The sequence below is a fragment of the Oncorhynchus tshawytscha genome, linkage group LG25, assembly GCF_018296145.1.
Source record: "Oncorhynchus tshawytscha isolate Ot180627B linkage group LG25, Otsh_v2.0, whole genome shotgun sequence".
Taxonomy (NCBI): Eukaryota; Metazoa; Chordata; class Actinopteri; order Salmoniformes; family Salmonidae; genus Oncorhynchus; species Oncorhynchus tshawytscha.
The window spans coordinates 17330172-17474350 of NC_056453.1; the positions used below are offsets into that span (position 1 = coordinate 17330172).

Consider the following 144179-nt stretch of genomic DNA (forward strand, 5'->3'; position numbering starts at 1 on the left):
CTTATGAAATGCTTGTAATTATACTTCAGTATTCCATAGTAACATCTGACAAAAATATCTAAATACACTGAAGCAGCAAACTTTGTGGAAATTAATATTTGTGTCATTCTCAAAACTTTTGGCCACGACTGTAGAGCTAGACAGGATTTTGTTGAAGCACAGATCTGGGGAAGGGTACCAAAAAATGTCTGCAGCATTGAAGGTCCCCAAGAACACAGTGGCCTCCATCATTCTTAAATGGAAGAAGTTTGGAACCACCAAGACTCTTCCTAGAGCTGTCCGCCCGGCCAAACTGAGCATTCGGGAGAGAAGGGCCTTGGTCAGGGAGGTGACCAAGAACCCCATGGTCACTCTGACAGAGCTCAAGAGTTCCTCTGTAGAGATGGGAGAACCTTCCAGAAGGACATCCATCTCTACAGCACTGCACCAATAAGGCCTTTATGTCAGAGTGGCCAGACCGAAGCCACCCCTCATTAAAAAGCACATGACAGCCCGTTTGGAGTTTGCCAAAAGGCACCGAAAGACTCTCAGACAATGAGAAACAAGATTATCTGGTCGGATGAAACCAAGATTGAACTCTTTGGCCTGAATGCCAAGCGTCACATCTGGAGGAAACCTTGCACTATCCTTACGATGAAGCATGGTGGTGGCAGCATTATGCTGTGGGGATGTTTTTCAGCGGCAGGGACTGGGAGTCTAGTCAGGATTGATGCAAAGATGAAGAGAGCAAAGTACAGAGAGAACCTGCTCCAGAGCGCTCAGGACCTCAGACTGTGGTGAAGGTTCACCTTCCACCAGGACAACGACACTAAGCACACAGCCAAGACAAGGCAGGAGTGGCTTCGGGACAGGTCTCTGAATGTCCTTGAGTGGCCCAGCCAGAGCCCGGACTTGAACCTGATCGAACATCTCTGGAGAGACCTGAAAATAGCTGTGCAGCAATGCTCCCCATCCAACCTGACAGAGCTTGAGAGGATCTGCAGAGATGAATGAGATATAGGTGAGCCAAACTTGTAGCGTCATACCAAAGAAGACTGAAGGCTGTAATCTTTGCCAAAGGTGATTCAACAAAGTACTGAGTAAAGCATATGAATACTTTAAATGTGATAGTTCCGATTTGTTTTCTATTTTTATAAATTAGCAAACATTTTGTGACGCCATATTGTTGTGCAAAAAAATCTTACACAGGGACACTCAAAGTCAATCTTAAATGAATCATTGTTTATAGTCAGCGCGCTTGTCACGATAATCGTAAGAAGCGGACCAAAGCGCAGCTTGGTGTGAATGCATGATTTAATGAAGACGGAAAAAACACGAAATACACTTAAACAAACTAACCAGACAAACATGACCGCTATAGAAACAGAATGCTAACATGCAACATCACATAGACAATAACCCACCAACCGCAATACAAAACAGGCTACCTAAATATGGTTCCCAATCAGAGACAACGACAAACACCTGCCACTGATTGAGAACCATATCAGGCCAAAACACATAGAAATAGACAAACTAGACATACAACATAGAATGCCCACTCATATCACACCCTGACCAAACAAAACATAGGAACAAACAATGCAAATAATGGTCAGAGTGGGACAGCGCTGGAGAGGTTCCAACTAACTCAAAGCACCATAGTACACATGTCAATCAGAAGCTCCCTTTGGACAGACCCAGCAGTTGTCAAATATACAAGTTATATTTGCATGATTTAGCATAATTAATTAATCATTGCTGTTTTGTTTCATTCTTTTGACCGACGAATACTGTTTCATAACATGTGACAGACCAACACCTCACGAGGCCTCTTCTCTCTAAGCTGAGACCTTGAAACTGAGATATCTTTCATTTCTTTCTCAAAACAAGGTCTGGGCGTACTGCCAAATTGCAGATCCTGATAAGTGAGGATTTGTACAGTCAGCCACTTGCAAGAACACAGAAATAAAAACAAGGGATAAAAGCTAAAGTGTCAATGTATGCCGATGACTCAAGTTTTTTCTTAAGACCACAATCTGGATCCCTGCACAATCTCATTGAAGATCTTGATCACTTTTCTAGCCTCTCTGGACTCAAATGTAATTATGACCAGTGTACCATATTACGTATTGGATCGTTAGAAAACACAGTGTTTACACAACCTTGTAGTTTACCAATAAAATGGGCAGATGGTGAAGTAGACGTACTTGGTATTCACATCTCAAAAAATAGAAATGAATTGACCACAATCAATTTCAATTGAAAGTTAGCAAAAACATATACGATTCATTAACCATGGAGAGGTACATACTTGTTGTTTATGGAAAAATCACATTGATTAACACTTTGGTTTTATCACAGTTTACTTACTTACTAATGGCGCTGCCTACTCCAGACAACTCGTTTTTTAAAATCATATGAGCAAAAAATATTTCATTTTATTTCGAATGCTAACATTAACATTAAATGTGCCTATTTATATATGAGTTTAAAGCTTTAAATATGACAGCTTTAAACCTCTCACTGTACATAAGTGACACACGAAAATGGTCCTGTAGATCATTAAGAAAGGCTCATCCCTTGTTTAACATTTTTATTTTTGCCTTTATGCAGATCACAACTTCTCATTTCCAACTAATTGAAAATGACATGTTGTTTAAAGTATCTCCCTTTCTCAAACGTTCCATACAAAGCCGGTTCCAATTTCAGTTTTATCCTCCAGAAAAGATAGAGCCAATATTACAACAAATATTATGGTTAAACTCAAATTGACTCATTAATAAAAATAAAAAACATTCTTTATGGATTTTTTTAAATGTAATTTTTATTTGATTTATTAATGATATTATGAATATAAACGGTGGAGTTATGTCACATATGAAGCTATTGAAACTATATGGGAATGTCTGCTCAGTCCAAACTTAAAACCAACTGATTGCAGCATTGCCAGAGAAATGGAGGAGACAAGTGGAAGAGGGAGAAGGTATATTAAAAATACAAACAGGCTGAAAAGAATTGGCATAAATAGAAATGTAAAGTTTAATTTGAGAACAAAAATATTTACAGCTGTGCCATACAGGTTGCAAAATAAATGGGAAGAGATTTTCGATGTACTGATTCAATGGCACATGGTCTATGAACTGATACACAAAACAACCCTTTAAGCAGCACTTCAAGTTTTTTCAATTTAAATGATTATACAAAAGTCGTGCCACCAACTGAAGGCTGAAGACAATACATACACTCTCAGCTCTGTACATTTTTCTGTGAAGAGACAGACTCACTAGATCATTTATTCTGGTATATGTAAAAATGGACGTGTAAAATGTTTGTATGTATCTATTGCAGAAAAGCTGTAAAAACTAAAAGGATTTGTGTCCTCCGAAGAGGGGATGGGTTAATAAGAAAAAAGGAAAAAAGAAACACCACCTCAGGTTATTAATAAAAATGTTGTTGTATTGGAAGACTTGCCCTGTGTGCGTTTGTGCTGATTCATTCCTGTTTGTTTTTGTGTTTCCCTGATGTATGATGATCGATCTTTCAGTATACATAACTGGTACTCACTCTCATTTTTCTCTCTCTCTCACTCTCTTGTTCTCTCTCTCTCTCATTGTCTTTCTTTCTCTCTCTCTCTCTCTCTCTCTCTCTCGTTATCTTTCTTTCTCTCTCTCTCGTTATCTTTCTTTCTCTCTCTCTTATTCTCTCTCTCTCTTCCATATCTTTCCCTTATCCATCTCTTTTTCTATGCAGGTTGTAGTTCTCTCCTGAACCCGTTCAGTTGTTGCTCTATCACCCCTCTGTGTAACACTACGGGAGGCTGTGCCCTGGGACAGTACTGGTGCCACCTGTTGGAGGCCTGTGTCCCTGTCACCAGCCCCTGCAGTCCCTACAACCAGTCCCCCTCTACAGGGGAGCGCAGCTACCCCCTGCCCCCCAGATACCCTGACATACCCCCCTTCTACCACCTGGTGGCAGACCTGCCCATGAGAGTGGCTCCTTGCTCAGAGCCTGCTCATATTAGTGTATGTGTGAGACGTTCTTATTTACAGAGGGTTTCTTATGTACAGTTCTTATTTACATGCTTTATGCTTTGGATAAGTCGAATCAATGAAATTCAAATAACTATGCTTCATTCTCTCTCTGTCAGATCCTGCCAGAGAGGGAGATCAGTGTTTACCCCGATGACATTCTGTCCATCCAACACACCGGGAGACCTGGAACCTTCCTGAGTTGCCGCGACAACGCCTCCTCATCCTCCTCCCCCTGGCGACAAAGCTACCTCTCCCTGCAAGGGGCGGAGTGGGGGGGCTGGTGGGAGGGGGGGCTCTCGTCCCTGCCGGATGGAGGGCAGTGGGTGGACGGGGTGGTGTGCGACCTACGGGTGCTGTACGTCGACACACTGCATGGGCATGGCTATATTTCAAGTTCGGGCCAGAGTGAACTTAGTGGCTTCACTCACATTGGGAACATCAGTACGACCATAAGTATGACCCCTGAAACCTCAGCTCCTGCCCCAGCAAAAAGTCACATTTCTGGCCTTTGTATGATCCATCCTCTGCCTGATGGAGACAACCAGATCCATATATTGGTTGACACTCCTATACTCATTGTGGTTAAAATATTCTCTGGAAAAGGGGCTACCAGCTCCTGGTTGGCTCCGGTGCTCCAGACAGGGGTCCCCTTCCTCCCGTCCTGCCCAGGAGAGTTACCTGACTCCTGGCCTGGTTGTGAGAGAGACTCCCCTGACAGCTGGTTCTCCCACATGTCCCTGGTGCTACCCTCAGTGGGCGTCCACACTCTAAACGTCAGTGCTGTGAATGGAGTGAGTGAACAGAGTACCTGTGTACAGGTGTGTGTCTATGAGCCGGTGGCTGGGCTCAGTGTAGAGCCACATGGACATCTGAGGATGCTGGTGGACTTGTCACAGGTGAGTTAGCCCGACTAGTTGTATTGTTGTATTGTATTTTATAGTATTTATTTGAAAATCGGTGTTTTCTTTGTGCATCTTTGAAAATAATCTGATTTTCTTTTATTTATTTGTTCTGCTGATCACGTCCCTGCTACTGTACTGAAATTATACATTGGCATTTACAAGGCATTTACAGCCACGGCGGAGACTGGTTCCTCAGTAAAGTACACCTGGGTGATTGACAAGCTGGATAAGTTTTCCTATGAGGGAGACACCTATAGTGTGATGTTCAAGAAGCCAGCTGAGTACAAACTGAAGGTACTAAGCTCATCCATTTCATATAATTTATATTAAGATAAAACAACCTTGTTTTTAATATAATACCGATATAACAGAGTAAAGTGCCCATAGAGCCTCACTAATAACTTGTCTCTGTTCCTCCAGGTGACTGCAGCCAACCCTGTGAGCTCCCAGACCCTAGAGGTCACTCTGACTGCTGACACCATGACACCTCTGGCCGACCCAGAATTCCTCTCTGTCAAGGAGGTTATCGCTGTGGCCGCACTGCGTCTCTACACTTTCAGGGTCAAAGTTGATGTCTCCCTAGGCGTCACTTTCAGGTTAGGGTCATTTTCTGTTTCGCAGAAGTATTCGTTTGGAGTGATATTACATCAATGAGGGTAGCATATCTGTTTACTCCATATTTTCTCATTAACTACTGCTGGAAGTGGTGTTGGAGGTCCAGTACGGGGCACTCTTCCCTCTGGTGTAAGGAGATCCCATTGCCCCAGGGCAGTGAAGGGGACATTGCCCTACATAGGGTGCCATCTTTCAGATGAGACTTTTAAAAACCCTAAGCTATTGAATATTATTTCCTGTAGGTGGTCTTTTGGGGATGGCAGTGCCCAGGAAAACCACACCTTTCCTGCCCTGTCTGAGTCCCAGGACAGGCCAGTGGAGCGAGGAGTGACACAGGTGTATGTGCAAGACTCTGTGAGCCATGTCTACCTACAGCCAGGTAAACATACCTCTACCAATGTGTAAATTATTGGAATTCATTCTAATAGTATAGATGCTTGCATATCACTCCTCTTTCCATTCAATACAATAGGGTATGTCTCCATTAATCTACAGTGCCTTCTGAAATATTCCGAGCCCTTGACTTTTTCCACCTTTTGTTAGGTTACAGCCTTATTTTAAAATTGATTAAATGTAATTTCCCCCCTCATCAATCTACACACAATACCCCATAATGACAAAGCAAAAACATGTTTTTAGTCTTTTATAATTTATATAAGAAAACAGAAATATCACATTTACATAAGTAGTCAGACCCCTTACTCAGTTCTTTGTTGAAGCACCTTTGGCAGTGATTACAGCCTTGAGTCTTCTTGGGTATGACGCTACAAGCTTGACACACCTGCATTTGGGGGAGTTTCTCTCATTCTTCTCTGCAGATCCTCTCAAGCTCTGTCAGGTTGGATGGGGAGTGTTGCTGCACAGCTATTTGGGCCACTCAAGGACATTCCGAGACTTGTCATGAAGCCACTCCTGCGTTGTCTTGGCTGTGTGCTTAGGGTCATTGTCCTGTTGGAAGGTGAACCTTCGTCCCAGTCTGAGGTCCTGAGTGCTCTGGAGCAGCTTTTCATCAAGGATCTCTGTACTTTGCTCCGTTCATCGTTGCCTCGATCCTGACTAGTCTCCCAGTCCCTGCCACTGAAAAATATCCCCACAGCATGATGCTGCCACCACCATGCTTCACCGTACGGATGGTGCCAGATTTCCTCCAGACGTGACGCTTTGCACTCAGGCCAAAGAGTTCAGTCTTGGTTTCATCAGACCAGAGAAACGTGTTTCTCATTGTTTGAAAGTCTTTAGGTGCCTTTTGGTAAACTCCAAGCAGAGTTTGTGCTTTTTACCGAGGAGCGGCTTCGGTCTGGCCACTTTACCATAAAGGCCTAACTGGTGCTGCAGAGATTTTTGTCCTTCTGGAAGGTTCTGCCATCTCCACAGAGGAAATCTTGAGCTCTGTCAGAGTGACCATGGGGTTCTTGGTCACCTTCCTTTTGGTACCCTTCCCCAGATCTGTGCCTCAACAAAGTCCTGTCTCGGAGCTCTACGGACAATTCCTCCGATCTCATTGCTTGGTTTTTGCTCTGACATGCACTGTCAACTGTGGGACCTTATATAGACAGGTGTGTGCCTTTCCAAATCATATCCAATCAATTTAATTTACCACAGGTGGACTCCAATCAAGTTGTAGAAACATCTCAAGGATGATCAATGGAAACAGGATGCACCTGAGCTCAATTTTGAGTCTCATAGCAAAGGGCCTGAATACTTATGTAAATCCTTTTTTATTTTTTTATGTAACATTTGCAAACATTTCTACAAACCCGTTTTTGCTTTGTCATTATGGGGTATTGTGTGTAGGTTTGCTGAGGAAATTGTTTAATTAAATCAATTTTCGAATAAGGCTGTGACGCAACAAAACGAGGAAAAAAGAAAGCGGTCTAAATACTGTATATCACTCTGTCTCTCACTCATACAGATGACTACACACTGACTGTACAGGTCTACAACCAATACGACAACATCAAGGGGGCCATACCACTGAAGGTACGGCCTCCATTGACTCGTATACTCATCTCCCCATCTCCTCCGGTTCCCCTGGTCAACCAGACCTTTCTTCTTGAAGCCTCTTCATACCCATCTCACTACGGAATCCTGTACACTTGGAACTTTGGGGACGGTTCAAAGGAAATCCAAGGATGCCACGGCAAAGTTAGCCATGTTGCTCGGACCACTGGGGTTTATAACATGACTGTGTGCGCTAACAACACCTTGACTGCACTGACAGCCTGGGTGGCCGTGGCAGTGGTGGAGAAGGTATCTGGACTCCAGTTGAGCTGTAGTGGACCCAGTGAACTGAAGTCTGCAACTGAAATCAAGGGCAAAGTGGCTTCAGGTTCCAGTCTTCACTGGGACTGGGACTTTGGTGATGGGTCTGGACATAAAAACATCACAGACAACTCTGCATCCCATGTCTACGAGTCCCCAGGGAGTTACACAGTCAAAGTGACCGTGTCTAACGCAGTCAGCCAGGCTAGCCAGTCCATCCGTCTGGAAGTCTACAGGTTGGCCATCAGTGGAATTCTGCCATCGGAGTGTTCCGAGACAGAGAAAGAGATACCGCTCCAAGCACTGGTGAACGGGAATGTTTCCATGCTGACTTTCCATTGGAATTTCGGGGATGGATCACCTTTGTCAGTACAGAAGGGAAAGTCTGTTGTTACTCACACTTATTCAAACTCTGGGGTTTATAACGTTAACGTAACTGTTCTCAGTATAGTAGGATATGTCTTTTATGATGCCAACGTTTGCATTGAGGCCCCCATTACCGGGATAACCATCCACCCATCACAGGATGCTGTGGCAGTAGGAAAAGAGGTGTGTTTTAATGCAGTTGTTGCCCCCAAAAGACAGCCCACTGGATATCAGTTTCTGTGGCTCAATCATTCATCCAACAGCTCTCCTATAAGAGGACTGGCTCATCATTGCTTTGTGTATAAAGAGGAAGGGATCCATGATGTTTCAGTGATGGCAAGTAACAAAGTCAGCCAGAGCATAGCCAAAGCCACGGTTGCTGTGCAGAAGCCTGTGAGTAAACCATCCATAGCACATAGCAGTCAAAGCAACACACTGACTGTCAATGAGAAGATGACACTTTGGGTCAAGAGTTGCCCTGGGACCAATGTTTCTGTGCAGTGGGACTTTGGTGACGGCTCACCACTGGCAAAGAGTCTAAATGTTTCCCATGTCTTTACTTCCGCTGGCAGGTTTACAGTCAAGGCCACAGCTTCTAATGCAGTTAGTCTAGATTCTGTTAACCTGGAAGTGAACGTACTGCTTCCTGTGTCAGACCTGAAGCTGAAAATCAGCCAGACATTTGCAGTAGTAGGAGAAAAGACTGTCATAACAGCAGTTGGCAATGTTTCAGGTCATGTCAATTTCTACTGGTCAGTGGATGGCCCTGATACCACCACTGAGCTTGGGATGTCTCACTTTCAGTATGTGTTTCTTAAAGCAGGTGTGTATCAGGTCAAAGTCACAGCCCAGAACCTGGTGAGCCAACAAGAGGCAGCCATTTTGATTATAGTTTTAGAGAGAATACAAGGGCTTCAATTCTCAAGTCTGAGCCTGACATCCATGAACTACATACCAACCAGAGAGAGTGTCTTGCTCACGGCGTCAGTAACACATGGCTCCAATGTCACTTACCATTGGCTAGCCAACCAGAGAGGTGTGACCCAAATTGGCAGTGTTGGTGAGCACTTTGTGTGGTTCACTGAAACTCCAGGTAATATATCTGTTGAGTTGACAGCTTCCAACGGACTTGGTAAGACGACCAGCCGTATTTCTCTAAAGGCAATAGAGCGAGTTTCAGGAGCTAGAATGTCAACAGCTAGAGACACCATACCATTAGAGAAGTATACCAACATCTCTGTAACTGTGGAGACTGGATCTGACCTTCAGTATCTCTGGAATGTGAACTCAGAACTTTCACCCTTACAGACTGATGTTCCTTTTCTTCTTTACATGTTTGAGACTCTGGGTTCTTGTTCTGTCTGTGTGTCGGTCCAGAATGTTCTCAGTTCAAGCAACGCCACCAAACATTTCACAGTTCAGGAGGAGGTTAGAGAGGCAGACTTTCAGGTAGGTGGCAAGACACATCCATTCTTTATAACGTCCAATACTCAAGTTGCACTCTATGGATATGTCAATAAAGGGAATGATCGGCACTGGGAGTGGAAAGTTGTTGGGTGTACTGGAGGTGCTGTGGTTTTGGACAACAATCAGTCAGTTATCTATACCTTTACAGATGTAGGGGTCTATAATGTCTCTCTGAACGTCTCTAATGGTATTAGCTGGCAGGCAGTCTCACACAGAGTCACCATCCAGGATGCTATTCAGGGCTTGACTCTAAACCTTAGCAGGTCTACGGTCTGCGCTGAAGATCATATTGCTTTTACACCATTAGTTTCCAAAGGAACCAATGTCAGCTTCTCTTTAGCCTTTGATGAAGTTGAGCCATCATATGACCTTGTTGAGGTAAGCTTCACCACCTCCACCCTTCCAGTTGGGTCTCACTCTGTCACAGCCCGAGCCTGGAACAAGGTGAGCAACTCCCAGGTGTCATTGACCGTCCAGGTGGTTGAGAGGATCGGGGGTCTACGACTGGTCAACTGCTGTTCCACTGCTCTAGAAGCTCTAAAGGAGGTCCCTTTCCAAGCAATTGTCATGAGTGGTTCTCCAACCGATTACACCTGGATGATCCAATTAGAAGGGTTCCAGCCCTCACAGGTCATTGGACAGGAAGTGATGTATACCTCACCCGGAAGTGGTTCGTTGTCTGTGGGTGTGATGGCCAGCAATGGCTTCTGCTCTGAAACCCTGAATGAGACAGCTATTGTTCAGTTGCCCGTGAGGGAGGTCATGATTGTTTGTGATTCTACAGAAACCTTTAGAGGCTATAGTGTCAGATTCTCAGTCACAGTAGATGGTGGCAGCAATTTGAGGTTTCAATGGGGCTTTGGAGACTCAAGTAAAGGAGTTGTCGTCACAAAATCCAATACAGTGGACCACACATATCTCACTGCTGGAAAATATATTGTTCAAGTCACAGCCTTCAATAACGTCAGCCAGGTCTCCACACAACTGCTCACTGAGGTGAGAGAACTCCAGTGCTCACTCCCTCAGGTCACTTTAGTCCAGGGCCAATCCACAATCGTCAAGTCTAGATCTAGCTACTTTGAAGCAAGCGTAGACATCAAAGGCTGCACCGCATACAAGACCATGTACCTATGGGAAGTGTTTAGGGGGAGTGGCTGTGGAGCTGACAAGACTGACGACACTCTGGTAACCCAAAGCAGTGGGCACCCAGCAATCCAGAACAGCAGTGGACATCCAGTAACCCTGATTAACCTGGTGGGTGTGACTACACCACTGTTGTCCCTCCCTAAGCAGGCCCTGGAGGTGGGCCAGTACTGCCTGGGGTTCACTGTCTCTCTCCAGGGAACCCCTCTACGTCTGTACAGGACGTCCAGGCTCTCTGTGGTTCACAGTTCCCTGGTACCCATCATCAGGGGGGGATCGCATAGACTGGTGTCAAGCCACAGTGACCTGATCCTGGATGGGTCAGAGTCCCATGATCCTGACGGAGAGGAAGGGGAGCTGAACTACCACTGGGAATTCATCACTGAGGTCATTTAAATCAGAATTAGGAACCCTTCATTGCCTTTCTACTGTTTAGGTCGAGATTGTTCACTTACATTTATGTTCACTTATATTGCTGTCTCACCTGGATGTTTTCTCATAATTGTACCAATGGTGTCCGTTTCTGCCTGTAGAACTCTACTGGGTGGTCGTCCCAGGACCAGGATCAGCTTGTAGGGTATGACAGCAGCAGGTTGACTGTCCCCAGCAGGATGCTACAGCCAGACAAGCTCTACCTCTTCACCCTCACTGTCCAAAAGGAAGGGAGGAGACCTATCTCTACTACACAGTCAGTGAGTCCCACATTATTAGGTTGCTGTGAATTTGACAGTAACTTACAGGCAGCTAGTGGTAGGTAAGTTACTGTTTTTCATATTGCAGTACAACTACTGTAATCTAAATACAGTATCAAAGCAAGTACTGTGTAATGACGCACAGTAAAATACCGTATAATTGACGTACTCTACTGTAAAAAGCAAATGCTACTGTCATCGTAATGAATGAATGAACGGATGGATGAATGAATTCAATTCATTGAAGGGAGATGGTGTTTGTATTTTACAGGATTTTACTGTAATTACATGAGATTGGTGCAAGCAGGTTGGCTGCTAGTTAATGTTTTACACATTACAGCATATCAATTAATATTTGGTGTTTTATATAACTTGCACTTGTAGAGGCCTTAATGGTATTTTTATATATCTCAATATCAAATCATTTCTGGGTAACAATTAAGTACCTAACTGTGATTGTTTTCAAATAAAATGGTGAAAAGACACAAAAATAGAAAAATAGCTTCTTAGCAAAGAGCAATTTCTCAAGCAAAGAATTTTGCTGGGACTGTCTGGGAGTGGTCTGAGTGGGGAGGGGAAAACTAGCTTTTATTGGCAGAGAGGTTTGGAACGCTCTTTCTTATTGGTCTATTAACTAATTTACCAACTGGTGATATCATCCCACAAAAACAAGCTGAAATTTCAGCCGGTCCTTTCAAACAGCTCTTAAACTACAAGGGCTTTTTCACAGCATTATTCCAACCTCATAGTGTGGAAATATATATAAAACAGAAGAAAAACTAAATGTTTGACTGCACTGGGCCTTTAACAAAGTGACTGGGCAAAACAGACAAATGCTCAACCATTAAAAGTTTAAGACTAGCTGCCTCTCCAATCTGTCCCCTATACATTTATAATTGATGGGGCACCACTACCACATACCAGTTAAACTGGTACCGCATTCTCACTAATGGGTGCAACAAATATAGCCTCTTACAAGGCAGGCCTCAAAATATGTTAATGAGCCAGAAATAACAATACCATGCACCCACTAGTGGTCAAAATGACCATGTAAAGTTTTCAGTTTCAGTGTGGTTGTGTTATGTTTATTTGAGAGGATATACATGTCAAATACTCCTCCATTCCTCTAGGTGGCGGTATCTAAAGTTGCAGTGCTTCCTGTAAGTGTGGAGTGTGTTTCCTGCAGTAGTCTCTCTTCTTTCCGTGTCAGCCAGAGTCGCCCCATTGTGCTCTCTGGTCGTTGTGACAAGTGTGGCAGCCATGTTCAGGTAAGTTCCCCTCTACGTAGCTAATTGGCTGACCTAAACAACATTTACCGTTTGTGACAAATTAAATAAAGTCAGGCACCGTCAGCTGTCATGGCTGCTTTCTGTAGGACTTATGGCGGAAAGTTGATGTATGGTCTTCCTCTTTTCACAGTACAAATGGAGCGAAAAGGATCAGAACGGCGTGACCCTTGACCTGAACGAGGTGACCACTACGGGCAGTCTCTCTCCTGAACTGGTGGTCCGACCGGGGGTGCTGCAGGAGGGGTGTAACTATACCTTCACCCTAAATGTTACCCACCCTGCTGGGGGAAGATGGGGGTTTGCTAGCCTGACCCTCCTGCCCATCCCTCCACCGCATGGAGGGGTGTGTACTCTTACTCCAGGCCCTGGGGAGAACATACGCCTGCTGGAGACTGTGGTAACATACAACTGCTCAGGTAATAGAAACAAAGACTCAAAGATACAATCACATCTTCTTTTGGTGTCTTTGCCATGTTTTACCATGGTGTACCAGATGTTCTGTATCTACTCCATAGGTTGGCTGGATGAGGATAGTGAGTCCCCCCAGATGATCTATATTCTCCAGGTGGCATCGTCATGCCCAGGCTGGGGCCAAGCCTGTCCCCTTCTCACCCTCTACAGGGGTACGCAGCGTACATTTGGCAGCCTGGTTCCTCTGGGGGAGGCGGGGCCAGAGAAGGACCGGTCAATCATCTCTGTGATCCTGCAGGTAGAGGACCACCTGGGTTCAAAGGTCACAGCACTTAACAGGTGAACTCAAATCAAATCAAATCAAATTTTATTTGTCACATACACATGGTTAGCAGATGTTAATGCAAGTGTAGCGAAATGCTTGTGCTTCTAGTTCCGACAATGCAGTAATAACCAACGAGTAATCTAGCTAACAATTCCAAAACTACTACCTTATACACACAAGTGTAAAGGGATAAAGAATATGTACATAAAGATATATGAATGAGTGATGGTACAGAGCGGCATAGGCAAGATGCAGTAGATGGTATCGAGTACAGTATATACATATGAGATGAGTATGTAAACAAAGTGGCATAGTTTAAAGTGGCTAGTGATACATGTGTTACATAAAGATGCAGTAGATGATATAGAGTACAGTATATACGTATACCTATGAGATAAATAATGTAGGGTATGTAAACATTATATTAAGTAGCATTGTTTAAAGTGGCTAGTGATATATTTTACATCAATTCCCATCAATTCCCATTATTAAAGTGGCTGGAGTTGAGTCAGTGTGTTGGCAGCAGCCACTCAATGTGGCTGGTGAGTTTTAAACTGGAGATGAGTTTAAAACTGAGAATGCAGGGAAGAGGTTCCGACCTCAAGAGACCCATGGAGGTTGTAAAAAGAAAATTTATGGATGCTTTTATTTTTTCAGAACTATAACAGTGCTGAGACCTGTGGATGGAGATGGGATCACAGAGTGGCTGAGGAACAAGAGCCAAACCGAACTATCGGGTTTACTTCAACAGGGTAACCCACAGCAGCTCATTCCCTATTCCATCGCCCTCACCAGCCAGCTCAATCAGGTATGAACATTACCTTTGTCTTTACCTGGCTGTGTCTCTCTTCTCCTTAACGTTATCTTTCCTTTACCTGTCTATCTCTCTCCTCTCGGTCACAGGTGGATCTGACTTTGAGTGAGCAGGATCTCAGGGACAAGAGGGAGATCAGGGGGAATGTGACACAGGCGCTGGCCTCTCTGTCTGTGTACTCTCTACAGGATGCAGCCCAGATCAGCTTAGCCCTGGCCCAGTCCACTGTAGGTAACCTGGCCATAGTCTACTCAGACCGAGTTTGTGCCAATAAAAGCCTGGCAAAAAGACCCACAAATGATACAGATTTGTCCTCGACGCCTGAATGCCCCTGTGTGTTGTCTCTTGCAGGCAGTCCCAAGTGAGGTGGTGTGTGAGGGCTGTCAGGAGAATGTTCTAGATTCTGTGGGGAGAATGATCAGGGTAATGGAAGAGCAGACGGGACTAGGAGATGACGCAGCCATAGACACGGGCAGAAATATCCTCCATGTGATAGGTACTGTACCAACTTCAGAGTGGGATCAACGGATACATGCTCACAGAGCAACGAAAGGAATTAGTCCAAGATTTTTGACCAAAAACGGTTATTTCTCTCTCTGTCTCCAGGCAATTCGTTGGCTGCTGTGTCCGAGTCCAAGCTCGTCTCCTCTGGTCCTCACACTCACTCTAATGTATCTGAAACTGCAGTGTCAGCCCTGGACCATGCCAGGGCTCTCATGCGTATTCTGATGCGCTCGCGGCCACGCGACGAGGAACCCCTCTCTCTCTCTGCTCCACAGATCAGTGCCGTTGGTTACCACGGAAACCCCTCGGAACTCCTCTGCACCACTGACCCCTTGGTCAACACCCGCCAATCAAACCAGTCCAACAAATGGCAATTAAACCCTGACAAGCCAGAGTCATACCCAGCACATCCACCCTGCCAGTTCCTCATTCCCTCCTCTCTCAGTGCCCAGCTCCAGCGTCAGGTCCAGGGATCTGAGGTGGTACAGATTCTCCTGGGTTTGGAAGGGGGGTCTGAGTTCTTCTCAGCAGCCAACCCACCTATTTCTACTTCTCTGGCTGCCATGGAGTTCACCACGCCCCAGGGACAGCCCATACCCATTGCTAACCTGGACACTGACAGATCTATCAGGGTTACTTTGCCCTTAATATATACTGTAGGAAGGATCGGCGCTGGCCATCGGGCTAGTGGAAGTGGGTCTGGGTCTAGATCTGGTGGAATTGACAGAGACGAGGGACGAGCCCCAATGGTTAACTTTACACTCCGAGCCAAAGGGTGGCTGGATTTTACAGTGAGGGCAATGAAGAATATGGATCCCAATGCTGGACTGTACATCTCCTTAAACTTCAGCCTGCTTCCAGGAGCTTCTCTGGTGGGCTCAGGACATGTGAGAATCACAGTGGCCACCCAGCCAGGTCATCCTGCCTCCCATGATTCCCTAGTCAGAGAGTTGACCCTCTCCCTCTCCAGCCAGTCATCTGTGGAGGACACCATCTTCCTCTCTCCTCTGTGAGTGTTCTGTATCTAGACAGTTATGTTTTCCAAAACCTTTTACAAGTTGTTCACTTTTACACCGACAGAATGTTGGGAGGCCTGATTTTCTTCCACACATGGCGTATGATGACATGCCAGTCATTTACTAATGCAGCTTGTTGCCTATGATTTCTCTTCGTCCCTAGACTTAACAGCACAGTACAATCTCTCTTTGTGAACCTGACATCCAGTCTGAGTGGAGCTCCAGTCCAGGCCTCAGTGTGTGTGTTCAGCTCTCTTTGCCAGTACTACAGCCCGAGGAAGAGGCGCTGGAGCACTGAGGGCCTCCGGCCACTGGAGGGCAGCACCCTCCACTCAGCACACTGCCTCACCCAGCACCTCACCATGTTCGGGGCCAGTCTGTTTGTCCATCCAGACGCTGTGGTGCTACTGCCACCGGTATGTTTGGGACACTCCTCAGGTTAACACAAGAATTGGTATAGCTCATTAGTACATACAGGGAAAATACATGTTAGCAGCCTTAGATAGATGCTACCTCCTACTGATCCTACTCATTTGTATTACATGTCCCCCTCCATCTCATCACCCCAGTCCAGTGGTCCAATGCGTAATGTGGTAGTGGGGATTGTGTGTGCTGTCCTGGTTCTGATCCACTTCCTCCTGGGTCTGATCGCCCACAAACTGGACCACCTGGAGAGCCTGAGACTATGCCATGTACCACTGTGTGGCCGACCTGGACGCTACAGCTACAGAGTCCTGGTCAAAACAGGCTGGCGACGAGGAGCAGGTAAAGGGACTCGCAGATCTTAGACGACTGGGTAGGTGTAAGCAATAGATCCACTTCTTTTCTGTCATATTGCTGACAGTTCTCACCGAGCCAGTCCTAACAGTCCTAACGTGTGGGAGGGAACGAGGGTAGGAGAGAGAGAACATCTGGCTGAGAAAGCATCGTGTCAAAGTGAAACGCAAACCAGGTTCACGTTCATTTGTACTTCCCATCAGGCACGACGGCCCACGTGGGCATCAGTCTGTACGGGGTGACTAAAAGCGGTTCACGCCACCTGCAGCGGCAGGGGGCGTTCCAACGAAGTGGTCTGGACCTGTTCCACCTGGAGACGGACAGCAACCTGGGAGAGGTGTGGAAGATACGCCTCTGGCATGACAACACAGGTAACCATGACAACACAGGTAACTACTGTAGTCTCGCATTGCAAGACTTCATAGTCTTGTATTCACTCGCCTACTGGAACACAAGGAAAGCAGGAGATCGAGGTTCCAGGTAGTAAGATTCCAAACAGGTTGACACAACAATACCTGTTCGTGTGTATGTCTCCCAGGTCTGGACCCATCGTGGTACGTGCAGCATGTGGTGGTGTGGGACCCTCAGACAGACCACCTGTTCTACTTCCTGGTAGAAGACTGGCTGTCTGTGGAGAACGACAGGAACGAGGGAGGAGGGACAGTGGAGAAGGAGATGTTGGCCTCCTGTAAGTGTTACAGCTCTCTGTATCTGTCTTTACACTCAGGGAGAGCATGACCACCTCCAAGACAGATTTCTCTCTCTCTCTCCATCTATCTCTCAGGTCCTGAGGAGCTGTCTCAGTTCCAACGTGTTCTCTCCTCCCAGCTGGCGTTTGGAATGCTGGAGCGCCACTTGTGGCTCTCTCTGTGGGAACGCCCCGCCCACAGCCGCTTCATGCGGGGGCAGAGGGTGACGGTGTGTGCCCTCCTGCTACACCTCTACCTTGCACTAGGGGCATTGTGGTACGGGGCTGTGGGCACAGAGGGGCATAGGTGAGATGGTAGTCTAACCAGAACATTCCAGGTGACAATAGTGTACACAATGGATGGTTCTTGTGAAAGTGCTCAGGTGGGATTCAATCAATCTCGCACTGTGGACAACTCACTGCACTGAACACCAACATTGATGTTTTGCCTGAGACTCTCTACAAATCTTTGTTACCTGTCCCACATACTCTGCATTAACTCTGTTAATTGAAAGAATCAGCCATTTTAAGGGTGTTGTGTTTTAGTGTACCGGTTTCGGCCCGGTTGCTTGTAACCTGGGAAACGGTTGCAGTGGGGATGACTATTGCCATCCTGGTGGTTCCTCTCCAGTGTCTCCTCTGCTTCCTGTTGCGAAAGACTCACAGCCAGGTACCTCTCCTACATCTCTCTCTCCTTCTCCATCCATTTTTCCTGTTGCCCCGTCAACAAAAAAAATCCTATGACTGCCTATTAAATCACACATTGTTATCACTTCTGTCAATAAAAAAACTTAGTCGATCAGAGGTCAATGTGAATGTGTATTGTATATTTACTCTGTTGATTTGGAAAGTGCGTCCAAATCAACAGAGTAATGTGGAAAGTCCTTGACGGAGATGATACTTGGTTCAGCTACAAATGTTGGGTTGGGTTTCCCTTTCCCTGTGTGTGTTTCAGGTAGCGGTGGATATGTCAGTGCCTCCATCCCCTGTGTGTCAGTCAGTGGAGATGGGCGTCCATCTCGGCCAATCAGATCTTTCCTGCTCCTCCTTCCTGTCTTTGCCTGAAGGACCTGATCCGTCAGGCCTGGGTGGAGACACACCCTCTTCTGTAAGAGTGCAAACTCTCACACGTGTCAATGCATGCACGTACACAGATTCACAAGAGAGCCAGAAAGAGCTGTGTAAGTTGTACACTGAAAAGGCTGAAAAGCTATCTTTTTCTTCTCTCGTAGCTGATGGGAAGCAAGGCATTCAACGCTGAGTTCTGGAACGCCACTAACCTGGGAGTGGAGAAGGAAGGAGATGGCATGACCCTGTGGCCCTCCTGGGAAATAACCTCTGACCCCTTGGGATCATCCCTGGGTCATGCCCGTCTGTTGAAGAGGAAGAAAGCCCTGACGAAGCTATGCCTAGCCTCACCCTCCTCACCCCGATTTCTCATCTCCAACCCCCCACCCTCCTCTACTGCACCTGTGGGTCCATCCCAATCCCTGTCTGGCCTGCATCCAGACCACAGCCATGGACACAACCTGCAACCCAATGTCCTTACCCTGTCTGGTGTGTGTGTGGGTCCCATATATGTTACTATGACTCCTGTGTGAATACGTCTAAAATGATTGTCTCTCATGGTGTTTCAGAGGAGGACCTGTTGAGGTCTATAGCAGCAGACACAGGAGTGTCCGACAGTCCCTCAACATCAGACAGTGGCCGCTACTCCCCCAGGACCACCTCTCTGTCCCACAGGTAAGACCTGCCTGACCAGTACACTCCAGATCCAAACCCCAGAAAATACCGTATCTGGCCCTGTCTACAGTATATGCTCTGAATATACAGTCCTCCTCCTCCCCTCTTTCAGTGGAGATCAGAGTTGATCTGACTGGACTAGATAGCAGGGAACAACCAGTCCTAGTCATTTGTATAGCACTGTTGGCAAGGAAGGAATACTTCTGAGTCTTACTCATCTCTCTGTGGGTTTTAGCCAGAGCCGGGGAAGCTCCTGCAGTGGCTGGTCTGAGCTGAGTGTGGACAAACCACTCTATGGGACAGAGATCCACAACCCCCCCTGCTCTCCCATCTCTCTGCATGGGACAGGGCTGTTTAGGCCTTCCTCATCTCTCTCTGTCTACTCCATCGCCAGTACCTTCCTCCCCAGCCCCTCCCCTGACTCCACAGACTCTACCACACGCATAGGTGAGTCACTACATGGACTTATCCCTCCTCTTTATGACAAATGTATTACTATGTGGATGCGAGAGTTCACCCTTTAAAACTTTCTATGAATGATGTCTATTTTGCACGAAAATCCTCTGAACTATCCGAATATTCATATCAAACAACTTGATCATATTTTCAGACATCATAGAGCATAGTTTCCTCCATGTTTTTCACCCCACCCAGGTGTGGCCCGTGGCAAGCCCAGCTGGCTGCTACCTCCCTGGGCACTGCAAGTCATTTACCCCCTGGTTGTGTTGTTGCTGGGGGCCTGCCTGGCTGTAGTAGGCCTCTATGGGAGTCACTTCTCTAGCTCAGTGGTCCTGATGTGGCTCATCTCAGCCCTGTCTGCCTTCCTCACCTCCGCTCTGCTGGTGGAGCCTCTCAAGGTAGGCAGATAGAGACATACACACGGGGAGGCTTTTCACCGTACCAGAGAAAGAGAGAGAGATACGCAACCATATGACTTCTCTATTTCCTGTAGACCCATGTGATTGTAAAACGTAAGTTGCTGGCTTTGAATCTATTGAAATCTGTTCAGTCTAAGCGGGACAAGACAGGTATGCACCTTATACCCTTATTAACTAATGGTACTGTCCTCTCCTCAGGTGTGTGTGCAGGCCTTGTTCTATGCTGTGGTGTTAAGGCCTGTAGACCCCGAGGTGAATGATCGGCTGGGGCAGGAGACCGTCATTAAGAGGGAGGGGGGCAAGCAGGGGGGCAAGGTGCACCCCCCTTGTGGGTTCGGCCTACTGCAAGCCAAGGAGGAGGCCAGGAAAGTGAGAGCGCTACGATCCTTCATGAAGGTGAAACAGGAAATAAAAAAAACAGCTCCCATACATCCTTATGGTAACCTCTGGAATGAACATATGTGGTGCACTGTTTATGTTCCTAACAACCTAGTACCATTTGGTATTGTACTGGAATTAAAATAACATGCATCTGAATGATTTATCTTCCCTTCTCCTCTCTTGTTCATTCCCTCTGTATACTCACTCTCTCTTTCATTTTCTCTCCTCTCTTCCCCCATCCCCAGCACTGTGTGTGCCACATGTTGTTCCTGTTGGTGGTGTTGATGGTGAACTACCAGGACAGTGTTCAGGAGACCCAGGGAAGACTGCTACACTCTGCCGTCAAACACTCACTGACCACCAACCTCAACACCATCACTGGGTAAGGGCTGCGTGTGTGGTGTGTGTGTGTGCATGTACCCTGTACTGATTTGTGTATTGGTGTGTGTGTGTGTGCGGGGGCTGTGTCCACATGTATCTCTCTGTGTTGGTTTCAGGTGGGAGGGGGCGTGGCAGTGGATGGACAACATCCTGGTGCCACACCTCCATCAGAACCCCGCCCTCCACCTGGTGGGGTTACCACGGATACGCTGTATACACACTCCAGACCATAATAATGGAGTCTTTCTGGGGAACAGCAGTTTTACCACACGCCAGCTTCTCTCTGGCCTACACAGCACACACTGGACCACAGCACAGTGAGTTACACACATACGCACACAGACACACACCAGTTCCAAACAAATGATCCTACATGATTCTTTGTACTCTTTTCTTCTCTCAGGTTAAAGGCTGTGTCCATTGACTTCACCCAGTACCACAGAGAGACTAGTCTGTTTGTGTGTGTGTCTGTTCTAATAGAGAAGACCCAGATACACACACTCATCTCCTCCCTCTCCATCCATCCTCTACTCATCCCCCCATCCTCCTCAGGACCAGACCTGGAGATTGCACTCATGGTAACATTTGATAAACAATTTGTTTGTATAAAACAACACTATTATTCCCATTCATTAGGGATTTCAAAAATGTAAGATCGTCAATAGGTTCCGATTTGAGACACTCAGTTGGCCACTCGGTTTTGAAACCTTTCTCCCCCCCAAGGTGCTTCTGCTCCTCTCTGCCCTCCTCTTTCTGGGGGTGGAGCTATGGGTCATGGCTACTGACCGTGCCCAGTACGTGCGTCAGGGCTGGCGCTGGCTACAGTTTCTCCTCGCCTCTTTGTCCCTGGCGATGGCCGCGCTGCGATTCTGCTTCCTGTCCCAGGCTGCTTCCTGTCTGTCTCAGCACCGCTCCAGACCAGACTCCTTCACTGAGTTCCACAGCGCCGCCCTGCTGGCCAGGAGGTCCACACAGATATCAGCCATACTGCTCACTCTGCTGGTACTCAAGGTACTGGACAACTTAAAGATAGTTCCTAAAGAATGACATTATTTGAATAGTTCCTAAAGAATGACATTATTTGAATAGGTCCTAACTCCATGGGTTAGGAATCCACATTTTGTGCCAGACCATAATAATGGAGTCTTTCTGGGGAACAGCAGTTTTACCACACGCAATGCAAAAATGCAACAATGCAAAAATGTGTGTTTCAGATGGTGGGTACTCTCAGGTACGTGCGGAGGTGGGTGGTGTTTGGTCGAGTGCTTCAGCGGGCATGGAGAGAGATGTCTGCTGTGGCTCTACTACTGATCTTATTGCTGCTGCTCTTCGCTCACACTGGACACATGGTAGGAAATGGAAGGTTATGTAATGTAACCAAGGTTCTCTGAAGGAATATGCGAGACACAGCTCACACTATGGGAATATGCATTTCCTATTCATGCATATATGTTTGTGTCTCAGCTCTTCTCCAGGTCTGTGGATGGGTTCCTGTCTGTGTACCAGGCTGGTGTGTCTGTGCTGTCTGTGCTGCGTGGTCACCTGGTCCTGCAGAGGCTCAGCAGGGCTCACCCTGTCCTCGGACCCCTCTACGCCCTCTCTCTGCTGGCTCTGGGAGGTTGGCTGCTGGCCCGTCTCTCTGGAGCTGTTCTGCTCCGCACATACAGGGTTGTGCAGGCTGAGATGTACAGGCCAGCCATGGAGTCCCAGGACTACGAGATGGTGGAGTTCTTCATCAAAAGACTGAAGCTCTGGATGGGACTAATTAAGGCCAAGGAGGTATGGAGGAAACTCATTAATTCATTTGATTAAACACAAATTGAAACTTCTGAAATCTCCCTCCCTCCCTCGCTTCTCTCCACAGTTCAGACACAGGGTGAAGTTTGAGGGCATGGTAGTGCCTCCCTCCAGATCATCCCAAGGATCCTGTCTCTCCACCCTCTCCTCCACCCATCCCCTGTCCTCCACCCTCTCCCTGGGTTCCGAAGACTCGGGTATGTCCGACGCTCCGGGTTTAGACGTTCAGCTCAACCTGGACCGCCTGCTGTCTTGCGTCAACGGTCTGCTTTCACGTTTCGACCGCGTCAACCAGCTGACTGCAGACGTTCAGGGTCTGGAGACCCAGCTAGAGGAGGTGCAGAGCAGGAGGAGGAAGAGGAGGCCGCAGAGACTTGGAAGAGGAGAAGAGACAAGTGAAGAAAGAGGAGTAGGTGGAGGGGCGATGGGCAGGAGGACAGCTCTGCTACCCCCTCATTCTCGCATCTCCCTCACTTCCTTATCTCCTTCTTTAAACCCCATTACCCTTCTCTCCTGCCCTCCCTCCACCAATCCTTCCCTCCCTCGTGTTCACAGCTCCTACTCTGAGTCTGTCGTTCTCCAGCTTCACCCACACCCACCCAGGGACACTCACCTCTCCGAGGCAACCAAACCCACACAAAGGAGCCCTGGCCTGGGCTTGGGCACCGGGCGTTCCTGGTGTCCTGGAGCCAGGCAGTTTCCTAGACGTCGAGCCTGGCACTCAGGGAGTTCTCACTCGGCTGATGCAGCTCAGAGGCCCCCCCAGGCCCCTGGTGGAGGTGGTAGTGGGGTCAACACGAAGGCCAGGCCCTGTAGTGAGGAGGGGGACAGGAGACGCGCCAGTGAGGGAGTGCCTGTGAAGAGACGGGCCTGGATCTCAGAGGGGCCTGAGACAGACATAGACTGAAACTGAGAGAGGGACTGAGACAGAGATTAAAGTGCCTATTACTGTGGGTATACAGTATCTAGTGTATGAACCTGTAAGGTTCCAGCTATGAATTGCGCAGTACTACTTCAAGAGACAAGTTTTCCCACTGTTGTCTACCTCTTTACTAGAGCTTCTGCATTAGGTATGCTACATACGTATGCTGAGGTTGTATACCTTGTACTTCTTGTGTATCTACTGTATAATAAACATTTAAATAGAGGATTATTGTGTAATCTCCAAGAACTGTGGAATATATTTTTCCTGCTGATCAATACCAGAAGTAACATCGGGTTTGGTGTTTTAATATCCTCTATCTGTAACAAGTAGTGACACACCGCATTAAATAATCACCAAGTTATTTGTTTACGTTGTGAATTTCCTCAAATGTCAAAACAAATCACATTTCATTTGTCACATGCTTTGTAAACAGGTATAGACTAACCGTGAAATGCTTACTTACACGGAACCCTTTTTCAACAAAAACATATGACACGAGGAATAAATACAGTAAATAACGAATAACAATGACGAGTAAAATAACATGGCTATATAAAGGGAGTACCAGTCCCGAATCGATATACAGGGGTATGAAGTAATTGAGCTAGTTACAGTATGTACATATAGGTAGGGTTAAAGTAACTACAAAACAGGACACTAACAGCAGCGGGTTGCCATTTAATTAGCTGTTGAGCAGTTTTGTTTAGCAGTCTTATGGCTTGGGAGTAGAAGCTTTTCATGGTCCTGTTGGTACCAGACTTGGTGAACTGGGTGTGGCATATCAAGAAGCTGATTAAAACGGCATGATCACTACACAGGGGCACCTTGTGCTGGGGACAATAAAAGGCCACTCTATAATGTGCCGTTTTGTCATGCAACACAATGCCTGTCACGTTTGTCATAAGGATCGGACCAAGGTGCAGCGGGGTATGCGTACATTCTCTTTTTAATGAATGAACAAAAACAACCAACTGAACCGTGAAGCTATACAAACTAGTGCTGACAGGCAAATAAACATAGACAAGATCCCACAACTAACAATGGGGAAAATGGCTACCTAAATATGATCCCCAATCAGAGACAACGATAAACAGCTGTCTCTGATTGGGAACCATATCAGCCCAACATAGACATACAAAAACCCTAGACATACAACAACTAGAGTACCCACCCTAGTCACACCCTGACCTAACCAAAATATATAGAAAAACAGAGAATCTAAGGTCAAGGCGTGACAATGCCAAAGATGTCTCAAGTTGAGGGTGGGTGCACATGGCATGCTGACTGCAGGAATGTCCACCAAAGCTGTTGCCAGATAATTTAATGTTAATTTCTCTACGATAAGCCGCCTTCAACATCATACTTGAGTTTTTGACAGTACGTCCTTCTGGCCTCACAACCGCAGACCACGTGTAATCACACCAACCCGGGACCTCCACATCCGGCTTCTTCACCTGCGGGATTGTCAGAGAAGGGATGGGGGGGGGGGGCTGAGGAGTATTTCTGTCTGTATTAAGGCCATTATGTGGGGAAAAACTCATTCCGATTGGCTGGACCTGGCTCCCCAGTGGGTGGGCCCGGCTCCCAAGTGGGTGGGCCTATGCCCTCCCAGGCCCACCCATGGCTGCATCTCTGCCCAGTCATGTGAAATCCATATATTAGGGACTAATTAATTTATTTCAATGAATTATCTTATATGAACTGTAACTCGCCAAAACCTTTGAAATAGTTTAATGTGTATTACTTTCTAGCACGTCAAGCTAGCTTACAGAGTAATAAGTACAGCCCCATCGATGTGGGTGGGTGCGTGCTTGTCCCTCCATCTCCTATAATTCACAAGCTCATTTGTCTTGCTGACGTTGAGGGAGAGGTTGTTGTCCTAGCATCACACTGCCACCTCCTATAGGCTGCTTCATGGTCGTCGGTGATGTCACGAACCAGCTCAAAGCCCGTAACAAAAGGGAGACAACGTGGAGATAAGGAGTAACAAAACGTATATTTATTAAATAGAGCAACTAAGTCCCAAATTGACACAGCCTCTGCGTCCCAAATTGACACAGCCCCTGCGTCCCAAATTGACACAGCCGCTGTGTCCCAAATTGATGAGGGGTTAGGTGTTCACACCTCCACCTGCACCAGCCAACCTCCTCCTCCCCAGACCTCAGCAACCTTTGCCCATAGGAAGCAATATTTAAGAGGAAAGAAGAACACAAGACCAGGAGGGAACAGACAGGAAAGATAGAACATGACAACCCCAAACAATGGTCAGTCACGTAAACATTCAGGAACATGGCACAAAAGACCAACAGCTACAAACTCCAACGAAAAGAACATCAGTGTCCTTCTTAATTTTTACAACAACTCCCGACGATTCATAGTCACTTCCAACGATTCATAGTCACTTCCAACGATTCATAGTCACTTCCAACGATTCATAGTCACTTCCAACGATTTATAGTCACTTCCAACGATTCATAGTCACTTCCAACGATTCATAGACACCTTCAACGATTCATAGACACTTCCAACGATTCATAGACACTTCCAACGATTCATAGTCACTTCCAACGATTCATAGACACTTCCAACGATTCATAGACACTTCCAACGATTCATAGTCACTTCCAACGATTCATAGTCACTTCCAACGATTCATAGTCACTTCCCAACGTAACAGAATTTCAATCATTCAACCTTGTAGTGTTCAGCGATCTTCAACAGCTGTTCTTTAGTACATAATTCTAACAGTTCCTCTGATGGAAAACGAATGAACTTTTCTCCATGAGACACCATAGTCATAAGTAAATAATCTTGCTCAACCCCTCTGCTGAGCACATCAGACCACAACCAGAGAAATGACAAATCACCCTGAGCACCACAGAAGAGAGATGAGATACGGAGCTTCCCCAAAACCTACAATAACTCAACCCTAGTCTTCGTGCAGATTTGCGGTGGGTATTTAGCACTGTAGCCCGCTGGCAAGGAAATAGAACTCCCCAGCATGCTGGCAAATTCCACCAAGCCACGGATGTGCCCCCAAGACAACTGCTCAGTCCACAGACACCACACAAAAATAACAAACATTTAACCAAGGGCTTGTGACCTACTTTTGTGTGTATATGTACTGACATGCATGTGATAGACACATGTACATACAGACAATGTATTTCAATCGTAAAGTCTTTTGTCTAATGTCTTTTCTGCTGCGTCAGACCTGAGTAAGACTAGTTGTCACCACTGGTGTCTGCTAACGGGGATCCTAATAAAAATCTAATTAAAAAAAAACCTCACACAGCAAAAGCTGTTTAAGTCATGGTCTCTTCTCACTTAATTCCTCTCTCTCTCCTCCCTCTATTTCTCCCTCTTTTCAGAATGTGGTGAACTTGCCTATGCCGTTCTGTACCATCCCTCGTTCATATATCGTTATGTACATATTCTTTATCCCTTCACACTTGTGTGTATGAGGTAGTTGTTGTGGAATTGTTAGGTTAGATTACTCGTTGGTTATTACTACACTGTCGGAACTAGAAGCACAAGCATTTCGCTACACTCGCATTAACATCTGCTAACCATGTGTATGTGACAAATACAATTTGATTTGTAACATTATCAAGCCAGTAATGGTCTTCCACATCCACGGGGCAGCCTGTCTCCCAGTAGAGTTGAAATAGCCCTGAAGTGACCATAATATTGTTTTGACTAGTTCTCTCTCTCTGCCACCCATGCAGTCCCCCTACTATGGCTGACGCACTGGTCTCCATCTGGTCACTCCAACCTGCGAATCGTGGGTGGTATCAGACAGTACCATCTTCAACAGATTCCAGAACATGGTGAGCCTTGGCTAGATAAATCGAAGACTTATCAGCGATGGATATCCCGTAAATCCATAGGAGCAAACATTGTGTCTCTCAAGTGCAATATCTATTCTAAAGCAAGTTTGGGATTGGAAGTGAGGCATAGGGCCTTATGTGTATCATTGATTATTAGTTCACCAAAAATGACAAACCAAGGCGTAGCATTATGAGTAGTTTGATGGTATTCTGTTTGGTTCATACATACTTTGATTATGAAAAAGCATGCACTGCATGATCAAACCAAAAATAATGTGCACCCATTCCCTTTCCTATAGTGCCACCATGTGGCCAATCATGTAACTACTCAAAGGCCCTAAAGTCAGTGTTGCCAATTTAGCGACTTTATCTCTATATTTAGCCAGTTTCTGAACCCTCCAGCGACTTTTATCCGTAAAAAATTCAGCTACTTTCAGGCTGCCTTTGGGGTGTTTTGCCACTGAGAGTTTCTACATTTACATTTTAGCCATTTAGCAGACGCTCTTATCCAGAGCGACATACAGTTAGTTATTAATCTTAAGATAGCTTGGTGGGACAACCACATATCACAGGCATAGTAAGTACACTTTTCCTCAATAAAGTAGCTATCAACAAAGTCAGAGCTAGAAGTGCTGTATATATTTTTTTGTGGGGGGCTATTTAAAATACTCTTTGAAGAGGTAGGATTTCAGGTGATTTCGGAAGATGGGCAGGGACTCTGCCCTCCTAGCTTCCGAGGGAAGCTGGTTCCACCATTGGGGTACCAGGACAGAGAAGTGCTTGGACTGGGCTGAGCAGGAGCTGCCCTCCCGTAGGGGTTGCTCAGGTTGGGGTGTAGGGTTTGAGCATAGGCTGAAGGTAGGGAGGGGCAGTTCCTCTTGCTGCTCCATGGATGAGCAGCATGGTCTTGTAGTGGATGTGAGCTTCAACTGGAAGCCAGTGAAGTATGTGGAGGAGTGGGGTGACATGGGAGAACTTGGGAAGGTTGAAAACCAGGCGGACTGCAGCGTTCTGGATAAGTTGCATGGGTTTGATGGCACAAACAGGTAGGCCAGCCATCAGAGATTTGCACTAGTCCAGACAGGAGATGACAAGTGCCTGGATTAGGACCTGCACCGCTTTCTGTGTGAGCTAGGGTCGTACTCTACGGATGTTGTGCATGAACCTGCAGGAGCGAGTCACTGCTTTGATGTTTGCAGAGAACGACAGGGTGTTGTCCAGGGTCACGCCAAGGTTCTTTGCACTCTGGGAGAGCGACACTGTGGCATTGTCAACAGTGATGAAGAGGTCTTTGAGCGGTCAAGCCTTCCCCGGAAGGAAGAGCAGCTCCGTCTTGTCGAAGTTGTGCTTGAGGTGGTGGGCAGAGATGCGTGTCGCCACCTGGGTGTCAGAAGGGGAAAAAGGAGAAAAGTAGTTGAGTGTCATCCGCATAGCAATGGTAGGAGAGACCATGTGAGGATATAATGGAGACGAGTGACTTGCTGTATAGAGAGAATATGAGGGCCTAGGACCAAGCCCTGGGGGACACCAGTAGTGAGAGTATGTAGTGCAGACACAGATCCTCTCCACATCACCTAGTTGGAGCGGCCTGCCAGGTAAGATGCAATCCAAGAGTGTGCAGAGCCTGACACTCTCATCCCTGAGGGTGGAGAGGAGGATCTGATGGTTCACGGTGTCAAAGGCAGCGGATAGATCTAGGAGGATCAGACCAGAGGAGAGAGCGTCAGCTTTGGCAGAGCGGAGAGCCTCCGTGACAGCGAGAAGAGCAGTCTTGGTTGAGTGACCCATCTTGAAGCCTGATTGGTTAGAGTCTAGAAGATCGTTCTGACAGCGATAACGAGAAAGTTGATCAGAGACAGCATGCTCAAGTGTCTTGGAAAGAAAGGAAAGGCATACAGGTCTATAGTTTTTGACGTCAGATGAGTCGAGTGTAGCTTGAGGGAGGTGAGAGGCCATTTTGAAGTCAGAGGGGATGTAGCCCGTGGTCAGGGATGAGTTGATGAATGGGAGGTCTCCAGAGATGGTCTGGAGAAAGGAGGAGGGGATGGGGTCGAGCGAGCAGGTTGTTGGGCGGCCATACATCACTAGTCACAGGATTTCATCTGGAGAGAGAGGGGGGAGAGAGAGAGAGAGAGAGAGAGAAAGAGGTCAAGGCGTAGGGTAATTCTGTGTGAGTGGGACCAGTGGACTCAATAGGCTGAGTGAATGTCATCAATCTTGTTTTCAATGTTGATGACAAAGTCGTCCACAGAGAGGGAGAAGGGAGGGGGTGGAGGATTAAGGAGGGAGGAGAAGTTGGAAAAGAGAGTTTCCTATTGTTAGAGGTAGAAGCTTGACATTTAGATTGATAGAAAGTGGCTTTAGCAGCAGATACAGACAAAGAGAAGGTAGAGAGGAGGGAAAGAATGATAGGTCCTCTGGAAATATCGTTTTCCCCCCATTTTCACTCAGCTGTCCGCAGCCCTGATCTGTAAGCTCGTAATGAGTCACTCAGCCATGGAGCAGGAGAGGAGTGCCAAGCCGTCCGGGAGGAAAGGGGACAGTGCGAGTCATAGGATGCGGAAAGGGAGGAGAGTAGTGTCAAAGAAGCAGAATCAGGAGACAGGAGGGAGAAGGATTTAACAGGAGGGAGAAGGATTCAGCAGAAGGAAGAGATTATAGGACAGAAGAGTGGGAGAGAGAGAGCGAAGATTGCGACCGCGCATTACCATCTGGGTAGGGGCTGAGTGGCTAGGGTTGAAGGAAAGGGAGACAAATGGAAACTACAGTGATCAGAGATCTGGAGGGGGGGGGGGTTGCAGTGAGTCTGTTAGTAGGTGTATTGCCTATCTTCTGAGTTGGAGGGGATTAGGAAGGGGTGAGGTCAAAAGAGGCAAAGAGGGGAAAGAGAGAGTTGGAAAGAAATGAATCGAAGGCAGAAGACAGGAGGTTGAAGTCGCGAAATACGAAGAGCGGTGAGCCATTGTCAGGAAATTAAACAAGGTGTCAAGCTCATTGAGGAACTCTCCAAGAGCACCTGGTGAGCAATAGATGACAACAATGTTTAGCTTGAGTGGACAAGTGAAAGTGATGGACAGGTGAGGGGTAGAAAATATAAAATCTCCAGTTAGGAGAAATTAGTGGCCCTGTGACATCCCCGCGACAACCATTTCCGCTTGGACTATGAGAGAAAACATAGTCAGATGAAGAGAGATCAGCTTGAGTAGCAGTGTTCTCTGGAGTGATCAGGGCCAAAAAATTAAAGAGACTGAAGGGCAGCATAGGCTGAACTCTGCGTTCTTGACCACAGATCGGCAGTTCCAAACGTTGCAAGAGACCCAGAATTCCACATGGGTTATGCGCACAGGTACACTAAATTAGAAGGGCTGCAGCTCAGGGTCGGGAGCGTCTATAAAGCTAACAGGGAGAGGAGCGAACAGGTATAGAAAACAGTTGCCAAAGCTACAAAAGAGCAGAGAATAACTAAGATACTCAAGTGAGAGTGGTGTGGAGCCTTCCTCGAACAACTACGCAGAACAACTTAGTCTTAGTTGTATCTCTGTGCATTCAAATTGCCATTGATAAAATGCAATTGTGTTTGTTGTCTCTAGCGTATGTCTGCCTGCCCATACCATAACCCCACCGCCACCATGGGGCACTCTGTTTACAATGTTGACATCAGCAAACTGCTCGCCCACACAACGCCATACAGGCTGTCTTCCATCTGCCCGGTACAGTTGAAACTGGGATTCGTGAGGAGCACCCTTATTTGATGCCAGTGGCCATCAAAGGTGAGCATTTGCCCACTGAAGTTGGTTACCGAACTGCAGTCAGGTCAAGACCCTCGTGAGGACACTGATCCTACAGATGAATCTCCCTGGGATGGTTTCTGTCAGTTTGTGCAGATATTCTTCAGTTGTGCAAATTCAGTTTCATCAGCTGTCCATGTAGCTGCTCATAAATGATCCCTCAGGTGAATAAACAGGATGTGGAGGTCCTAGGCTGGCATGGTTACACGTGGTCTGTGGCTGTGAGACCGGCAGGACGTACTTCCAAATTCTCCAAAACAATGTTGGAGGCGGCTTATGGTAGAGAAATTAACATTACATTATCTGGCAACAGCTCTGGTGTACATTCCTGCAGTCAGCATGCCAATTGCACGCTCCCTAAACTCGAGACATCTGTGGCACTATGTTGTGTGACAAAAGTGCACTTTTTAAGAGTGGGTTTTTATTGTCCCCCAGCACAAGGTGCACCTGTGTAATGATCATGGAGTTTAATCAGCTTCTTGATATGCCACACCTGTCACATGGATGGATTATCTTGGCAAAGGTTAAATGTTTTCTAACAGGAATGTAAACACATTTCTGCACAGAATTGGTGTAAAATAAGCTTTTACATTTAACATTTATGGGATCTTTTATTTCAGCTCATAAAACCAACACTTTACATGTTGCGTTTATATTTTTGTTCAGTGTACATTCACAAATCCTTGTTGATCATTCTGCACGTTATGAGCAGTCAGCAGTTCACACACCAAATTGGCTACTGCGAAGAGACGCAGCACTTGACGATGACGGCCCTAGCTTGTAAAAAGACAGTGCTAGACAACAACAAATAAAGACAAATTATACTTATCACTCCAGGAGTGATATCAGGAGTCCTCTATCTATAGAACGAAGCACACAGAGATGGAGCCTGAGAAACTGGTTATGTACACTCAGAAGAGGTGAAACAACTCCTCCTCCAATACAGCCACTGACTACCAAAACAAGGTCACAAATTGCCCTGCCCCTTAATCCTGGTTGATGTGTCAACAATCAACTGCATGTTATGAGCAGTCAGCAGTTCACACGCCAAGTAGGCTACTGGGAAGACAGGCAGCACCTAAAGTACATGGCCCTAGCTAGAAAAAAATATTCAGTAATAGACAGCGGAGGCTGGTGCCTGGACAGGCTCATTGTAATGGCTGAAATGGAATTAATGTAACTGAGTCAAACATGTGGTTTCCATATGTTCGATATGCCCCTTTTACATTTCAGCCATTACAATTTCCCCGTCCTCCTACAGCTCCTCCTATGGTATTAGACAACGACAAATAAAGACAACAAGTGTACTCAGCACTCCTGGAGATATCAGGAGTCCTCTAGCTATAGAACGAAGCTATAGAATTAAGCATTTGGAGACTTTTCACACCGAATTCTGACGCAAACGAGAGCGGGAGAAGCTGTCTGTGCAACAGAAGTCACGCACAAGTGGAGGAGATGTGCGGCAGGAGAGGGTGCGAAAACGCTACGTCGGGGACCGCATCTGTTCTGCACCAAGGCAAATAGGTGCTGTGACGTCGACGCGGCAACGGCCAAGCATAGTCTAGCGACTTCTAGCGTCAAAACAAGGAGCCAATAGCGATTCTCACAAACAAAACAATAGTTGGCAACTCTTCCCAAAGTCAGTGACAAAACTGTCATAGTTGGTTGGTCGGAGAGTTGCACTTGCCGTGTTAAGCAAAGTAGGCAAACCTCCACTGAGCCAGCCAGCCCTTTGACAAGGCACATTGGATTAAGATGTTAAGACTCGCATGGGCACGGTCGTCGTCAAAAAATAGCCGCGTTGACCCAGCTCGCCTGCTAAGTATCGTTCTCCTGGGAGGTGACAACAAGTCGCACAGCCCAGAACAGAGTCGGGACATCAGCGGGCTCACACCACCCCCTGCCAGCGACAAGTCCCCCTCGCTGCTGAGTCCCAGGACGTCCCAATACTGCTTCAGGTAATGTAGCTAATGAAAAGACGCATAACATGACAATCGCCTAGGACGTGACATCTTGCGACTGACTTGTCAAATTAAATGATTAATCGCTAACTAGCTAACGTCAGCTAGCTACAATAATGCAACGATTGATTAGTTGTGGATTACATCATTGTCTCGCCTGGGGAGTTAGCGGGTCGCCAAGTGGTCTTGTACGAGCTGTTGTTAGCTAGCTAGCAGGCTAGATGCCATTCGTCCTTGGTCTAGCCAGCTAGCTATTTACCCAATTGTAAATACACCTGATGATACTCTTTGCAGTGTTGACACGATTGCCAGTGAACACTAGACATAACACGGTGATGCTTTACGGTGTGTTCTGCAAGTTTGGAGAACTAAAAACCATGCTAGCTCAAAGGCTAGTGTTTTTAGCATGCTTGACAGCCAGCACTGTGGTTTTGACAGCTGTCACTTGATAGGGCTCGTGCATGGAGGAAGTAGCTACTGTAGCTAGCTAACTAGCTACAGTAGCTAACGATTATAGTAAGCTGCTACTGTCTAGCCAACATTGATATCATGCAGCACTCATACCGTACATGCCAAGTATGCACGCAGTTCACCCAGCAATAACCTTTCTATAAACATAACATGTGACTTAGCTAACATGGACAGGTTTGATGGCATTGATGGCACACTCCACAGAATGTTATTTTCAGTCAGTCATTTTATTGTAGTTTACAAACAGTTTGCCAACGATGATCAAAGTGCTACCTCTGTGTTTCACTTGAACCACCAGTATGACAAGCAGAGCGAGTCTGAGTATGGCGTCTGGGAGCGAGGGGCAGGGTAGCCCCCCGTCCACTCCCCAGAGACCCCCCAACCGCCTGGGACAGGAGAGGTCCCCTTACCTGCTGCAACACGCACACAACCCGGTGGACTGGTGGGTTAGACACACACACACACACACAATCCGTGTACTGGAGGGTTAGTCCACTTATTATTCTCTTTCACCAGTAGGACTAAACCTAATGAAGTACACTGATCAGAAATATAAATACAACATGTAAAGCGTTGGTCCCAATTATTTAATTTTTATTTATTTATTTCTTCCAAAATGTGTGCGCACTTTTTTTATATCCCTGTTAGTGAGCAGTTTCCCTTTTCTAAGATAATTCATCCACTTGACAGGTGTGGAATATCAATAAGCTGATTAAACAGCATGATCATTACACAGGTGCCCCTTGTGCTGGGGACAATAAAAGGCCACTTTAAAATGTGCACTTTTGCCACAGATGTCTCAAGTTTTGAGGGAGCGTAACAATTGGCAGGCTGACTGCAGGAATGTCCACCAGAGCTATTGCCAGAGAATTTAATGTTCATTTCTCTAGCATCAAATGTCTCCAACGTCATGTTTTGGCAGTTTGGCAGTATGTCCAACTGACCTCACAACCGCAGACCACGTGTAACCACTCCAGCCCAGGACCTCCACATCTGGCTTCTTCACCTGTGGGATCCACTGAGGGGGGGGTTGGGGGTGGTGCTGAGGAGTATTTGTGTCTGTAATAAAGCCATTTTGTGGGGGGAAAACACATTCTGATTGGCTGGACCTGGCTCCCCAGTGGGTGATGGCTGCAATGGCTGCACCCCTGCCCAGTCATGTGAAATCCATAGATTAGGGTCTGATGCTTTTATTTCAGTTGACTGATTTCCTGATGAACTGTAATTCACCAAAGTCTTTAAAATTGTTGCATGTTGCATTTTAATATTTTTGTTCAGTATATGTAAACTAATATAAGATAGTGCCAGTTAAATACATGAATCTATCCCACCTCCCAGGTATCCATGGGGACAAGAGGCTTTTGACAAAGCCAGGAGTGAAGACAAGCCTATCTTCCTGTCAGTGGGCTACTCTACGTGTCACTGGTGCCATGTGATGGAGAGAGAGTCCTTCGAGGATGAGGAGATTGGAAAGACCCTCAGTGACAACTTTGTCTGTATTAAAGTTGACCGTGAAGAGAGACCTGATGTGGACAAAGTCTACATGACCTTCGTGCAGGTGTGTGTGGCTGCGTGAATGTTTGTGTGCCTGTGTGTGTAGACATGTAGTAATCAAGTCCCCATATCTGCTGTGTTTGTTAATCTGTGTTGCTGTCCCTGGTCTCTAGGCAACCAGCGGAGGTGGTGGTTGGCCGATGAGTGTGTGGCTGACCCCTGACCTACGACCTTTCATTGGGGGCACCTACTTCCCCCCAAAGGACAGTGGCCGGAGACCTGGACTCAAAACTGTCTTGACCAGAATTATGGAGCAGGTCATAACAATGTCCAAGCTGTATTTGAACTCTACAAATACAGCACTTTACAAAGTTCAAATGTGTGTATACAGTAGCCTACATGGATATGCCAAGTGGCTTGTTGGGTGTGTGAGTGGCAAAGATATTAGTGCTGTAACAACCGTGTGTGTTCCGCTCCCTCTCAGTGGCAGGATAACCGTGAAGCGTTGGAGTCAAGTGGTGAGAGAGTTATAGAAGCTCTGAAGAAGGGAACCTCTATCGCAGCTAACCCAGGGGAAACCCCACCCCCAGCCCATGATGTAGCCAATCGCTGCTTCGTACAGCTCGCACACTCCTATGAGGAGGAATATGGAGGATTCAGGGATGCACCCAAGTTCCCCTCACCAGGTACATACGCACACAGGAGTTCTCCAGTTCTTTCTTTTTGTCTTTGCGTCTCTGTCTGTCTGTCTGACCGTTGCTCTCTCTCCTCTTACTATCTCACGGTCTCGTTCTCTCTCTCTCCCACTTTCTTTCTGCCTCTCTCTTTCTGTAGTGAATCTGATGTTCCTTATGTCATTCTGGTCTGTGAACCGTTCGTCCACTGAGGGGTCCGAGGCGCTCCAGATGACCCTACACACACTCCGCATGATGGCCCTGGGGGGCATCCACGACCATGTGGCACAGGTACATACTCTCATTCACACTAACGCCACTTTGCCATCGTTCCTAGGACATGCTACTCCACTACACACAGCACACCACAACACAGCTGGCATGAGCAAGAGGAGAACGTTTATGTTGTATTTCTCATTCGTTTCTTTCTTTCTCTCCCTATCTTCCTCTCTTGCAGGGGTTCCATCGTTACTCTACAGACTCATCCTGGCACGTTCCCCACTTTGAGAAGATGCTTTATGACCAGGCCCAGCTGGCTGTGGCCTACATCAGCGCCTTCCAGGTGTGTGCATGCGTGTGTTTGTGTGGCAGCCACATCGTTTAACTCCTGTCTCTACCATAATCGTTTTCCTGCCAAAAAAGTCTTAGTCAGCAGAATTTGCCTAGATTAATACACTCTGTTAGGGGATGTCACATCATGTGAGGGGTATGTATAGCAATGCGAACCACTGCCGCAAAGCATGCAATATTTTACAGGGAAAGCTGCAGCAGAAGCGAACATCTTTGTCTGCGGGAGGCTACAATAACTTAGTTTCCCGGGGAAGCTGTGAAGTGAGCTGTAGCCTCCCGGGGAAGCTGTGAAGTGAGCTGTAGCCTTCCGGGGAAGCTGTGAAGTGAGCTGTAGCCTCCCGGGGAAGCTGTGAAGTGAGCTGTAGCCTCCCGGGGAAGCTGTGAAGTGAGCTGTAGCCTCCCGGGAAGCTGTGAAGTGAGCTGTAGCCTCCTGGGGAAGCTGTGAAGTGAGCTGTAGCCTCCCGGGAAGCTGTGAAGTGAGCTGTAGCCTCCCGGGAAGCTGTGAAGTGAGCTGTAGCCTTCCGGGGAAGCTGTGAAGTGAGCTGTAGCCTCCCGGGGAAGCTGTGAAGTGAGCTGTAGCCTCCCGGGAAGCTGTGAAGTGAGCTGTAGCCTTCCGGGGAAGCTGTGAAGTGAGCTGTAGCCTCCTGGGGAAGCTGTGAAGTGAGCTGTAGCCTCCCGGGAAGCTGTGAAGTGAGCTGTAGCCTCCCGGGAAGCTGTGAAGTGAGCTGTAGCCTCCTGGGGAAGCTGTGAAGTGAGCTGTAGCCTCCCGGGGAAGCTGTGAAGTGAGCTGTAGCCTCCCGGGGAAGCTGTGAAGTGAGCTGTAGCCTCCTGGGGAAGCTGTGAAGTGAGCTGTAGCATATTGTGTGATTGTGAGTCTGTATGCATAGCAATTATAAGGATACATATTTCGGTACATTTTTCTGCCGACTAACTTACGCTCATTAACCGGTCAACAAACGGTAAAACAATGTCAAACAGTAAAATGATGCGACCATCAGAAAATACAATGGATGCATACAAGAAATTGACACTTTTCAATAAGAGCTTAATGAAAACATACCACAATAGCAAGCCTATCGTCTTACAGTCAAAATGCTCTAGCCAGTTATTGAACATGGAACTTATGTAATGAAGCTAATAAAAGCAAGATGGCGCCGACAGAGAGGGTGACCTCGTTTCTAGTCCTTAGGAAACTATGCAGTATTTAGTTTTTGTATGTATTATTTCTTAAGTGTTATTTACATACAGCCGGGAAGAACTATTGGATATCAGAGCGACATCAACTTACCAACATGATGACCAAGAATACGACTTTCACAAAGCGCATCCTTTGTTCGCACCACCACCCAGGGCATTGGATATCATTCCAGAGGCCGACCTAAAAAAACGTAGCCGCAGAAGTGGTAGATGTCAGACTTTGGAGGCCTGCACACCACCCACCTCTTCCGATTATATTGCTCTCCAATCTCCACATAACAAGGTAGACTAAATTAGGGCAAGGGTTGCTTTCCAGAGACATACTCTGTTTCAAGGAAACATGGCTCTCTCGGGATATGTTGTCGGAGTCGGTACAGCCACTGGGATTCTTTATGAGTCGCACCGACAGAAATTAACATGTCTCTGGGAAGAAAGGCGGGGGTGTATGCCTCATGATGTAATCGTAACAACATTTTTAAAAAATGAATATTTTCCCAGGTAAATTGACTGAGAACACATTCTCATTTACAGCAAGACCTGGGGAATAGTTACAAGGGGATGAATGAGCCAATTGTAAACTGTGGATTAATAGGTGACCGTGATGGTTTGAGGGCTAGATTGGGAATTTTGCCAGGACATCAGGGTTAACACCCCTACTCTTACGAAAAGTGCCATGGGATCTTTTAATGACCTCAGAGTCAGGACACCCGTTTAATGTCCCCCGACTCAGGGCAGTGTCCCCAATCACTGCCCTGGGGCATTGGGATATTTTTTTTAGACCAGAGGAAAGAGTGCCTCCTACTGGCCCTCCAACACCACTTCCAGCAGCACCTGGTCTCCCATCCAGGGACTGACTGGGACCAACCCTGCTTAGCTTCAGAAGCAAGCCAGCAGTGGTATGCAGGGTGGTATGCTGCTGGCATACAGGAACTCAGTCCTTTTGTTCACCTGACCTAGAATTCCTCACAAGCAAATGCCGACCATATTTTCCCCCAAGAGAATTCTCGTTGGTTATTGTCACAGCCGTGTATATCCCCCCTCAAGCCGAGACCACGACGGCCCTCAAGGAACTTCACTGGACTCTATGCAAACTGGAAACCATATATCCTGAGGCTGCATTTATTGTAGCTGGGGATTTTAACAAGAACATTTGAGAACAAGGCTACCTAAATTCTATCAGCATATTGATTGTAGAACTTGTGTGGGCAATACACTGGATCACTGCTACTCTAACTTCTACGATGCATACAAGGCCCTCTCCCGTCCTCCCTTTCAGTAAATCTGACCATGACTCAATTTTGATCCTCCCATCCTATAGGCAGAAACTCAAACAGGAAGTACCCGTGACAAGAACTGACCAATCGGAATCCATGCTTCAAGATTGTTTTGATCACGCAGACTGGGAAATGTTCCGAGCAGCCTCAGAGAATAATATCGATCTATACACTGATTCAGTGAGTGAGTTTATAAGGAAGTGCATTGGAGATGTTGTACCCACTGTGACTATTAAAACATACCCTAACCAGAAACCGTGGATAAGTGTTTTTGTGCACTACTGAAAGCGCAAACATCCGCATTTAACTATGGAAAGATGACTGGGAATATGGCCGAATACAAACAGTGTAGTTATTCCCTTCGCAAGGCAATCAAACAAGATGTTGGTATAGGGACAAAGTGGAGTCGCAATTCAACGGCTCAGACATGTGGCAGGGTCTACAGGCAATCACGGACTACAAAAATAAAACCAGTCTTGCTTCCAGATAAACTAAACACCTTCTTTGCCCGCTTTGAGGATAATACAGTGCCACCGACGCGGCCTGCTACCAAGGACTGCGGGCCCCCCCTCTCCTTCTCCGTGGCTGACATGAGTAAGACATTTAAACATGTCTAGCCGCATCCTCAGAGCATGTGTTTACGGATTTATTCAATCTCTCCCTATCCCAGTCTGCTGTCCCCACATGCTTCAAGATGGCCACCATTGTTCTTGTACCCAAGAAGGCAAAGGAAACTGAACTAAATGACTATCGCCCCATAGCACTCACTTCTGTCATCATGAAGAGCTTTGAGAGACTAGTCAAGGATCATATCACCTCCACCTTACCTGCCACCCTAGACCCACTTCAATTTGCATACCACCCCAATAGGTCCACAGACAATGCAATCACTATCACACTGCACACTGTCCTATCCCATCTGGATGAGAGGAATACCTATGTAAGAATGCTGTTCATTGACTGCAGCTCAGCGTTCAACCCCCATAGTACCCTCCAAGTTCATCATTAAGCTTGAGGCCCTGGCTCTCAACCCCGCCCTATGCAATTGGGTCCTGGACATCCTGACATGCCGCCCCTAGATGGTGAAAATGGGAAACAACATCTCCACTTTGCTGATCCTCAACACTGGGGCTCCACAAGGGTGCGTGCTCAGCCCCCTCTTGTACTCCCTGTTCACCCGTGACTGCGTGGCCATGCACACCTCCAACTCAATCATCACGTTTTCAGACAACACAACTGTAGTAGGCTTAACTTCTTATGGCTGGGGGGCAGTATTGAGTAGCTTGGATGAATAAGTTGCCCAAAGTAAACGGCCTGCTCCTCAGTCTCAGTTGCTAATATACAGTGGGGCAAAAAAGTATTTAGTCAGCCACCAATTGTGCAAGTTCTCCCACTTAAAAAGATGAGAGAGGCCTGTAATTTTCATCATAGGTACACTTCAACTATGACAGACAAAATGAGAAAAAAAATACAGAAAATCACATTGTAGGATTTTTAATGAATTTATTTGCAAATTATGGTGGAAAATAAGTATTTGGTCAATAACAAAAGTTTCTCAACACTTTGTTATATACCCTTTGTTGGCAATGACAGAGGTCAAACGTTTTCTGTAAGTCTTCACAAGGTTTTCACACTGTTGCTTGTATTTTAGCCCATTCCTCCATGCAGATCTCCTCTAGAGCAGTGATGTTTTGGGGCTGTTGTGAGTATAACAGAACTGATATTGCAGGCGAAACCCTGGGAAAAATCAAACCAGGAAGTGGCTTCTATTTTGAAAACTCCATGTTCCTTAGCCTGCCTTTGCTCCAGGATATCAACCAGATTCCTTTTCCTATCGCTTCCTCAAGGTGTCAACAGTCTTTAGACATAGTTTCAGGCTTTTATTTTGAAAAATGAGCGAGATTGTATGGCCGGGTGCCAGCAGCGTTTTGTATGCGCAACAGAGTTTGGGCAGCCATTGCCTTTCCCTCTCCAACTGAAAAAGGCGGTTGATATATTATCAATTATATATTTTAAAAACAACCTGAGGGTTGATTATAAAAAATGTTTGACATGTTTCTCTGGACATTACGGATACTATTTTGAATTTGTCTGCGTTGTCGTGACCGCTCTTTCCTGTGGATTTCTGAACATAACGTGCCAAACAAACGGAGGTATTTTGGATATAAAAATAATCTTTATGGAACATTTATTGTGTAACTGGGAGTCTTGTGAGTGAAAACATCTGAAGATCATCAAAGGTAAACGATTAATTTGATTGCTTTTCTGATTTTCGTGACCAAGCTACCTAGTGCTAGGTGTTTAAAATGTTTTGTCGAGCGATCATTAAACTTACACAAACGCTTGGATTGCTTTCGCTGTAAAGCATATTTTCAAAATCTGATACAACAGGTGGATTAAAAGGCTAAGCTGTGTTTTGCTATATTGCACTTGTGATTTCATGAATATAAATATTTTTAGTAATATTATTTGAATGTGGCGCTATGCAATTCAGCAGATGTTGATATAAATTATCCAGTTAACGGGATTGCAGCCATAAGAAGTTCAATACCAACAACGACAAGACAGGGAAGAGGTGAGGGCTCTCGGAGTGTGGTGTCAGGAAAATAACATCGCACTCAACGTCAACAAAACAAAGGAGATGATCGTGAACTTCAGGAAACAGCAGAGGGAGCACCCCCTTATCCACATTGACGGAACAGCAGTGGAGAAGGTGGAAAGTTTCAAGTTCCTCGGCGTACACTTCATGGACAAACTGAAATGAGGCTGGAGAAATTTGGCTGGTCGCCGAAAACCCTCAAACTATTACAGATGCACAATCGATAGCATCCTGTCGGGCTGTATCAGCGCCTGCTACGGCAACTGCACCGCCTACAACCGCAAGGCTCTCCATAGGGTTGTGCAGTCTGCACAACGCATCACCGTGGGCAAACTACCTGCTCTCCAGGACATCTACAGCAACCAATGTCACAGGAAGGCCAAAAAGATCATCAAGGACAACAACCACTCGAGCCACTGCCTGTTCACCCTGCTACCATCCAGAAGGCAAGCTCAGTACAAGTGCATCAAAGCTGGGACCGAGAGACCTGAAAAACAGCTTCTATCTCAAGGCCATCAGACTGTTAAACAGCCATCACGAACACAGATGCTGCTGCCTACATACAGACTTGAAATCATTGGCCGCTTTAATAAATGTATCACTCGTCTCCTTTAATAACGCCACTTTAATAATGTTTACATATCTTGCATGATATTGCATCTCATATGTATATACTGTATTTTATACCATCTATTGCATCTTGCCTATTCCGCTCGGTCATCGCTCATCCATATATTTATATGTATATATTCTTATTCCATCCCTTTAATTACATTTGTGTGTATTCGGTAGTTGTTGTGGAGACATGTAAAGAGTGACATGTATCCATTGTGATTTTCCCTGGACTTTCACTGCTGACCTCGTTATGAGCAAAACTTGATAAAGGACCTTCCCATTTTGTCCCCAATGTGTCTCTTACATATTGTTTTACCATCACCCACTGTCCTGGTTCTACGTCATGTCCCCCCTCAGGAGTTATTCCCTACGCCTCTTTTACTTATCTGTCTGCTTCCCCTACTGCATTAGAGAGTTGTATGCAATAGTTAAGCATTGTGCCACTCAATGTGAATGTCTGCTTTTCTCAAATCCAACGTGCCTGGTAGTGACATGGGTCGACCTGTGACAACCTCAAACGGACTCAACCCTGTGGGTTTGTTATGTGTTTCCCGTAAACTACACAATACCGTAGGCAATGCATCCGGCCATGCCATTCTTTGATGCATCTTTGAAAGTCTCTTTCAAAACTCGATTTGTGCGTTCTACCTGTCCACTCGATTGAGGGTGATAAGGGCAGTGTAGTTGCCAGTTTGTTCAGAGGACGAACCACCTTCTGACACACCTTTCCTGTGAAATGAGTGCCTTGGTCTAATTGTTCTGGAAATCCCCACCTGGGAATGATTTCTCAAATCAAATTTTAGCTGTGTGTTGTGCAGTTCCTTTCTTACTAGGGTAGGCTTCAACCTTCAAGGCTTTTACTGTGAGAAACGATCAACAACGACCAGCACATCTTCGGGCCCTTTACATTTGGTTAGCGTGATGTATTCAGGCTGTAGATGTCTGAAGGGTCCTGGTGGGGCAGGCGCTCGTTGTTTCTGTACTTTCACACATCCTTTGGTGTTGTTTGATTTGATTTGGGATTTGATTTGTTTTCCATACAAATGTTGCAATTCGCCACAACAGCCTCAGCCTCTTTCCGCACACCAGGTTTCCACCATTTTCCAACACAACGATAAACTATCTTGTCCACAACAATGTGTCCCAAAGGGTGGAGCTGTGTCATCAAGCAGGGTAGGAGTGCATTTGGCACTACACATCTCAGGTTGTATTTCCACACACCTTCTTGATTGAGTTTGCATCCTACAGCCATCCATTCCCACACTTCATCTGTTGGTGCACTGCTTTGCATATCTCTAATGTGTTGCAATGTATCCAATGTGTATCTCCTAATCAGTTTAGGTGAAAGAGGTGTTCTATTGGCAGCCGCCCTGGCAGCTTTGTCAGCCAACTCATTACCTTTACTCTGGTCTGTAAAGATTTTTCCATGTGCTTTCATTTTCAAAATTGCAACTTGTCCAGGTAACTGGAGAGAATTCAGTAGAGCCATAACCTCTGGTCCATTCTTCACAGGAGCTCCCAGTGATGTCATGAATCCTTTGTTTTCCAAAATCATGGGTAACACCAAAAGCATACCTTGAGTCTGTGTAGTTGTTTTTCCACCAATTCCGCCACCTGTGCTGATGTTACTGCAGGTAACGTGCCTGTCACTATCACATTGTCCATTGTAGGAACTGCCCAGCCTGCCTTCCTCACACCCCCCTCCACAATGCTTGAACCGTCTGTGTATGAGATAAACTCAGGGTTTTCCAACAGATGCCACTTAGTAAACCCATCAGAGAGCTGATCCAAAACCAACTCACAACAGTTGTGTTCAAGTAATGTGGTATCTGTAGGATACATCAGAGTAGCTGGATTACATGGTGTGCCACGTTGCATTATGATGTTAGGAGCCAACACAGTTGGAGGCTCCATTTGTTCCAACGAGCAGCTGTGGCCCGCTTTGAGGACAATACAGTGCCACTGACACGGCCTGCAACGAAAACATGCGGTCTCTCCTTCACTGCAGCCGAGGTGAGTAAGACATTTAAACGTGTTAACCCTCGCAAGGCTGCAGGCCCAGACGGCATCCCCAGCCGCGCCCTCAGAGCATGCGCAGACCAGCTGGCCGGTGTGTTTACGGACATATTCAATCAATCCCTATACCAGTCTGCTGTTCCCACATGCTTCAAGAGGGCCACCATTGTTCCTGTTCCCAAGAAAGCTAAGGTAACTGAGCTAAACGACTACCGCCCCGTAGCACTCACTTCCGTCATCATGAAGTGCTTTGAGAGACTAGTCAAGGACCATATCACCTCCACCCTACCTGACACCCTAGACCCACTCCAATTTGCTTACCGCCCAAATAGGTCCACAGACGATGCAATCTCAACCACACTGCACACTGCCCTAACCCATCTGGACAAGAGGAATACCTATGTGAGAATGCTGTTCATCGACTACAGCTCGGCATTCAACACCATAGTACCCTCCAAGCTCGTCATCAAGCTCGAGACCCTGGGTCTCGACCCCGCCCTGTGCAACTGGGTACTGGACTTCCTGACGGGCCGCCCCCAGGTGGTGAGGGTAGGCAACAACATCTCCTCCCCGCTGATCCTCAACACGGGCCCCACAAGGGTGCGTTCTGAGCCCTCTCCTGTACTCCCTGTTCAAATCAAATTTGATCCCTGTTCACGACTGCGTGGCCACGCACGCCTCCAACTCAATCATCAAGTTTGCGGACGACACAACAGTGGTAGGCTTGATTACCAATAACGACGAGACGGCCTACAGGGAGGAGGTGAGGGCCCTCGGAGTGTGGTGTCAGGAAAATAACCTCACACTCAACGTCAACAAAACTAAGGAGATGATTGTGGACTTCAGGAAACAGCAGAGGGAACACCCCCTATCCACATCGATGGAACAGTAGTGGAGAGGGTAGCAAGTTTTAAGTTCCTCGGCATACACATCACAGACAAACTGAATTGGTCCACTCACACAGACAGCATCGTGAAGAAGGCGCAGCAGCGCCTCTTCAACCTCAGGAGGCTGAAGAAATTCGGCTTGTCACCAAAAGCACTCACAAACTTCTACAGATGCACAATCGAGAGCATCCTGGCGGGCTGTATCACCGCCTGGTACGGCAACTGCTCCGCCCTCAACCGTAAGGCTCTCCAGAGGGTAGTGAGGTCTGCACAACGCATCACCGGGGGCAAACTACCTGCCCTCCAGGACACCTACACCTCCCGATGTTACAGGAAGGCCATAAAGATCATCAAGGACATCAACCACCCGAGCCACTGCCTGTTCACCCCGCTATCATCCAGAAGGCGAGGTCAGTACAGGTGCATCAAAGCTGGGACCGAGAGACTGAAAAACAGCTTCTATCTCAAGGCCATCAGAGTGTTAAACAGCCACCACTAACATTGAGTGGCTGCTGCCAACACACTGACACTGACTCAACTCCAGCCACTTTAATAATGGGAATTGATGGGAAATGATGTAAATATATCACTAGCCACTTTAAACAATGCTACCTTATATAATGTTACTTACCCTACATTATTCATCTCATATGCATATGTATATACTGTACTCTATCATCGACTGCATCCTTATGTAATACATGAATCACTAGCCACTTTAACTATGCCACTTTGTTTACATACTCATCTCATATGTATATACTGTACTCGATACCATCTACTGTATCTTGCCTATGCTGCTCTGTACCATCACTCATTCATATATCCTTATGTACATATTCTTTATCCCCTTACACTGTGTATAAGACAGTAGTTTTGGAATTGTTAGTTAGATTACTTGTTGGTTATTACTGCATTGTCGGAACTAGAAGCACAAGCATTTCGCTACACTCGCATTAACATCTGCTAACCATGTGTATGTGACAAATAAAATTTGATTTGATTTGACATGTGCAGCTTGATTCATTGTCAAAAAAGAGTATGAACAGCATGTCGGCAAAATGTGTCTTTTCAACTATACCCATGTCCAATAGATCTTTAATCACTACTTTAGTAGCATCCATAGCTTCCTTGCTAATGGGATATTGTTTTGTGCAAGGTGGGGGAACACCTGTCAAGCACACTGGTTCCATATCCAAAGTTCCAACCTCATTTTTCTTCGTAGTCCAAATAGGATGGTTCTGAACTGTAGATCCCTGCAGTTGTCTAATTTGCCACGTCACCTTCCCTTCAGAGATGTTCAGTGCACAGTCAAGTTGCATAATAACATCAGGACTTAAAATAGGTTGTTCAACTGAGCCTATCCACACCCTTATTTTCAAAATGTTCTTACACTTGTTAAATATTACTGCACTGCCGAAACTAGAAGCACAAGCATTTCGCTACACTCGCAATAACATCTGCTAGTCATGTGTATGTGACCAATAACATTTGATTTGAGTACATTATTTTCAAACATTTGCCAAAATGCAATGAGTGGAAAACACCCTTCTATACGGCGCACCGAATGTGAGCGGTTCCATGTGACAAAGATTCAAATCTTTGTTAGAAACTAATTGCAACAACTAGGATGGGTTGCTAATATGACTAGGATTGTGCCTTTTGGCTTCTGGACAACGAAATAAAGTTGATATGAAAACCAATAGAACAGGAGAGAAATGCTGGTTAATGGCTAGAGGAAGTCTTGATAAAATAATTGCCTCTACATTTCTGTGATTGGATTTTGGCCAGGCTACTTTAAAGAAAGGTAAGACATGCCTCATTATCTGAAGTAAAGTAAACCGTTCAGGTTTCAAACAATTATACTGTAAAATGGTGGGTGATGCGCTGATAACCTGCCAACCATTGACTATAGCCTACAGTATGCACAAGAATAGTGATTAGGATTCACACTTTTATGAGTTGAGATTGAGAAATAAAAATAGTAGCTCTTTTTAATCGTGGCCATCAAAAGTTTTTAACCTATAGACCAATAAGCACAACCGGTCAAATGTATTTTCAGCGGCTGACCGTTATACCTAATAGCAATGTATAGGCCCATAGACTTGTCCCTTACCTTGTTGGTGGTACAGTAGAATAAATCGACACTGTAGTATAGTAGAAAACACCAACAAGGCTTCTTCACTGATGTATTTTTCTTGAAAAGGTAATGATTCACTGTAAAGCCAGCCTCGATGCGTAGTAGAGGGATATATAGGTGCTGTATTTGGGAGGTGTGCGATCAAGTGCAAGAAGTTGTTTTTTATAGAAGGTGTTGTACAGTGGTTGGCTCAGAATACAGTTGCGTTATCGTTGCTATATGTTGTTGTGAGTGCAGGTCTCAGGAGACTGGTGGAATATTGTTAATTACAGTAGCGTATGGTTGGTTGGGTTCCGGTTGTGTAACAGTTGCAGTGTGATATGTTGTCTTCTCTGAGTGCAGGCCTGGTTGTGGAATGGTGTTGGTCTGCTTGTGTCATGGTTGCAGTGTGGTTTTGTGATATGTTGTCTTGTGTGGGTGCAGGTGTCGGGGGAGCAGGTCTTTGCTGACGTGGCCCGGGACATTCTTCTCTATGTCTCCAGAGACCTCAGTGACAAGGTGAGCTATCTCCCTCCTACCTCATTAACACCTCTGTGTGCATGCGTGCGTGCATGTGTGTGAGGGCCAGGTATCGCACTCTTTTAAAAAATGCCCCTGGATTACTATCAAGGTCCACCTGTTTCTTCCTCTCCCTGCTCCCTGCCCTGGCAAGGCGGCGGCCATCTTAGTTTGATTAATGTCTCGACAGCCCAGAACAGAGCACACAATTAAAACCACACTCATTGAGATCATTCTATTCACCAAGATTTATTATGTAATTATACGGTATGGAATTACGCAAGGAAGGTAATTTACCACGGACACTTTCTTTTATACGGCTGCCTCGTACAGGGCTTTCCCTCGAAAGCTCAGAGTCATTGTCGCAGAGAGAATATAGAGAATGTGCAGACAATGGAGTTGGCCTGAATTTTCTGAGTTTCTAGTTAATTTACTTACTGTTAAACGGAGTAGTTGCATGTTATCTACCTTTAATCTCATGTGCTGCGGGCAGTGGCGTGCACAAACAGCAGTTGATGACTGAACCTTGGTTTTTTCCACACGATTGTTAGGTAATAAGTTAGGTAGTTTAGACAGCACTACAGCTAGCTAGCACTTCCACACTCCATTTCCCTAGGGGGCAGCAGCTACCTTGTCCAGATGCTGAACCTGGTTGATAAGCGCATCAGGTGCTGCCAATTAGGGTGGTCGTCGGTCAGAGTCCCAGCTTGCAAGCCGCAGGGCTGCTGGTTTTGTTTGGTGGCCATGAGGCCTTTCGTTTGTTTTTGAGTCTTTAGTTTCAGCATGCCTTTTAGTGTTTTTATTTGTTTCGCCACATTCTGAAAAAAATAATAATCTGGTTGGACAGGCCGATCAAGAGACAGAGCTGGCCCTGGGTACATGCATTCACCGCCTGGTCGCATTACTTTTCACATTTAATGCACACATTTATTCAGGTTACAGACATTGTAACTAGGCCAAGGACCCCTTGAGAAAGCGAATGCAACAATTTCCTTAGGCAAGTTTCTTGGTTTCGTAATCCATTACATCAAACAGCAAAAAATAAACATTCAATCCAAGGATCATGACCGGAACATTGGTTTAAGATTCATTACATTTATCATACAGAGAATGATATTAACACTATGTTCTGTAAACACCCCTTCTCTCTCTCTTGGGGGTTTAGTCTGGGGGCTTCTACAGTGCTGAGGACGCAGACTCTCTCCCTGCTGCTGGGGGAAGTGAAAAGAGGGAGGGGGCATTCTGTGTGTGGATGGGGTCAGAGGTCAGAGAACTACTTCCTGTCGTGGTGGAGGGAGCAACAGGGGGCGCTACAGAGGCTGACATCTTCATGCACCACTACGGGGTCAAAGAACAAGGCAACGTGGACATGGAACAGGTGTGTGTGTGCGCGCAAGCTCGTTGGTCCCCAAGATAGACCTTGTCCTAAGTATCTTTTAAATGATCATTAACATTTATCTTCTGTGTGTCTTCTGTAATTATCTTCTGGGCGTGTCAGGACCCTCATGGGGAGCTGCAGGGCCAGAATGTGTTGATTGTGCGTTACTCTGTGGAGCTGACAGCTGCACGCTTTGGCCTCAGTGTAGCAAAGGTCTCTGAGCTACTGGCCTCCGCTAGAGCCAAGATGGCCGAAGTCAGGAAGAGCCGTCCAGCCCCTCACCTCGACACCAAGATGCTGGCCTCCTGGAACGGTAAGTGCACACACACACTGCACCCAGGTCTCCATCTGATGCGGGAGTGTATCAGTATCTGTGAGGTAACGAAGCTAGGCGATTCCAGGAACCCTTCCATTAAACCTCTCTCCTCCATCTAGTCCTTAATTAGTCAATCACTTCATTAATCAGCTGTCCCACAGTGCAGACAGCACTCTACTGGGCTTTGATGACTAGGCTGCTCCCTACCAACGCTTTGATACTGACATGAAAGATGGAGGGAGGGATAGAGGGAAGGAGAGAAAAGGAACCCAGCGACCAGGGGAACTTCAAAGCCTGGTAATCACCAAGTTGCTTCTGAACTGCCACCTCACGGAGTCACTGAGCTGCTCCAGAGAGAGAGATAATGATACAGCGTTCCAGTATGGGACGATATCACAGAATTCCATTGAAACCATGTTGCTGGCAGTTGCTTGACAATATTTTGGGTTTGGCAATATGACAATGGGCTTCATAACCCTTCTCACACTCCTCCCATATCTCTTTATTGCTCTCTCTCCAGGTCTGATGTTATCAGGCTTTGCACGTGTCGGTGCTGTGCTGGATGACAAGGCTCTGCTGGAGAGAGCGGTTCAGGCCGCTGGCTTCCTAAAGGAGCACCTGTGGGACGCGGAGCGACAGATCATGCTTCGCTCCTGTTACCGTGGAGATGAGATGGAGGTGGAGCAGGGGTAAGATGGGGGGGGGTAAAGATGAGGATGTTTAGGTGACAAATCATAACTAGTACTTGACATCAGTGTGTGATTTGCACATAAGTTTCAATTATCTGCACATATCGCAAGTGAGCAATGGACTGAATTAAAGGTTAAATAAAAAAAATTATAATAATACAATGAATTGGGCAGGTAGGTGACAACACATGAGGAACTTTCACCAACATCAATTTGACCGCGTGTTCGATAAGTTTCACAAACTAAAACACAAATGTATTTATCACATGCTTCATAAACAACCAGAGAAATGCTTACTTACGGGCCCTTCCCAACAGAAATAATAGAAAAATAATAGCACAAGGAATAAATAACGGAAACATGGCTATATACACGGGGTACCAGTACCGAGTTGATGTGCAGGGGTACGAGGTAATTGAGGTAAATATAGTGTATGTACATATAGGTAGGGAAAAAGTGACTAAGCAACAGGATTAGTGATGCACCGATATATTACATTTTTTGGCTGATTCTGATATTTTCCTTGCCAAAAAAAAACGATACCGATATTTAAATGTTAGCGACCTTTTAAGCATTCTAGTACAGTTAAATAGTTAACACATGGACGCAGAGGTCTAAGGCACGGAATCTCAGTGCAAGAGGCGTCACTACAGTCCCTGGTTCGAATCCAGGCTGTATCACATCCTGCCGTGATTGGGATTCCCATAGGGCAGCTCACAATTGTCCCAGCGTCGTCCAGGTTTGGCAGGGGTAGGGCGTCATTGTAAATAAGAATTTGTTCTTAACTGACTTGCCTAGTTAAATAAAGGTTACACACACGCACCACACTGACCCAAAAATTATTTTGTTGGCATTTACGTATGTCCCCATTACCAGTAAAACCTCATCAAAACCTATTTCTTTCACTTACCTGCTGTGCTGTTTCGTTGTTCAGTCGTTTCATTCTCAACCAGGATTTCTTGGAACGCCATTTGTGTCTTTGCGTGTCAAAAAAGAAAACAATGACCAGTAGATAACACTATTTGACATGTCAAATAAGTTTGTTGACCAATCAGGACCTGAAAATGAATTCACATCACATAATAGCTTAACGCCTTCATACATTATTTACTTAGTGTAATAACTATCACTATCACTTTCATGTCACAATGATTAATCGATACGTATGCTATGATGCTGATAAAGTTGTCTCGTGCACCTACAGTGCTGGTCCTAAAAATGTAAAGCTAATTAGCTAGCTAGCTAACTATATAAATAGGTGTAAAATAACCCACATATATTAGATTAATGGTTGTCGGACCCATCTATGGGAAGCTAGCCACAATAAGGATTAGCCACAATTGTGGACTTTGCGGTTATCCTTCAAACTAAAACTATGGCATAATTCTACTATTTGTATTCATTTGCATCACTGTTAATGACATACTTTTATTTTGAAGGCACACCGTAAATTGCACTATTGTGGCTAGCTTTACAATACATAACCAAGTCCGGTTGAGCCTCACTAGCCAGATGAAGCTAGCTGGCTGCTTATAATGTTAGCTTTGGGCAACAGGGTTAAGTAGCTGGCTAGCTATTCATTTTCATGAACTGTTGAAGTTAAATTTCAATAGGCGAACAACAAGTGGCAACCTAGTTAATACTTACTCACAAGGATTCCTAAATCATTGCTAAGAATAATGAAAACAACTGCAGTTTCTACTGGTCATTGTTTCAGGCTGGTTGTATTGGTGCTAGCTAGGTACCAAGATAAAGCTAGCTACCCCAGAAGTTGCGTCAAACAAATGATGCTTTATTACCATTGCGGTATTGTAAATAACATTGTTCGTGGCTGGTGTTTGCAGACTTTTTTGTACAGCTTTGACAGAGCTACTGTATCTTTTTTGACACGCAAAGACCCAAGTGGCATTCCATAGTATGTATGTCTTGAAGCTAATAACAATGACGCTATTACTGTGTAACTCCGGTAGGGCAACATCTGAAAAATAGCGCACTTGGTAGTGTGTACCGGTGCTCGACCAGTCGGCGAAAGTCAACATCACCCACGACAGAGAACGGTTGATTGTCAAGGGCAATGAATTCCATTATCTTGGCCTTTATGGATTTCAGCTTTGAGTCGTCTCGCTGAAATGTTCTTACTCTTTCAAATGACTGCTCGGCTTGTTGACTGCTCGATCCACACCGCAGACATTGTGGGCTAGGTTAGGAATGCTGTGTTGCACGTGAAGAGCAACATTTTACGTGACGTCATTGTTACGCACGCCTCTGTGAAGAGGGAACGCAACACCCTGTTACAACTCAACTCTCCGTGAAGCGAAAGAGGTATGGACTGTAGGTGCGAGTAAGGGTGACAAAAGGCAGAGAATTTACCGTTTACTAGGAATTTATTCCTTCACACGGTAATATGGGGAAAAGGGGCTGGACGGAACCAAAGCAAAGAAAGTAAATATCAAAGCCCCATCTCCTATCTTACCTGCCTAACCACTACTTACCTAATTTAGCACCACCTGGTGCCCTAACCAAAATACAGGGGTGGTCCGCCCAGGTCTTACCTAGTGTGCCTAGACAGTGAATACTACGGGTTATGTATGCCCGCGGGCCTCTTGCCTAAGCACTCCCTAGGTGCCTTCCCCTTACCCCCTGGGAACAAATGAAACAGAATATTAAACAATTTCACTAAGGACATCAAATAAGCTCTGACTGAGCAACAAACTCACACAGGACATACAACTACTCCCGCAACAACTAATACATTACATACCAACGACCAACATGCTATACCCCTCAGCCATCAACCTCCTCTCTCAGCAATGATCTATATCACAATCACTCTCCCCTGAACAACAGAACACTGGCTTTTATAGCTTCAGTAGGCATTGGAAATTGGAGACAGCTGCGTCCTGACGAGGGGGCGGGGTCAGCTCTCCAATTAATCGTGGAGTCGACCAATCAGCTGCTGGGGGATTTCAGGATGGCATCACCTGAAACACACTCAAATACACAAACTTCCACACAGAAACTGGGGAACGTAACAGTCATTACGTCGTGTACCTACGTTATATCGGTATGCACGTCAGCTTTGACATTGGTTTTGCACGTCGGTGCTAAACTAGACATGTTCACAGATATATCGTGCATCCCTAAACAGGATAGATAATAAACGGTAGCAGCAGCTAATGTGATGAGTCAAAAGAGTTCATGCAAAAAGGGTCAATACAGATAACACCAACAAGGCTTCTGGTTTTCTACTATACTACAGTGTTGATAACCACCTGGACTAACTATTAAAATAACTATTTAGCAGGTTTATGGCTTGGGTGTTGAAGATGTTCAGGGTCCTGCTGGTTCCAGACTTGGTGCATTGGTACAGCATGCCATGCAGTAGCAGAGAGAACAGTATATGACTTTGGTGGCTGGAGTCTTAGACAATCTTTAGGACCTTCCCCTGACACTGCCTGGTATAGAGGTCCTGGATGGCAGGGAGCTCAGTCCTAGTGATATACCGGGTTGTAAGCACTACCCTCTGTACCGCTTTGCGGTTGGATGGAAAGCAGTTTCCTGTAGTCCACAACCTGCTCCTTTGTCTTGCTGACGTTGATGCACTTATTAATGAAGCCTGATGTGGTAAACTCCTCAATACCATCGGATCAATCCCGGAACATATTCCAGTCTGTGCTAGCGAAACAGTCCTGTAGCTTGTCATGGAAATGGATATTGTATTATGTCCTTGATAATGTCCTTGAAGGCTCTGGATCCGCCATACACACTGGCTGGTAGGTGGGGGACCAACACATGGTTTATCCAAGTGTTGTGGTTGTTCCTGCCCCAGATTCCATGAGTGAGCGAATGTGTTCACAAACTGTGTAGGGCCCTATGAAATCCGTTTTTATTTGTAAATATGTTTTTTTGCCTGATTCCGTTTTTCCCAAATTCTGTTTTCTCAGTTTTGTTTTTTTGGGTTTTCAATCTTGAAAACACACTTTTTAAATAGAAAAACAAGTAAATTGGATGTTCAAGTCCACAACAATGTTTGAACCACATCAGGAGACTCCATTTGAGGTCTAGGAAAAATCTAAGAAATGTTGGTTTTGGAGTGCAATTACCCTTTAATTCAGGTGTGCACGGACATGAATTTAAAACCTGAGCCCCACCCATGCCCGCAAGGTTCAGGCCCGACCCTATCCAAGCCCGATTGCTTCTGCCAAATTTAAGGACTGGCCTAACCCGACATCAGAAATAACTTCTTTACTAAAAACATTAGCTGCTCCTCTCTGTGTCACCCGCTCCTGGCTCGCTGCTCGCTCATGGTGCTCTGAGTCTGTAAGTATCCATAGCAATGGCTCCGATTAGGCTGCTCAGCTAAATGAAGAGGCACCAGAGAGCAGTTAGCTACTTTTCGTTACTCAGACAAAACTCAAGGAACATTATTTTCTGTGAATTAATCTCTCCTGCCTTATATTTGACGAGGTTGAAGCACTTATGTCTGAGACAGATACGACTGTACTGCGCAGCAGAGAATGGCTCGGCTTCAAAATGTTAGTGATACCCGAGCCCTGCCCATACCCTAGTTATTGATGGAAAAACAGGCCCTACACAGCCCTAATCCAGTTTGCTGTTGGCTTTTCAGAAAGTTGCAGGGAATCCGAATCACTAGTGCATTTAGTTCATGTCTTATGATAAACTTGGGCAAATTAATAACTTTTCTAATAAGTTCAAAACATTTAGTTAATTTCCTACTAATTTCAATACATTTTCTAATATTGTTGAATTCCCTTTTAATGTCTGAATTCCGTGTTTCCTTCTGTGTTCTCCGCAACGCAGATTTTATAGGGCCCTACATGTGGAAATGCCACTGAATCTGCAGGAAACCACGGCAGGAACCCCCACACGTGTGTGAACACATGCATATACACTCACTGGCCTGGTTCCAGTGGGCCCGTCTCATTCGTACTAGTCATTAGGGGTGTAACGATTCACCGATGCGGTCCCCGGCTCAAATGTTTAAGATATTAGTGCATATGTCCATGGGACCCCAAACCTATCCAAATGTAGCATACATCGGTCAGGAAATCAATTTCAAACGTTATGAATCGCCGGGTTTGCCATTTTTTTGTTGCTGCTCAAATCACTTTCTACTTTCCGGAAATATCTCATATTTTGTGACTTCACATTTTGCATGCCGAACAACCCCAGACAATATCAGTTGCCTAGTCAAAATGCGGGCTGTGTGCAGCTTTGCGCGCTGACCAACGAGAGGTAGGCCTACTCCTGATCTGGTACATCTGCGTGTCACCTTCAGCATTTAAATGTTTTGTGAAATTGCTTGCGCAATGTTAGGCTTTATTAGTTGAGTGACAACCAATGTAATTTGCTAGGTTATTTTTATCAAATACTAAACATCGTGCCGAAGACAACTCTCATCTGGCTGTACATGCTGATCAGGACTTGGCCTACATTGGATTTTTATAAACATTTTGGGGTTGTTTAGCATGAAGCAATCAGTGTATATATGGTCATTTTTACATATACAGGGTCAAGTTGATAATTTCGTAATGAGGACAGCAATCACTTTTGCTACTCCTACTGCATGGTCGAAGCTGGAGAAGAAGAGAAGCTCACTCTCCTAGTCAGTCAACTTCCAAATGGTCTAAACCATTCGATTATGAGATGAGATGTTCTCCTTTTGGTAGGCATTTTCATTATGAAACATGCAATGAACTACACGGAGGGAAAAGTACACTGTGCATTCAACACCACAGACAGGACTCCTGTTAACGGGTATGCACAAAAACACAAGGAGAGAGAGAGCTCAACATTACATTTAAACTACTCAATCAGTGTGAGTGGAATGTGATTCACATTTATCAAACAAACAAAAAAAGTTTTTTTTCTTCACATTTTCAAACAGTCCATTTATATTTTCCAATGGGGCTATACATTTAGGTAAGTTTTTTTTCTTTCTCGCCTGAGTAGGGTTGTTTCACTGCCAAAAATAAAACGAAACCATCTAGTGTACAGCGAAATAACAACAATGTCAAATACAGGTAGTCATATAATTAATATCAAATCACATTAACCGTTACTCTCTCGCGGGAATTCCACTAACGGTCTGTATGTAGCCAAACGCAGCTGCTGCTCATGTTGGTACGGATGGCACAAAAGCCATGACAGGGAGACATAGTGCAGTGGTAACGCACGTGCAAGCGGTTGCTCCTGACGCCACTTGGGCACACTGCAGTATCCACTGAGAGGCTGCTAAGGGAATGCCTGACAGCTTGAAAGACATTTTTATAAACACTACAGTGAAAATGGTTAACTTTGTTAAAGCAAGGCCCCTGAACTCTCGTGTATTTTCTGCACTATGCAATGATATGGGCAGCCATGTAATGCTTTTACAACATACAGAAAGAAGTGCGCTGGTTATCAAGGGGCAAAGTATTGACATTTAAAAAAAAAAATTGAGACGAGCTTAAAGTTCTTACTGACCATACTTTTCACTTCTGACCGCTTGCATGATGACGAGTTTCTCACACGACTGGCCTACAGTGCCTTGCAAAAGTATTCATCCCCCTTGCCATTTTTCCTATTTTGTTGCATTTTAACCTAATAATTTAAATGTATTTTTATTTGGATTTCATGTAATGGACATTCACAACATAGTCCAAATTGTTGAAGTGAAATGGGAAAAAAATTACTTAAAAAAACGGAAAAGTGGTATGTGCATATGTATTCACCCCCTTTGCTATGAAGCCCCTAAATAAGATCTGGTGAAACCAATTACCTCCAGAAGTCACATAATTAGTTAAATAAATTCCAACTGTGTGCAATCTAAGTGTCACATGATCTCAGTATATATACACACACCTATTCTGAAAGGGCACAGAGTCTGCAACACCACTAAGCAAGGGGCACCACCAAGGAAGCGGCACCATAAAGATCAAGGAGCTCTCCAAACAGGACAGGGACAAAGTTGTGGAGAAGTACAGATCAGGGTTGGGTTATAAAAAAATCTGAAACTTTGAACATCCCATGGACCACCATTAAATCCATTATAAAAAAATTGAAAGAATATGGCACCACAGCAAACCAGCAAACCTGCGAAGAGAGGGCCGCCCACCAAACTCACGGACCAGGCAAGGAGGGCATTAATCAGAGAGGCAACAAAGAGACCGAAGATAACCCTGAAGGAGCTGCAAAAGGTCCACAGCGGAGATTGGAGTATCTGTCCATAGGACCACTTTAAGACGTACACTTCACAGAGCTGGGCTTTATGGAGGAGTGGACAGGCATATGGAAGAAGGTTCTCTGGTCAGATGAGACTAAAATGGAGCTTTTTGCCATCAAAGAAAATGCTGTCTGGCTCAAACCCAACACTTCAGCACCCTGAGAACACCATCCCTAAAGTGAAGCATGGTGGGTGCAGCATCATGCTGTTGGGATGTGTTCATTGGCAGGGACTGAAAAGAATGATGGATGGCACTAAATACAGGGAAATTCTTGAGGGAAACCTGTTTCAGTCTTTGAGTTTTGAGACTTGGATGGAGATTCACCTTCCAGCAGAACAATGACCCTAAGCATACTGCTAAAGCAACACTTGAGTGGTTTAAGGGGAAACATTTAAATATCTTGGAATTCCCTAGTCAAAGCCCAGACCTCAATCCAATTGAGAATCTGTGGTATGACTTAAATATTGCTGTACAACAGCGGAACCCATCCAACTTGAAGGAGCTGGAGCAGACATACCCCAAGAGACTTGCAGCTGTAATTGCAGCAAAAGGTGGCTCTACAAAGTATTGACTTTGAGGGGGGTGAATAGTTATGCACACTCAAGTTCAGTTTTTTTGTGTTCTGATTTGTTTCACAATAAAACATATTTTGCATCTTCAAAGTGGTAGGCATGTTGTGTAAATCAAATGATACAACCCACCCCCCCAAAATCTGTTTTAATTCCAGGTTGTAAGGCAACAAAATAGGAAAAATGCCAAGGGTGTGAATACTTTTGCAAGCCACTGTATCTGGGTGATGTTTTTTCTTGCCTGAATGATCTGAATCTAGGATTACAGGGACTCTCCGCAACTTTATTCAATGTGCGGTAAGTTGGAGTAAGTTGGTGCTCTTCTCTGTCTGCGTTAACCTCTCTAGGGGGTGTGGGACGCAACTGTCCCACCTGGCCAACATCTGGTGAAATTGCAGAGCGCCAAATTCAAAAACAGAAATACTCATAATAAAAATTCATAAAACATACAAGTGTTATACATCGGCTTAAAGATGAACCTCTTGTTAATCCAACCACGGTGTCAGATTTCAAAAAGGCTTTACGGCGAAAGCATACCATGCGATTATCTGAGGACCGCGCCCAGCGCACAAAACAGTTACCAGCCAAGTAGATTAGTCACAAAAGTCAGAAATAGCAATAAAATGAATCATTTACCTTTGAAGATCTTCGTATGGTTGCACTCCCAAGAGTCCCAGTTACATAATAAATGTTTGTTTTGTTCAAGAAAGTCCCTCTTGATATCCAAAAACCTCAGCTTTGTTGGCGCGTCTTGTTCAGTAATGAAAATGACTCAAATGCAGTCACAACAGGCAGACGAAAAATCCAAATATTATCAGTAAAGTTTGTAGAAACATGTTTATAATCAATCTTCAGGTTGTTTTTAGTCATAATAATCGATAATATTTCAACCGAACAATAGCTTCGTCAATATAAAAGAAAAACAAGAAATGCTCGCTCTTGGTCGTGTGCAGAAAACAGCTCTGGGGACATCCCACTATCCACTGACTCAGAGTGGTCTTACTCCCTAATTTTTCAGAATACAAGCCTGAAACAATTTCTAAAGACTTGACATCTAGTGGAAGCCATAGGAACTGCAATCTAGGTCCAAACCATTGACATACTGTATAAGCAGGCAAGAGAAAAGCACCCACATAAAAAATATCTCACTTCCTGGTTGGATTTTACTCAGGTTGTTGCCTGCCATATCAGTTCTGTTATACTCAGACATTATTTTAACAGTTTTGGAAACTTTAGAGTGTTTTCTATCCAAATCTACCAATTATATGCATATCCTAGCTTCTGGGCCTGAGAAACAGGCAGTTTACTTTGGACATGCTTTTCATCCGGAGGTGAAAATAGTGCCCCCTACCCTAGTGAGATTAACAAGGACAACACACAGGTCTTTCAATCATTGTATGATTTTTTTGTGTGCAAATGAACTCAAGCTTACGGACATTGTCAAATGTGATATATAGCAAAGCACCTGAGTGAGTTGAGTGCGCAATTACGCAGGTACTTTCCCGAATTGGATGACACGAACAACTGGATTCATTATCCCTTTCATGCCCTGCCTCCAGTCCACTTACCGATATCTGAACAAGAGAGCCTCATCAAAATTTCAGCAAGCAGTTCTGTGAAAATTGAATTTAATCAGAAGCCACTGCCAGATTTCTGGAGTGGGCTGTACTCCGAGTGCCCTGCCTTGGCAAATCGCTCTGTTAAAACACTGATGCCCTTGCAACCACGTACCTATGTGAGAGTGGATTCTTCACTCTCACTAGCATGAAAACTAAATACAGGCACAGACTGTGTGTGGAAAATTATTTAACTTTGTTAAAGCAAGGCCCCTGAACTCTCGTATATTTTCTGCGCTATGCAATGATTTGGGCAGCGACCATGTAACGCTTTTACAACATACAGAAGTGTGCTGGTTATCAAGGGGCAAAGTATTGACTTTTTTAAAACATTTTTATTGAAAGATCAGCTTAAAGTTTTCTTTATTGACTATAATTTCCACTAGTCTGACCGCTTGCTGGATTAAGAGTTTCTCACACGACTGACCTGAGTGATGTTTTTTTTCTCACCTGAATGATCGAAATCTAGGATTACAGGGACTCCGCAACTATATTCAATGTGCAGGAGGCTACGATTAAGAAGTTGGAGCTCTTCTCTGTCTGCATTAACAAAGACAACACACAGGTCTTTCCATCATTGTATGATTTTTTTGTGTGCAAATGAACTCGAGCTTACGGACAATATCAATGTCAAAAGCACCTGGGTGAGCTGGATGCGCAATTTCGCTGGTACTTTCCCGAAACGGATGACACAAACAACTGGATTCGTTATCCCTTTCATGCCCTGCCTCCAGTTCACTTATTGATATCTGAACAAGAGAACCTCATCGAAATTGCAGCAAGCGGTTCTGTGAAATTTGAATTTAATCAAAAGACACTGGCAGATTTCTGGTACTTGCTGATCACACTGTTAGGACATGGATGCCCTTTGCAACCACGTACCTATGTGAGAGTGGATTCTCAGCCCTCACTAGCATGAAAGCTTAATACAGGCACAGACTGTGTGTGGAAAATGATTTAAGACTGAGACTCTCTCCAGTACAACCCAACATTGCAGAGTTATGAGCATCCTTTCAAGCACACCCTTCTTATTAAACTATAGTGAGTTATTCACAATTTTCGATGAACAAATAAGGTTTTATATGTAAGATGGTTAAATAAAGAGCAAAATGATTTATTATTATTATTTATGCCCTGGTCCTATAAGAGCTCTTTGTCACTTCCCACGAGCCGGGTTGTGACAAAAACTCACAATCATTATTATGTTTAATAAATGTATCGTATAGTGTGTGTGTGGCAGGTATACAATGCTGGCAAAAAAAACATTTGAGAGTGCGCTGACCCTGGTGCTAGAGGGGGTACGCAGCTGGAGGTTGAATGTTTGAAGGAGTACGGGACTATAACAAGTTTGGGAACCACTGGACTAGAGCGGTGAAGTCAGGTATAGTTTCTGACATCAATATGTGCAGGATTGCTGAGAGGTGAGAGTCAGTAAGAGATGATCTGTGCCTTGACTTGTTATATTTCATTACTGAAAAGGTTTGTTCACGTATGTAGGTTGACCCAAACAGTACAAACATCTTCTGAGCATGACTCCTAATCTTTGGAAGGTTTTGTTTGTCGAGACATGCATAGAACCTCGTCAGTGACATTGTTTTGAATAGTTCTCCAATCACTGCATCAGACTGAAGATCGATAAGCTCAAGTTGCAGGTCAGTAGGAGCGTTATCCACATTGAAGGTGAAAGGAGAGGAAACCAACAGCATGTCATTTTCCAACACTTTGAAATCCTCAAAACGACGAGAAAACTCCCCGTTCAAAGCACGTGGCAGCGACGTATACTTCTCCCCGCTGGTCATCTGATAAGGAACAGACTAGTAGTGTCGGAAGGTCATCTGATAAGGAACAGACTAGTAGTGTCAGAAGGTCATCTGATAAGGAACAGACTAGTAGTGTCGGAAGGTCATCTGATAAGGAACAGACTAGTAGTGTCAGAAGGTCATCTGATAAGGAACAGACTAGTAGTGTCGGAAGGTCATCTGATAAGGAACAGACTAGTAGTGTCAGAAGGTCATCTGATAAGGAACAGACTAGTAGTGTCGGAAGGTCATCTGATAAGGAACAGACTAGTAGTGTCAGAAGGTCATCTGATAAGGAACAGACTAGTAGTGTCGGAAGGTCATCTGATAAGGAACAGACTAGTAGTGTCAGAAGGTCATCTGATAAGGAACAGACTAGTAGTGTCAGAAGGTCATCTGATAAGGAACAGACTAGTAGTGTCGGAAGGTCATCTGATAAGGAACAGACTAGTAGTGTCGGAAGGTCATCTGATAAAGAACAGACTAGTAGTGTCGGAAGGTCATCTGATAAGGAACAGACTAGTAGTGTCAGAAGGTCATCTGATAAGGAACAGACTAGTAGTGTCGGAAGGTCATCTGATAAGGAACAGACTAGTAGTGTCGGAAGGTCATCTGATAAGGAACAGACTAGTAGTGTCGGAAGGTCATCTGATAAAGAACAGACTAGTAGTGTCAGAAGGTCATCTGATAAGGAACAGGCTAGTAGTGTCAGAAGGTCATCTGATAAGGAACAGACTAGTAGTGTCAGAAGGTCATCTGATAAGGAACAGACTAGTAGTGTCGGAAGGTCATCTGATAAGGAACAGACTAGTAGTGTCGGAAGGTCATCTGATAAGGAACAGACTAGTAGTGTCGGAAGGTCATCTGATAAAGAACAGACTAGTAGTGTCAGAAGGTCATCTGATAAGGAACAGGCTAGTAGTGTCAGAAGGTCATCTGATAAGGAACAGACTAGTTGTGTCGGAAGGTCATCTGATAAGGAACAAACTAGTAGTGTCGGAAGGTGGGTGAGATTGTTGTCATCTGATAAGGACCAGACTAGTAGTGTCGGAAGGTGGGTGAGATTGTTGTCATCTGATAAGGAACAGACTAGTAGTGTCGGAAGGTGGGTGAAATTGTTGTCATCTGATAAGGAACAGACTAGTAGTGTCGGAAGGTCATCTGATAAGGAACAGACTAGTCGTGTCAGAAGGTCATCTGATAAGGAACAGACTAGTTGTGTCGGAAGGTGGGTGAGATTGTTGTCATCTGATAAGGAACAGACTAGTTGTGTCGGAAGGTGGGTGAGATTGTTGTCATCTGATAAGGAACAGACTAGTAGTGTCGGAAGGTGGGTGAGATTGTTGTCATCTGATAAGGAACAGACTAGTAGTGTCGGAAGGTGGGTGAAATTGTTGTCATCTGATAAGGAACACACTAGTAGTGTCGGAAGGTGGGTGAGATTGTTGTCATCTGATAAGGAACAGACTAGTTGTGTCGAAAGGTGGGTGAGATTGTTGTCATCTGATAAGGAACAGACTAGTAGTGTCGGAAGGTGGGTGAGATTGTTGTCATCTGATAAGGAACAGACTAGTAGTGTCGGAAGGTGGGTGAGATTGTTGTCATCTGATAAGGAACAGACTAGTAGTGTCGGAAGGTGGGTGAGATTGTTGTCATCTGATAGGGAACAGACTAGTAGTGTCGGAAGGTGGGTGAGATTGTTGTCATCTGATAAGGAACAGACTAGTAGTGTCAGAAGGTGGGTGAGATTGTTGTCATCTGATAAGGAACAGACTAATAGTGTCGGAAGGTGGGTGAGATTGTTGTCATCTGATAAGGAACAGACTAGTAGTGTCGGAAGGTGGGTGAAATTGTTGTCATCTGATAAGGAACACACTAGTAGTGTCGGAAGGTGGGTGAGATTGTTGTCATCTGATAAGAAACAGACTAGTAGTGTCGAAAGGTGGGTGAGATTGTTGTCATCTGATAAGGAACAGACTAGTAGTGTCGGAAGGTGGGTGAGATTGTTGTCATCTGATAGGGAACAGACTAGTAGTGTCGGAAGGTGGGTGAGATTGTTGTCATCTGATAAGGAACAGACTAGTAGTGTCGGAAGGTGGGTGAGATTGTTGTCATCTGATAAGGAACAGACTAGTAGTGTCGGAAGGTGGGTGAAATTGTTGTCATCTGATAAGGAACAGACTAGTAGTGTCGGAAGGTGGGTGAGATTGTTGTCATCTGATAAGAAACAGACTAGTAGTGTCGGAAGGTGGGTGAGATTGTTGTCATCTGATAAGAAACAGACTAGTAGTGTCGAAAGGTGGGTGAGATTGTTGTCATCTGATAAGAAACAGACTAGTAGTGTCGAAAGGTGGGTGAGATTGTTGTCATCTGATAAGGAACAGACTAGTAGTGTCGAAAGGTGGGTGAGATTGTTGTCATCTGATAGGAAACAGACTAGTAGTGTCGGAAGGTGGGTGAGATTGTTGTCATCTGATAAGAAACAGACTAGTAGTGTCGAAAGGTGGGTGAGATTGTTGTCATCTGATAGGAAACAGACTAGTAGTGTCGGAAGGTGGGTGAGATTGTTGTCATCTGATAAGAAACAGACTAGTAGTGTCGAAAGGTGGGTGAGATTGTTGTCATCTGATAAGGAACAGACTAGTAGTGTCGGAAGGTGGGTGAGATTGTTGTCATCTGATAGGGAACAGACTAGTAGTGTCGGAAGGTGGGTGAGATTGTTGTCATCTGATAAGGAACAGACTAGTAGTGTCGGAAGGTGGGTGAGATTGTTGTCATCTGATAAGGAACAGACTAGTAGTGTCGGAAGGTGGGTGAGATTGTTGTCATCTGATAAGGAACAGACTAGTAGTGTCGGAAGGTGGGTGAAATTGTTGTCATCTGATAAGGAACACACTAGTAGTGTCGGAAGGTGGGTGAGATTGTTGTCATCTGATAAGAAACAGACTAGTAGTGTCGGAAGGTGGGTGAGATTGTTGTCATCTGATAGGGAACAGACTAGTAGTGTCGGAAGGTGGGTGAGATTGTTGTCATCTGATAAGGAACACACTAGTAGTGTCGGAAGGTGGGTGAAATTGTTGTCATCTGATAAGGAACAGACTAGTAGTGTCGGAAGGTGGGTGAGATTGTTGTCATCTGATAAGGAACACACTAGTAGTGTCGAAAGGTGGGTGAGATTGTTGTCATCTGATAAGGAACAGACTAGTAGTGTCGGAAGGTGGGTGAGATTGTTGTCATCTGATAGGGAACAGACTAGTAGTGTCGGAAGGTGGGTGAGATTGTTGTCATCTGATAAGGAACACACTAGTAGTGTCGGAAGGTGGGTGAAATTGTTGTCATCTGATAAGGAACAGACTAGTAGTGTCGGAAGGTGGGTGAGATTGTTGTCATCTGATAAGGAACAGACTAGTTGTGTCGGAAGGTGGGTGAGATTGTTGTCATCTGATAAGGAACAGACTAGTAGTGTCGGAAGGTGGGTGAGATTGTTGTCATCTGATAAGGAACAGACTAGTTGTGTCGGAAGGTGGGTGAGATTGTTGTCATCTGATAAGGAACAGACTAGTAGTGTCGGAAGGTGGGTGAGATTGTTGTCATCTGATAAGGAACAGACTAGTTGTGTCGGAAGGTGGGTGAGATTGTTGTCATCTGATAAGGAACAGACTAGTTGTGTCGGAAGGTGGGTGAGATTGTTGTCATCTGATAAGGAACAGACTAGTTGTGTCGGAAGGTGGGTGAGATTGTTGTCATCTGATAAGGAACAGACTAGTAGTGTTGGAAGGTGGGTGAAATTGTTGTCATCTGATAAGGAACAGACTAGTAGTGTCGGAAGGTGGGTGAAATTGTTGGCTTCTACTTGGCGGGTCAGGGGGAGTCATTTTCTATTGAAGGCTTTGACAAGGCTGTACATCTGATGTGCAAAAAGGCCCTTCCCTTGTAGGTTGGAATTCAGTTAATTCATGAGGGCCCTGATGTCCACGGTGAAGGTAAAAGGAGCCAACCATTTTTTTATCTTGCAGTTGAGGGAAATCCACATTTTCCTTTCATTTGCAAAAATTCAGCAATATCCGACTTCAGGTCCCACATCCTTTTAAGCACCTTCCGCAAACTCAGACATCTCACGTTTGTGTGGTGGGAGAGATTTGCATGACCCGACTCTGTCTCTTCCAACAGTGAGACAAATTGCCTGTGGTTTAAAGATTTTTCTCTTAGGAAGTTTACTGCTTTAATGACTATCCACAACATGGCTCATTTTCAGAACACATTTAAAGAGCACCTCCTGATGAATAATGCAATGCAGGTTTTAGCTCCGCTACTTGATCTTGTATCCTTTTCAAATGGCCAACATTTTTTCCTGTCAAGTTTGGGGACCCATCAGTGGTCACACTAGATAACTTTTCAAAACTCAGTCCCAGCTTTGACACACTTATTAACCTCCTCCAATAAATCTTTCCCTGTGATTGTGCTCTTCATTGACTGCACTGAAGCAAGCTCCTCTGTTTCAAAGTCTGGGAGTTATGCCTCGTAAGAATATCAACAACTGTGCATCACTGCTCTCATCCAGGGCCAAGAAGAAATAGTTGAAATCCTTTACCTTGTCTTTCAACTGTTGTTCCATATTCTCTGCGATGTCCTCAACACGCCGGGTCACTGTTCGTCTTGACAGGTTAACATTTTCAAACAGCTCTTTCTTGTCGGGGCAAAGTATTGCTGCGGAGTGAATTAAACATTCTGTATCGAATTCGCCCTCAGCTTCTCTGCATGCTTTGTCTGGAAGTGTCGGGACAGCGATGCTCTCTTTGCACACTAAGCACACAGCTTTCCCTGATATCTCAATAAATAAATATTTTGATGTCCACTATTGCTGGAACACCCTACATTCATTGTCTATTTTCCTTTTCTTTGAAAAACTCATTTTTGCTCAATTTCTAGCTAGCTACTATTTGTAACTGTGACTTGTATGTCAGCCTGTCAGTCACTGTCTGTCCTTGTGCAGTTGTTATTTTATACGTGCCTTCAAAATAAATGTCCCACAAGCGGTGGGAGTTAAATCATTACACAAAGACAAGTATACATTGGGCTTTTAATTTGAATAACAAATACGTTTTTCAAAACCTACTATCGCAAATTCTTTATGTGATCTGAACATGATTCCGTGGGCCGTATTGAATCAGTCCTATATGGTTCCGGGCCGGCCTTTGAACATAATCAAACCAAATCGTTTCAAACTAAAACGTATCGCATCGGAGCCCATGTATCGAATCGTCTTGAAAGAGAAAGATGCACGTCTCTACTAGTCATACTCCCATGGCATCAGCAGGTAGCAAGTTGTAGAACGTTTACCCAGGAGAATGCTTATCTGGGCCTTTTCTCTCTCCGAAGATGCGCCTAGCTATATCTCTTGACATGTCAGGCACACACAGGACAAACTAAATTCTCTGAAGGGATGGCTAGGACGGTATAGAATTGGGTAATAGACCTAGAGGTTCTGTACCGCCTCACAGTATGATGTTACTAGGGAGAGAACTAGCTGGGAGGAATACTGTGGTTTAGAACAAGTTTTGAGAGAGGAATTTGTGCAACACTGGTTAAACTTTGGTCCTCCTATCATGCACCCCTAAAATTGTACATTTTTGGTCTAGCCCTGCAAAAACACAAGCTGATTCAAATAATAAAGGGCTCTTTTCCTCTCCCCTGCTCTCTTTCTCTCACCATTCTCTCCTTTTCAGTTATTATTGAACCCAAATCCTCAACAAATACTGGAATGGCATCAAAGTTAACATCCCACCCCAAACTCTATTTAATGAGTCCGATGGGAAATATGTCATCAGAGAGCTTTTCTCCCTTGTGATTTTACTCTGCGTTTGAATTGTCTGAGACTAGTACGGCACAGGGACTGTCTGTGACCTAGAGAAAGGTCTCTTTTGAGAACAGTAAACGCATTAAAGTAAATTCTCAGTTTGAAATCATAAAAAGAGTGTGTGGGGGCCTCCCAAGTGGAGCAGCCGTCTAAGGCACTGCATCGCAGGGCTTGAGGCGTCACTTCAGACCCGGGTTCGATCCCAGGCTGTGTCACAGCCAGCTGTGACAGGGAGACCCATGAGGCGACGCACAATTGGCCCAGCGTAGTTTGTTTTAGGGGATGGTTTGGCAGTCTGGGATTTCCTTGTCCCATCTCGCTCTAGCGATTCCTTGTGGCGGGGCGGACGCCTGCAACTGACTTCGGTCGCCAGCTGGACGGTGTTTCCTCCGACACATTGGTGTGACTGGCTTCCGGGTTAAGCGAGCAGTGTGTCAAGAAAGGTCATGTTTTGGACGACTCATGGCTCTCGACCTTCGCCTCTCCCGAGTCCGTTGGGGAGTTGCAGCGATGGGACAAGACTGTAACCACCAATTGGGGAGAAAAAGGAGTAAAAAGTTTTTCAATAAATAGGAGTGTGCTCAGGTGAACCAAATACATACTCAGGGTCATGTGTGTGCATGTGTGCGTGCGCCTGTGCATTTATGTGTGTGGGTGTGCATATTAGTTTGTGTGTGTGTGAAGGCCCCTTCAGACTCTGAAAGGTTTTCCATCTAATTGACTGGAGCTAGATGATGTGGGTTTCCAAACTTGCTGACACGGGGGTGAGAGCAGAGACCCCCTCCACCTTTCTCCACATCACCCGTCTCCTTTTTCATTAATCCCTCTCTCGCTCTCTCACCCCATTTAATTTCACCATCTCTCCATTTCTTCTTCCTCTATCTACCTTACCTTCACACGTGGAGTAGATGACAGTCTGTTACCGGTGCATCCCAAATGGCTCTGGTCAAAAGTAGAGGTCAATACATAGAAAATAGGGTTTCCATTTGGTATGTAGCTGTGAGTCTCCTAACAGTTGCTCTCACCCCTCTCCTCAGCCTGGGAAGTCCTGTTAGGTGAAGTGTTGGCTGACCCATGGAAAGATGGATATGCCTTCTCCATCGCCCACCTCACTCCGCCACCGTCCCCAGACACAGGGCTATCTGCCCTCATGTCACCGTTTGTCCCCCACACTCACCTTGTCGGGGTGTCACCCTACGAGACAGGCTGGGAACCTAGGGGACACAGGGGCTGTGGGTGGAAGGTACTGGGGAGGTAGCGGGGGTACGTGGTGGAGGGCAGGTGGGGGTGTTGGGAAGGGACTTACAGGAGCCTAGGAAATATAGTTCTGGAAGGGGGGTATAGGTTATATGAAGAGTTACTGTGGTTACTGGGGTTGAAATACAAGATGGTAAAATGTCTTCTTTTTGACTCACATAGACATTTGTTATACAGTTTATAAACAGTGTTCCATACAACTAGTAACTGATTTATCGATAATTTGATTCATCAATCAATCCTTGATTCATACAGTGCATTCAGAAATTATTCAGACCCCTTCACATTTTTCATATTTTGTTACGTTGCAACCTTATACAAATTATTTAAATTATTTTTCCTCAACAATCTACACACAATACCCCATAATGACAAAGCAAAAACAGGTTTTTAGAAATGTTTGCACATTTATACAAATTTTAAAAATGGAAATATCACATTTACATAAATATTCAGACCCTTTACTCAGTACTTTGTTGAAGCACCTTTGGCAGCGATTAAAGCCTTGAGTATTCTTGGGTATGACACTACAAGCTTGGCACACCTGTATTTGTGGAGTTTCTCCAATTCGTCTCTGCAGATCCTCTCAATCTCTGTCAGGTTGGATGGGAGCGTTGCTGCGCAGCTATTTTCAGGTCTCTCCAGAGATCAGGATCTAGTCTGGGCTCTGGCTGGGCCACTCAATGGCATTCAGAGACTTGTCCCGAAGCCACTCCTGCGTTGTCTTGGCTGTGTGCTTAGGGTCGTTGTCCTGTTGGAAGGTGAACCTTCGGCCCAGTCTGAGGTCCTGAGCGCTCTGGAGCAGGTTTTCATCAATGATCTCGCTGTACTTTGTGCAGTTCATCTCCCTCGATCCTGACTAGAATCCCAGTCCCTGCTGCTGAAATGCATCCCCACAGCATGATGCTACCGCCACCATGCTTCACCGTAGGGAGGGTGCCTGGTTTCCTCCAGACATGACGTTTGGCATTCAGGCCAAAGAGTTCAATCTTGTTTTCATCAGACCAGAGAATCTTGTTTCTCATGGTCTGAGAGTCATTTAGGTGCATGTTGGCAAACTCCAAAACGGCTGTCATGTGCCTTTTACTGAGGAGTGGCTTCCATCTGGCCACTCTACCATAAAGGCCTAATTGGTGAAGTGCAGAGATGGTAGTCCTTCTGGAAAGTTCTCCCATCCCTACAGGGGACTCTTGAGCTCTATCTGAGTGACCATTGTCACCTCCCTGACCAAGGCCTTTCTCCCCCGATTGCACAGTTTGGCCAAACTTCTTCCATTTAAGAATAATGGAGGCCAACTTATATACACAAGTGTGTGTGCCTTTCCACATCATGTCCAGTCATTTGAATTGACCACAGGTGGACTCCATTCAAGTTGTAGAAACAGGATGCACCTAAACTCAATTTCGAGTAGCAAAGGGTCTGAATACTTATGTAAATAATGAATTTCAGTTTTTATTTTTATATATATATATACACATTTGCTAAAAATGGTGTTATTGTGTGTAGATTGATGAGGAAAAATATGAATTTAATACATTTTAGAATAAGGCTGCAACGTAACAAAATTTGGAAAAAGTCAAGGATACTTGTCTGAATAAAAGTCTGAATACTTTCCGAATGCCCTGTATCTTTCCTTTTGTCTCTCAGCGTGTCACCCATTGCTGGTTTCCTGGACGACTATGCGTATGTTATCTGTGGTCTGCTGGACCTGTACGAGGCCACGCTGCAGCCAGAGTGGCTCCGCTGGGGGGAGGAGCTACAGGACCGACAGGACCTCCTCTTCTGGGACGCAGAGGGAGGGGGCTACTACTGCAGCGACCCCACAGATCCCACCGTACTGCTGCGACTCAAACAGGGTGAGTTTCTTTCTCAATGATGTTGTGTAGAAAAGTAATGAAGAATGGCTCTTTGATATAAATTTTTCTGTGATTTATCAATACCCACTCAATATGTCATGTTTGCCAGGAGATGTTTTTCTGTCCTGGAGAAAAAAGTCAATGTTTGTAAGAGCGCCAGGTCTTATTTCTAAATGGCACAGCTCCAATCTCCAGTAATTGAACACACACAACTTTATTTTCGTAACATTTATGGACTTTTTAAAATTGGGGGTTACTTTTTAGCCTTTTTTTTCCCTCCCCAATTTTGTGATATCCAATTGGTAGTTACAGCCTTGTCCCATCGCTGCAACTCCCGTACGGACTCGGGAGAGCCGAAGGACGAGAGCCATGCGTCCTCCAAAACACGACCCTGCCAAACCGCACTGCTTCTTGAAACACTTCTCTTTTAACCCGGAAGCCGGCTGCGCCAATGTGTCGGACGAAACACCATACAACTGTCAGAAGTCAACGTGCAGGCGCCTGCCCCGCCACAAGGAGTTGCTAGAGAGTGATGGGACAAGAACATCCCAGCCAGCCAAACCCTCCCCTAACCCGGATGACGCTGGGCCATTGTGCGCCACTTATAGCTTAAAATAACATTTGAACAAATTCAGGACATGAAAAACTCCTGACTTTTCAAAACAATTCTAGTTTTCCTACCTTGTCAGGACATTCAGTGAATTGTTAGGACATCGAGGTACTTAGGTAGGAAAACAAGTACACATGCACACAAGCAGACAGACAGGCTGACAATAGCACAAACACTTGCACAAACACACCACCTTGCCTCTTGGCTGATGCCTTTGTGCAAATGGCTCTGACAAGACATACCAAGGTAGAGAAAAAAGAGAAGAAAGCTAAAAAGATGATAATTATTTTTGTTTTAGCCTGTTGACAGATTAAAACTGACTTGTGTTGGTGTGCCTGTGTGTGTGCGCGACTCCACATTTTAAATGCATGTGTGTCGTGTGTGTGTGTGGTGCCTGTGTGTGTGATTAGACCAGACGTGCGAGGCCTTTTCTCATCTCTGAGGATTGACGGGGCCATTATGTTGCTCGCAATGTGTTGAATTCAGCTCCATTAGTGATGCTACACCTCTGTGTGTCTGTGTGTGTGTGTGTGTGTGTGTGTGTGTGTGTGTGTGTGTGTGTGTGTGTGTGTGTGTGTGTGTGTGTGTGTGTGTGTGTGTGTGTGTGTGTGTGTGTGTGTGTGTGTGTGTGTGTGTGTGTGTGTGTTTCTGTCACAGGAAGATGGATTGCCCTACAGTCCAGTGCCACTGTGTATTTTACATTCCCAACCCAAAGCTGTGTGTGTCTCACCCCGTTCCACCACTCTTTGCTGTGTGTGTGTGTGTGTTTCATCTCAATCCACTGTTCCGTGTGGGTATGATTTCTGCCATGGGGCTCAGGGTGAGGAGAGATATGAAAAACGATTTAGTGAACCCTATGTGGTTATGCATGACTGTGTGCATAGGCCTCCTGCCTTGGGGATCACAGTAAATGTATACAATTATTTAGTGGACTATAGCCTCTCGCATGTGCGCGTGTGTGTGTGTTTGTCAGAAGCCATCTCCTATCTGTCTGTCTGAATCAAAAGCGGATGGCTTGTGTTAGTCATCACCCATCACCCCCCCCCACACACACACACACACACACACACACAGACAGACATTCATGCACACTCATGTGTTGGTAGACTGCTGAGAGTTAGCTGTGTAGCTTGAGGTCAGAGGTCATGAGAAGTAAGGCTGGGAATTGCAAGGGACCACATGATACGGTATTATCACAAAACTGAGGTTGCAGACACGATATGTGTTGCGATTCTATACTGTGATTTTATTGCGATTCGAGCCATGAGAAAACGAGTTTTGATCAGTCATGGAAATAAAAGTGCTGAAAACATTGGCTCCATATTTAAAAAGAAGCTAGAAAACAAGCTGGTGCTGGTACAGCAAACTACTGCAAAAATGATATTGCAATATTGTTGATACGATGTATCATAAGAAATATTATCCTGATATGTAACTATCAATTATTTTTTTTGTCCCCGTCCATCACTAATGAGAAGAGCAGCGCTGTGATCTCATTGGCCACCAAAAGGAGATAAACACCAATCACTTAACAGGACTGAGTCACGAGGTCACCTGTCAGTCATTTCAAGTCACATCTGACACACATTGATGCACATACATACGCACACACACATACAGGCACACTCAGGCATAATCAGAACAAATGTTCTCCCCCGCAAACGTATGTAGAGGAGCTTTTTCTCTTACTGCAGGAGTCACTTGTCAAAGATCTATTTCATTTGAAAAAGTTGAAGTTGGCTCTGAGTCGGAATACAAAACAGTACACACTTTTTGATCTTTCACCAACATATGAAATGAGTGTCTTTTACGTCTCTCTGTTTCTCTCAGACCAGGATGGTGCAGAGCCCAGTGCGAACTCTGTGTCGGCCTTGAACCTACTGCGTCTGTCCCACTACACTGGTCGTAAGGACTGGTCACAGCGGTCACAACAGCTACTGGCTGCCTTCTCTGACCGGCTGACCAGAGTCCCCATAGCCCTGCCAGAGATGGTCAGGGGCCTGATGGCTAACCACTACACACTCAAACAGGTAACACAAACTGTACGGTCCACACAAACACACACGCACACCAACTCAAAAGTTGCATAGTTTGGAGTGGAACAAACTGAACTTTTATCATACGGCTGGATATTTGTGCTAACAAAGGAGATGAAAAAACATTTAGGGAGAGAAAGAAAAGAAGGCAAGAACATTGGAAGTGTTCTGTCCATCATATTTCACCTGCGGAGGAGAAGTCACCGAGGGGGCGGAGATAACAAGCTGTGTGTGTGTATGTGTGTGTATAAGTCAGATAGGGGGCTGATGATAACAAGCTAGGGATCAGACAAGGTTAGCCGAGCCCCGAACACACCTTCTCCTCTCTCGTTACTGCTACAACCACCACTCTGACCTCTAGCTCTTGCCTTTCTCTGGATCCTTCTCTCTTTTCTCTCTCTCTTTTTCTCTCTCTCTCTCTTCTAATCCTCTCTGTCCTGTCCTGTACCTCTTTATTGCTCGGTCGCTCAGTCTTTCTCTGTCTTAGTATATTTTCTTCATTATTCATTAATTCCTTCTCCCTTTAATGTTATTTCACTCTTCTCTCTCTCCCCCCCTCTCTCTCTCTCTCTCTTCCCTCTCTCTCCTCTCTCTCTCTCTCTTCCCTCTCTCCTCTCTCTCTCTCTCTCTTCCCTCTCTCCTCTCTTCCCCCTCTCTCCTCTCTCTCTCCCCTCCCTCTCTCCTCTCTATCCCCTCTCTCTCTCTCCTCTCTTTCCTCTCTCTCTCTCCTCTTTTCTCTCTCTCTTTCCCCTCCCTCTCTCTCTCTCCTCTCTCTCACCTCTCTCTCTCCCCCGCTCTCTCTTCCCTCTCTCCTCTCTCCTCTCTCTCTTCTCTCTCTCTCTTCCCTATCTCCCCTCTCTCTCCCCCTCTCTCCCCTCTCTTCCCTCTCTCCCCTCTCTCCTCTCTCTCTTCTGTCTCTTCTCTCTCTCCTCTCTCCCCTTCCCTCTCTCTCCTCTCTCTCTCTCTCTCCCTCCTCTATCTCCCCTCTCTCCCCTCTCACTCCTCTCTCTCTCTTCCCTCGCTCTCCTCTTTCTCCCCTCTCTCTCTCCTTTCCCCCTCTCTCCTCTCTCCCCCTCTCTCTCCTCTCTCTCCCCTCTCCTTTCTCTCTCTCTCCTCTCTCTATTCCCTCTCTCTATTCCCTATATTTCTCTTCCCTCTCTCTCTCCCCTCTCTCCTCCTCTCTCTCTCTCTCTCTCTCTCTCTATTCCCTCTCTCTCCCCTCTCTCTCTCCCTCTCTCTCTCTCGCTCTCTCTTCTCTCTCTCCTCTCTCCTCTCTCTCTCTTACCTTTCTTTCCTCTCTCCCCTCTCTCCCCTCTCTCTCCTCTCTCAATTCAATTATCAATTCAAGGGCTTTATTGGCATAGGAAACATGTGTTAACATTGCCAAAGCAAGTGAGGTAGATAATATATAAAGTGAATATATAAAGTGAAATAAACAATAAAAATTAACAGTAAACATTACACATACAGAAGTTTCAAAACAATAAAGACAATCCAAATGTCATATTATCTATATACAGTGTTTTAACAATGTACAAATGGTTAAAGGACACAAGATAAAATAAATAAGCATAAATATGGGTTGTATTTACAATTGTGTTTGTTCTTCACTGGTTGCCCTTTTCTCATGGCAACAGATCACAAATCTTGCTGCTGTGATGGTACACTGTGGAATTTCACCCAGTAGATATGGGAGTTTATCAAAATTGGATTTGTTTTCAAATTCTTTTTGGATCTGTGTAATCTGAGGGAAATATGTGTCTCTAATATGGTCATACATTGGGCAGAAGGTTAGGAAGTGCATCTCAGTTTCCACCTCATTTTGTGGGCAGTGTGCACATAGCCTGTCTTCTCTTGAGAGCCATGTCTGCCTACGGCGGCCTTTCTCAATAGCAAGGCTATGCTCACTGAGTCTGTACATAGTCAAAGCTTTCCTTAATTTTGGGTCAGTCACAGTGGTCAGGTATTCTGCCGCTGTGTACTCTCTGTTTAGAGCCAAATAGCATTCTAGTTTGCTCTGTTTTTTTGTTAATTCTTTCCAATGTGTCAAGTAATTATCTTTTTATTTTCTCATGATTTGGTTGGGTCTAATTGTGCTGCTGTCCTGGGGCTCTGTAGGGTGTGTTTGTGTTTGTGAACAGAGCCCCAGGACCAGCTTGCTTAGGGGACTCTTCTCCAGGTTCATCTCTCTGTAGGTGATGGCTTTGTCATGGAAGGTTTGGGAATCGCTTCCTTTTAGGTGGTTATAGAATTTAACGGCTCTTTTCTGGATTTTGATAATTAGTGGGTATCGGCCTAATTCTGCTCTGCATGCATTATTTGCTGTTCTACGTTGTACACAGAGGATATTTTTGCAGAATTCTGCATGCAGTCTCTCAATTTGGTGTTTGTCCCATTTTGTGAAGTCTTGGTTGGTGAGCGGATCCCAGACCTCACAACCATAAAGGGCAATAGGCGCTTTTGACTGATTCAAGTATTTTTAGCCAAATCCTAATTGGTATGTTGAAATTTATGCTCCTTTTGATGGCATAGAATGCCCTTCTTGCCTTGTCTCTCAGATCGTTCACAGCTTTGTGGAAGTTACCTGTGGCGCTGATGTTTAGGCCAAGGTATGTATAGTTTTTTGTGTGCAGTGTCTAGATGGAATTTGTATTTGTGGTCCTGGTGACTGGACCTTTTTTGGAACACCATTATTTTGGTCTTACTGAGATTTACTGTCAAGGCCCAGGTCTGACAGAATCTGTGTATAAGATCTAGGTGCTGCTGTAGGCCCTCCTTGGTTGGTGACATCAGCAGACATTTGACTTCGGATTCTAGTAGGGTGAGGCCGGGTGCTGCAGACTTTTCTAGTGCCTGCGCCAATTCGTTGATATATATGTTGATGAGACAAAGTAGAATCTCAATTCAACGGCTCAGACACAAGAGGTATGTGGCAGGGTCTACAATCAATCACGGACTACAGGAAGAAACCCAGCCCAGTCACGGACCAGGATGTCTTGCTCCCAGGCAGACTAAATAACTTTTTTGCCCGCTTTGAGGACAATACAGTGCCACTGACACGGCCTGCAACGGAATCATGCGGTCTCTCCTTCACTGCAGCCGAAGTGAGTAAGACATTTAAACGTGTTAACCCTCGCAAGGCTGCAGGCCCAGACGGCATCCCCAGCCGCGCCCTCAGAGCATGCGCAGACCAGCTGGCCGGTGTGTTTACGGACATATTCAACCAATCCCTATACCAGTCTGCTGTTCCCACATGCTTCAAGAGGGCCACCATTGTTCCTGTTCCCAAGAAAGCTAAGGTAACTGAGCTAAACGACTACCGCCCCGTAGCACTCACATCCGTCATCATGAAGTGCTTTGAGAGACTAGTCAAGGACCATATCACCTCCACCCTACCTGACACCCTTGACCCACTCCAATTTGCTTACCGCCCAAATAGGTCCACAGACGATGCAATCTCAACCACACTGCACACTGCCCTAACCCATCTGGACAAGAGGAATACCTATGTGAGAATGCTGTTCATCGACTACAGCTCGGCATTCAACACCATAGTACCCTCCAAGCTCGTCATCAAGCTCGAGACCCTGGGTCTCGACCCCGCCCTGTGTAACTGGGTACTGGACTTCCTGACGGGCCGCCCCCAGGTGGTGAGGGTAGGCAACAACATCTCCTCCCCGCTGATCCTCAACACTGGGGCCCCACAAGGGTGCGTTCTGAGCCCTCTCCTGTACTCCCTGTTCACCCACGACTGCGTGGCCATGCACGCCTCCAACTCAATCATCAAGTTTGCGGACGACACAACAGTGGTAGGCTTGATTACCAACAACGACGAGACGGCCTACAGGGAGGAGGTGAGGGCCCTCGGAGTGTGGTGTCAGGAAAATAACCTCACACTCAACGTCAACAAAACTAAGGAGATGATTGTGGACTTCAGGAAACAGCAGAGGGAACACCCCCCATCCACATCGATGGAACAGTAGTGGAGAGGGTAGCAAGTTTTAAGTTCCTCGGCATACACATCACAGACAAACTGAATTGGTCCACTCACACAGACAGCATCGTGAGGAAGGCGCAGCAGCGCCTCTTCAACCTCAGGAGGCTGAAGAAATTCGGCTTGTCACCAAAAGCACTCACAAACTTCTACAGATGCACAATCGAGAGCATCCTGGCGGGCTGTATCACCGCCTGGTATGGCAACTGCACCGCCCTCAACCGTAAGGCTCTCCAGAGGGTAGTGAGGTCTGCACAACGCATCACCGGGGCAATCTACCTGCCCTCCAGGACACCTACACCACCCGATGCTACAGGAAGGCCATAAAGATCATCAAGGACATCAACCACCCGAGCCACTGCCTGTTCACCCCGCTGTCATCCAGAAGGCGAGGTCAGTACAGGTGCATCAAAGCTGGGACCGAGAGACTGAAAAACAGCTTCTATCTCAAGGCCATCAGACTGTTAAACAGCCACCACTAACATTGAGTGGCTACTGCCAACACACTGTCAATGACACTGACTCTACTCCAGCCACTTTAATCACGGGAATTGATGGGAAATTATGTAAATATATCACTAGCCACTTTAAACAATGCTACCTTATATAATGTTACTTACCCTACATTGTTCATCTCATATGCATACGTTGATACTGTACTCTATATCATCGACTGCATCCTTATGTAATACATGTATCACTAGCCACTTTAACTATGCCACTTGGTTTACATACTTATCTCATATGTATATACTGTACTGATATCATCTACTGTATCTTGCCTATGCTGCTCTGTACCATCACTCATTCATATATCCTTATGTACATATTCTTTATCCCCTTACACTGTGTATAAGACAGTAGTTTTTTTTTTTTTGGAATTGTTAGTTAGATTACTTGCTCGTTATTACTGCATTGTCGGAACTAGAAGCACAAGCATTTCGCTACACTCGCATTAACATCTGCTAACCATGTGTATGTGACAAATAAAATTTGATTTGATTTGATTTGATTTGATTTGATTTGAGGGTGGGGCTTAAGCTGCATCCCTGTCTCACCCCACGACCCTGTGTGAAGAAATTTGTGTTTTTTTGCCAATTTTAACCGCACACTTGTTGTTTGTGTACATGGATTTTATAATGTCGTATGTTTTACCCCCAACACCACTTTCCATCAATTTGTATAGCGGACCCTCATGCCAAATTGAGTCGAAGGCTTTTTTGAAATCAACAAAGCATGAGAAGACTTTGCCTTTGTTTTGGTTTGTTTGGTTGTCAATTAGGGTGTGCAGGGTGAATACATGGTCTGTTGTACGGTAATTTGGTAAAAAGCCCATTTGACATTTGCTCAGTACATTGTTTTCATTGAGGAAATGTACGAGTCTGCTGTTAATGATAATGCAGAGGATTTTCCCAAGGTTACTGTTGACGCATATTCCACGGTAGTTATTGGGGTCAAATTTGTCTCCACTTTTGTGGATTGGGGTGATCGGTCCTTGGTTCCAAATATTGGGGAAGATGCCAGAGCTAAGGATGATGTTAAAGAGTTTTAGTATAGCCAATTGGAATTTGTTGTCTGTATATTTGATCATTTCATTGAGGATACCATCAACACCACAGGCCTTTTTGGGTTGGAGGGTTTTTATTTTGTCCTGTAACTCATTCAATGTAATTGGAGAATCCAGTGGGTTCTGGTAGTCTTTAATAGTTGATTCTAAGATCTGAATTTGATCATGTATATGTTTTTGCTCTTTATTCTTTGTTATAGAGCCAAAAAGATTGGAGAAGTGGTTTACCCATACATCTCCATTTTGGATAGATAATTCTTTGTGGTGTTGTTTGTTTAGTGTTTTCCAATTTTCCCAGAAGTGGTTAGAGTCTATGGATTCTTCAATTACATTGAGCTGATTTCTGACGTGCTGTTCCTTCTTTTTCCGTGATGTATTCCTGTATTGTTTTAATGATTCACCATAGTCAAGGCGTAGACTCAGGTTTTCCGGGTCTCTAAGTTTTTGGTTGGACAGGTTTCTCAATTTCTTTCTTAGATTTTTGCATTCTTCATGAAACCATTTGTCATTATTGTTAATTTTCTTCGGTTTTCTATTTGAGATTTTTAGATTTGATAGGGAAGCTGAGAGGTCAAATATACTGTTAAGATTTTCTACTGCCAAGTTTACACCTTCACTATTACAGTGGAACGTTTTACCCAGGAAATTGTCTAAAAGGGGTTGAATTTGTTGTTGCCTAATTGTTTTTTGGTAGGTTTCCAAACTGCATTCCTTCCATCTATAGCATTTCTTAATGTTACTCAGTTCCTTTGGCTTTGATGCCTCATGATTGAGTATTGCTCTGTTTAAGTAGACTGTGATTTTGCTGTGGTCTGATAGGGGTGTCAGTGGGCTGACTGTGAACGCTCTGAGCGACTCTGGGTCGAGGTCAGTGATAAAGTAGTCTACAGTACTACTGCCAAGAGATGAGCTATAGATGTCCCTACCATAGGAGTCGCCTCGAAGCCTACCATTGACTATGTACATACCCAGCGTGCGACAGAGCTGCAGGAGTTGTGACCCGTTTTTGTTGGTTATGTTGTCATAGTTGTGCCTAGGGGGGCATATGTGGGAGGGAATGCTGTCACCTCCAGGCAGGTGTTTGTCCCCCTGTGTGCTGAGGGTGTCAGGTTCTTGTCCGGTTCTGGCATTTAGGTCGCCACAGACTAGTACATGTCCCTGGGCCTGGAAATGATTGATTTCCCCCTCCAGGATGGAGAAGCTGTCTTCATTAAAATATGGGGATTCTAGTGGGGGGATATAGGTAGCACACAGGAGGACATTTTTCTCTGTTAGGATAATTTCCTTTTGAATTTATAGCCAATTGTAGAATGTTCCTGTTTTGATTAATTTAATGGAGTGAGTTAGGTCTGCTCTATACCAAATTAGCATACCCCCTGAGTCCCTTCCCTGTTTCACACCTGCTAGTTTGGTGGATGGGACTACCAGCTCTCTGTAACCTAGAGGGCAACCAGTGGGTCCATCTCCTCTATACCAGGTTTCTTGCAGGATGACAATGTCTGTATTACCGATTTCTTTGGTGAAGTCCGGGTTCCTGCTCTTTAGGCCAAGGGCAGATTACCTCAGGCCTTGGATATTCCAGGATGATATAGTGAAGGCTTTTTGTTCCATAGAGTGTCCAATGTTGTTGGTCGTGGTTTGGCCTCAGGCCAGTAAGTGTGAGCAGAGCCTGCTGAGCATCTGGTACATGCCATTGGCATCTCTCCCCCCCCTCTCTCTCTCTCTCCTCTCTCTCCTTCTCCTTCTCTCTCTCTCCTCTCTCTATTCCCTCTCTCTATTCCCTCTCTCTCTCATCTGTCTATTCTCCCTCTCTTCCCTATCTTTCTCTTCTCTCTCTCTCTCTCTCTCTCTCCCTCTCTCTCCCCTCTCTCTCACTCCTCTCTCTCTCCTCTCTCTATTCCCTCTCTCTCCCCTCTCTCTCCCCTCTCTTTTTCTCTCTCTCTCTCTCTCTCTCTCTTCCCTCTCTCTTCTCTCTCTCCATCTCTCTCTCTTACCTCTCTTCTCTCTCTCCATCTCTCTCTCTTCCCTCTCTCTCTCCTCTCTCGCTCCCTCTCCTCTCCCCTCTCAATTCAATTCAATTTGCTTTATTGGCATGACGTAACAATGTACATATTGCCAAAGATTATTTTGGATATTTACAATATAAAAAATAAATAAAAATGAGATTTCAAAATTGTCAACGGGACAACAGTAACAAAATAACCATACATTGAACAATAACAATAAGCATACAGTAGAGGACATGTGCAGGTTGATTGGTCTGTTAGACACTGTCCCTCAACTTATGGCAGGCAGCAATGTAGTGCGCTGCCAACCCACAGCTCTCTGCGTCCTCCCCCAACAGGACGGGTAGCCTACTCTCATCAGAGAGGTCTTTGAAACCTTGAAAAAGGGTTTCAAATTTGGGAAAATTACACTCTCTAATTGTTTTATATTTTTTACATTTTGTCAGGAAATGCAGCTCTGTCTCAGGTTCTGCTGTTATGCAGTGGTTGCACAGCCTTTCCTCTACAGGGAGCCAGGTTTTCCTGTGTCTACCCTTCTCAATGGCAAGGCTGTGCTCACTGAGCCTGTACTTTGTCAAGGTTTTTCTAAGGTTTTGATCAGAAACCATGGTTAAATATTTAGCCACGGTGTACTGTCAATTTAGGGCCAGATAGCACTGCATTTGGCTTTGTGCTTGTGTTTGTGTTTCCTAATAAGCAATATAGTTTTGTTTTGACTGTGTTGTAATTTGGTTTATCCTGAACCTCTCTCTCTCTTCCCTCTCTCTTCCCCCCTTCTCTCTCTTCCCTCTCTCTTCCCCCCTCTCTCTTCCCTCTCCTCTCTCTTCCCTCTCCTCTCTCTCTTCCCTCTCCTCCCTCTCTCTATTCCCTCTCTCATCTCTCACCTCCATCTCTCTCTTCCATCTCTCCTCTCTCTCTCTCCTCTCTCTCGCTCTGTCTCTCTCTCTTCTCTCTCTCTCTTCCCTCTCTCCCCTCCCTCTCTCTCTTCCATCTCTCCTCTCTCTCTCTCTCGCTCCCCTCCCTCTCTCCCATCTCTCCCTCTCTCTCTCTCTCTCCCCTCCCTCTCTTCCATCTCTCCCTCTCTCTCTCTCTCTCTCCCCTCCCTCTCTTCCATCTCTCCTCTCTCTCTCTTTCTCTCTCTCTCTTCCCTCCTCTCTAGATAGTAATCTGTGGTCAGAGGGATGCACCGGACACCTCCAGTCTGCTAGCAACAGTCAACTCTCTTTTCCTTCCACACAAGGTAAGAATTAAGGGCTAAATCCATTATTAGGCAGTTTTTAGCAGCAATCCACCAGTACAGTACATCCTGACCAACCTCTCTCTAAATTAGTTATTACTAGTTAGTTGTTACTTATTATAAACTGGGACGTTCAAGCCCTGGATGCTGATTGGCTGAAAGCTGTGGTATATCAGACAATATACCACGGGTATGACACAAAATAGCTTGTTTACTGTTCTAATTACGGTGGTAACCTAATTACGGTGGTAGTAATAAGGCACCTTGGGGTTTTGTGGTATATGGACTGTATCCAAGCACTCCACGTTGTGCAATATACACGTTGTGTACATTTGCCATATACCACACCCCCTTGGGCTTTATTGCTTATTTAAATTATTTCTAAGTTATTTTGGAGTGACACATCCTCTTGTCCTTAAGTTTGTCTCATAATGAGTGTTACAGCAATCATACCAAAAGGTCAGGTTGTCAAATTCATCTCTCTCACACACACACACACACACACACACACACACACACACACACACACGCACACACACACACACACAGCAGGGCTGGTTGTGACAGTGCCTGGGGTGTTGGCTAACCTCGTGTTGTTTAAATGTCAGGCACAGTGGCCTCGCTGTATCGCAAGTCATTATTAAGGCCTAAATGAATCCTAATGAAACTACTGATTTAGAGGACGACCGGTTTGAGTTTTTTTCACGTCCGATACCAATTTCTGGAGGTCAAAGAGACCGATATGTTATGCCAATAATAAATAGAATTCAATTTGAACATTTTGAGACTTTTTCCCAGAGACAACCATGTATGCAGTAACAAATACATTATACAACCATACAATCAATTTGACTTTGTCTTTAACAATTTAACTACATAACAACATAATGGTTATCATTTATTTGAATGGTCAATCTCTTCATAAACTGGGTAAATCAAGATGTAGCCTAGGCCTACTCACAATACAGGGGGATGCATCTTCAATAGGAGTGTGTTCATCCATTTGAGATATCGAGATCGTTTTGGCTGATTCCAGTGGTCTTTGGGGCTGCAGATGACAATCTGTTTCCCTTTTCATTTGGGACCATTTAGGCCAACTGATCAAGAACATTTTCATATAAGTAAGTCTATTGTCTTCTTTTAGAAAAAATATGCGCTGTCTCCTGTCTCCTGTCTCCACTCGCGCAGCCAGACAGTTGGGCTTGGGCGGTTCGTCTCGGCAAGGGGAAAAACCAATCAGCTTTGAAATTAGCACATTTTGCGTTATGGTTTGCTAACGCAAATAAAGTTCTAGAGTAACGTTAGTGAACTGATGTTAGCTTCAAAGCTACATGTACATTTACATGTACATTCTGTATACATTTTTTTTATTGACGGAGTAATCTAATCAATTACATTTGTGTCGATTTAGCTCAAATAGGCCTATCACCTCTTTTGTTTTAAAGATGAGGCTAGTTGATTTGCAGCACGCACTGGTGTAAAGTAAAACTATTTAAAGTACCACTTATTGGTACTTTATTTTACTATTTATATTTTTGACCTCTTTTACTTTTACTTCACTACATTCCTTAAGAAAATCTTGGTACTTTTTACTCCATACATTTTCCTTGACACCCAAAAGTACTCGTTACATTTTGAATGCCTTGCAGGACAGGAAAATAGTCATTCATACACTTATCAACCGAACATCCCTGGTCATCCCTACTGCCTCTGATCTGGCGGACTCACTAAACACACATGCTTCGTTTGTAAATGATATCTGAATGTTGGAGTGTGCCCGTGGCTTTCCGTAAATAAAAATAAATAAAAAATGGTGCCGTCTGGCTTGCTTAATATAAGGAATTTGAATTGATTTAAACTTTTGATACTTAAGTATATTTTAAACCAACTACTTTTAGACTTTTACTCAAGTAGAATTTTACTGGGTGACTTACTTTTACCTTAACTTCTTGCGTCGAGCCATCCCGGATCCGGGATCGTGAATACAGCCTCAAGCTCATTACCATAACGCAACGTTAACTATTCATGAAAATCGCAAATGAAATGAAATTAATATGCTAGCTCTCAAGCTTAGCCTTTTGTTAACAACACTGTCATCTCAGATTTTCAAAATATGCCATAGCAAACCATAGCAAAACATGCACTTGTGTAACAGCTAGCGCAGCTAGCGTAGCATTTAGCGTTAGCATCAGCAGGCAACATTTTCACAAAAACCAGAAAATCATTCAAATAAAATAATTTACCTTTGAAGAACTTCAGATGTTTTCAATGAGGAGACTCTCAGGTAGATAGCAAATGCTCAGTTTTTCCTGAAAGATGATTTGTTTAGGAGAAATCGCTCCGTTTGGTGCGTCACGTTTAGCTACGAAAAAAACCTGTATCCAGGAGTGTAATTATCCCCGCAGCTCATTAGCATAACACAACGTTAACTATTCATGGAAATCGCAAATGAAATGAAATTAATATGCTAGCTCTCAAGCTTAGCCTTTTGTTAACAACACTGTCATCTTAGATTTTCAAAATATGCTTCTCAACCATAGCAAAACAAGCATTTGTGTAACAGCTAGCGCAGCTAGCGTAGCATTTAGCATAGCATTTAGCGTTAGCATCAGCAGGCAACATTTTCACAAAAAACAGAAAATCATTCAAATAAAATCATTACCTTTGAAGAACTTCAGATGTTTTCAATGAGGAGACTCTCAGTTAGATAGCAAATGCTCCGTTTTTCCTGAAAGATTATTTGTTTAGGAGAAATTGCTCCGTTTGGTGCGTCACGTTTGGCTACCAAAAAAACCCGAAAATTCAGTCTTCAAAACGCCGAACTTTTTTCCAAATTAACTCCATAATATCGACTGAAACATGGTAAACGTTTTTTAGAATCAATCCTCAAGGTGTTTTTCACATATCTCTTCATGATATATCGTTCGTTGAAAGCCTCCTCTCTCTCCTCTCAATCACTGGATGACTGCGTGCAGCTTGTAGATTACGCACCAATTTAGACAAAGGACACCGGGCGGACCCCTGGTAAATGTAGTCTCTTATGGCCAATCTTCCAATGATATGCCTACAAATATGTCACAATGCTGCAGACACCTTGGAGAAACAATAGAAAGGGCAGGCTCATTCCCGGCGCATTCACAGTCATATAAGGAGACAATGGGAAACAGAGCTTCAAAAATTCTGCCCATTTCCTGGTTGAAGTTTCATCTTGGTTTCGCCTGTAGCATGAGTTCTGTGGCACTCACAGATAATATCTTTGCAGTTTTGGAAACCTTAGAGTGTTTTCTTTCCAAAGCTGCCAATTATATGCATAGCCGAGCATCTTTTCGTGACAAAATATTGCGCTTAAAATGGGCACGTTTTTTTATCCATAAATTAAAAGAGCTCCCCCTATATCCAAGAAGTTAATAGAAAATGACTCAAGTATCTTTACTTTTACTCAAGTATGACAGTTGGGTCCTTTTTCCACCCCTGTCAGCCAGCCACCATTAGGCTACTGTGTAGCTGTAGGCCTATTTCTAAAATAGTTGTTTCATTGTATGAATAGTTTTTTCACCTACCCTCCTTTTGTAAAATGGATACTTCTGGATTTTGGCAATGAGGCCCTTTATTTTCTTCCCCAGATGTATCCCCCTTTTAATGTATCATTTGCCCGTGACATAGCTTTATCATTTATATCCTGTGTTTGACTTGGGCAGGAGGTCACCGGAGCTGAGTAGCCAACCAGCACCTCAAATGTTCTACTGAGCTCATTGTCCTCATATAGAATATTAGCTCAAAAGTATTGTGGAGCTCTTGCCCATATAAACAGTAGCCTACCAGTCGCAGAAATGAATAGGTCTCCAGCACCTATTTCAGTCCTAGCTCCTAACTTTATTCATCTCATGTCATCATGAGTTGTATTCATTTCTTTGTTGTATTTTCTTTTGTTCGCATGTGAGCATGTCGGGTTTCTCTGTCCTGTCAATGCTGAGGTGATCACGCAACCTCAGCACGGATATAGAAAAAGGCTAATTTGGGGATGATCGATAGCTGAGTATTTCTTGTCTTAACACACCATCACCAATGAGCCAATCGTTCAGCCTGCCTCTTAGAACCACAGTCCTGCTCAGCGGCGGCAATCAGGAATTTCTCACTGGGGGTAGCTGTGAGGTAACTTGGCCATTGCACAGGGGTAGAGGGATGCAACACCGCAGGACCCGTGGGCTCCGACGGAGATCATTGCGGCACAGTCTGCGTTTTTCATTTTTCATGGCTACAAACCCAGGCACTTAATTAATGAAAATATTTGTGTGAAGTAACCGTATATAGTTCTGTATAAAACTTAGCAAAACATTGATTTATTGTTTATGTGTATGTAGCCTACCCTACTATGTGAGAGAGATACATGGAACAATTCCAATGCCTTTAATGGCAAATAGAGAAACGTTTCATCTCCTTTCTTTGCCCGGCAAAAATGTGGCCTTACGTCTGTATAAACACATTACATGTAATTTCTAGCCTATTACATTTTATATGACTGGAAACATCAGCAGAATCTTTTTAATGCTACAGAAAATACAGGGTATAGCCTACCACTGACAGTCCACGCACTACTACTGACAGTCCACGCACTGCCACTGACAGTCCACGCACTACTACTGACAGTCCACGCACTACCACTGACAGTCCACGCACTACTACTGACAGTCCACGCACTGCCACTGACAGTCCACGCACTACTACTGACAGTCCACGCACTACTACTGACAGTCCACGCACTGCCACTGACAGTCCACGCACTACTACTGACAGTCCACGCACTACCACTGACAGTCCACGCACTACTACTGACAGTCCACGCACTGCCACTGACAGTCCACACACTGCCACTGACAGTCCACGCACTGCCACTGACAATCCACACACTGCCACTGACAGTCCACGCACTGCCACTGACAGTCCACGCACTGCCACTGACAGTCCACGCACTGCCACTGACAGTCCACGCACTACCACTGACAGTCCATGCTCTGCCACTGACAATCCACACACTGCCACTGACAATCCACACACTGCCACTGACAGTCCACGCACTACCACTGACAGTCCATGCTCTGCCACTGCCAGTCCACGCACTACTACTGACAGTCCACGCACCACCACTGACAGTCCACACACTACTACTGACAGTCCACACACTGCCACTGCCAGTCCACGCACTGCCACTGACAGTCCACGCACTACCACTGACAGTCCACGCACTACCACTGACAGTCCACGCACTACCACTGACAGTCCACGCACTGCCACTGACAGTCCACGCACTGACAGTCCACGCACTACCACTGACAGTCCACGCACTACCACTGACAGTCCACGCACTACCACTGACAGTCCACGCACTGCCACTGACAGTCCACGCACTGCCACTGACAGTCCACGCACTACCACTGACAGTCCACGCACTGCCACTGACAGTCCACGCACTACCACTGACAGTCCACGCACTGCCACTGACAGTCCACGCACTGCCACTGACAGTCCACGCACTGCCACTGACAGTCCACGCACTGCCACTGACAGGTCTGTGGGTTCGTTGTGTGAATGAATAAATTAATGAAATTCTCTCTGCCTGTTTTTTTGCAATGCAGCAATGTATCCATTTATCCAGTGTGATCACATCATACCATAGCTTCACGTCGCTCTCACCTTTCAAACTTCCACGACAGTTCATTGCCAACACTGTCGCCTATTTTATATCTGTTCAGCAAACAAGTGGATCAATCGGCGCTTCTCTCCACAAAAAGTTCTATGTTTCAAACTACAGGACCAGTCAAAGGTTTGGACACAACTACTCATTCAACGGGTTGTCTTTATTTGGACTATTTTCTGCATTGTAGAAATAATAGTGAAGACATAAACTATGAAATAACACATATGGAATCATGTAGTAACCAAGAAAGTGTTAAACAAATCAAAATAGATTTTATATTCTTTGCCTTGATGACAGCTTTGCACACTCTTGGCATTCTCTCAACCAGCTTCATGAGGTAGTCACCTGGAATGCATTTCAATTAACAGGTGTGCCATGTTAATTTGTGGAATTTCTTTCCTCAATGCATTTGAGCCAACCCGTTGTGTTGTGACAAGGTAGGGGTGCTATACAGAAGATAGCCCTATTTGATAAAATACCAAGTCCATATTATGGCAAGAACAGCTCAAATATGCAAAGAAAATGATAGTCCATCATTACTTTAAGACATAAGTCAGTCAATCTGTAAAATTTCAAGAACTTTGAAAGTTTCTTTTAAGTGCACAATAAACATCAAGCGCTATGATGAAACTGGCTTTCATGAGGACCGCCACAGGAAAGGAAGACCCAGAGTTACCTCTGCTGCAGAGGATAAGTTCATTAGAGTTAACTGCACCTCAGATTGCAGCCCAAATAAATGCTTCACAGAGTTCAACTAATAGATACATCAACTGTTCAGGGGAGACTGCGTGAATCAGGCCTTCATGGTCGAATTGTTGCAAAGAAACCACTACTTGGTTTGCTTAGGCAAAGAAACACAAGCAATGGACATTAGACCTCTGGAAATCGGTCCTTTGGTCTGATGAGTCCAAATTTGAGATTTTTGGTTCCAACCGCCGTGTCTTTGTGAGACCCAGAGTAGGTGAACGGATGATCTCCGCATGTGTGGTTCCCACCGTGAATAATGGAGGAGAAGGTGTGATGTTGTGGGGGTGTATTTCTGGTGACACTGTCTGTGATTTATTTAGAATTCAAGGCACACTTAACCAGCATGGCTACCACAGCATTCTGCAGCGATACACCATCCCATCGGGTTTGCTCTTAGTGGGACTATCATTTGTTTTTCAACAGGACAATGACCCAGATCACACCTCCAGGCTGTGTAAAGGTTATTTGACCTAGAAGGAGAGTGATGGTGCTGCATCCGATGACCTGGCCTCCACAATTTCCCTGACCTCAACCCAATTGAGATGGTTTGGGATGAGTTGGACCGCAGAGTGAAGGAAAAGCCAACAAGTGCTCAGCATATGTGGGAACTCCTTTAAGACTGTTGGTGAAGCATTCCAGGTGAAACTAGTTGAGAGAAAAGCTGTCATCAAGGCAAAGGGTGACTACTTTGAAGAATCTCAAGTATAAAATATGTTTTGACTTATTTAACACTTTTTTACCGTATGTTTTGATGTCTTTGTTATTGTTCTACAATGTAGAAAATAGTAAAAATAAAGAAAAACCCTTGAATGAGTAGGTGTGTCCAAGTTTTGGACTGGTGCTGTATATTGCTGTTTATTGTCTATATATAGCATAGGCTACCTGGTTAAGAGAGGGGTGAGTTGCCAGAGGAGATGCATCAATTACAAGGAGGGAGCGGTGAAATATCCGCCAGAGTTTAGGCTACCCTTGTCAATAAGTGATTGCACAGATTAAAATGTAGGCCCGGTGCCAACATTACCATCCGTTGGTTCACAAAAATGTGTCAACAGCAGATAGAATATGGACAGGCTGCGTGCATGTGTTTCTATTCTCTAATGGTTGTCAATTTCATCTTCATATACAGTAGCCTAGGCCTATATCACAGCTGTCTCCATATCTCCCCTTCACTTTCCTTGTCAATTTATGTGATGGGCTACATTGATTTGGCATTATCCTATAGTGTCGACTAGTTGTTGATGTCCTATAGAAAGGATTTGAAGCAAAGACGAGGTTTTTAATACTTTTCCCCCCTTTTTTTCCTGAGAAAGGAGAAATGTGATTTGAGCAAGATGCGCTGCAGGCGGCTTTGATTAATGGGTCCTTTTAGGTGGGTGGGTGTGCATGTATGAGTTCGCTAATTATCTCTGTCCATTCAGAGAGTTTCCTAAAATAAGTCGAGCCTGTCTGGACTTTATCTCTTTAATCAGGTAGGAAGAAAACTGTCGGCAGCCAGCGTCACGAGGGTCAGCATGTGCAATTGAGGAAGGATGACAGGTGGCGGTTTTGCATTGCCTCTCTTATTTAATGGGGAGCAGAAAATGAAACGTGATTCATCCTGTAGGATGAATATCCTAATGTTTTCAGTAGCGTATTATTTCTTCCAGTATGTGATGTTTCTCTCATTACGGCGACCTCTCTAGCCACTGTCTAACAACGTACCCTAATGCAACTGAGGAAAGACCGCAGCAATCTATACTTTGCGACCACTGACACTAATGCAGGAGATCACAGCATAGAGATCGACCATGAGGATTACCACCAGGACCAGCAATAACCCGTACAGATGAACATGTAGAGAGAATGTCATGCAGCACCGGATAAAGCCATGAGTAGAATGATGCCGCACAAGAGAAGAGAGAGAACGTAACAGGACACCGCTGGGTGTCCATATTCAAATGCCCTAAGAAGTTCTGGGAGAGAGCAATGTCAACTCTAGCTAAGAGGGTCAGGGATAACGTGGGACCTCGGGATGTTTCTGGGGCTTAGAATGGAGAGCAGAGAAAGAGGGATAGAAAATGGAAACCCTCGGTTGGGCCGATATCATCATGAATGGAAGGAGAGATGTTGTCATTTTTAACAAGCCTATAATTGAGAGAAAGAAAGAGGGTACCACAGACATGCATCTCCAGATGTAGACAAAACAGAAAGCCATTAGCAGTACCCTTGGACACACACACACACACCCCAGGAGAGAGAGCCTTGGGCGGGCCGAGAGCTGATAATCTAACAGTGGTTCCCAACCCTTTTCTGAATTTTGCTCTGGCCCAGAGTTCCCCAGAAGTTCCCCCTCGTGCATTTTACCAGTAAGCCTATGGTCTCATGAGTCTTCTCAAGTACGCCCTATGGATAGGCCAAGTACCCCAGGTTAGCACCCCTGGTTGGGAACCACTGATTTAATACACTAAAGGCCCCCTGAGTACAATATCGCCCTCTAGCGGGAGAACTACTGTTCCCATAACATCTGATAGGAGGGAGGGAGGGAGGGAGGGAGGGAGAAAGGGGAAAGGAGGGAAAGGAAAGGAAAGGAAAGGAAAGGAAAGGAAAGGAAAGGAAAGGGGAGGGAGGGAGGGAGGGAAAGGAGAGAGAGAGAGGGAGGGAGGGAGGGAAAGGAGAGAGAGAGGGAGGGAGGGAGGGAAAGGAGAGAGAGAGGGAGGGAGGTTGAAAAGAGGGAGGATAAGGTGGAGGAGAAGAGAGAGTGAAGGACAGATGAGAGAAGAGAGCGGAGGAAATAAAATAACAAGGGAAGTGTTCTCCACGACACATTAGGCAGAGGGAGAGACGATGTAGTTTAATTCAATTCTAATCATGAAGTCATCTGTCGGTCAGGGCTGAGGCAAGGCAGGGTTAATTGAGGGGAATGAGCTGTGTCCAGTTTGATGCATTTTAGCACAAGTGCACGTACTTTGTTTATGCCATGAATATTCATTGCTCTAATCTAGAGCCCTCAAACTCAACTCTGGATCTCGACGCTAGTTCCAGAGTGTTTTTTCATTGTTTTAAACCTGGGACACCAGGTGGGTGCAAATGAATTATCAGGTAGAACAGAAAACCAGCAGGCTCTTGTTAAATGGCACATTCATTTATTTTATTTCACGCGCTGGGTCCGACAGTAACGAAGGCCCGCTGGCCCGGGGCCACTAAATCACGTTGGGCCAGTGGATATCGTCAGTCACTGGGCCAGTAACTCTTGGGCCAGTAACTTTTCAGTGCCTTTTTGCATTCCAGTTCAACATTTACCTGCTCTGTCGCAGTCTACCGTTGAAGACTACACGTGTAAATGTCATGCTATTTGTATTTGAGAAATCTGATTGGCTGTTCATTCAAGCGCCACCACGCAACTTCTCGAGCAGTACTGATGTCTCACTGAGCGTATTTCTTTTAGGGAAAGCGATTTGCAAAAGTTAACCAACAATAGTAAACATACTAGCAATATGCCAGCTGCTGTTGATAGTCTGCAAAAAGAAAGCTTCAAAAAATACTGGGCATTCCTCTTGGCTAGCCTACTGTAACCATGTCATTTCTCTTTTGGTATGTTTTTCATGGTTTGGGCAAGGCCCCTTAGTTCCAGTGAAGGCAAATCTTAACACTATGCTACAGCATACTAGACGATTCTGTGCTTCTAACTTCGTGGCAACAGTTTGGAGAAGGCCCTTTCCTGTTTCAGCATGACCATGCCCCTGTGCACAAAGCGAGGTCCATACAGAAATGGTTTGTTGAGATTGGTATGCTAGAACTTAACTGTCCTGCACAGAGCCCTGACCTCAACCCCATCAAACACCTTGAGGATGTATTGGAACGGCAACTCTGAGCCAGGCCTAAGCGCCCAACATCAGTGCCCGAACCTCACTAAGGCTCTTGTCGCTGAATGGAAGCAATTACCCGCAGTAATGCTCCAACATCTAGTGTAAAGCCTTCCCAGAAGTGTGAGGCTCTTATAGCAGCAAACGGGGAACCAACTCCATGTTAATGCCCATGATTTTGTAATGAGATGTTAAATGAGCAGGTGTCCACATTCTTTTAGTCATGTTATTGGGAACTGGAACACGCTGTTCACGTCGATCCAGAGCATCCCAAACATGCTCAATGAGTGTCATGTCTGGTGAGTATGGCACATTTGCAGCTTCCGTGAATTGTGTACAGATCCTTGCATCAACATGCTGAAACATGAGGTGATGGCGGGGATGAAGTCCCCATTTGCCCACTGAAGTCAGTTACGACACCAAACTGCCGTCAGTTCAAGACCCTGGTGAGGCTTGCGAGCATGCAGATGAGCTTCCCTGAGACAGTTTCTGACAGTTTGTGCAGAAATTATTCGGTTGTGCAAACCCACAGTTTCATCAACTGTCCAGATGGCTGGGCTCAGTCAATCCCGCAGGTGAAGAAGCCAGATGTGGAGGTCCTGGGCTGGCGTTGTCTGCGGTTGGACATGCTGCCAAATTCTCTAAAACAACGTTGGCGGCGGCTTTTGGTAATTTTAATGTTCATTTATTTATCTGGCAACAGCTCTGGTGGACATTGCTGCAGTCAGCATGCCAATTGCACGGTCCCTCAACTTGAGACATCTGAAATGTCTTGAGTCAAGTATTCAACACATTTGTTATGGCAAAGCTACATTTTCTTAAGTCACATAAGCGGCATGGACTCACTCTGTAAAAACTGAGGATGGATAAACAGCATTGTAGTTACTCCACAATACTAACCTAAATGACCGAGTGAAAAGAAGAACGTGTCACGGCTGGCTAGGTGTGTAGAGAGGAATCAGGCGCAGAGAGCAGAGAGGTGGGAAAGATGCACTTTAATGCGGCACCAAAAGTAAATGCCCAAACACGCAGGGCGCCAAAACACTGACCAACCCAAAACAACGGGTAACACGGTCCAGAGCACAAACAACACCAACGACACAACGTGAACATCAAAATAATCCCGCACAACAAAGGGGAGGGTTCCACACGCTAAATAGGGAAGCAAATCAAGCACACACAAAATAGGAACAGGTGTAACAAATGAGACAAAACTAACCGAAAAGAAAAAGGGATCGGTGGAGGCTAGTTGGCCGGTGACGATGACCGCCGAGCGCCACCCGAACAGGCGGGGGGGGCCAACTTCGGCGGGAGTCGTGACAAAGTCTGTACAGAATAAGAAAATATGCCAAACATGCTTCCTGTTTGCAATAAGACACTAAAGTAATACTGCAAAATATGTGGAAAAGAAATGTACTTTTTGTCCTGAATATAAAGCATTATGTTTGTGGGAAATCCAACATCACTACTCGTCATATTTTCAAGCATGGTGGTAGCTGCGTCATGTTATGGATATGCTCATCATTACCAAGGACTAGGGAGTTTTGTTTGTATAAAAATAAAGACCTGAGAACAGGCACAATCCTAGAGGAAAATCTGCTTTCCAACAGACACTGGGAGACAAATTTTAACTTTCAGAAGGACAATAACCTTAAACCCAAGGCCAAATATACACAAGTTACTTACCAAGACGACATTGAAGGTTCCCGAGAGGCCCATTTACAGTTTTGACTTAAATGGGCTTGAAAATCTATGGCACGACTTGAAAATAACTGTCTAGTGGTGGTGCAACGGATCACAAAACTCACGGATCGGATCGTTTTTCAGATCAGCAACAAAAAAAAAGGGAGACACAACTTCTCTTTCCATTTATTACTTAAAGAACACTTAAAGCAAGCAACTTTTCAATGTTTAAATAAAATATTTGAATAAAATATTCAATACTCAATTGTTAAATTAAAGTGCAATATGAGGCATGATACCTTCTTCCTTTGAACAATAGTGAATGAAACAATAGCCACGTCATCTAACAAAAGTACAAAAAGAAAGAAAGCAAAACAGACCTGAGCTTATAAATTAAAATGATTTTTTCCAAAAGATGAGGATGTCTACATTGTCTGGGGAGAGGGTAGACCTCTTTGCAGTCACTATGTCCCCTGCCGTGGAGAACAGTATAGAGTACAGTATATACGTATACATATGAGATGAATAATGTAGGGTATGTAAACATTATATTAGGTAGCATTGTTTAAAGTGGCTAGTGATATATTTTACATTATTTCCCATCAATTCCCATTATTAAAGTGGCTGGAGTTGAGTCAGTGTGTTGGCAGCAGCCACTCAATGTTAGTGGTGGCTGTTTAACAGTCTGATGATGGCATTGAGATAGAAGCTGTTTTTCAGTCTCTCGGTCCCAGCTTTGATGCACCTGTACTGACCTCGCCTTCTGGATGATAGCGGGGTGAACAGGCAGTGACTCGGGTGGTTGTTGTCCTTGATGATCTTTATGGCCTTCCTGTAACATCGGGTGGTGTAGGTGTCCTGGAGGGCAGGTAGTTTGCCCCCGGTGATGTGTTGTGCAGACCTCACTACCCTCTGGAGAGCCTTACGGTTGTGGGCGGAGCAGTTGCCGTACCAGGCGGTGATACAGCCCGCCAGGATGCTCTCGATTGTGTATCTGTAGAAGTTTGTGAGTGCTTTTGGTGACAAGCCAAATTTCTTCAGCCTCCTGAGGTTGAAGAGGCACTGCTGCGCCTTCTTCACGATGCTGTCCCAGTGTGAGTGGACCAATTCAGTTTGTCTGTGATGTGTATGCCGAGGAACTTAAAACTTACTACCCTCTCCACTACTGTTCCATCGATGTGGATAGGGGGTGTTCCCTCTGCTGTTTCCTGAAGTCCACAATCATCTCCTTAGTTTTGTTGACGTTGAGTGTGAGGTTATTTTCCTGACACCACACTCCGAGGGCCCTCACCTCCTCCCTGTAGGCCGTCTCGTCGTTGTTGGTAATCAAGCCTACCACTGTTGTGTCGTCCGCAAACTTGATGATTGAGTTGGAGGCGTGCGTGGCCACGCAGTCGTGGGTGAACAGGGAGTACAGGAGAGGGCTCAGAACGCACCCTTGTGGGGCCCCAGTGTTGAGGATCAGCGGGGTGGAGATGTTGTTGCCTACCCTCACCACCTGGGGCGCGGCCCGTCAGGAAGTCCAGTTGCACAGGGCGGGGTCGAGACCCAGGGTCTCGAGCTTGATGACGAGCTTGGAGGGTACTACGGTGTTGAATGCCGAGCTGTCGATGAACAGCATTCTCACATAGGTATTCCTCTTGTCCAGATGGGTTAGGGCAGTGTGCAGTGTGGTTGAGATTGCATCGTCTGTGGACCTATTTGGGCGGTAAGCAAATTGGAGTGGGTCTAGGGTGTCAGGTAGGGTGGAGGTGATATGGTCCTTGACTAGTCTCTCAAAGCACTTCATGATGACGGAAGTTAGTGCTACGGGGCGGTAGTCGTTTAGCTCAGTTACCTTAGCTTTCTTGGGAACAGGAACAATGGTGGCCCTCTTGAAGCATGTGGGAACAGCAGACTGGTATAGGGATTGATTGAATATGTCCGTGAACACACCGGCCAGCTGGTCTGCGCATGCTCTGAGGGCGCGGCTGGGGATGCCGTCTGGGCCTGCAGCCTTGCGAGGGTTAACACGTTTAAATGTTTTACTCACCTCGGCTGCAGTGAAGGAGAGTTCACATGTTTTTGTTGCAGGCCGTGTCAGTGGCACTGTATTGTCCTCAAAGCGGGCAAAAAGTTATTTAGTCTGCCTGGGAGCAAGACATCCTGGTCCGTGACTGGGCTGGTTTTCTTCTTGTAGTCCGTGATTGACTGTAGACCCTGCCACATACCTCTTGCGTTTGAGCCGTTGAATTGAGATTCTACTTTGTCTCTATACTGACGCTTAGCTTGTTTGATAGCCTTGCGGAGGGAATAGCTGCACTGTTTGTATTCGGTCATGTTACCAGTCACCTTGCCCTGATTAAAAGCAGTGGTTCGCGCTTTCAGTTTCATGCGAATGCTGCCATCAATCCACGGTTTCTGGTTAGGGAATGTTTTAATCGTTGCTATGGGAACGACATCTTCAACGCACGTTCTAATGAACTCGCACACCGAATCAGCGTATTCGTCAATGTTGTTATCTGACGCAATACGAAACATATCCCAGTCCACGTGATGGAAGCAGTCTTGGAGTGTGGAATCAGCTTGGTCGGACCAGCGTTGGACAGACCTCAGCGTGGGAGCTTCTTGTTTTAGTTTCTGTCTGTAGGCAGGGATCAGCAAAATGGAGTCGTGGTCAGCTTTTCCGAAAGGAGGGCGGGGCAGGGCCTTATATGCGTCGTGGAAGTTAGAGTAACAATGATCCAAGGTTTTTTCAGCCCTAGTTGCGCAATCGATATGCAGATACAATTTAGGGAGTCTTGTTTTCAGATTAGCCTTGTTAAAATCCCCAGCTACAATGAATGCAGCCTCAGGATGTAGAGATTCCAGTTTGCAAAGAGTCAAATAAAGTTCGTTCAGAGCCATCGATGTGTCTGCTTGGGGGGGGAATATATACGGCTGTGATTATAATCGAAGAGAATTCTCTTGGTAGATAATGAGGTTGACATTTGATTGTGAGGAATTCTAAATCAGGTGAACAGAAGGATTTGACTTCCTGTATATTTCTGTGATCACACCACGTCACGTTAGCCATAAGGCATACGCCCCCGCCCCTCTTCTTACCAGAAAGATGTTTGTTTCTGTCGGCGCGATGCGTGGAGAAACCCGCTGGCTGCACCGCCTCCGATAGCGTCTCTCCAGTGAGCCATGTTTCCGTGAAGCAAAGAACGTTACAGTCTCTGATGTCCCTCTGGAATGCTACCCTTGCTCGGATTTCATCAACCTTGTTGTCAAGAGACTGGACATTGGCGAGAAGAATGCTAGGGAGTGGTGCACGATGTGCCCGTCTCCGGAGTCTGACCAGAAGACCGCCTCGTTTCCCTCTTTTACGGCGTCGTTTTTTTTGGGTCGCCGGCTGGGATCCATTCCGTTGTCCTGGTTGAAAGGCAGAACACAGGATCCGCTTCGTGAAAATCATATTCTTGGTCGTACTGATGGTGAGTTGACGCTGATCTTATATTCAGTAGTTCTTCTCGACTGTATGTAATGAAACCTAAGATGACCTGGGGTACTAATGTAAGAAATAACACGTAAAAATACAAAAAACTGCATCGTTTCCTAGGAATGCGAAGCGAGGCGGCCATCTCTGTCGGCGCCAGTTTCAGTGCTCCTTGGGGTTGTAACTGTTTTTTGGGGGTTTGAACACATGGAGGACCTCCTCTGACACTTCCACGTCATCATCAGACAAGGTGACGATGTCTTTATGTTTTTTTCAGGGTCTTGTCTGTCAGTGCAGAGTATACAGCTGCCTGCTCCTCAAGATAGCTCTCCAACATGTCATAAGTGGAGGTCCATGTTGTTGTGGGCCGGTAGCTGTAGCATTTCTTGCTTGGTGTTAAGCACATGAGTGGCTGTTGTGCTCCGGTGGAAAAAGGAAACCACCTTCCTGATCCTCCCAAGGAGGCGGTCCATCTGGTTCACTGAGATTCCACTTTGAGATGCTAAATTGATCACATGTGCAAAGCAAGCTATCTGTGGCCCCAGTTCAGCCTCTATCACTGCATTTGCTTGGTTCTTGGCATTATCTGTGGTGGTTGGGATATTGCTGTTGGGCCTCTCTAGCTTCCACTCTGCTCCTGCTCCTAGCAGTACCTGCGCCAGATTTGTGCCTGTTTGACTCTGATAGAGGGGGCGTGTCTGTAGCACCGGACTTCACATCTCCTACTTCTCTGTGGTGTAGTGAGCAGTCACATTCACTTAGCTTTCCGTTGCCCTGGATGTCCAGCCGTCTGTGGTGAGGGCAACAGAGGATGTCTTGGATAATTCGTCAACAATTTTGATATTCTCCTGTTCATAAAGATCTGGCACGATATTACATTAAAGTGTATTTGTCACGTGCGACCGAATACAACAGGTGTAGATCTTACAGTGAGATGCTTACTTATAGGCTCTAACCAATAGTGCAAAAAAGGTATTAGGTGAACAATAGGTAAGTAAATAAATAAAACAACAGTATAAAGACAAGCTATATACAGTAGCGAGGCTATAAAAGTCGCGAGACTACATACAGACACCGGTTAGTCAGGCTGAATGAGGTAGTATGTACATGTAGATATGGTTAAAGTGACTATGCATATATGATGAAAAGAGAGTAGCAGTAGCGTAAAAGAGGGGTTGGCGGGTGGTGGGTGGGACACAATGCAGATAGCCCGGTTAGCCAATGTGAGGGAGCACTGGTTGGTCGGCCCAATTGAGGTAGTATGTACATAAATGTATAGTTAAAGTGACTATGCATATATGATAAACAGAGAGTAGCAGCAGCATAAAAGAGGGGTTGGGGGGAGGCACACAATGCAAATAGTCCGGGTAGCCATTTGATTATCTGTTCAGGAGTCTTATGTCTTGGGGGTAAAAAGAGAACGGTAGTAGAGAAAACAGTCTATGACTGGGGTGACTGGGGTCTGACAATTTTTAGGACCTTCCCCTGACACCGCCTGGTGTAGAGGTCCTGGATGGCAGTCAGCTTAGCCCCAGTGATGTACTGGGCCGTACGCACTACCCTCTGTAGTGCCTTGCGGTCGGAGGCCGAGCAATTGCCGTAACAGGCAGTGATGCTCTCGATATTGCAGCTGTAGAACCTTTTGAGGATCTCAGGACCCATGCCAAATCTTTTTAGTTTCCTGAGGGGGAACAGGCTTTGTCGTGTCCTCTTCACGACTGTCTTGGTGTGTTTGGACCATTCTAGTTTGTTGTTGATGTGGACACCAACCTGCTCCACTACAGCCCTGTCGATGAGAATGGGGGCGTGCTCGGTCCATCTTCATTCTGAAGTGGGTGCGCCAGGGGATTTCGCAGCGTGGCTCAAGCCCTTTCGCCATATTTTTCAACTCTTTGTTTTCCACAACAGAGTATGGCCTCATGTCTGCAGCGATAAACATCCCAATAGATTTGGTGATGGCTTTAGTCCGGTCTGACTCTGCAGCAACGGGCTGCTTAAATGCCGCGGTGAGAAGTTGTCTCTGGGATGAGTTGGCTCCCGTCACTGACACACCAGGGTGATGACGCTCTAAATGTGTGGCCACGCTCCATGTATTTCCATGATCCTACGGCTTTCTTGTGGCACAATGCCAACACACCGTAATGGTGTTGTCCACCACCCTTCTTCCATCATATTTGACAGGGAAGCCAAAATGGTCCCATACATGAGACTTAAATAAAGCGGGAGGCTTTTCCAGTTCTTCAGCTCCTCCGCTAGCTCCATGGCTGTCAATGGTGTTATTTTCTTCTTTGCTTTTTGCAGCGCGAGCATCCAGGATTGATTCGTTGGGATTCAACGTGCCCCGTTCACGTGAACAGTGCACACAAATGCTTTTTTAAAATGATCAAATCAACCTTCAGGCTTCAGAGTAAAACGCAGCACGCATAGGTCTTGCCTCTATCTTTTCAGTGCAACTCTGCATCGAGACGTAGGGAATTATGTCTTTAAAAAGTAACCGCGGCAGTAAAACTGTATTTCACACTATGATGGTTCAACTTTGCCGTTGATCTGCGGTTCACGTGCGTGCCGAAACGTGGGGGGTGGTCCGTACAGGTCACGGATCAGCTACAGTCCGTTACACCTCTACTGTCTAACAATGATGAACAACCAACTTGACGGAGCTTGAAGAGTTTAAAAAATAATCATGAGCAAATATTGTACGATCCAGGTGTACAAATCTCTTAGAGACGTGCCCAAAAAGACACAGCTGTAATCGCTGCCAACTACGGTCCGTTACACCACTACTGTCTAACAATGATGAACAACCAACTTGACAGAGCTTAAGAGTATAACAAATAATCATGGGAGTTGAATACTTATTTAATCAAGATTAGATAAATGTTCAACCCCTTGAGTCAATACATGTTAGAATCACCTTTGGCAGCGATTACAGCTGTGTCTTTTTGGGTACGTCTCTAAGAGCTTTGTACACTTGGATTGTACAATATTTGCCCATTTTTATTATTTTTTAAACACTCCCAGCTCTGTCAACTTGGTTGTTCATCATTGTTAGACTGTAGTGGTGTAACGGACCGTAGTTGATCCGTACGGATCCCCCCCCCCCCGCGCGGTTCGACACGCATGTGAAGCGCGGATCAATTGCCATGTTCAACCAAGGTGTTGACAGTGGAGTAGTCAAATGCTGCTGTCTGTGTAGCAAAGCCCATGTTTAACACCTGCTTGCTTCTTCAATCATACCTGGATTGTAGATAGCTGAAAAAAAGCCTCTTAAAAGAAAGCTTGAAGCCTAAAGGCCTAGACAGTCAAAATTAAGTTTTCCCTGTGTTTTTATATAACATTGTACAACAGCTGATGAAACAAACACTGTACAAGTGTGAACACATTTGATCAGTGTTATTTCCTGATAGTTGCTGTTTGGAAATACAATCTAGCATTAGAATGTACCAGAGGCCACCAAAATAGAGCATGTTCAGCAAAACATACATTTTAACACCTACCAGCCCGGGGGAGCCTGGCTGGCTACTTTGTCTTGTGGAAAACATCTCAGTTAGACTGTATGTACCTCCACTTTAAATTATACCTTTTCTAGGAAGACTCCCTGCACTAGTACTGTCTGCAGTACACCATTAGACCCAGAGAAGAGCATGAGAAAGGTTACTCTGGCTTGTTTCCTACGGAGTGTACTAAGTAGTGCAGCAGGGAGGGGATCGGGTATGTGGAGGGGTTGTTAGGGCCCTTAAATGTCTGTGGCAGGTGTTGAAGGGGCCCTTGGGGTACTTGTATATGGGAGGGTTGTTGGGGGTGGTATTTGGGCGAGTCTGGGGGATCCTTTCAGGTGATTTGGGAAGGAGGGAAACGGGGGTAAGAAAGGACACGAGCAGAATGGAGATCAGGGGAATGGAGAGATGAAACAGGAGAAGACTGCAGAGAAGATGAGAAGGCAAAATAAGGAGAGGACTCAGGAGGGGAAACAGAAAGAGAGGGATGAGTTGAGGACAGAGGTTTGTGGCCTCTAACAGCCAGGCCTTTAGAATGGTCTGTAATAAACGAGGGAGACAAATGACTTCTCCAGCAAGACCTCTGAGACACCAACAGAGTAAGGGGGAGGGAAGGAGGGGGAGAGATAAAGGGCGGGAATAGAGGGAATTAGTAAGATGGAGGGGTGGAAGGGATGGGGGGGAAGAGGGTGCAGGAGAGCTGAGAGAGGAGAGAGAGGAGGGAGAGCAGAGAGGAGCAATGGTAACAACCCTGCTGTCGACACAGGATGTCAGCAGACTTAACAAGCATAGAACAGTCTGCCACCTTACACACTACTGATCTATCACTACTGCTTCCCTCTCTTTTACCAACTCCCTTCACTTATTCACGCTTTTCTCTCATTCGCTCTTCTCCCTTACATTCTCTCCTCCCTTTTCTCTTATCCTCTATCCTCCCTTCCCTGTTCCCCCCATGTCCTTTTCTGAGCTGTAGGTGTTCTCGGAGGTACCCAGCATGCAACAGCTTGACTCGTCCCCCACCTGCTCTCCTCCCTTCTTTCCTCTCCTCCTCCTGTCGTCCAGTCTGTCGGGGGTTCTCATCGCCCACTCTGAGAGAGTGCGTGTGTGTGTGTGTTAGCCATTTTATTGCACTCTGTTAATCGCCTGCTGAGCCTATCGACCAGTCAGAGGCCAGACCATAGTTTGATTGACAGCTCTAGACATTCTAGCAGACGGATTCCATCTCAGGGAGCTGTCTGCAGCCTTCCGACATCTCCATTTCTCCTTCCTTCACGATTACACTCCAATCAACTCCTATCATCATCACTCTATCGTCACGTCTCCATCCATCTGTCCCTCACCTTCTCGTCTCCCGTAGGGAAAAGAAAGAGGGAGAAGTTGGGATGGATGAAGGGTGGGGAGGGATGAGTGTGCATATGTGAAGTTTGCGAACTCAGTCAGTGTTTAAACTCCGATCAGTCTCTGTCAATGACTCCAGTTGTAGCCCACGTCAGATCCTCTTTGGCTGTCTCTCTCTCCGCGGTTTCGTCTCCTGTCCTCAACAAGGCTCCGCTCTTATCCACACTGCAGCTGTGTAAATAATACCCACGGCACACTGATAAGACACACACGCACCCTGGAGAATCAGGAATATGTAGCCAATCACGTTTGTGCGTCGGAACAATACAGAGTGAGGATGTTGACTGATTGTAGAGGCTGATACACACACACCCACCCACTCTGGAGGATGTAACCTGTGCGTGTGTGTGTGTGTGTGTGTGTGCGTGTCTGTGCGTGTGCATGCATGCTTTGGAGCAATAGGGAGTGGAGATGTTTCTGGTGACTGATAAACACTCACTTAGGCAGCTAGTCAATGGCGCCGAGCAAGCATCCTCTCCTTCAGTCATTCCTCTCTTGGCTGTCCTATAGGATCGGGTAGCATCTATCGACGTCTGGGACTGAGATTTCTCTCTCTCACTCTCTGCTACCTCTAACTCAACCCTCTCTTCTTTTTCTGTCTCTTTCCCCTAACTCTCCTCCTCTTCCTCTCCACTCTCTTCCTCTCCACTCTCTTCCTCTCCTCTATGACACACTCACACTCTCCAGTTCCCGGGGACGAATCGTATTAATGAATCAGATCAGGGTTTCCCTCGGTCCTAGCCTTCGCACTACACAGCTGATTCAAATAACCAACTCATTATCACGCTTTGATTATTTGAATCAGCTGTGTAGTGCTAGGACAAAAAACAAAATGTGCAGGACCGAGTTTGAGAAAGCATGGATTAAATAGCTTAATGCCATTGATTGGCCAGTGCGTCCGGACAAGACGGGTAGGCCCTGGACAGGTACGCCCTGGACAGGTAGGCCCTGGACAGGTAGGCCCTGGGCAGGTAGGCCCTGGGCAGCTTTCACCACTGTGTCCAGCTACTAATTCAACACTCTAATTTAGCGTGTACCTAATCTCATCCACTAGCAAATCAAATCAAATGTATTTATATATCCCTTCGTACATCAGCTGATATCTCAAAGTGCCTGCCTAAAACCCAGCCTAAAACCCCAAACAGCAAGCAATGCAGGTGTAGAAGCACGGTGGCTAGGAAAAAGTCCCTAGAAAGGCCAAAACCTAGGAAGAAACCAGGCTATGTGGGGTGGCCAGTCCTCTTCTGGCTGTGCCAGGTGGAGATTATAACAGAACATGGCCAAGATGTTCAAATGTTCATAAATGACCAGCATGGTCAAATAATAATAATCACAGACAGAACAGTTGAAACTGGAGCAGCAGCACAGCCAGGTGGACTGGGGACAGCAAGGAGTCATCATGTCAGGTAGTCCTGAGGCAAGCTCTCTCTCGGTCAAACCGTCTGGCTTCACAGTTCCTCAGAACGAGACTTAACTGGAAGTGTGAGGCAGGTGTGGCTGAAACAGCCACAGGTTTTAATTCTCTGATCTCTGTCAATCACCACCTAGCATAGCCCTTACAAACTCGTCCCTACATTGTGGACTTCAAAGAATGAGCAGCGCAAGTGATTTTCACAAAAATAGAAAAGTACAAGTCTTTAGAAACAGTTTTCACGGATAAACGTTTATATGCACGAACTCAGAATCAATCGAGCTTCCCCCAAATTAGAATATTGGTCAATGTGGTAGAACGTTTATTTAGATTTTCTGATTTTCTGCATTTTTAACAGTCCCATCTAATACAGCTGTAGCGGGCTCTCTCCCTGTCCAGCCTCCATTTTAATCACACCCCTTTTCAAGTCCCACTTTGATGTGAAGTGTTACCAGGCTCCATGTGCCACCAATTAGTGTGTACCCAGTTCCAAATCGTCCCGAGCTTAAGACCGCCCTCGCAGCCTCTTCAGTCCTACACATACTCATTTTCAGTTTAGTGTGAAACCAGTAGTTTGACACAATCTGATTTTTTGGTCATTGTTGAGCTGCGGGTGACAACGCTAGTGGGACGTAGGTGGAGTGAACGGGGACTTTTGAAACGGGACTAATGTCTCAGTGATATTTTAGCATTTAGAGCGAGTAATAATTCCTAGTCAAGTGGCGTTATTTATTTGGGATAATCTCCTGTGACATTTAAATCTGAGCGTCAGTCTTGATGATATCTTTTTATCGATGCTCAACTTCCAACACAGAAAATCACATTGTATGATTTTTAAGTAATTAATTTGCATTTTATTGCATGACATAAGTATTTGATACATCAGAAAAGCAGAACTTAATAGTTGGTACAGAAACCTTTGTTTGCAATTACAGAGATCATACGTTTCCTGTAGTTCTTGACCAGGTTTGCACACACTGCAGCAGGGATTTTGGCCCACTCCTCCATACAGAACTTCTCCAGATCCTTCAGGTTTCGGGGCTGTCGCTGGGCAATACGGACTTTCAGCTCCCTCCAAAGATTTTCTATTGGATTCAGGTCTGGAGACTGGCTAGGCCAATCCAGGACCTTGAGATGCTTCTTACGGAGCCACTCCTTAGTTGCCATGGCTGTGTGTTTCGGGTCGTTGTCATGCTGGAAGACCCAGCCACGACCCATCTTCAATGCTCTTACTGAGGGAAGGAGGTTGTTGGCCAAGATCTCGCGATACATGGCCCCATCCATCCTCCCCTCAATACGGTGCAGTCGTCCTGTCCCCTTTGCAGAAAAGCATCCCCAAAGAATGATGTTTCCACCTCCATGCTTCACGGTTGGGATGGTGTTCTTAGGGTTGTACTCATCCTTCTTCTTCTTCCAAACACGGCGAGTGGAGTTTAGACCAAATAGCTCTTTTTTTGTCTCTTCAGACCACATGACCTTCTCCCATTCCTCCTCTGGATCATCCAGATGGTCATTGGCAAACTTCAGACAGGCCTGGACATGCGCTGGCTTGAGCAGGGGGACCTTGCGTGCACTGCAGGATTTTAATCCATGACGGCGTAGTGTGTTACTAATGGTTTTCTTTGAGACTGTGGTCCCAGCTCTCTTCAGGTCATTGACCAGGTCCTGCCGTGTAGTTCTGGGCTGATCCCTCACCTTCCTCATGATCATTGATGCCACATGAGGTGAGATCTTGCATGGAGCCCCAGACCGAGGGTGATTGACCGTCATCTTGAACTTCTTCCATTTTCTAATAATTGCGCCAACAGTTGTTGCCTTCTCACCAAGCTGCTTGCCTATAGTCCTGTAGCCCATCCCAGCCTTGGGCAGGTCTACAATTTAACCCTGATGTCCTTACACAGCTCTCTGGTCTTGGCCATTGTGGAGAGGTTGGAGTCTGTTTGATTGAGTGTGTGGACAGGTGTCTTTTATACAGGTAACGAGTTCAAACAGGTGCAGTTATTACAGGTAATGAGTGGAGAACAGGAGGGCTTCTTAAAGAAAAACTAACAGTTCTGTGAGAGACGGAATTCTTACTGGATTCTAGGTGATCAAATACTTATGTCATGCAATAAAATGCAAATGAATTACTTAAAAATCATACAATGTGATTTTCTGGATTTTTGTTTTAGATTCTGTCTCTCACAGTTGAAGTGTACCTATGATAAAAAATTACAGACCTCTACATGCTTTGTAAGTAGGAAAACCTGCAAAATCGGCAGTATATCAAATACTTGTTCTCCCCACTGTATACCTCTCACTCTGCCTCTCGCCTGGTCTCTCTCCCTCGGCCTCTCACCCTCTCTCTCGTTAGATATTACATTAATACATGTATCTTGCGGTGATGTGAGCGGCTGACTGCGTGTGTGTTTTGCATGTGTGCCCGCGCTGTTCGCCACACGTCAGAGCGGCGTCTGTGTTGCCTGCGGGGATGTCCAGATGCCAGGTTGTTTCAGTGACTGAACAGGTCCTCGACTCTATGTGAGTGAGTGAGTGGGTGTGAGTGAGAGAGAGAGAGAGAGAGAGTACATCTCTTCATGCATGGCTGCACAAAGCCCAGGATTTCAGAGATGTTATGCTCATCACTCTTCCTCAGGTGTGTCAGGATTCGGGAGCTCATAAATTGTGTGTGTGTGTCTGTGTGTGTGTGTGTGTGTGTGTGTGTGTGTGTGTCAGCAGGCAGTGGGCTCCTGTGTATGTGTCTGTTTATTTGTGGCAGTGCAGGTAGGCTACACTGTTAGTTCTATTACTCTGTGTCATAAGCCTGAGCCATCTGTTCTCTAGCGCGCACGCACACACACACACACACACACACACACACGCACACAGGTGGGACAGCTCATAATATCGCTGCACGGTTTAAACTTCATGGAAGAAGTGGAGTTTGGCACAAATGCAACACAGCAGTGTACGTGCCTGCGGTAGCAGGGTCAGTCAGAGTATGAGGGGACGAAGCCTGTGGGAGTTTAGCAATGCTGTTGTGTGCAGCCAACTGTGCCGTCTGTGCTAACGAACTACAGACTCACTCACCTAGAACACACACACACACACAGACTACGAATCCAACTATACACACACTCTCACATAGAGCCTTTGCCATGTATTGTCCCCAGGTGTATGACTGGATACAGATAGAAACATGACATCCATAGAGAAGTAGCTTTCTGACATGTGACAGATAAGAAAGAAGGAGACCGAGAGAGAAGAAGAGTGAGGAAGAGAGAAAGAAAAGAGGTGGGAGTGGAACAGAAAGAAAGAAAGAAAGAAAGAAAGGAAGGAAGGAAGGAGGGGAAGAAAGAAAGAAAGAAAGAAAGAAAGGAGGGGAAGAAAGAGACTGAAAGAGAGGAAGAGCAGAGTCCAGTAGAGGGGTTCAGCAGGCCGGGGAAATCCTTCTTTCGTCTCCATGGCAACAGTCATGCTGTTCTGCCCACATTCCATCACACTTCTCACCAGTGTTCCCCGAAGATAAATAAAATAAAACATATTTTGGTGTTATGCCAAACAAAAGCTCTTTCTCTCGCTCTGTAAATATAGTGTCCTGCCACGTCTCAGTATTAAAGCCCACTGCTCACTAAACCTCGGGCCTTGTTCCAAGTTCACTACTAGGCACTACTCCCCAGTAACTTCACTCAGATCTGAGAGGATAAGCACTGAAAAAAAAGGACATTTTACTTAGAAATGTTGTCATTAACTCTCCCTCTAATGTCCATCCAATCCTGTCAGATCTATGAAGTGCCAAGGGGTTAGGGGCTAGGGACTAGCAGTTGAAATGGAACCAGCCCATTAGTGACATGACCGCAACAAGACGCTCGATCCATGTAGATAAACTAGAGACCGACCGCAATTCCTCAGGTAAAAGGTCAGCAGCGGGTCACCCTCTCCCTCCTCCTCTTCTCATGAGTCCTCCTGTTCTCCATCCATCCCTCTCTCCCTCCATCTTTCTCTCCCCCACTCTTTGGGGAGCCAGATTGTCTGACAGGCTAAAGGAAGTGACACGCATTTGACAGGAAGCAGAGGAACATTGATGTCCTGCTGCCTCTCAGTGACCACACACACACACACACACACACACATTCTTTCTTACTGTAACTGGTGTGATGGGGGGCATCGACCCTAGTATTATGAAGTTATTTCGGGGAGAGGGGGAGGCACAGGGATGTGGAAAGGGGATCGATATGAATGTGGCGCTTCCTGATGAGAAGTCTGGAAAACAGACCCCCCCTACCTCCACACACATACACACAACCTAGTCTCACACACTGTGAGTCATGCACAGTGCAGAGCTGCCCTCGTCGATAAAAAGTGATTGTTGATTGAAAAAGCTACCTCCTTGTTATCATCACCCCCCCCCTTCTCTCTCCTGACAGGGCTACATTCTCGGAAGGGTAGGGTTAGGGTACAGTATTGTTCCCTGGGGTACAACAATGTCAAAATACACAATGTACCTTCAGAGGTACACAATCTCACATGGTACTGTTCGGGAACCATTTACTGTGCATGTGTGGATCATTTAGTATAATGGTACATTTCTGTACCCCATATTTTTCTGAAACATAAATCTTCTGTGCGCCGTAGAATTGGCGCCTTTCCCTATGTTGCTCTGTGCATAATAGCTAAATGAACCAGCATATTGGGATTGAGAACAATACATCGGAGGCAGCAGAGACGAGGAAACAGCACTTGCCTTAAGCCCTATTCAGACAGGATGAGTTTTACTGTGGGTGGTCGGGTAATGTAATTATGTGCACAAGCGCAAAACACCACATCTGTAATTTTAGTTCCGTCCGAATCTGCCATGTCAGTCATTTGTACATGGCAGGAGAGTAACAGAGAATAACATACTGTTTTTGGGAGTACTCCAAGGTCCTCTGATAATACTAGTCCCGTGCGAATCGTCATCCCTGTGTTTTGAGAGAAATGTCTGCGTTTGACAGGTTTTGCTCGCGCTTTGAACAAGAAACAATAACTGATTTGATCAATTGATCGTGCTGCCTACAGTTGAAGTCAGAAGTTTACGTACACCTTCGCCAAATACATTTAAACTCAGTTTTTCAATGAATGAAATGTCAGAATAATAGTAGAGAGAATTATTTATTTCAGCTTTTATTTCTTTCATCACATTCCCAGTGGGTCAGAAGTTTACATACAATCAATTAGTATTTGGTAGCATTACCTTTAAATTGTTTGACTTGGGTCAAACATTTTGGGTAGCCTTCCACAAGCTTCCCACAATAAGTTGGGTGAATTTTGGCTCATTCCTCCTGACAGAGCTGGTGTTACAGAGTCAGGCTTGTAGGCCTCCTTGCTCGCACACGCTTTTTCAGTTCTGCCCACAAATTGTCTATGGGATTGAGGTAAGGGCTTTGTGATGGCCCCTCCAATACCTTGACTTCGTTGTCCTTATGCCATTTGCCACAACTTTGGAAGTATGCTTGGGGTCATTGTCCATTTGGAAGACCCATTTACGACCAAGCTTTAACTTTCTAACTGATGTCTTGAGATGTTGCTTCAATATATCCACATAATTTCCCTACCTCATGATGCCATCTATTTTGTGAAGTGCACCAGTCCCTCCTGCAGCAAGCACCCCCACAACATGATGCTGCCACCCCCGTGCTTCACGGTTGGGATGGTGTTCTTCAAACATAACGATGGTCAATATGGCCAAACAGTTCTATTTTTGTTTCATCAGACCAGAGGACATTTCTCCAAAAAGTACGATCTTTGTCCCCATGTGCAATTGCAAACTGTAGTCTGGCTTTTTTATGGCGGTTTTGGAGCAGTGGCTTCTTCCTTGCTGAGCAGCCTTTCAGGTTATGTTGATATAGGACTCGTTTTACTGTGGATATAGATACTTTTGTACCTGTTTCCTCCAGCATCTTCACAAGGTCCTTTACTGTTGTTCTAAGATTGATTTGCACTTTAGGAGACAGAACGTGTCTTCTACCTGAGCGGTATGACGGCTGCGTGGTCCCGTGGTGTTTATACTTGCGTACTATTGTTTGTACCGATGAACGTGGTACCTTCAGGCGTTTGGAAATTGCTCCCAAGGATGAACCAGACTTGTGGAGGTCTCCATTTTTTTTCTGAGGTCTTGGCTGATTTATTTTGATTTTCCCATGATATCAAGCAAAGAGGCACTGAGTTTGAAGGTTGGCCTTGAAACACATCCACAGGTACACCTCCATTGACTCAAATTTTCTGGAATTTTCCAAGCTGTTAAAAGGCACTGTCAACTTAGTGTATGTAAACTTCTGACCCACTGGAATTGTGACACAGTGAATTATAAGTGAAATAATCTGTAAACAATTGTTGGAAAAATGACTTGTGTCATGCACAAAGTAGATGTCCTAACCGACTTGCCAAAACTATAGTTTGTTAACAAGAAATTTGTGGCGTGGTTGAAAAATGAGTTTTAATGACTTCAACCTAAGTGTATGTAAACTTCCCACTTCAACTGTACGTGCTGTTGGACTACATGTATCAACTTTCACAGTAAATGTTTTTCTTCATGTTTTCTGCATATGATTTGAATATTGCCAAATTCATCAATAAAAAATATTGTGCCTATTTAATGTAACCCTTGCTGTTAATAGATTGCAATGCAGAATACAACTGACCTAAACATTTGAAAATGATAGATTCACTTTCACATCCATAGCCTTAAAACACATCTAACGTGCAAGTGCACTGTTTAGCTCACATCTGAAGGCTGGGGGACATTTCGATCACAATATCCTAATGATTATGATCACACTTCCTCAATTCAAATATTATGGTGACACTATACCAGAGATGGTTTGGTAAGGTTTAGAAACAAATATTATGGTGACACTATACCAGAGATGGTTTGGTAAGGTTTAGAAACAAATATTATGGTGACACTATACCAGAGATGGTTTGGTAAGGTTTAGAAACAAATATTATGGTGACACTATACCAGAGATGGTTTGGTAAGGTTTAGAAACAAATATTATGGTGACACTATACCAGAGATGGTTTGGTAAGGTTTAGAAACAAATATTATGGTGACACTATACCAGAGATGGTTTGGTAAGGTTTAGAAACAAATATTATGGTGACACTATACCAGAGATGGTTTGGTAAGGTTTAGAAACAAATATTATGGTGACACTATACCAGAGATGGTTTGGTAAGGTTTAGAAACAAATATTATGGTGACACTATACCAGAGATGGTTTGGTAAGGTTTAGAAACAAATATTATGGTGACACTATACCAGAGATGGTTTGGTAAGGTTTAGAAACAAATATTATGGTGACACTATACCAGAGATGGTTTGGTAAGGTTTAGAAACAAATGGACTTGTTGAAACATCTTCACTCCTCGAAAACATCTTCAGAGTAACATTTATTGGGGGAAAAAGAAAGAATTACAGGGGGTTCGTCCAAATCGTCCAACGGAATGCCAGACGTTGTGGGGCGGCAGCGTAGCCTCGTGTTTAGAGCGTTGGACTCGTAGCCGGAAGGGTGCAAGTTCAAATCCCTGAGCTGACAAGGTACAATATCTGTCGTTCTGTCTCTGAACAGCCACTGTTCCTAGGCCGTTATTGACCGTTATTGAAAATAAGAATTTGCTCTTAACTGACTTGCCTAGTTAAATAAAGGTTAAAAAAAATAGCCAACGTTCTCTAGTAATACTAGTCGCTGTGCGAAGTGGAGTTAGCCTAATTGTCTAAGAAAATTGAGGAGAGAACAAACCCCAACTTAATTAGGTCTGTAATCAATAGCCTAACTGTTAAATGTGCCTGGCTTTATACATCATCCATATACAGTATTCTGATCCCTTGACTTCTTCTACAATCTACACACAATACCCAATAATGACGAAGCAAAACATTTTTTTTTTTTACACATTTTTGGCTAATTTATTAAAAATAAAACACTGAAATATCACATTTACATAAGTATACAGACCCTTTACTCAGTACTTTGTTGAAGCACCTTTGGCAGCGATTGCAGCCTCAAGTCTTCTTGGGTATGACGATAGAAGCTTGGCACAACTGTATTTGGTGAGTATGTCCCATTCTTCTCTGCAGATCCTCTCAAGCTCTGTCAGGTTGGATGGGGAACATTGCTGCACAGCTGTTTTCAGAGAGCTATTTTCAGGTCTCTCCAGAGATGTTCGATCGGGTTCAAGTCTGGGCACTGGCTGGGTCACTCAAGGACATTCAGAGACTTGTCCCGAAGCCTTTCCTGCGTTGTCTTGGCTGTGTGCTTAGTGTCGTTGTCCTGGTGGAAGGTGAATCTTCGGCCCAGTCTGAGATCCTGAGCGCTCTGGAGCAGGTTTTCATCAAGGATCTCTCTGTACTTTGCTCCGTTCATCTTTGCCTTGATCCTGACAAGTCTCCTAGTCCCTTCTGCCAGGTTTCCTTCAGACGTGGCGCTTGACATTCAGGCCAAAAAGTTTAATCTTGGTTTCATCAGACCAGAGAATCTTGTTTCTCATGGTCTGAGAGACTTTAAGTGCCTTTTGGCAAACTCCAAGCAGGCTGTGCTGTGTCTTTTACTGAGGAGTGGCTTCCGTCTGGCCACTCTACCATAAAGGCCTAATTGGAGTCCTGCAGAGATAGTTGTCCTTCTGGAAGGTTCTCCCATCTCCACAGAGGAAATCTGGAGCTCTGTCTGAGTGACCATCGGGTTCTTGGTCACCTCCCTGACCAAGGCCCTCTCCCTCGATTGTTCAGTTTGGCCGGGCGGCCAGCTCTAGGAAGTGTCTTGATGGTTCCAAACTTCTTCCATTTAATAATGATGGAGCCCACTGTGTTCTTGGGGACCTTCAATGCTGCAGAAATGTTTTGGTACCCTTCCCCAGATCTGTGCCTCGATACAATCCTGTCTCAGAGCTCTACGGACAATTCCTTTGACCTCATGGCTTGGTTTTCGTTCTGACATGCACTGGCAACTGTGGGACCTTATATAGACAGGTGTGTGCCTTGCCAAATCGTGTTCAATCTGAATTGTAGAATCAAGTTGTAGAAACATCTCAAGGATTATCATTGGAAACAGGATGCACCTGAGCTCAATTACGAGTCTCATAGCAAAGGGTCTGAATACTTGTGTAAATGAGGTTTTTCTGATTTTTATTTGTCATTATGGGGTATTGTGTGTAGATTGATGAGGTAAAAATACATTTTAGAATAAGGCTGTAATGTAACAAAATGTATACAAGGGAAGGGGTCTGAATACTTTCTGATTGCACTGTATGTGTTTAGAAATAAGACGGAACCTGCTTCTGTTGCCTGTTTCAGTGTTTGTTTAATAGCCTAATGATTCCGTGAGCACCAAGCCTCATGCGATGGCAAAATGTTGGATAAAGCAATTTTCACAGATTTGTCTGTTTTTAAATCTTTGCTCTGCTGTAATAACAGCTTCCCCATTTTTTCTCTCTCGTTAGAACAGACTGGTATTACTCATCATTTATTTAGCTTTCACACTGTTCCAGACAGGCCGAAAAATAATATTGTTATCTAACAGCACCTGTTTGTCAAACATAATATGTACGCAGCTCTCACTCCTATAGCCTCCTTTCTCTTGATCTCCATCTTATTGTTATCATTTCAATTAGTATTATTATGATCATCATTATAATATTCAGTAATGTTGTTGTCATTCGTAGCCTTGTGTGACCACCACCAGTAGGCCTAAGAGCACATCCTGTTGAGTAATATTACTGTAACTTACTTAGGCCTATATATGCCATCAACTCACATTTTATTAGTCACATACAACAGGTTTACAACACCTTACAGTGAAACGCTTACTTGCGAGCCCCTTAACCAGCAATGAAGTAAAAAAAAAAATACAGATAAGAATAAGAGATAAAAGTAACAAGTAATTAAAGAGCACACAGCATTCGAGACATTCATGCTTTGAAATGAAATCAGGCATTTTAGTGTTCAAATTAAATAACAAAGGGAGCTTTGAATAATTGGCCTAAACAATAAATGAACCTTAATTCACAAATGCATGATACTGTTTTTAGTCTGCCGTAATACATATTTTATATATATATTTTTTAGAACAGACTCTCTGGTACACTCTCTTATTTATTTAGTCTTGTTTACACCGTTTCAAATGGTCAGAAACAAATTATATTGTTATCTAACAGCATTTTCTTTATCTCCAGTAGTCTCCACAACTAAGTCAAATGTCTTCCATAGATCTGACTTTCCCTCCTGAGCAACCAGTGAACATTCGCCCATTTCGAGTTTTTTCACGTCGTACGCATCCATTTTGCTGTCGACGTTACCGTGTTCAGAGTTTGGTTATAACAATGTATCGATGTGATTATGATAGGCTATAGGTCAGGCCCTGTTGGTCACATGCATGTGATGCGTACATGTTCCACATAAAGAGAGCAAGGGTTGAGGGAATAGGGAATGTATTTTCTAGACAAATTAGGGATTTTGGTAACAGAACTTTTTTCGGAAACAAATAAGAAACTTAGCTTAAATGGCTGTAATTATGTTGCACGGACAGCGCAATAAACACTTGCTGGGCTGCGGTGCTTTTTCGCTGCAGTAGGGAGAAGAGCGAGGCAACGTTTGCCAGTCACACAGGCACAAAGCTGTCCTTTTTTTCCAACACAGTGTGACCACCGGGCGCTTTCCTGAGTCATTTGTATGTCTTAATTATTTCATCAAGCAGTGTGCTTAAAGCATCAGACAAGCTCAGTACATATGTAGTTGGTTTTATTCAAACACACAGGGTGTGTCTGTCTATATATGGAAAAAATCATTTTAAACATTTCGACCAATCGATTGGATAACTTTCGGTCGGGATGACTCAGTGGACCAACATTTTTTTTATGTCGGGTACAACCCTACTGCATTGGCCCTTTAATATCTTCACCATGCTCAAATGGATATTCAGAATCTGTTTTTTTAGTTTTTACCAATCGGTACCTTTTTTTTTGCGAGGCATTGGGAAACCTCCCTGGTCTTTGTGGTTGAATCTGTGCTTCAAATGTACTACTTGATTGAGGGACCTTGCAGATCATTTTATGTGTGGGGCACAGCGATGGGGTAGTCATAAATAAATCATGTTAACCCCTATTATTGCACACAGAGTGAATCCATGCAACTCATTATTTGATTTGTGAAGCACATTTTTACTCCTGAACATATTTAGACTTGCCATAACAAAGGGGTTGAAGACTTGTTGACAGAAGACCTTTCAGGTTTTCATTTTTTATTCATTTGTCAAAAATTCTAAAAACAACGTTCCACTTTGACATTATGGGTTACTGTGTGTAGCCTTGTGACACAAAATCTCAATTGAATACATTTTCAATTCAGGCTGTAACATAAGAAAATGTGGAAAAAGTCAAGGGGTGTGAATACTTTCTGAAGGCAATATATGACATTTCTTGTCATAAAGAGCTTTTTAATTTAAATGATAAAACATTTGCTTAGGCACTCACTTGGTGAAGGCTAAAGGGGTTAAAGCCATTTAATGCAACAACCATGTCTCTGTCACTAGCAAACAGCCATGAGTGGTACTGGTAACAAAGACATTCACTTGAAAGACACCCTGGGAAATATGCAAGTACGTTTTTATACACTACAGTGTAAGAACAACACCCCCAATAATGTTTAGAGGTACATTTTAAAAGGAACGACTTTGTCACTTTGGTGGTAACCTAAAAATACAAATGTTTACCTTTTTCTAAAGGTGCGCTTTTGTACCTATGGACTACATATAAGAAAGGTACTTTCTCATACCCCAAGGTACACTATTGGCTCTTTTAAGGTACAAACTGCAAGGGTACAATTATGTACCTATAACTAAATGGTTGTACCTAACAGGGTACCACAACAGTGACAAGCGTTTGTACCCTTTTACGTACACTTGTGTGTACAATATATACCAGCATTTGCTATTCCTCTGTCTGCCTCTCTCTCTCTCTCTCTCTCTCTCTCCAGGTCCTGATGTTAGCTGATGGGGAGACAGAGGGCTACCTGTACCAGCATCTCCCCATCCTCTCCTCCCTGACCTGCCAGGGTGGCAGTGCCACAGCATACGTGTGTGAGGACTTCACCTGTGCCCTGCCTGTCACAGACCCACAGGAGCTACGCAGGCTACTGCTAGAGTAAAGAAGAGCGGGAGGGATGGCAAGAGACATAGAGGGAGAGAGGACCAGATGAACCCTGTCCTAACCTGCTCCAGCTAACCCAGTCCTAACCCTGCCCCGCTCACCTCCACCTCTACCTTAGTTTAACCTCCTGCACAGCAGGTATAACACATCCCTCTGTAACCCTACAGTAACCATACTCTCCGTGGCCATAAGGGCCCAGTCTAAATGCTCTGTAGATAGTGGGACCCACCACGTATATCAAGATGTGGAGGCGCGTAATCTCTAGGAGTCACAAGCCAGCAGTTCCAATAACAGCAGTTGTCTGCATAACTTAGTCACAGACCTACTAAAGCGATACCAAGCAAAGGCCGTATCAGTTCTTCAGCAGTACACTAATAAACTGTGTGTAGATGTCAGTGGAGGCTGCTGAGGGGAGGACGGCTCATAGTAATGGCCGGATTGGAGTCAATGGAATGGTATCAACCAATGGCAACCACGTTTGATACCATTCCATTGACTCCATTCCGGCCATTATTAAGAGCCGTCCTCCCCTCAGCAGCCTCCACTGGTAGATGTTGATAGATAGTGTTCCAAGGATGCATTGAGGAATTGGTCTGAAGATGTAGTAGAGAACTCTCTTTATGGATGAACTCATACAGAATGTTCTTCTCCTTTGCTGATATTATCACACAAGCTCTTGCATGGAGCAGACAGGAGAAGCGTGTGGGCGTGCTTGAATGCGCTATGAACTGCCCTTTTCTCACCATAACTCACCCCCGTAGCCTGTTAATGCCCTCTAGCATGCTATGACGCCCAAACTATAGTATAAAGACCCATAGATGTATAGACTATGCATACGATGTATGGAACACTCTACAGCTCTAACTCTGCAAATAAACAGTACTTGAATACTCTTCTTATTCTGTTCTGTGTTTACTAAATGTGTGGGATGATGGATCATCAAGTGGAACTAGGGGGCCGCGACTCTGAAAAGTGAACTAAATATACACTGGAGTCTAAAGGCACCTTCTCTCCATATCCTGCTCTCCCGACTCCCCACCTTGTCTGACTTTGGCTACTACGATACTGAAGTATGAAGCACCATACATTTCCATGTCCCCCTCTTCCCTCCCCCCCATGTTTGATAATGGACCACTTAGCGTGATGTGTATCTTGGAATGTCACTGTGTGAAGCGTCCCTAAGAAGCCCATACAGCCAATCTCTCCTCAACCAATGTAAACAGGAATGCAGCCTATGAGAAGAGTCCCCTGTCCATAATACTTATCTCCATCCTGCGCCTCAGACTCCTGTACTATAAATACCCACACGGACACTGTTTTTTTTCATCTCTCACTGTCTCACTGCTCTCTAGGATTCATACTGAGGAATGTAAACTGTGTGTGTGTCTGTGTGTGTGTGAGACAGATGGGTCCGGGGATGTTGGAGGCTGAAGCGAGGGAGCTCGTCTCTGGAGGTCCCGCTCTGGGCTTTGGAAGCGGTAGAAACGAAAGAACGGAGAAAAAAAAGACAGAAGGAAGGAAACAACAAGATGAGGAGAGGAAGGAAAACCAGAATAAGCGAGAACCGTTGGGTCAAACAACCTCCATCTTCCTGTCCCCCGAGAGAGAGAGAGTAGGAGAAAGAAAGAATGAGGGACAACGGTTCCACCGAGCCATCTACACTCGTTCACTTCTCATCCCTTCTTTCTCTCTGCCAAACCCCTCCCCAACAGAGATGGCGTGGGCCACGAGAACGACAGAATGAAAGAACACATGCTGGCAGACGAGTGCATCTGTGGAGGAACAAGGGGAGGGAGCAGAGAGATGGGAAAAGAGAGAGGGAGGGAGATGATGGAGAGGGAGACCAGGGATGCAGAGCGAGAGAAGGATGATGAGGCCCTGTGTTCTGTTCTAGTTATGTCATGTCCTGACTTCACTTGTTACTTGTCAGATTGGCTTCTGTCACCCTTTTGTCACTTTGCCTCGTTTTTTTTCTCTCCCTCAAATGCCTGTTCTCCTCTCTGCCTCTCTCTTTCCATCCCCAGCCAATGGTTTGTGAGGCAGGTTAGGGACGCTTCTACCCTTCTGCAGTTCTTCCTCTGTACTGTATCTCTGTCTCCCTCCCCATTCGCCTGTCATATTCAGCTCGCTCTCACTCTCATTTTGGAAGTGGTCACATATGGCAAATGCTTCTCTAGCTCCTTCTCTCATTCCCACCCCGCCCTCTCCCTTCCTTCTGTTCCTCATAGAAAGAAACTTGCAGACAAAGAGAGATGCTGCTGTTGTTCCTTTCCTTTCCTCCTCAACTCCCTGCCCGTCCCTGTTATTGTGAGTTAATTGTTTTTGATGAGCTGCACCAGCTACATTTTAATTAGAGCCTAGATTAGTGTTTGACCCTGGCTCGCCCGTTGCCTTGGTGATTACGAAACTGTAATCTACATGGCATGGATGAGTGGAGACAATTTACCTGCCCAAGACCAAGGGAGTGGCAGAGGGTGTGTTTGTTTGTGTGTGTGTGTGTGTGTGTGTGTGTGTGTGTGACCCGCTCCCTCAGTCTGCCGGGCTGATAATGAGGCCACAGGGGCCTGAGCGACATGCCAACCTGGAAAGAGAGAAAGGGGGAGGTGGAACGGAGAGATACAAAGTGATGTACAGAAGAGACTATAACAATGACGAGAGGTAGGAAAATGGGAAGGCAGAAAGGGAGGGAACAGAGCTCTATATTGAAGAATAGAAGATGATTGAGTAAAGGGGAACAAAGGACAGCGAGAGAGGGGGAAGAGAGAATCCGTGGAGCTGTATACAGTAGAAAAACGAAACAGACCTACCACAAAGAGATGGAAGAAAGAGAGGAGTAGTTTTATCATATCCCAATCTCGTGATGGGACATTTTTGTCCATCTTGAAATAAGTGAGAGAAATGTCTGTTCCATTTAAGGAAACATGGCCAAAAACAGTAATGCTAAGTTGCTGGCTATGTGGGAACTTTTCCAGGAATCTTAATAAGAAAAGGTTACCTGAGGCCTTCCGATCACTGGGAGTCCTCATCAGACCTCTTATCCCTGTGCGTGTGTGCGTGCTTTCACAGCGGAGCCAGGCAGAGTTGAGGAGTGGTGTGTATTGATTTTCCTCTCTTGGAGGTCTGGGGCTTATCGGCCCAGTACCGGTGGGCTACCTGCGCCGTGTGAGTCACACACACACACTAGTAACAGGCAGCAGGCACATCAATCACCTCACTTCCTCACACACACATTCACTCATGCACACACACCTGCAACTTACAGTTACATGTGTGAGTAGGTACAGAAAGTATCACCCCATCAAAATTGGCAGTGGTGGTCACTCCTTGACTTATTCCACATTTTGTTGTTACAGCCTGAATTCAAAATGGATCAAATATTTGTTGAAAATTAAATACAGAAATATCTCATTTACATAAGTATTCACACCCCTGAGTAAATATGTTGTTTTGTAGAAGCACATTTGTTGGCGATTACAGCTTTGAGGCGTCTCGGGTATGTCTATATCAGCTTTGCATATCTGGATTTGCGGATTTTCTCCCATTCTTCCTTTAAGATTTTCTCTCGCTCAGCCTACCGGGTGGCGCAGTGGTTAAGGGCGCTGTACTGCAGCGCCAGCTGCGCCACCAGAGACTCGGGGTTTGCGCCCAGGCTTTGTCGTAACCGGCCGCGACCGGGAGGTCCGTGGGGCGACGCACAAATGGCCTAGTGTCGCCCGGGTTGGGGAGGGTTTGGCCGGTAGGGAAATCCTTGTCTCATCACGCACCAGCAACTCCTTTGGCGGGCCGGGCGCAGCGCACGCTAACTAAGGTTGCCAAGTGCACGGTGTTTCCTCCGACACATTGGTGCGGCTGGATTCCAGGTTGGATGGCGCTGTGTTAAGAAGCAGTGCGGCTTGGTTGGGTTGTGTATCGGAGGACGCATGACGGGAGTTGTAGCGATGAGACAAGATAGTAGCTCCTAAAACAATTTGATATCACGAAATTGGGGAGAAAAAGGGGTAAAAAAATAAATAATAATTAAGATTTTCTCTCGCTCTGTTAAGTTAGATGGGGAGCAGCCAGCTCTAGGCAGAGTCTGGGTGTTCCATATTTCTTCCATTTCCCAATGATTGAGATACTGAGCTCTTCGAAACACTCTAGCAATTGTTTTCTACAAGCAAGAAAATGTTCACCCAGAAGCGGTGCTCCTAGTGGCCGGGGACTTTAATGCAGGCAAACTTAAATTGTTTTACCTAATTTCTACCAGCATGTCACATGTGCAACCAGAGGGGGAAAAACTCTAGACCTCTTTTACTCCACACACAGAGGTGCATACAAAGCTCTCCCTCGCCCTCCATTTGGCAAATCGGACCATTATTTTGTACCCCTGATTACTGCTTACAAGCAAAAACTAGAGCAGGAAGTACCAGTGACTTGCTCAATACGGAAGTGGTCAGATGACACGGATGCTACGCTACAGGACTGTTTTTATAGCACAGACTGGAATAAGTTCCGTGATTCATCCAATGGCATTGAGTAGTATACCTCCTCAGTCACCGGCTTCATCAATAGGTGCATCGATGACGTCGTCCCCACAGTGACCATAAGTGACTGCAACTGGATCCTGGACTTCCTGACGGGCCGCCCCCAGGTGGTAAGGGTAGGCAACAACACATCTGCACCTCCCGGGTGGCGCAGTGGTCCAAGGCTGTGCCACCAGAGACTCTGTGTTCGAGCCCAGGCTCTGTCGCAGCCGGCTGCGACCGGGAGGCCCATGGAGCGACGCACAATTGGCCCAGCATCATCCGGGTTAGGGAGGGTTGGGCTGGCAGGGATATCCTTGTCTTGTCGCGCACTAGCGACTCCTGTGGCGGGCCAGGCGCAGTGCACGCTGACCAGGCCGCCAGGTGTACGTATTTCCTCCTACACATTGGTGCGGCCGGCTTCCGGGTTTGATGTGCATTGCATCAAGAAGCAGTGCAGCTTGGTTGGGTTGTGTTTCGGGGGACGCATGGCTCTCGACCTTCGCAACTCCCGAGTCCGTACGTGAGTTGCAGCGATGAGACAAGAATGTAACTACTACCAAATGGATACCACGAAATTGGGGAGAAAAAAGGGGTTAAAAAAACAAACATCTGCCACATTGATCCTCAACACTAGGGCCCCCCAGGGGTGCGTGCTTAGTCTCCTCCTGTACTCCCTGTTCACCCACGACTGCATGGTCAAACACGACTCCAACACTATCATTAAGTTTGCTGACGACACAACAGCGGTAGGCCTGATCACCGACAACAATGAGACAGCCTATAGGGAGGAGGTCAGAGACCTGGCAGTGTGGTGCCAGGACAACAAGCTCCCCCACAATGTGAGCAAGACAAAGGAGCTGTTCGTGGACTACAGGAAAAGGCGGGCGGAACAGACACCCATTATCATCGACGAGGCTGTAGTGGAGCGGGTCGAGAGTTTCAAGTTCCTTGGTGTCCGCATCACCAACGAACTAACATGGTCCAAGCACACCAAGACAGTTGTGAAGAGGGCACAACAACACCTTTTCCCCCTCAGGAGACTGAAAAGACTTGGCATGGGTCCCCAGATCCTCAAAACGTTCTATGGTTGCACAATTGAGAGCAATTGTTGCATCACCGCCTGGTATGGCAATTGCTCGGCATCTGACCATAAGGCGCTACAGAGGGTAGTGCGTACGGCCCAGTACATCACTGGGGCCAGGCTTCCTGCCATCCAGGACCTATATACTAGGCGGTGTCCGAGGAAGACCCAAAAGTCAGTCACCCAATTCATAGACTGTTCTCTCTGCTACCGCACGGCAAGTGGTACCGGAGCGCCAAGTGTAGGACCAAAAGGCTCCTTAACAGTTTCTACTCCCAAGCATTATGACTACTGAATAATTAATCAAATGGCCACCCGGACTACTTACATTGACCCCCCCCGTCCCCGTCCCCGTCTCGTCCCTTTGTTTTTACAGTGCTGCGCATGTGACAAATAAAATTGTATTTGATACCCTTTCCCAGATATACAGTACCAGTCAAAAGTTTTAGAACACCTACTCATTCAAGGGTTTTTCTTAATTGTTACTATTTTCTACATTGTAAGTTCTTCAAAGTTCTTGAAATGTTCCGTATTGACTGATCTTCATGTCTGAAAGTAATGATGGACTGTCGTTTCTCTTTGTTTATTTCAGCTGCTCTTGCCATAATATGGACTTGGTCTTTTACCAAATAGGGCTATCTTCTGTATACCCACCCCTACCTTGTCACAACACAACTGATTGGCTCAACCACTTTAAGAAGGAAAGAATTTCCACAAATGTACTTTTAACAGGGCACACTACTTGAAATGCATTCCAGGTGACCGACTCATGAAGCTGGGTGAGAGAATGCTAAGAGTGCAAAGCTATCATCAAGGCAAATGGTGGCTATTTGAAGAATCACAAATATAAACTATATTTTGATTTGTTTAACACTTTTTTTGGGCTGCTACACAATTCCATTGTGTATTATTTCATAGTGTTGATGTCTTCACTATTATTCTACAGTGTAGACAATAGTAAATATAATTTAAACCCTTGAATGAGTAGGTGTTATTTTTTGACCGGTAGTGTATGCAGCATCAAATTTGATTTGATTTGAGTCATAGCAAAGGGGTGTGAATTCTTATGTAAATGAGATATTTCTGTATTTCATTTCCAATACATTTGGAAACATTTCTAAAAACATGTTTTCGCTATGTCATTATGGGAGATTGTGTTCAGGCTGTAACAAAAACAAAATGTGGAATAAGTCAAGGGGTATGAATACTTCCTGAAGGCCCTGTAACTCGGTTATGGTATTCTGGGATGGAGGGATAGAGGGGAGGTGAAGACAGATCTGTCCATTCATATTCATCAGCATCAGAGGAAAGGTCACAGAGACAGGGCCACGAACTCACACGCACCGAGACGTACGTCCACTACACACCACTGCACTGGACTGATATTGAAGCAGACGAGCCCAAGTAGAGATCTAATAGCTGCTTATCCCACTACCCTGGGTGCATCTCAAATGGCACCCTATTCCCTATACAGTGCACTTCTTTTGACCAGGGCACATATGTCTGGTCAATAGTAGTGCACTACAAAGGGAATAGGGTGCCCTTTGGGAGACAATCCCTATCACTGAGTAGAGTCTTCTAGAGGACACTGATGGATAGAGGGAAAAGAGGGGTAGAGGGGGAGTACAGAGAGGGGGAGGAGAAAGAAGAAAGGGATTGAACACAGAGGATAGAGGCAAAGCAATGGAGGGAGATGGGGGAGGGGAAAGATAATCGGGGGAAAGGGGAAAACTGAAGGAGAGGGTTTTACATTTCTCCTCTACATCGTGTTTACTGCTGTGGGATCCTGGAGTCCCTACATGGGAGATTGGAGAGAATATATCATATGTTTTTATAGGCTCCATCAACATGTAATGACAGCCTGCTCGCATTCTATTGCCTTTTGCCTGCGGTTATGTTGCCCTATAAAGAATGCATTGGACATACAGTAGGAGTGCCATTAAACATTGTGGCGAAGCCTTCTTGGCCATAGAAGGAAAATGGTTTTCAGTCCCACAGCAGAGCGATGGATCCGGCACACATACTTACAGATAATAACACTTCTAAACTCAGCAAAAAAAGAAACGTCCTCTCACTGTCAACTGTGTTTATTTTCAGCAAACTTAACATGTGTGAATATTTGTATGAACATAACAAGATTCAACAACTAAGACATAAACTGAACAAGTTCCACAGACATGTGACTAACAAAAATGGAATAATGTGTCCCTGAACAAAGTGGGGGGGTTAAAATCAAAAGGAACAGTCAGTATCTGGTGTGGCCACCAGCTGCATTAAGTACTGCAGAGCATCTCCTCCTCATGGACTGCACAAGATTTGCCAGTTCTTGCAGTGAGATGTTACCCCACTCCTCCACCAAGGCACCTGCAAGTTCATGGATATTTCTGTGAGGAATGGTCCTAGCCCTCACCCTCCGATCCAACAGGTCCCAGATGTGCTCAATGGGATTTCGATCCGAGCTCTTCGCTGGCCATGGCAGAACACTGACATTCCTGTCTTGCAGGAAATCCCGCGCAGAACAAGCAGTATGGCTGGTGGTATTGTCATGCTGGAGGGTCATGTCAGGATGAGCCTGCAGGAAGGGTACCACATGAGGGAGGAGGAAGTCTTCCCTGTAACGCACAGCATTGAGATTGCCTGCAATGACAACAAGCTCAGTCCGATGATGCTGTGACACACCGCCCCAGACCATGACGGACCCTCCATCTTAAAATCGATCCCGCTCCAGAGTACAGGCCTCGGTGTAACGCTCATTCCTTCGACGATAACCGCAAATCCAACCATCTCTGGTGAGACAAAACCGCGACTCGTCAGTGAAGAGCACTTTTTGACAGTCCTGTCTGGTCCAGCAACGGTGGGTTTGTGCCCATAGGCGACGATGTTGCCGGTGATGTCTGGTGAGGACCTGCCTTACAACAGGCCTACAAGCCCTCAGTCCAGCCTCTCTCAGTCTATTGCGGACAGTCTGAGCACTGATGGAGGGATTGTGCGTTCCTGGTGTAACGCGGGCAGTGGTTGTTGCCATCCTGTACCTGTCCCGCAGGTGTGATGTTCAGATGTACCGATCCTGTCCAGGTGTTTTTACACGTGGTCTGCCATTGTGAGGACGTTCAGCTGTCCGTCCTGTCTCCCTGTAGCGCTGTCTTAGGCGTCTCACAGTACGAACATTGCAATTTATTGTCCTGGCCACATCTGCAGTCCTCATGCCTCTTTGCAGCATCCCTAAGGCACATTCACACAGATTAGCAGGGACCCTGTGCATCTTTGTTTTGGTGTTTTTCAGTCAGTAAAAAGGCCTCTTTAGTGTCCTAAGTTTTCATAACTGTGACCTTAATTGCCTACCGTCTGTAAGCTGTTAGAGTCTTAACGACCGTTCCACAGGTGCATGTTCATTAATCGTTTATGTTTCATTGAACAATCATGGGCAACCGTGTTTAAACCCTTTACAATGAAAATCTGTGAAGTTATTTGTTTTTTTCTGAAGAGTTGGGATTTCCGTTATAGTAAATGTATTTTGCATTCTGTGTATCTCAGTCTTTATCATGGAGAAGGAGCCTAGCTGACATATGTGGTTGTTGAGATACATATCCATGCGTGTAGCTGATCAATTCACATTCTCAAGAGCAGGGTGAACTTGGAATTCAGTCTCTTTCTTCCATGTGCCAGCCACTACCCTATCCCTGGTTACCTGAGTGGTTTAGCACTTACATACTGTGTTTGATTTCTTACGTGTGTATGTGTGTGTCTCTAGTGAGGTACTAGAGAGAAAGAACAGGAGGTAAAGAAAGAGAGAACAAATTCAGTAGACTACGTGTATGCTTTCTCTATCTCTATCCTTCTCTTTCTCCCGCTCCTTTTGTTTCTTTCCCAGCTATAATATCTACGGAGTGTTTCCAGGGCTAGTTTACATGTTGGAGAGGGGGATAACTAGAGCGGTTGAGGCTACTGGGGAAGAGAGAGGCTACAGTGCCAAAAGTATTCATCCCCCTTGTCTTTTTTCCTCTTTTGTTGCATTACAACCTGTAATTTAAATAGATTTTTATTTGGATATCATGTAATGGACATACACAAAATAGTCAAAATTAGTGAAGTTAAATTTTAAAAATAACTTGTTTCAAAAAATTCAAAAAAATATTAAATGGAAAAGTGGTATGTGCGAATGGATTCACCCCTTTGCCATGAAGCCCCTAAATAAGATATGGTACAACCAATTACCTTCAGAAGTCACATAATTAGTTAAATAGATGAGTGTCACATGATCTGTCACATGAGCTCAGTATATACACTGCTCAAAACAATAAAGGGAACACTAAAATAACACATCCTAGATCTGAATGAATGAAATATTCTTATTAAATACATTTTTCTTTACATAGTTGAATGTGCTGACAACAAAATCACACAAAAATTATCAATGGAAATCAAATTTATCAACCCATGGAGGTCTGGATTTGGAGTCACACTCAAAATTAAAGTGGAAAACCACACTACAGGCTGATCCACCTTTGATGTAATGTCCTTAAAACAAGTCAAAATGAGGCTCAGTAGTGTGTGTGGCCTCCACGTGCCTGTATGACCTCCCTACAATGCCTGGGCATGCTCCTGATGAGGTGGTGGATGGTCTCCTGAGGGATCTCCTCCCAGACCTGGACTAAAGCATCCACCAACTCCTGGACAGTCTGTGGTGCAACGTGGCGTTGGTGGATGGAGCGCGACATGATGTCCCAGATGTGCTCAATTGGATTCAGGTCTGGGGAACGGGCGGGCCAGTCCATAGCATCAATGCCTTCCTCTTGCAGGAACTGCTGACACACTCCAGCCACATGAGGTCTAGCATTGTCTTGCATTAGGAGGAACCCAGGGCCAACCACACCAGCATATGGTCTCACAAGGGGTCTGAGGATCTTATCTCGGTACCTAATGGCAGTCAGGCTACCTCTGGCGAGCACATGGAGGGCTGTGCGGCCCCCCAAAGAAATGCCACCCCACACCATGACTGACCCACCGCCAAACTGGTCATGCTGGAGGATGTTGCAGGCAGCAGAACGTTCTCCACGGCGTCTCCAGACTGTCGCGTCTGTCACATGTGCTCAGTGTGAACCTGCTTTCATCTGTGAAGAGCACAGGGCGCCAGTGGCGAATTTGTCAATCTTGGCGTTCTCTGGCAAATGCCAACGTCCTGCACGGTGTTGGGCTGTAAGCACAACCCCCACCTGTGGACGTCGGGCCCTCATACCACCCTCATGGAGTCTGTTTCTGACCGTTTGAGCGGACCAATGCACATTTGTGGCCTGCTGGAGGTCATTTTGCAGGGCTCTGGCAGTGCTCCTCCTGCTCCTCCTTGCACAAAGGCGGAGGTAGCGGTCCTGCTGCTGGGTTGTTTCCCTCCTACGGCCTCCTCCACGTCTCCTGATGTACTGGCCTGTCTCCTGGTAGCGCCTCCATGCTCTGGACACTACGCTGACAGACACAGCAAACCTTCTTGCCACAGCTCGCATCCTGGATGAGCTGCACTACCCGAGCCACTTGTGTGGGTTGTAGACTCCGTCTCATGCTACCACTAGAGTGAAAGCACCGCCAGCATTCAAAGTGACCAAAACATCAGCCAGGAAGCATAGGAACTGAGAAGTGGTCTGTGGTTATCACCTGCAGTACCACTCCTTTATTGGGGGTGTCTTGCTAATTGCCTATAATTTCCACCAGTTGTCTATTCCATTTGCACAACATCATGTGAAATTTATTGTCAATCAGTGTTGCTTCCTAAGTGGACAGTTTGATTTCACAGAAGTGTGATTGACTTGGAGTTACATTGTGTTGTTTAAGTGTTCCCTTTATTTTTTGAGCAGTGTATACACCTGTTCTGAAAGGCCCCAGAGTCTGCAACACCACTAAGCAAGGGGCACCACCAACAAGCGGCACCATGAAGACCAAGGAGCCCTCCAAACAGGTCAGGGATGAAGTTGTGGAAAAGTACAGATCAGGTTTGGGTTATAAAAACATTTCAGAAACGTTGAATATCCCACAGAGCACCATTAAATCCATTATTAAAAAATTGAAAGAATATGGCAAGACAACAAACCTGCCCCACCAAAACTCATGGACCAGGCAAAGAGGGCATTAATCAGAGTGGCAACAAAGACACCAAAGATAACCCTGAAGGAGCTGCAAATCTCCACAGCAGAGATTGGAGTATCTGTCCATAGGACCACTTTAAGCCATACACTCCACAGAGCTGGGCTTTACGGAAGAGTGGACAGAAAAAAGCCATTGCTTAAAGAAAACACGTTTGGTGTTCGCGAAAAGGCATGTGGGAGACTCGCCAAACATATGGAAGAAGGTACTCTGGTCAGATGAGACAAAATTTGAGCATTTTTGGCCATCAAGGAAAACGCTGTGTCTGGTGCAAACCCAACACCTCTCATCACCCCGAGAACCGCTTCCCCACTGTGAACCATGGTGGTGGCAGCATCATAGGGATGTTTTCATCGGCAGGGACTGGGAAACTGGTCAGAATTGAAGGAATGATGGATGGCGCTAAATACAGGGAAATTCTTGAGGGAAACCTGTTTCAGTCTTCTAGAGATTTGAGACTGGGACAGAGATTCACCTTCCAGCAGAACAATGACCCTAAGCATACTACATAAGCAACACTCGAGTGGTTTAAGGGGAAATATTTAAATGTATTGGAATGGCCTAGTCAAAGCCCATACCTCAATCCAATTGAGAATCTGTTGTGTGACTTAAAGATTGCTGTACACCAGCGGAACCCATCGAACTTGAAGGAGCTGGAACAGTTTTGCCTTGAAGAGTGGGCAAAAATCGTAGTGGCTAGATGTGCCAAGCCTATAGAGACATACCCAAGAGACTTGCAGCTATAATTGCTGCAAAAGGTGGCTCTACAAAGTATTGACTTTGGGGGGGATAGTTATGCACGCTCAAGTTTTCTGTTTTTTTGTGTTATTTCTTGTTTGTTTCACCCCCAAAAAATATTTTGCATCTTTCTCTCTCTCTCTCTCTCTCTCTCTCTCTCTCTTTCTCTCTGATATGACATTTTCATTCATCAACCTCACTCCTATTGACTATTGAGTTTACATAAAGTTTTCTTTTATGAGTAAAAATAAAAACCCTAACCTTGTAACCACATTTATGACACAGTCACATTAAAAAATAACTATTTTCAAATGTCAATGGTTTATTTCAATATTCTATAATCAATTTCCCATTTCCAAAGCAAACGTCAAGGGTCACATTGGTTGTGGCTTGCACAGGTAAGACGATATCAATGACTTTGGTTATCAATGGTAAAAACATACCATTGTACCACAGAGGCAAACTGATGTTAGAGTGTACACACATACACACACAACACACAGACACACATACAAACATGAACACAAAGGAGAACAGAGAACAAGCTGCCCAAAGGATGTAGCTTGTATGAGTGTGCCTCTGTCCCTTTGCTTGAATTTGCTGTGTGTGTGTTTGTGGGTCCCTCAACTAGCCCTTGACATTTCCTTGACATTTGTTGACATTTCTAATGTGTTGCAGAGCCATGTAAAGCAGAGGAACTAACTGTGAGTTCATCAAAAGTGGTCTGAGAATACTGATGACCAAATGTCACCAGGCCCTGACCATCTGGTGTGGCCCAGTTACAGAGGTGAAGGACTGGAGTCAATTTAGTCATAATACACTGAGTGTACAAAACGTCAGCAACTCCTTCCTATTATTGAGTTGCACCCCTTTTTGGCCTTAGAACCACCTCAATTCATTGGGGCATTGACTCTACAAGGTGTCGAAAGTATTCTACAGGGATGTTGGCCCATGTTGACTCTAATGCTTCCCACATTTGTGTCAAGTTGGCTCGATGTCCTTTGGGTGGTGGACCATTATTGATACACACGGGAAATTGTTGAGTGTGACAAACCCAGCAGCGTTGCAGTTCTTGACACACTCAAGCCAGTGCGCCTGTCACATACTACCATACCCCGTTCAAAGGCACATCAATCTTTCGTCTCGCCCATCCACCCTCTGAATGGCACGCGTACACAATCCATGTCTTACTTGTGTCAAGGCGTAAAAATCCTTCATTAACCCGCCTCCTCCCCGTCATCTGCACGGATTGAAGGGGATTTAGCAGACATCAATAAGGGATCATAGCTTTCACCTGGTCAGTCTATGTCATGGAAAGAGTAGGGGTGCTGAATGTCTTGTGCACTCAGTGTACAGTCATGCTGGGGTTATGTTGTGGTCATTAACTGGTCATTATTATTGTCAGACAATAGATGGGGGCGCTGTCTCAAAAAGGATTGGATTTTAATAAAGGTTGAATGAGATTTCATATGGTCGTCTTCATGGTCTCCTTCACTAAGGTCTCACTTACTCTCTTGGTTTTTGTAGTTGTTTTTTCACCTGTCTCGGTCCAGCCTATAGTGCAATGTGTCTTTGAGATTGCAGTTAGTTAACTATTACGGTAAGCCTGCTTGAAAGAATATAGCATGGTGACACCATACAAGGCACAGTTTACAGTAATATCACCAGGAAGTCATCGTGAACTTCATACTTCACAGAGCAAAAAATCAACGGGGCACACATTCTTTTGTAATGTTGTCTTTATTCATATCACGTCAATGAAATTACGACCAACTAGCTAGCCTTTCTGATGGAAATTATATGAAGGAATTTTATCTTCAGATGCCGGGCCGGAGCGGACTGTTATTGTTAGCATATGGTAATGTATGAGTCACTCTCTCTGTAAGAGAAGACAAGACTGCCTAACTGACTAACTGGAGGTATTTATAGACCTCAGTCCTTCCCAGAACTCTTGCTCCCTACAAAACTATCATCTAATACCCATCCCTCCATCTTCAGAAGAGATGGGAGATTGGGAGAGCGATGGAGAGATGAGAACAGAAAGATAGAAATATGTTAGGCTTAGAACGAACAGGACAAGTTATCAAGTCCACTGAGAGAGTGGAGGAAGTCCACTTCTGGAACAGAATGAATACATTTTGGCTGGATTTCTTTCTGTTTTTTTCTGACTTTGAGGACATTTCTGTCAGTCTTGCCTTTGTTTTGTTGTGTTTGCCGTGACTAATTGAATCATCATCGAAATGTGATTGTTTCTCAAATCAATATCAAAACCCTAATCTTCCCAAACATAAAGAGAACGATGCATCAATCATAGTGCAATATTTTAATTTAGTTTGATTTTGCCTTTAGAGTGACAAACACACGCAGGCTTGCACAAACACACACAGACATACATTGACACAGTGATGTCTTGGCTTGCCTTCCTGGCTAACAAACGCTTCTAATAAATCGATCTGCTGTGGTCTATGGGGCTAATATTTCTCTCTCGCATACACAGATTCAACCACTCGTCAGCAAAGGGTTATTATTGAGAATTTGGTTACTGTGTTCATTGACTGACTGTCATGTCAAGGTCCTAGGTTGGGATCATATCAATAAAGAGAAGACACAGGGAGTCCATACTTGCGAACTCTTGCTTTAACCTCTGGCTTAAACCTTTGTCTTAAAATGTTAGCTGGTAGCTTTTCTCATTGGCAAACATGACACAATTAGCTGCCCAGGGAGTTGTCATAGAAGGATTCCTTTTTATTGGCTACCTCTGGGCACACACAGGTTGAATCAATGTCCCACCTGTTTTGAGCCCCACATGTTATTTTGGCATTAACATGTGTCACATATCAGTTTGCAAACAATGTAAAAAAAAAATATATATATATATATCATTGAGTTAATAAAGCTACATACAAACATAGTCTCTTCTTTTGCTGTCTTGAGTAAGCCAGCTCCAAAGGCAGCTCATGGAGCAGGATTTGTGCAGCTCATGAAGCATGATTTGTGCAGCTCATGAAGCATGATTTGTGCAGCTCATGAAGCATGATTTGTGTTGGGGATAAACGAGCTCCGGCTGGGAAAATATACTTTGAATGGTCATCCAACTCAAAATTGTGAATCTGGCCTCCAGTTGTTTTGAAAGCACCATAAATCCAGAGAATGACAGACTTTGATGACAAAATTTGCCCGTGAAGGATCGCCGCCCCACCTTCCTGTTCAAGTGAGCACAGCATAACAAGGTGAGTCCAAAAATATATTGTATCCTGCTGCATAAATGATGTTCTATGCCAGGGAGATATAGATACTGTAGCTAAGAAAGTAGTAGTTAGTGTATGTTGTGTAATAAGATGTTAATAGCCAATTTGCATCACCCTAATAATTTGGTCTATTTACCCCTCTTAATTTTGCCTACTGTTCTGACTTGGTTGTGCACATGTAGCCTATAACCTGATATAGAGAAATGTAATCATCGAATATTGTAATAGATTTCATTGTCTGCTTATATGCCCCCTTTATTTATACTACGGTTCTGACTTGGTGTACAGGGAGAACACTGTGAGAACGGTTCGGAATGTTCGGAATTCTGTCACGGGACATTTCAAAAGTGCTAAACACATAGTTATATTGACTACATCCATCCTAGCTCGCACATTAATGTCTTAATTGAAATGACGGATTATGCTTGTCGTCCCCTTATGCCATAGTTTGTACATCTCAATTGTCATTATAAACCACATTTGTGGTCAGCCATATCAGCTATGTTTTTTAAAAGGCAGTAAATGAGGCTGCCAGACAAGGCTCTGCTGACAGCCAGGTGGAGCAGTGGTAAGATGTTAGGACAGCTTGACGTAGCACCGTTTGTTACCTTTATAGTGCAATTAATGTATTGTTTAGTGTTGTGTAGTGGCTTTGCCCAATGCATCCTACTTTTATTCATTTTTGAACCACCAAGATTTATATGCTAAAATCACCACAGTATTGAACCAGGGTGACTATTTAATAATAAATAGACATGAAACCATCTGGACAAGAGAAACAAAACAACATCAATGCAGACACAGGGAGGAAACTGAGGAAGTGACAGATATAGGGGAGGTAATCAATGACGTGACGGAGTCCAGGTGAGTCCGATGAAGCGCTAGTGCGCATAACGATGGTGACAGGTGTGCGTAATGAGGAGCAGCCTGGTGGCCTCGAGCACCAAAGAGGGGGAGCAGGAGCAGACCTGACACCTGATGTGAATGTATTTTTAGAGTAGACACATCACTAGCAGGACATGAAGCTAGGGAAAGGGTGTAACGGTACATTCCAGGTGAACAAAGAGGAGAGCATTCCTTGAAAACATCAATCAAAAATAATTTTGGTTTTAATTACAAGTTGCAACAGGGAGACATCTCCAGCACAGAAGCAGAGCAAATGTCTACTGGGCCTTCTCTGAGAAGGTCCTTAAATATTATCACTCAGCACCAACTGCCCTGTAAACACCAGCACGAGAGGCTTGTAGGAAGTCACAACATCAGCTGCTACAGAATCACACTGTGTCACAGATACAGTACATTATCAGTGTGCCCTTGGCTCAGTCTGGCGTCAAACTTTGATCATAACACTCAACACTGGCAGACATTTGATACTGGCAGTTAAACTGGTCAAAGGCAGGAACATCAGTAATTAGTTACAACAGGTTACTGTAGACTAACAAGTGTAAACTACTTAATTAAATAGTGTACTTAACATGCACCGTTAACTCCTGTTTCCGTTTCCCCAAGGGAATGCATCTGTGTGCCTCTCTTTCTGCACATACAATCATGTTTATTACATATTAATCGAAATCAACAGTAAATCAAATACAGCAAAACAATTCATTCAATAATTAGGGTTTATCCGGGGTGTGGACATGAAGCTAGGGTTAGGATTTACCCTGAACCTAGATCTGTGGTTAGTTTCAAGACCTCAAACTGCAAGTGTATCAGCCCAGTGAAAAGATTGATAAACTGCAAGTCAAATTCCTTTTTGATGAAGTTTGTAGACTCAAAACAGGGATGTGACCGCAGGGAACATGGATAAAAGCTGGGGATCCTTTTTCATCTGGAGGTTTTGCAGCGGAAAGCAAATATTTGCCTAGCTCCTCGTTATTGTGGTCGTAAGTCTTCCCAGATCGCTGGGCAAGAACTGATGGTCGGCCAAACTGTGGACCTCTCTCTCTCTCATTCCCTCTTCCTCTCGCTCGCTCGCTCTCTCTCTCTCTCCCCCTCTCTCTCTCTATTACTATCTCTCTCTCATTTTCTCTTCCTGTCACTCTGTCACTGTCTCTGTCTCTGATTATCTCTCTCTCTTTCGCTCGCTCGCTCTCTCTGTCTCTCTAATGATGTGTGAATTGGTTGACAGGGGGAAAAGACCAAACTGGAAAATCCCCAAGAGATCAGATCTGTCAGGGATAACACACACCCCACACATGAGAAAAACACACACAGATGGACACACACAAACTCACCTTGTAACACTTTTCTGCGACATCCATCCAACATCTGAGACGTCCTTAAGATGTGTGAGGACGGGATTGGGACAGCCTGGCTTTGAGGGGTTATGGAGATTACTGTACACCTCTAACATCTGGTATCCCGTCTGTTTCCCCTACTCTCTGATCTGGCTCCTATCAAAAACCCACTGCGAATCAGACAGCAGAATTTACATAGTGGTCACCCCTCATGCAACGGAACGAACAAACACACACCATACTGTAGACTAAGTATACCAAACATTAGGAACACCTTCCTAATATTGAGTTGCACCCATCCTCCCCCTTTCGTAGGGGCATGGAAGCCTCAATTCGTAGGGGCATGGACTCTACAAGGTGTTGAAAGCGTTCCACAGGGATGCTGGCCTACGTTGACTCCAATGCTTCACACAGTTGTGTCAAATTGGCTGGATGTCCTTTGGACCATTCTTGATACACACGGGAAACTGTTGAGCATTAAAAACCCAGCAGCGTTGCAGTTCTTGACACAAACCGCTGCGCCTGGCACCTAGTACCATACTCCGTTCAAAGGCACTTAAATATTTTGTCTTGCCCATTTCCCCTATGACTGGCACACATTCACAAACCATGTCTCAATTGTCTTAAGGCTTAAAAATCCTTCTTCAACCTGTCTCCCCTCCCCTTCATCTACACTGATTGAAGTGGATTTAACAAGTGACATCAATAAGGGATTCACCTGGTCAGTCTATGTCATGGAAAGAGCAGGTGTGCTTAATGTTTGTATACTCAGTGTACATACACCCACGAACTCAGACCCGCACACATTCAAAGAGGCCAGAGCAAGGGGGGGTTGCAGATTAAAGAGAAAGACAGAGGTTGAAGCAGAATGCCTGGACAGGAATACGTATAAGTGGGTGATCCATCAGTCACAGAGAGGATGAAGGAGAAGAAGGAGGATGAATAGCAAACGGAAGAAGATAAGAGGAAATAGGGAACTAAAAATGAGGGTGGGAAGAAAGTACAAAAGAGAGGGAAGAGGCCATGGAGAACAGTGGAGACAAGCAGAGGAAGAGGTGTATGGGACACATAATACACAACCCCAAAAAGACAAACACACAAGCACGTGTAAGGCACACACCGTATGAAAAATATGCACGCCCACTCCCTCCTAGTGTCCACACTCAAACTTTTCCATCATCCAAATCATTTCAAACACACACTTCACAGGAATGGAAATATTGATCTCCCTTTCCGCCGCACATTTCTCTGGGAAATTAACTAGAAGACAGATGCCGAGCCTGAACCTTGTATTTAATCTTCATTGGGGAATATATCATCTAGAAACGCAACTTCTAATTCTGGTCCCCGTGATGGAAAAGCAGGCACCCCGTCAAACTAGTGTGTGTGTGTGTGTGTGTGTGTGTGTGTGTGTGTGTGTGTGTGTGTGTGTGTGTGTGTGTATTTGTGTTTGCGTGTGTGTGTGTGTGTGTGTGCATGTGATTGTCAGGTGCATGTGTACAGGTCCTAGCCTCTTTGCTCTCATTTGGGGGTAGCAGCTGTCTCAACTCTCTTCCCTCTTTCCTCCCCCTCTCCTCTCCCTCACAGCAATGGGGTGATGCCTGCTTAGGTCAGAGGTCAGATGTACCTGTGCCCACCCCTCCAACACACCCCTCCCACCCTCGGCTGTCAGAAGTAACAATGTGATGTTGACCCAACAAGGGACGGGGACGGGGACGGGACGGGGGGGGAGCTGAAATGAAACAGATCTTTCTCCAGTCTTTCAGACAGCTGTCTGCTGGACAGAAGAAGAAAATAAAGAGATGGGGGAAAAAGTCACCTGACAAGGTATAAAAATGCCCACCAAAGTTTTGTGAAGGTTTGTTAGAAGAACAACATGAAAAATAAAGTTAAGTCTTTGGCGGAAATGACAAGATGTGTTTTACTGACTAAATCAGAGGAGGCTGGTGGGGGGGAGCAATAGGAGGACGGGCTCATTGTAATGGAATACATGGAATGGTATCAAACACATCAAACATATGGAAACCCAATGTTTGACTCTGTTTATTCCATTCCAGCCATTACAATGAGCCCGTCCTCCTATTTCTACACCCACCAGCTTCTTCTGGACTTCATGGTTCGCTAATATTGAAATGGAGAGGGAAAGAAATTATGAAAGAGAGTGATGATAAAAAGCCTTTGTTGAAAAGATGAGGGAGTAAATGAGTCAAAAGGGAGTAGAGAGACAGAGAGCGGTGGAGAGAGAGAATGAGGGAGGGAGAGAGAGAGAGACTGAGGGAGAGAGAGACTGAGGGAGAGAGAGACTGAGGGAGAGAGAGAGAGAGAGAGAGAGGATGAGGGAGGGAGAGAGAGAGAGAGAATGAGGGAGGGAGAGAGAGAGAGAATGAGGGAGGGAGAGAGAGAGAGAATCAGGGAGGGAGAGAGAGAGACTGAGGGAGGGAGAGAGAGAGAATCAGGGAGGGAGAGAGAGAGAATGAGGGAGGGAGAGAGAGAGATCAGGGAGGGAGAGAGAGAGAGAATGAGGGAGGGAGAGAGAGAGAATGAAGGAGGGAGAGAGAGAGAGAATCAGGGAGGGAGAGAGAGAGAGACTGAGGGAGAGAGAGAGAGAGAGGATCAGGGAGGGAGAGAGAGAGAGAGAGAATGAGGGAGGGAGAGAGAGAGAGAATGAGGGAGGGAGAGAGAGAGAATGAGGGAGGGAGAGAGAGAGAGAATGAGGGAGGGAGAGAGAGAGAGAATCAGGGAGGGAGAGAGAGAGAGACTGAGGGAGGGAGAGAGAGAGAGAGAGAGAGAAGGGAAATAAATGGGCCGATAAGAGTGGCAAAGAAGGGTGTGAAATAGATAGAAAAAAGGACAGCAGGATAGGAGAAAAGAGGGAGCATGTAGAAATAAAAAATGAGACTCAATGTAATGAATGGTGTGACTAAGACATGTAAACCAGAGGATAATTAGAGATTATTAATGTGGCTGCTTTCCAGACTATAGCACTGCGCTTCATTAGGTAATATGCCATTAACGCACACACACACACCAAGCACACACTAAACACCAAGCACACACTAAGCACTAAGCACCAAGCGCACACACACACACGCACGCACGCACGCACACGCACACACACACACACACACACACACACACACACACACACACACACACACACACACACACACACACACCATTAACGAAGCAAGTCAAGGGCTCAAAGGATACCTTCATTACAATATATCATCCATTTCTGTACTTTCACTGTCGTTCTCACTCTTAATTGAATGTTGTGTCTCTCCTCATTTCTGTCTAATGCTCCATTTTTTCCCTTTCATTCTGTTCTTGTGCTTTCCCATCATGTCACTTCTTTATAGTAGAGTAAAGAATATTCCAGATGGGCCTTATGCAACATTACAGCTTCATTGCTTCTAATGGCTGAAGGGTGTGTGTGTGTGTGTGTGTGTGTGTGCGTGCGTGTGTGCGTGCATGCGTGTGTGTGTGTGTGTGTGTGTGTGTGTGTGTGTGTGTGTGTGTGTGTGTGTGTGTGTGTGTGTGTGTGTGTGTGTGTGTGTGTGTTGCTGACTCTTTGTTCAGTATTTTGAGAGAGCCTGATGTCCAGGGACAGGTTGTCAATACTATACAATACATATAATCACTGTTCCTTTAACTGCCTGAGGGAGTGCCCTTACATTTTCTGGGCGGAAAATACACGTGGTTTTCGGACACATATATTAACACACGTTTAAACAAATCACGTGAAAAATGTAAGGGCACTCTCTCAGGCAGTTAAAGGAACAGTGATTATATGTATTGTATAGTATTGACAACCTGTCCCTGGCTCTCTTAATATACTGAACAATCAGCCAGCAACACACACATACGCTTGGGTGCGGACACATAATGGCCTATTGTGATGACACATAGAGATTTTCACGTCAATTTTTCACACGGTAAAAAAAAATAATCACGGACACGTGTGAAATTTCACATGGATTTATTTTTTGCACATTCCCCAGTCGCTGCAAATTTCACCACATTTTTTTTTGGGGTGGGGGGTTATGGTTGGACACAGCAGCCTTTTAACCCCATATGGGCCTTGCTGGCAGGTTTCCCCCACAGCTCCCTCTGCTGGGATCTCTTGATTGTGCCAAAACGGACTGTGAAGTTCTAATTATGCCCACATGTTTGCTATTGTTGTTGTGACATTGATTGCCATTGCCTTGCACGCTGAAGAAGGGCTCATACCCCAACCATTCGTGCAGCAATAAAAATATGTCAATCTATCGGAGTGGTGTCCTATTTCTGTTCTTTGGACCATATACGAGGATCCAGCACCCGATTTAAGTTTATATAAGCTGGAGTCAGGCACATTATTTAGCTTTTCTTGCAGGCAGATGCCATTTTGTTCTCATGACAGAAGGGATCTCACTGTTCCCATGCTTTGGGACAGCGGTTAGGAGCCAAAGTGTTTGTTGATTTTTCTGTTTGGATGTTGTTGTCTGTCAGAGTAACTTTTTTTGTTGTTGGAAAAGTGGGATAAGAATTAGGACATTTGGTCAAATCCACCTCCTTGGGAGTAATCAAAAATATCCACTGTATTTCCTTTGCCTCCCGCCATGCTCCACAAGACCTTCTCCCCTCGGCTGTGATTCTCCCTCGGTCACCCTACTGGAGCTCCAGTTCAGGGGCCCCACACAGCTCCCCGTCATCCCAGGGAAGGCAGCTCGTCCTGGGGTGACTTTCTCTGAGAGGCGACTGAAGGATCCTGGAGCTCTACAGGAGCCAAAAATCACAGAGCTGGAGTAGACTCAAAGAGAAAGATGAAAGAAGAGAAAGACAGCTCTGAGGGGCCCTTCTGTCTCTTTCCTTCTCCTCCTCCCTCTGCCCCTCTCTTCTTTTTCTCTTTCTCTGCTTCTTCCCTCTGCTTCCGCCCTTCAATAACAACTTTTCTTTTAATCAGTTTTTGTTTGTGAAGAAGTTGTACTAATTAGGGAGGGAAATGAAAAGAAAATGAAAACAGGGGAAGAAAGGAGGAGAGGAACAAGAGGAAGAGTGTTCTCCTGTCTCTGAGGTGATATATTAGTGATCTGATCCATGCCAGACCTCTCATGAGTTGAATGAGTAGTGAGCTACAGAACCATGTCATTACCGCAGTATAAATAATACAGAACTCAAATATTCCAGCTTCAGACAGACGGTGTTCTGTATCCTAGGTTACGGAGAGTTCTTGCTGGTGGGCATATGTCAGTGCTCTTTACCCAATAGTCACATAGAAATGTCTAAATACAGTATTATACATTTTTATATCATAGTTGGTGTCATACACTATTATGATGTAATTTGATACCATCCAGTTGTATTACTGTGTAATTGCCCCATCGAAGGTGTTAAGTGTTTAGATTGATATAGGCTTTTTGTTAGCCAGCTGCCTGCCTGTCCTCTAGGGTTTGTATTGATGTATTGACAGATGTACAGAGACCAGCCCAGTCCAGAGCAGACCAGACTAGCCATCTCACGGGTACACCATTAGAACACAGGCTTGAAATCACTTTGTTTTCACACTAATGTAGGCTTACAGTAGGGTGTCGCAAAGTGCATTACAGTTCAGTAAACTGATTGTGCAATGTAATGTAAAATGTAATGATTAGTGTGTACATTCAGCAATAAGTCGTCTGTGTGCCCTAAGACCCGCTGAGATCAAGCCTATAGGTATTTTATCTGGGTACTAGCATATGTGTTGTGGTCTCAGGCAAGGATACACATCATTCAAACATCGTTTACGGTTCATGTAAAATCTTTGTGTTACATCTTGTCCGCACCTGGTAGTGTAACGTAATGGGCTAACAAAGTATTGAGCATTAACGCAATGGGCTAACAAAGTATTGAGCATTAACGTAAAGGGCTAACACAGTATGTAGCATTAACGTAATGGGCTAACACATTATATAGCATTAACGTAATGGGCTAACACAGTATGTAGCATTAACGTAATGGGCTAACACAGTATGTAGCATTAACGTAACGGGCTAACACAGTATGTAGCATTAACCTAATGGGCTAAAACAGTTTGTAGCATTAACGTAATGGGCTAACACAGTATGTAGCATTAATGTAATGGACTAATACAGTATGTAGTATTCATGTAATGGGCTAACACAGTATGTAGTATTCATGTAATGGACTAACACAGTATGTAGCATTAATGTAATGGACTAATACAGTATGTAGTATTCATGTAATGGGCTAACACAGTATGTTTGCAATAACGTAATGGGCTAACACATTAACGCACACACGCACACACACACACACACACACACACGCACACGCACACACACACACACACACACACACACACACACACACACACACACACACACACACACACACACACACACACACACACACACATGGTCCTGAATGGCTTGCTTTGTAGAGCAGGGCACTTGCACTGCCAAGGTTGTGGGTTCAATTCCTGTGGCCACCCATTATTTACACCTCAGCTCACCTTAGGTAAGAGAAGACATTGAGTGATCAGAGACCCATGCAGATAATGAAAGACATAGTTTTGACTATAGAGGAGAAGGTGTCAGACAATAAGATGGAATATATAGAATGTAAAGATGGCCTCATTCACGTTGTATCTGAGCAGTCCATTGCACTGTGCCGGATGTCATTCATTTCAGTGGGGACTGTCCACAACGGAGTTGTATCGCAGAGCCCCCTTGCGGTTGAAGGTTCAGTTGAAGGTTCCGTTGTGAAACGGATGCAGCATACTTAGAACTTTTCCGAACTTTGCATCATCATGAGTGCAGCCAGAGTCTGTCAACAGAACAGGAAGTTACCAAACCACAGATCAAGATGAAAATCTATGGTTTTTGTCAATGGCTTTATGGGATAGCGAGCTTGTAAACAATGTCCCATTCCTGTAAGGGAGTACTATTTTAATAGTAATGTTAAATAATACACATTGGCTGTTAAGCTAATTATAGGACTGTTGCCTCCCGTTTTAGTTTCTTGTGATGGTAATGCCGTTTGTTTTTGAGGATAATTATTAAGTAGAGGTCGCTAGCTACACTATCTTCAACCTAGCTTACCTTTTTAGCTAGCTACAGTAGCTAGCTAACTAGCTAGCTGGTCTGTAAGCTAGCTTGACTTGCTAGAAAGTTTTTAAAAAACAAGTTGTGTAAAAATAAACTAAATGAGACATGTTTTATTATCACCTGAAACAATGTGTCTCTCCTGTTTTGAATGAAAAGGTCATATTTTGCAATCTTCCTAAATAAATGTGATCTCTGACGAGAGACTAGGCTCTCCTCCATATTGTTGTGTGTTGGGAAACCCTATGCTTTGCCTATGCTCTCCGTCCAGTAGCGGAATGCGATTAGGTGAAGATGACCTACGGCGTGATGAAATACGCCACAATGTGTAAGGGGCATACTGGTGACGTGGCCTACAAATGTGAACTTGTTATTCTAGTCATACTAGAAGCCACATCACCAGCAGATATGACTTGAAATGAAACAAATCTAACAACAGACTCCTTTGGAACTATTGAAGAGTATTCCGATTCATCTTTGAACATCAAGGAAAAGAACATGAATTACATTCAAAGATCAATGAATAACTGTATAGGTACGACAAGGCGTGTATGGAATGCCGTGAAAACACTAGAATTCATTCTATGGTGGGGATATTGTGCGTCATCAGCATTGATGCAGTAAGTCTCAGTTGGCCTGTCAATAAGGTGTAGCATTTTAAATATTCAAACCAACAACAGCTACCCTCTTTAGGGTGGCCCTAAATACATGTTGTGTACTGGCCTCTTTCTCTAAACACACACAGAGAGAGGTAGTCGAGCGGAGAAAGTTAGCCATAATGCTCAAATGATGGATACGCTATTGGATAACTAACAGCTAGGAAGGATAGGATGGAATGGAAATGGGTTGTAGATATTGATTCCTCACCTACTCTTGGATCAATACTTTTACACAATAATGAAAATAAAGTGTTACGCAGGGCAGGGTGGTAAGATAGGGAGGAAATAAAAGAGGTGTGATTCTCTCTCGTTGTGTGTGTGTGTGTGTGTGTGTGTGTGTGTGTGTGTGTGTGTGTGTGTGTGTGTGTGTGTGTGTGTGTGTGTGTGTCTCGTTGCAAATCAAGTCATGCGGCTATCATTGATCTGAAACACAGACTCCGGAGTGTGGCTTTAACTGTACTCTAACTACTTCATGTCTCACCACAGCGTGGTAGGGACAAACTGGCTCTTCATTACTGCCTTTCAATAGCTATGGTATACCAGCCAGGAAAGAAATCACTAGTGAGAAGAACATTATAATCTGAGAGAATGCACATTCAGTGCCCTAGTTTTACCTGTTCAACTCGGAGATGTTTTGAATGTGCAGCAGCAGCACTATGAAAACCTCCCCACTAAAATATTTTCATTCCAGGACAGGCAGAGGTATCTCCCTCTGTCAGCTGAACAGACAGTGAAATAACTGACATCTAAATCCCATAGCAAAACACACTGGCTCTCTGCCTCAGGCTGTGTTGCTTCCTAAACCAACTCTGTCCTCCACACACAGAGAGAGAGAGAGAGAGAGAGAGAGATCTTCCTCTTGCGGCCACCCTCACCGGCTGAACACACGCACCCTTTGCACGAGGACGCCTGGCTGCCGCGCTTTCCATCCGCCGCATTCCAGAACAGTCCTCTGCTCCTCTAGCGCAAGACCAATCGAGCCGTGACATCAGTCTCTACTACATACACACAAGCGCGCGCGTACACTCAAACACGCTGTATCCTATGTCGCTGGCGCTATGTTGTTAGTACATAATGTTGTTAGTACATAATCTGCTTCTCAGTTGATGTGGAGGATTCCTGCTGATAACTTAAAAGTGTTATATTTGCTATTATAAGCCCTGAGTGCTGATTGGCTGACAGCCATGGTATATCAGACCTTATACCACGGGTAATCTCCACCTGCACAGCCAGAAGAGGACTGGCCACCCATCATAGCCTGGTTCCTCTCTGGGTTTCTTCCTAGGTTTTGGCCTTTCTAGGGAGTTTTTCCTAGCCAACGTGCTTCAACACCTGTATTGCTTGCTGTTTGGGGTTTTAGGCTGGGGTTCTGTACAGCACTTTGAGATATCAGCTGATGTACGAAGGTCTATATAAATAAATTTGATTTGGGTATGACAAAACATTTATTTTTACTGCTCTAATTACGTTGATAATCAGTTTATAATAGCAATAAGGCACCTGGGGGTTTGTGGTATATGGCTAATGTAGCACGTCTAAGGGCTATATCCAGGCACTCCGAGTTGCTTCGTGGAGAAGAACAGCCCTTAGCGGTGGTATATTGACCATATACCACACCCCCTCGTGCGTTATTTATTAAATAGACTATTGGTGCAGAAATATTGTATAACACATCACACGTGTGAAGGTGACGGTGGAAACGAAGGCACCGTTTATATCACATGGAAACGGTTTTTTTTTCTTAAACTTCCCATAATAAACCTGTCGCCCAATCATCAAGTAGCTTTGGTTAGATACCAACACTTCCTCGCTTATCATTGGCCAATAGTTGACAATCGGATTCCAGCTGTTCCCCCTCCCTCCTGATACATTTGAGACGGACACATTTCTAGGCCAATAGAATAGTCGAATTAGATATAGTCCGTTTCTGGTTGGTGGATTGGCGGTTAGGGAGGAGAAGTTGAATCCAATTCCAGCTGTGCGTGCGTTCTGAGGAGCGGATTCTTGGTGTGGGCAGCCTCGCCGAACGAAAAGATTCAGGAGAAAGATAGATATAGGGAGATACTTTTGTGTGGTTATGTCGGTAATAATGTGACGGAACCTTAAACACATCATTTCACACGCGCTGCACCCATACCCCGCGTATACGCAAAGGATGCCTTATGGATGTGTTATTAGAGCGGAAATGTTAAGTACTGTATTTCAATTATGAAACACTTTTAGGCTGGGGTACATGCAGGCGCTTAAAACACCTCATGTTTGGATGAATGGAATGAACACCTTTGGATACTAAAACCGAGGACGAAAACGAGGAGAAACCGAATTGTTTGTTGATAGTTTTTTTGTGTATTGATTTGAGTTGAGTTGTTTTGACTGAAGTGGGAAAGAAGGGTCAGAGGGAGAGGGAAGGAATAGGAGAGCCAACGGTGGAGATTCTGCTATAAACGCCAGACCAGGATTTGTGTCTGGAATCTGACCAGGATTTAGACAGAATTCCAAGATATTACAAAGGGAAAGGTTCTATGAAGAGACCGTGGAGTTCCGAGAGAGCTCGAGACTAAAAACCATGCCTGGCGCATGATGCCCATAAACCCGCTGTAGCGACCACCTGGAAACTATACAGCCCGCAAGACGCACGCACGTACCGACTCTTTTCCTCCCCTCCTGCTCGCTCTTCTCTCTTCCCTTCTTCCCTGCACGCGCGATTCGGGCTGCACTTTTGCCACGAGAATCCATCATGCGATGACTGAGCGCGCTTTGGGCACATCTACTGATTCTATTACAGGTAATACATCAACAATTACAACGATAAAAACGCCTGTTTTTGTTATTGGTTGTGTTATGTGGTTGGTTTACGCGATTCCAAAAGCAAACGAATTTCGTTTAATAATCCATTGATGTTGCTGAAACGCATGATTGAAGTTTGGAAAACAGGAATTTGAATAATTGTTCATTTCTTAAAGATGCAGTATGGCATGTGATACAGTGTGGAGAGAAAATACACGGGGACGGGAATCCCTCTATCCAAAATTACGAGGCACTGCAGCTCAGTTGGACCCCTATCTGTTGCCAAATGTTGCGAGAAATTTGGGTGACATAGGATCATAAACAAGTGTTGATCTTTGTTAAAAACAAATACAGTAAGGTAGTATCAAAATAACTATAGATTTTCGTTTAAAACTGACT

General features: G+C 45.0%; 3 protein-coding genes across 3 annotated transcripts in view; all 3 read left to right on the forward strand.

Moving 5' to 3' along the window:
* Positions 1 to 2277: 2277 nt before the first annotated feature.
* On the forward strand, positions 2278 to 23736 carry pkd1b (polycystic kidney disease 1b). Its single transcript, XM_042306303.1, has 34 exons — positions 2278 to 2285; positions 3761 to 3971; positions 4130 to 4909; positions 5078 to 5209; positions 5366 to 5511; positions 5773 to 5909; positions 7443 to 11155; positions 11302 to 11460; positions 12591 to 12728; positions 12880 to 13165; positions 13265 to 13499; positions 14143 to 14293; positions 14389 to 14526; positions 14651 to 14795; positions 14906 to 15812; positions 15983 to 16235; positions 16389 to 16584; positions 16800 to 16967; positions 17135 to 17284; positions 17381 to 17591; positions 17831 to 17954; positions 18240 to 18392; positions 18517 to 18841; positions 18922 to 19027; positions 19263 to 19474; positions 19682 to 19884; positions 20104 to 20301; positions 20532 to 20668; positions 20784 to 20984; positions 21071 to 21245; positions 21391 to 21678; positions 21882 to 22016; positions 22132 to 22446; positions 22532 to 23736. Exons 1-34 carry the CDS (start codon positions 2278 to 2280, stop codon positions 23369 to 23371), a joined length of 11676 nt encoding a protein of 3891 aa, XP_042162237.1. The 3' UTR covers positions 23372 to 23736.
* Positions 23737 to 32114: 8378 nt separating this feature from the next.
* spata20 (spermatogenesis associated 20) lies at positions 32115 to 115777 on the forward strand. The gene is made up of 15 exons (XM_042306037.1): positions 32115 to 32965; positions 33738 to 33881; positions 34778 to 34997; positions 35107 to 35250; positions 35418 to 35619; positions 35768 to 35898; positions 36065 to 36169; positions 47329 to 47403; positions 48569 to 48781; positions 48902 to 49094; positions 49618 to 49786; positions 69758 to 69966; positions 72407 to 72606; positions 81339 to 81419; positions 115136 to 115777. The coding sequence occupies exons 1-15, from the start codon at positions 32763 to 32765 to the stop codon at positions 115304 to 115306; spliced, it is 2460 nt and encodes an 819-aa protein (XP_042161971.1). The 5' UTR covers positions 32115 to 32762; the 3' UTR covers positions 115307 to 115777.
* Positions 115778 to 142989: 27212 nt separating this feature from the next.
* The window catches only part of cacna1g (calcium channel, voltage-dependent, T type, alpha 1G subunit), a 311200-nt gene continuing 310010 nt past the window's right edge, over positions 142990 to 144179 (forward strand). The window contains exon 1 of the mRNA XM_042306304.1: positions 142990 to 143778. The gene's annotated coding sequence lies outside the window, so the exon portion shown is untranslated. The remainder of the gene's footprint in view (positions 143779 to 144179) is intronic.

Coding starts and splice junctions, on each gene's coding strand:
- spata20 (XM_042306037.1), top strand. CDS start 32,763: ATGTTAAGACTCGCATGGGCACGGTCGTCGTCAAAAAATAGCCGCGTT. Junction 34,998..35,106: donor TCTACATGACCTTCGTGCAG/GTGTGTGTGGCT, acceptor CCTGGTCTCTAG/GCAACCAGCGGAGGTGGTGG. Junction 72,607..81,338: donor ACCACTACACACTCAAACAG/GTAACACAAACT, acceptor CCTCCTCTCTAG/ATAGTAATCTGTGGTCAGAG.
- pkd1b (XM_042306303.1), top strand. Junction 19,028..19,262: donor ACCACCTCTCTGTCCCACAG/GTAAGACCTGCC, acceptor TGTGGGTTTTAG/CCAGAGCCGGGGAAGCTCCT. Junction 20,302..20,531: donor CGCTACGATCCTTCATGAAG/GTGAAACAGGAA, acceptor CCCCATCCCCAG/CACTGTGTGTGCCACATGTT.